A 144179-nucleotide genomic window follows, 5' to 3' on the forward strand; every position below is an offset into this window, starting at 1 on the left:
GGAGAAGCCATTAGGACATTTTCTCTGGGGCCCCATGATTGCTGTGTACTCCTCTGATTGGAGAGTGCTGAGGTCTCTAACAAGTATTTTACCTCATCGCAGAGCTTTATTCACATCCAGACAGCTCAGTACAACTGTATAATATCCGCCATGCTGAAGCTTCTCTCTGTGTGCTAACTAAGGAGTAAAGTACAGGACTCTCTCTGTGTGCTATGATGTGTATGGCAGAGATCACAGCAGCCAGTCTCCTCCTACCAGCTCAGAGTGGATTGCAAATTGAGAGCTACAGCCTGCAAAGCAAGGAGTTGGTGAAAATGCAGGATACAAGTCATATAATGGCCATATATTGTGTTATTCCTCAGGTTCATAGACAAGACAGCTAATTCTGAAAAGTTACTTTATAGTTACTCTTTAACTTTATTATATTACCTTGCCATTTGACAGGACATGATACTGGGGCTATCAATGCAGGTTAAGTCGTATCAATATGGAATGTCAGTAGTGTACTGTATAGGACTGTGCTGGAAGATCTGCACTGGATCAGGGGCTGATTAAGAGGTGAGTACTGTTTTACTTTACTGGTAGCATTTTGCAAAAACCCATATGCCCAAAAGCACAACCCTTATTATACAATAGGAATTTTGATAATTTAAAAAGTCTTCACATAAATATTTCTGTATTAGCAGGTAAAATATTACCATCTTTTCAGTTAGCCATTAAAAGGTATCAACCACTGAGGACTTCAGTTCTTTTAAACAATTTTTTATCTGTATTAGCAATAATGAACTAGAAAAATCTTAAACATCTTTGTTGCAATTGTGCCACCTTGTGGCCAGAATGTGGTAATACAAATGCAGGTGTTATTTCTATAGCATAAAATAAACATATTGTTTTGATTCCAAATTATAGGAAAATATTTCTCAAGCAGCAGAACTGAAATATATTAAAAGAAAAATATCAATTAAACTTTCCTTCAAAGAGTCTTCTACAGCATATAATAAAAGAAAAGAAGGAATCTCTGTCTTGCGTATGTATGGCTCTATTGCCAAGTTATCCTGCCGATGAGTTGTCAAGACAGCTGGGGGTCAGCTGATTATGGTGCTGATGCTGATGATGGTGCTGATGCTGATGATGGTGCTGATGCTGATAATGATGCTGATGATGGTGCTGATGCTGATGATGGTGCTGATGCTGATGATGATGCTGATGATGGTGCTGATGACCCCTGTGTCTGTCATGAAGAACTTACTTTGAACATCGGCTCTAAGCTGGCACTAAAAGGAGATCATAATTTCTGCTGTACTGAGCAGTGCTGATGCTGATGATGGTTCTGATGCTGATGATGGTGCTGATGATGGTGCTGATGATCTCTGTGTCTGTCATGATGAACTTACTTTAAATACCGGCTCTAAGCTGGCACTAATAGGAGATCATGATTTCTGCTGTACTGATCAGTGCTGATGCTGATGATGGTGCTGATGCTGATGCTGATGATGGTGCTGATGCTAATGCTGATGATGGTGCTGATGCTGATGATGGTGCTGATGACCCCTGTGTCTGTCATGAAGAACTTACTTTGAACACCGGCTGTGAGCTGGCACTAATAGGAGATCATGATTTCTGCTGTACTGAGCAGTGCTGATGCTGATGATGGTTCTGATGCTGATGATGGTGCTGATGCTGATGATGGTGCTGATGACCCCTGTGTCTGTCATGAAGAACTTACTTTGAACATCGGCTCTAAGCTGGCACTAATAGGAGATCATGATTTCTGCTGTACTGAGCAGTGCTGATGCTGATGATGGTTCTGATGCTGATGATGGTGCTGATGCTGATGATGGTGCTGATGACCCCTGTGTCTGTCATGAAGAACTTACTTTGAACATCGGCTCTAAGCTGGCACTAAAAGGAGATCATGATTTCTGCTGTACTGAGCAGTGCTGATGCTGATGATGGTTCTGATGCTGATGATGGTGCTGATGATGGTGCTGATGACCCCTGTGTCTGTCATGATGAACTTACTTTGAATACCGGCTCTAAGCTGGCACTAATAGGAGATCATGATTTCTGCTGTACTGATCAGTGCTGATGCTGATGATGGTGCTGATGCTGATGATGGTGCTGATGATGGTGCTGATGCTAATGCTGATGATGGTGCTGATGCTGATGATGGTGCTGATGCTGATGATGGTGCTGATGCTAATGCTGATGATGGTGCTGATGACCCCTGTGTCTATCATGAAGAACTTACTTTGAACACTGGCTGTGAGCTGGCACTAATAGGAGATCATGATTTCTGCTGTACCGATCAGTGCTGATGCTGATGATGGTGCTGATGCTGATGCTGATGATGGTGCTGATGCTAATGCTGATGATGTTGCTGATACTGATGATGGTGCTGATGACCCCTGTGTCTGTCATGAAGAACTTACTTTGAACACCGGCTGTGAGCTGGCACTAATAGGAGATCATGATTTCTGCTTTACTGAGCAGTGCTGATGCTGATGATGGTGCTGATGCTGATGATGGTGCTGATGCTGATGATGGTGCTGATGACCCCTGTGTTTGTCATGATGAACTTACTTTGAACACCAACTGTGAGCTGGCACTAATAAGAGATCATGATTTCTGCTGTACTGAGAAGTGCTTGTGATGATGCTGGTGCTGATGATCGTGCTAATGCTGATTATGGTGCTGTTGCTGATGCACAACCGATTGGACAGTGAAAGCTTCAAGTTCCCAAAAGGGACTAGTAAAAGTACTGTAGTAAAAAGTTTTTAAAAAGTTTATAAAAATATGTACAAAATGAACAACCCTCAAAAGTTCAAATCACCCAACTTTTGCCGCATTGAAAATAAAACAATTAAAACAAAATACACATATTTGGTATCACCGAGTACAGAAACATCTGACCTATCAAAATATAACATAAATTAATCCGTTTGATAAACAGAGTAGCAAAAAAGAATTAAAAACGTTAGAATTACTTTTGTTTTTGGCTCCTGGAACATTGCAATAAAAATACAATAATAGGCAATCAACACATCACACCTTCCCAATAATGGTATCAGTAAAAACGTCAGCTCGGGGAACAAAAAAATATACCCTTTCACAGCCCTAAAAATGAAAAAAATACCATAGTTTTTGGAAAATGGCATAAAAAGGAAAAACATTTTTGAACAAATTTCTGAATTTTTTTCACCACAAAATATATATACATGTTTGGTATCTGCGTACTTGTATTGACCTGATGAATCACACTGCCAGGTCAGTTTTACCATATAATGAACATGATAAATAAAAAACGTAAAAAGCAATTGTGGAATTACATTTTTTTCAATTTCACCACATTTGTAATTTTTTTCCCATCTTCAATTACACTACATGGTGTATTTTCAAAGTACAAGTCATCCTGCAAAAAACAAAGCCCTCATATACCTATGTTTGTGGAAAAATATAAAGGTTATGGCTGTTGGAAGAAGAGGAAGTAAAAATAAAAGTGAAAAAATGGATAATGGCCATAGCATGAAGGGGTTTTTCCCTTGGTTGTACCAGTGGTTGTTACACTATTATTTCTATTAGCGTACGCTCCTACTAGCATATAAGTAATCAGTACGATTTAAAGGGAATCTGTCAGTAGGATCAACTCTCTTAAGCCATCTACAGTTAGGTCCAGAAATATTTGGACAGTGACACAAGTTTTGTTATTTTAGCTGTTTACAAAAACATGTTCAGAAATACAATTATATATATATAATATGGGCTGAAAGTGCACACTCCCAGCTGCAATATGAGAGTTTTCACATCCAAATCGGAGAAAGGGTTTAGGAATCATAGCTCTGTAATGCATAGCCTCCTCTTTTTCAAGGGACAAAAAGTAATTGGACAAGGGACTCTAAGGGCTGCAATTAACTCTGAAGGCGTCTCCCTCGTTAACCTGTAATCAATGAAGTAGGTCTGGGGTTGATTACAGGTGTGTGGTTTTGCATTTGGAAGCTGTTGCTGTGACCAGACAACATGCGGTCTAAGGAACTCTCAATTGAGGTGAAGCAGAACATCCTGAGGCTGAAAAAAAAGAAAAAATCCATCAGAGAGATAGCAGACATGCTTGGAGTAGCAAAATCAACAGTTGGGTACATTCTGAGAAAAAAGGAATTGACTGGTGAGCTTGGGAACTCAAAAAGGCCTGGGCGTCCACGGATGACAACAGTGGTGGATGATCGCCGCATACTTTCTTTGGTGAAGAAGAACCCGTTCACAACATCAACTGAAGTCCAGAACACTCTCAGTGAAGTAGGTGTATCTGTCTCTAAGTCAACAGTAAAGAGAAGACTCCATGAAAGTAAATACAAAGGGTTCACATCTAGATGCAAACCATTCATCAATTCCAAAAATAGACAGGCCAGAGTTAAATTTGCTGAAAAACACCTCATGAAGCCAGCTCAGTTCTGGAAAAGTATTCTATGGACAGATGAGACAAAGATCAACCTGTACCAGAATGATGGGAAGAAAAAGTTTGGAGAAGAAAGGGAACGGCACATGATCCAAGGCACACCACATCCTCTGTAAAACATGGTGGAGGCAACGTGATGGCATGGGCATGCATGGCTTTCAATGGCACTGGGTCAATTGTGTTTATTGATGACATAACAGCAGACAAGAGTAGCCGGATGAATTCTGAAGTGTACCGGGATATACTTTCAGCGCAGATTCAGCCAAATGCCGCAAAGTTGATCGGACGGCGCTTCATAGTACAGATGGACAATGACCCCAAGCATACAGCCAAAGCTACCCAGGAGTTCATGAGTGCAAAAAAGTGGAACATTCTGCAATGGCCAAGTCAATCACCAGATCTTAACCCAATTGAGCATGCATTTCACTTGCTCAAATCCAGACTTAAGACAGACAGACCCACAAACAAGCAAGACCTGAAGGCTGCGGCTGTAAAGGCCTGGCAAAGCATTAAGAAGGAGGAAACCCAGCGTTTGGTGATGTCCATGGGTTCCAGACTTAAGGCAGTGATTGCCTCCAAAGGATTCGCAACAAAATATTGAAAATAAAAATATTTTTTTTTGGGTTTGGTTTATTTGTCCAATTACTTTTGACCTCCTAAAATGTGGAGTGTTTGTAAAGAAATGTGTACAATTCCTACAATTTCTATCAGATATTTTTGTTCAAACCTTCAAATTAAACGTTACAATCTGCACTTGAATTCTGTTGTAGAGGTTTAATTTCAAATCCAATGTGGTGGCATGCAGAGCCCAACTCGCGAAAATTGTGTCACTGTCCAAATATTTCTGGACCTAACTGTATATGGGCATGTAGGTCATAGGATTCTGAATAAAATCATACCGTGATATCTGTGATCTGATGTCTTAATCCAGGGATATCCACATTTTTCTTAATATGTAAATGAGCTGTTAAGATCTATGGGCCGGGCATAGATCTCCCTGAAAATATGCCAACTGCTCATGCATCTGGATAATATCCCTAGCTGAAATATACAAGGGTTATTGCCTGGTACATAACCGTCTCTGGAGCGCAGAGACCAAATCGTTTGCAAGCGGCCCCTAAATCAGATTTAGGATAGTGAGAGGACATCAGAGTTCACAGTGCTGCAATAGAGATAGGAAGAGAAAGACTTAAAACCCAGAGCTTATTGTAAATGAAAGAGGGCGTTACTAGTGTGAGACATGTAGGTCAGAAGAGCAGGCACCGCTCTGCCGACCTCCCTCAGCGCCGACATCTTCCTGCTTTTCCCCCTTGGTCTTTTTGCGGCACTCCTCTAGCCAGCCGGTAAGTTTCATTTTTCGACTTCCGTGTCTGCTTTACGGCCGTGTTCCCGGGAGGCGGGGTTTCAGTTTTCGCGCTCTTTTCACAGGGAAGAAGACTCTGGCGGGAATCTTCGCACCAAACAATGGCGGCAAGATGGCGGATTTTGAAATTTTTGCAACTGATCACCGCTGACTTCACTTCAAGACGCACTTCCACAAGGTAAGTGGATGGGTATCCTGTTTGTGACGCCAGAAATCGAGGTGTACCGCCCCATGCTCGGCAGCCGAGCCGCTTGGATCCGGACCTTCAGTGGGTGGCTCGAGGGTCTCCGGACCCGGGGGTCCTGCAGTCACATCGATCAAAAAGGGGTTGGTGGTTTGGGGATGTAGGTGTATGGCCGGAGCCGTGGTTAAGTTCGTGACGCCACCCACGGGATGTGGTAAAGGTGGACACCACCGCTGCAGTTACGGGGAACTAGGGGGAGATGTTGCGCAGCAAGTTGTTAACCCCTCTGTGGGCAGGGATGGTGGCCCCGGGACCCGTTGGGGGTTGTTTGGCGGTGCAGAGAGATGGGCGGCCGGAGGGCACTGATGTACTCACTATTAGTAAATACACGAGTCTCTGGTAAACCAAGGTGATGGTGGTCGGTGGTCTCCGTCTTTCTCCTCCACCTGTTTGTGATGGTGGACTACCTGCGCCTGCAATGTCAAGAGTACGCTCCCGGCTTGTGGTTGCTTGAGGAGCCCTTTTGCCCACAGATGCTGGCCCGTGGGATCTCTGAGCCGTGGCAGTGGTGTTCTATCCCCCTCGGTGAGCTGTTGTCTTCAGTCGGGACTTTGGGTGGGATAGGACCTCTAGTCCTGGCCGCAATCAGTGAATTAGCTAGACCCCAGTACCTTCTGGACCTAGCTTCAGGGTCTGAGTACCCCCCTTTGTGCTCGGGTTTCCGAGTCGGTTCCCCGGGTCAGTACCGACGGGCCACTACCCTGTCCCGGTCCACCACGGTTCCACAGAACCGTCTTCACGGCTCCTGCAGACGGGGACCGCCGTCTGTCTCCTAGTCAGCAGTATCAGGGCTCCTACCCTGGCACCGGTTCAGTTTTGGGGTCTCTCCTCTGCTGGAGCTGCACACAGCTCCAGCCCACACACCTCTCCACTTGACCTCCAGACTTGACTTTCTGAACTAGACTAAACTTTCCCGCCCCAGGCTGTCTGAGACTCCTCGGTGGGCGTCTTCCAACCGCCTGGTTCCACCCCCTGGTGTGTCTATCAAGCTCTGAGGGAGGTGACTAGGGTTTTATATGTTTGGCTGCTGTCACCTTGTTAGGGAACGGTGTAGTGTGGGGCCCTATCTGTGACTACCTGACTGGCCAGGGCATCACATGAGTCCTTTCTGGTCGCGGTCCTTCCAATCCCGGTGTATGTGGAATATGGAATGGGACGTGAGTGTTTCCTGTACTCACTGCAGACCCTGAAACCCCGTGTAGCTGTAGAGAACCCGGCTGAGCTGTATGCTCCAAGCCACGGGTCCTATGGCGCTTCCAGAAGTGTGAGGTAAAAGAAGATTGGACCGAACGTCCCAGCGCTGACATGTTCGTTTTTTCACCGGCAGCACGGGTGTCACACGGCCCGCACCCGTACCACACGGGTGTAGTGTGGATGCGGTCCCGTGTGACACGCGCCGGAGAAAACACACATGTCAGTGAAAAAAAAACAAAACATTAACTCACCTTCTCCAGCCCTCCTGTCTCTGCCGCTGCTGCCTCTTGCTGCCGACCGCCGCTCATTATTCTTATAGAATATTCACTTCACTGCCTGACAGCAGCAGCAGCGGGGAGACGGGAGGGCTGGAGCCCGAGGATCAGCACCACGGACAGCAGCGCGGACATCAGGAAGGACCAGGTGAGTATAATAATTACCGGTTCTACGTGTGCTATCGCGGATAGCACACGTAGAACACACGTGTCACGCACGTACCAGAGACACGTACTTACCTGCACGCAACACGCAGGGAAAATACGTGTCTCTCGGCACATGCGTGAATTTCACGTGAGTGTGGCAGAAGCCTTAAGGGAGATGCAATGCCCTGTGACAACTGAAGCCTCAGGTGCACCACACCTGAAAAACATCAGCCTGCACTAATGACATCTGAGTACAGTCCGATATACGCAGCGACCAGCAATGGAGAAGATGGAGAAATTAATCTCTTTTTTTTCTCTGCACCTGTGATGCTATTCTCCCATGCAAGAGACATAGATCACAGTGAATGACACTCAGTAGAGTTTTAGCTGAGTGTCATTAGCAGACAGGAGATGACCGATCACTGCCATCATCTGTACTCCAAATTAGTGCCTTCTTATATCAATGCAGCTAAAGGAAAACAAACAGTCTAGGGAAAAACTAAAGGGTGCTTTACACGTTGCGACATTGCTAGTGATTGCTAGCGATGTCGCTTGCGATAGCTCACGCCCCCGTCGGTGGCACGATATGTGGTGATCGCTGATGTAGCGAACATTATTGCTACGGCAGCGTCACATGCACATACCTGTGCAGCAACGTCGCTGTTATGGCCAAACAATCCCTCCCTCAAGGGGGAGGTGCGTTCGGCGTCACAGCAACGTCACCGCGACGTCACTAAGCGGCCGGCCAATATAGAAGCGGAGGGGCGGAGATGAGCGGGACGTAAAATCCCGCCCACCTACTTCCTTCCGTATTGCCCGTGGAGGCAGGTAAGGAGATGTTCGTTGTTCCTGCGGCGTCACACACAGCGATGTGTGCTGCCGCAGCAACGATATTAAGGAAATGAGCGACGTGTCAACGAGCAATGATTTTTCACGTTTTTGTGCTCGTTGATCGTCGCTCATTGGTGTTACACGCTGCGATGTCGGTAATGGTGCCGGATGTGCGTCACTACCGACGTGACCCCGACGATATATCGTTACCGATATCACAGTGTGTAAAGCACCCTTTAGAGTATGGGAGCCACTAAAATGTAATTTTTTAGAGGAATGTCAATATCTATTGCGGGTACAAAACAGCTTTATTTAAAGGATGACACACCAAACAGAGTAAAAAACGTGATAAAAATACAGCATCAAAAATGCACATAAAAACACAATGGAAAAAACACAAGTAAACTATGGTGCAAAAATCTGCAGCGTTAAAAACCCAACAGATACTGATCGTGGGAACGTAGCCTAAATCTGTTGTCTCAGTTTCCGTTTTTGTGACAATTATCTCTGTGGTGGTATATAGTATCACACTAGTCTAGCATAGCTGCCAAAAATTGCACAATGTACCTTCCAAAAATCCTGGGAACTGTCAATTTGCTTTTCTTGTGAAATCCCCGTCATAGCGCATTCCTTGCAATAGCTCCTCAAATATTGATTGCCAACAAATAATAACAGATTCAACAGAAGAACATAGTGTATACAGGAATGATGAGCATGAACAGAAGGAACGGAGGTCTCTCCTTATCTCTGACTCATTATTTGGATAGACCATCACAGTCACTGGATTTGTAAATTTCTCATTTTACTGATTTATTTCATTAGTAATTATATCCTTGTCAAGTTCAGTGAGAAAGGAGGTCTAAGAAAGTTGGAAGTCATTGATTGGTTTTTCATTAAGGCTATGGTATGATTACTCATTGTTAATAAATACCATATTTTTCATTTTATAAGACGCTCTGGATTATAAGATGCACCCCAAATTTAGAGGAAAAAAAAAAGGGGTCTGTCTTATAATCCGGTTGTTGTCTTCCTGGAGTGGGGCCGGCAGCAGTGGAGCGGGGTCACAGGAGGCAGGTGTGGTTCTGGAGTAGAGCAGTGCAGCGGGTGTCCCAGATGCTTGTTGCGGGCAATGTAAGGCATGAGGAACTTCCAGAAACTCTCGGCGGTGCAGGCTTCAAAGAAATGGCACCCATAGTTGGCGCGTGTGCAGATTGAGGTATCGGCTCAATGACAAGCCAAGATTTCATCTGCGCAAGCGCCACCTCCGGACACCATTTTCCTGCTGGGAAATCAGTGGGCCGAAGGCGGCGCATGCACAGATAAGATCTTGAGCCGATAGCCCCATCTGCGCATGCCCAGGCGCTATTATTTGAAGCCCATTCCGCCGACATTTCAAGATGGCGGCCCCTGCCTCACAGCCTGCAGCGTCACCCACAGCAAAGCCAGCAGCACTGCCTGCAGCACAGCGCACCGCTCACAGCACAGCGCACCGCTCACAGCACAGCGCACCACCAGTAGCATCGCCTCTGCCTCCTATGACCCCTCTCCAGCACCCCCCGGTAAGCTACATTCAACTTATAAGAAACACCCCTCATTTTGCACCCAAAGTTTTGGGAGGAATAGTGCGTTTTATAATCCGAAAAATACAGTATGTCATATTTGTTAGCAATCTTATGTTGCCGATACTCCACAATATGTTGCTGAATTTTTCTTCTGTAGATATGGGCGAGCACTAAAATGCTCGGGTGCTCGTCTTGAGTAAAAAGCATAATGGAAGTCAATGAGAAACTGTCAATGTGAGCATTTTTGCAGCAGACCCCATGGTGGGTCGGGGGTGTGGGGGGGCTGGAAATCCTGGAAATGAAGGCAAACACTGCTGAAATGCAATGGAAACAGCACAAGGAAGACGCCTGGACACATCTCTGCCTCCCAGGTCACTGCTGGGAGAAATATTGTCAGAGTATTACGCCACTTTTACGGACTGACAATAAAGCATACAAAACCAAAGATAACAAATATTTTGCAGGAAAAAAATGTTTGGAATTATTGTATCCTGTATAATGACTTGTATATAAGGCAACATTAAAAAGAGAAAGAAAAACCCGCCTCTTACACCCCTTAGGCTATGTTTATATGTATCATTTTTGCTGTGTTTCTTATTGTTTTCAATGGTGAAAAATGCTGCAAAATGCTGAAAGGATTGATTTCCTCCTTCTTTCAAAAAATGCAACATTTTTCCATTTCATTCAGGGGAAAAAAAAGGAATCGTGTGTTTGAGATTTCTCAATTTTTTTTTTATAATTTGTAAGTAGTGAGACCTCCTAGACAGTTGAAGCCTAAGCGGGTGTGCCGCCCCCGTGCCAGCAGCCGCCGCTGCTCGGATACGGACCTTCTGGGGGGTGGCTCGAGGGTCTGCAGACCCGGGGGTCTCGCGGACACGCCGAATAAAAGGGGGGCGTAGATGTACGGGCTAGGCCGTACTAAGTACGTGATGCCACCCACGGTGTGTGGTGAGGTGGGACACCACCGCTGCTGTTGTGGGGCACCTGGGGGAGATGTAGGGGCAGCTGGATGTTAACCCCTCCGTGGGTAGGGATGGTTGCTCCGGGACCCAGTGTCTTTGTGCAGGGTATAGCGATGGCAAGGGCCGGCGCGCCCGGACGTGAGGGGGAATGTCTGGCTACTCACAGTAAATGAATCACACGAGTCTTTTGGTAAACCAAGGTGCTGGTGGCCGGCCGCCACGGCCGGTTGCATTAAGGTCCCCCACGCAGGCTGGTGGTCACTGTCCTTTTCCTCTGCACTTGCTTTGTGTAAGGTGGACTGCCTGGTCTGGAACTCAGAAGTCCGCTCACGGCTGGATGTGGCCTAAGGAGCTGTGCCCGCAGACACTGACCCATGGGATCTATGGGCCCTGGCGGTGGCCTGCTATCCCTATCGGTGGGCTGTTGTCTTCTCTTAGGGACTTTGGGTGGGACAGGACCTATAATCCTGGCCTCAATCGGTTAATTAGCTAGGCTGCTGGTTTCGCTCCTGGCTTCAGGGTCCGAGTACCCTCTCTGTGCTATGGTTTCTGGGTCGGTTCCCCGTGTCGGTACTGGCGGGATACAACCCTGTCCCGGTCCACCTCGGTTCTGCCGAGCCGTCTTCTCGTCTCCTGCTGACGGAGACCACCATCTGCCACCTAGCCAAAGGCACCAGGGCTCCTACCCTGGCACCGTTTAATTTGAACTTTCTCTGCTGGAGCTACACCTAGCTCCAGCCCACAGTCCTCTCCACTTGAACTACAAACTGAACTGAACTCAACTACTGTTTTCCGGCCCCGGGCTGTCTAAACCCCTGGGTGGGCGTTTCCAACCGCCTGGTCCCGCTCACTGGTGTGTCTATCTTTCCCTAAGGGGGGGTGACTAGGGTTTCAGGTCAGCTGTGTGTTTCCTAAGTGAGGGAAGGGTGTTATGCGGGGTCCTATCTGTGACTACCAGGTTTTGCCAGGGCGTCACACATTAAGTGCAAGGTCTATCAAAAATAGAAAGGAGGGATTGCAGTACATCTTGGAATACACATAGAAGAGGGCGTCAGAAAACATGTTTTCCCCATTGTATTCACTATGTGCAAGGGATGCCAAAAACTATAAGGAGAAACTTCCATACACTGTGAAGCACACTGAGAGTAGGGCTTCATAAAACATATACATTTACAAGAAGTGGGTCTTCCATTACAAATTAAGGGCTTAACCCCTTATTACTATGATTGCTACCACAGCAGGGCAATCAGGAAGAGCGGGGTAACGTTCTGGGATTGTCGCATCCATTAGATGCAACAATACTAGGGGGCTAACAACCCAAATAATATGAATAAAATAGTCCAAAGACATCCTCTTAATGAATAAAAGTACAAAAATCTTTATTTAGAATTGATCACATAAATAATTACAAGAGGGAATATAAAAAAGCAGTAAAATTAGCAAGATAAACAACCAGGTGCAAAGTGAGAGCTCCAGGGAGCACCATAAGTCAGCGAATCAAGAAATGGGTGACTCAGTAAATCAAATCGTTCCCAGATATAAAACAGCAAAGCCCTTGTGTAAAGTTTTAAATCATTCCTAAAGTATGGAGGAATACAGCATAGAGCCAGCCCAGTGACAAAGCTCTATAGTGTCAAAGTGCCATAAACCCACTCAATAGCATTACAAAGGCTGCATACATTAAAGAGTTAACTGAGCTTATGACTCGCCCACCCCAGGGCCTTAGGTGACTCGGTGTCGGACCGGACTAGTCCGGGGTAGTCAGCGGTGGTGGGGCCCGATTCCGTGACCCTTGTGGGGTCAGTTAATGGGGCGGTATTGGGGGAGATGCTTATAATAAAGTTTATGAAAGATTTGTGACGCCACCTGTGGTAAATTGCAGCTCTTTAGGGCCGCAGCTGCTGGAAGGGACCTCCGGGGCTGATGTTATGGCAGCTAAGGTGTTTCTTGCTCTCCACAGGTAGAGCGGATACCCCGGGGCAACCTTTGGTGCTTGGTAAAGTGTATGGTGTTACAGATGCAGTGCAGGATAAAACAGACGACACAGGGCTTGCAGTTAAGGTCTTTACTCACTGTTAAGCCCGCTTTACACGCTGCAATGTATCTTACAATGGGTCGGCGGGGTCACGTCGTAAGTGACGCACATCCGGCATCGTAAATTACATTGCAGTGTGTGACAGGTACGTGCGATTGCGATTGAACGTTAAAACGTTCATCGCATACACATTGTACCTTTCTCTAGAATTGCACGTCAGATTGTTCATCGTACCCGGGGCAGCGCACATCGCAGTGTGTGACACACCGGGAACGATGAACAGATCTTACCTACGTCCTGCGGCTCCCGGCCCACAATGCGGAAGGAAGGAGGTGGGCGAGATGTTTACATCCCGCTCAGCTCTGCCCGTCCGCTTCTATTGGCCGGCTGCCGAGTGACGTCGATGTGACGCCGAACGTCCCTCCCACTCCAGGAAGAGGACGTTCGCCGTAAGGTAAGTACGTGTGACGGGGGTTAATCGTTTGTGCGGCACGTTCAACAAATTGGGGGCATTGCAAATCGCATACGATATCGTATACGAAATTGCAACGTGTAAAGCAGGCTTAAGTCTCAGTTCGGCAGCTGTCCGGTTGCCCACAGTATGCTGGGATCCACTGTTAGGTGCCTCCGCCGATCCAGGGTAGTTCAGAGGTCAATACCAGTGCACCCCTCCTGTGTCTCTTTCCTGACTGTCTTCCTAGCCCTGACCGTTGTAGCTGTGTTGGTCTTGGCCTTCACCACAGGGCCTGAACAAAGGGGTCTAACCGCAGTTGTATGTTACCCTCTTCACAGGGGGTTTGTGGCAGGTTGTGGCCCTGGGCGCTTGCAACCACCCCAGGCCTTCGGTGTTACTTTTGAGGAATTGTCTTTCTTCCCTCTGTCTGGGGACCGTCCCCGAATGCAGCTAGATCCCTCCACCCGATCTTCCAGTGGAACAGGCCACGAGCCAATATGCCCTTCCGTGGCCCTGGAATCCTTTCTTTCTTTAGGTGTCCCCTAGGCCTAACCAGACCCCAGGATCTCCACCAGGAACTTCCTTCTGTCAATTTCCTGAGGTAACTACCTCCCTCTTACACTCTCCTCAACTCCTCTGCTCCTTCTGACAGACTGACCTGAACTTCCTGGTTCCCTCATCTACTCACACTTTCTGACTCCTCCCACACACCCATTGACTAGGCCCCACCCACACTATTGGGACCAGAAATGGGACTTATGGCCCCATGAATACATCTATGGGGGTTGCTGCCACTATCCCTGACCCAGTGTATGCCTACCAATTGGTGTGTGCAAGTTTTAGTCTGTGCAGCTGTATATGACCTCATTCTTACCCAGGATGGGACATCACACCTCTGGCTGAGGTGCAATATCTCTGTGGCGATGGAAGCCTCAGGGGCGCCACACTCCCCCACAGCAAATCCCAGGACGTCCGCGGGCTGAAACAAAAATACAGTGGTATTAACTGCAAAAATATTTATATGCATTTTAACTGGTAAACAATAACTTTTCATCCCTTTATGGGAGGCAATTTCACTTGAACGTTGCAAAAACATAGAAAATAAAACTTTAGAGTTTTTGGTGCACTTTTACTGTCCAAATGCACAAGTGCTGCAAGATACTTTCCCACCATAATTCTGATAGGGGGCACAACGGGTGCAACTATATACATTACTAAAGTTCTGGCCACACATAGTCCAGAGGCCCAGTTGTCCATTAACCTACAATATACCAGCCACCTAACGTCCAGTGACCTGGTTACTTATCAACATATTATTTACATGCTACACACAATATTCATTTACATTTTGGCCACAAAAAGTCCAGTGGCCTGGTAACACATAAACAGTGGGGGAGTGTCGGTAGTGACATCTTAAAAAAGAAAGAATGCGGGGCAGGATGATTCAGGAAAGGAGTGGCATCTTCAAAAATAATAAGGGGAGGACGGTGCAGAGGGGACATCTTCGAAAAGCAAATGGGACAAACAGGGGCTATTTACAGTGCAAGAAGTTCTTCAGCTTACAGCTAGGGATGCTGCTCCGATTCTGCTCCTGGCAGCAGGTAGGCAGCAGTCAGCAGAGTCTGTGTTTGCTGGTCATGGGTGCCGACTGGAGTGGGGCTGCGGCAAGCTGGCTCCACTGGGGCTGCTTCCTCACGGAGTATATGTACGTCCAGGGCGTACCACCCTCGGTTTCCCATTAGCCGTGTGTACTCCACTAAGTCGCCGGGCTGGACATCACGCCCTGGGTGGCCTCTTTCTAGGTGTTCCTCTATGTCCCGGCGGGACACAAATATATCTTTTCCTAGGCCGGGTTCCCGAATGAAACCCCAGCCCCATTCTAGATCAAAGTCTAGCACTTGGTCCTCCTGACCGGGCCATGGCTCGCTTTGCTTGATCTCCTGATCCTCTTTTGAGGCCAGGTTTGCAGCCTCCTTGATCCTCCTTTTCTCCTCCTGGTGTTCTATCTCATAGCGGTACTGCTCGAGCTGCCGCTTGCATGCCATTCTTGTGGCGAGCGGGGTCGAAACAGGCAGTATAGGACTAACCAGTCCCCAATCGCGAACCGGTGCAGCGTCCCAATCTACTCCGGGCGAGGATGCACCAGGTACGCCGGTGGGAGGGCTGGGTAAGGGACCCACTAGGTGGTCGGGGTCCGCACAGTCAGGGGCACTATCTTCGCCACTGGAACTGGCGGTTGTGGGCCAAGCTTCAGCGGGGTCGGCAGTGTCATCATGCAGGCCTGCAGGTGAACTGGGCAGTGGCATTTCGCGGTGCCCTGGGCTCGGCCAGGTGGGGGTGACGTCTCCCTTACCCGGGTCGGTCGTGGCTGCCTGGTCCTGTCGGCTCTCCACTTCGGACGCCTCTTGGCTCTTGCTGTCGCGTCTCAAGTCCTCCTCGTCAGTCCGCCGCTCGATCTCTGGCTGGAGTTTGCTTAACTGCCGGGTTAGCAGCTCCACTTCTATCCGCATAATGTTCAGCTCCGGGTCAGCGCTCCTCTTTCCCGGGGTGCCTGGTCGCCAGTACTCCGCCATTCTTCCTTCCCGGTTTTCGCTGGCGTCCACTCCACTCGAGTACTCGACCACACTGCTCTGCTGCACCCTTCTCCAATCTGGAGGCGGGGCCGGGGGCTGTACCAGCGCTTGGCGCCAAGCTGGCACCCAGCCCACCATGGCCGGCATCCCTCCACCTACGATCCAGTACATTCTGGAAGTATTCTGGTCTGGCATCTAAGGTCACTTTGCCAGACTTTCAGTCTCTTTTTGCGCCATTTTTCAATCCTTCTCTGATCAGGGAGAGGGCGGGGCTTATCTTCGCGCTCTTTCTTCAGGCACGCCCCTCTTCTTCCCGCGCTTAGCAAGTTACAATGGCGGCGGCAGTTTTCACACAGTAAAACACAGTCTCTTAAGCACAGTTCTGTAAGGCACATGTCACCCATGTTAACGGGTCTTGTTCACATCCTGTTCATGACGCCAGAGATGACTCTGACACTATAGTGTCAAAGTGCTATAAACCCACTCAATAGCATTACACAGGCTGCATATATTAAAGAGTTAACTGAGCTTATGACTCGCCCACCCCAGGGCCTTAGGTGACTCTGTATCGGGCCGGACTTGTCCGGGGTAGTCAGCGGTGGCGGGGCGCGATTCTGTAACCCTGGTGGGGTCAGTTAATGTGGCGGTATTGGGGGAGATGCTTCTAATAAAGTTTATGAAAGATTTGTGACGCCACCTGTGGTAAATTGCAGCTCTTTAGGGCCGCAGCTGCTGGAAGGGACCTCCAGGGCTGATGTTATGGCAGCTAAGGTGTTTCTTGCTCTCCACAGGTAGAGCGGATACCCCGGGGCAATCTTTGGTGCTTGGTAAAGTCTATGGTTTAACAGATGCAGTGCAGGATAAAACAGACGACACAGGGCTTGCAGTTAAGGTCTTTACTCACTGTTAGGCCGGCTTTGCACATTACGACATTGCATGCCGATGCTGCGATGTTGAGTGCGATAGTCCCCGCCCCCGTCGTACGTGCGATATCTTGTGATAGCTGCCGTAGCGAACATTATCGCTCTTGCAGCTTCACATGCACTCACCTGTCCTGCGATGTCGCTCTGGCCGGCAAACTGCCTCCTTCCTAAGGGGGCGGGCCGTGCTTCGTCACAGCGACGTCACATGGCAGGCAGCCAATAGCAACGGAGGGGCGGAGATGAGCAGGATGTAAACATCCCGCCCACCTCCTTCCTTCTCATAGCAGCCGGGACGCAGGTAAGGTGATGTTCCTCGCTCCTGTGGCTTTACACACAGCGATGTGTGCTGCCGCAGGAACGAGGAGCAACATCGTACCTGTCGCTGCACCGGCATTATGGAAATCTCGGACCCTACACCGATGATACGATAACGACGCTTTTGCGCTCGTTCATCGTATCAAAAAGGTTTTACACACTACGACATCGCAAGTGACGCCGGATGTGCATCACTTTCGATTTGACCCCACCGACATCGCACCTGTAATGTCGTAGTGTGCAATGCCAGCCTTAGCCTCAGTTCGGCAGCTGCCCGGTTGCCCACAGTATGCTGGGATCCACTGTTAGGTGCCTCCGCTGATCTCGGGTAGTTCAGAGGTCAATACCGCTGCACCCCTCCTGTGTCTCTTTCCTGACTGTCTTCCTAGCCCTGACTGTTGTAGCTGTGCTGGTCTTGGCCTCCACCACAGGGCCTGAACAAAGGGGGCTAACCGCAGTTGTATCTTGCTCTCTTCACAGGGGGTTTGTGGCAGGTTGTGGCCCTGGGCGCTTGCAACCACCCCAGGCCTTCGGTGTTACTTTTGAGGAATTGTCTTTCTTCCCTCTGCTGGGGACCATCCCCAAATGCAGCCAGATCCCTCCACCCAGTGGATCTTCCAGTAGAACAGCCACGAGCCAATATGCCCTTCCGTGGCCCTGGAATCCTTTCTTTCTTTAGATATCCCCTGGGCCTAACCAGACCCCAGGATCTCCACCAGGAACTTCCTTCTATCACTTTCCTGAGGCAACTACCTCCCTCTCACACTCTCCACAACTCTGCTCCTTCTGACAGACTGACCTGAACTTCCTGGTTCCCTCATCTACTCACACTTTCTGACTCCTCCCACATACCCACTGACTAGGCCCCACCCACACTATTGGGACCAAAAATGGGACTTATGGCCCCATGAATACATCTATGGGGGTTGCTGCCACTATCCCTGACCCAGTGTATGCCTACCAATTGGTGTGTGCAAGTTTTAGTCTGTGCAGCTGTATATGACCTCATTCTTACCCAGGATGGGACATCACACCTCTGGCTGAGGTGCAATATCTCTGTGGCGACGGAAGCCTCAGGGGCGCCACACTTACCCATGTCCCAAAGATGCTGGCAGATGGACAGAAGCGCCCCAATGCGTTTCGTAACCTTCCTCGGTTTGCTTTGATTGATATATGTAATCTGTCCTTTATATGCTATTATCCAGGTAGTACTATATTCTTCTATATTTCAAGTTTAATGGATTATAGCCTCCAACACACCTATTGGATTCTCACGTGCGTTTATCTGGTGCCTCATGTGCGTTATGCCTGTAATTTGCATTTAACATTTAACAATTAACAATAGCACTTTGACACTATAGAGCTTTGTCACTGGGCTAGCTCTGTGCTGTATTCCTCCATACTTTAGGAATCATTTAAAACTTTACACAAGGGCTTTGCTGTTTTATATCTGGGAACGATTTGATTTACTGAGTCACTCATTTCTTGATTCGCTGACTTATGGTGCTCCCTGGAGCTCTCACTTTGCACCTTGTTGTTTATCTTGCTAATTTTACTGCTTTTTTATATTCCCTCTTGTAACCATTTATGTGATCAATTCTTAATAAAGATTTTTGTACTTTTTTTCATTAAGAGGATGTCTTTGGAATATTTTATTCATATTACTTGGGTTGTTAATCTCCTTTCTTCTCCTATTTTCACACTTTATGCTTTGGGAGTGACCCACATACATTGAAATAATTATGATGGTTAATATGTTTTCCTTATCCTGGTTCTTAATACTGGGGGGCTGCAGGCTGCTATTTTTAGACTGGGTGCTCAATAAGCATGGGCCTCCCCAGCCTGAGAATACTAGCTCCAAGCTGTTAGGCTCTATCTTGGCTGAGTATCCAAATTGGGGAGGACCATACACTGTTTATTTTTAAATTATTTATTTAAATCAAAAAATGCTGCATATGGTTCCTTTTATTTTGGTACACAGCCAAGATAGGCATACAGGTGGGGGCTGCAACCTGTAGCCATGAGCATTAGTTGTGCTGGTGTCAATATATAGGGGAACTGCATAACATTTTTAAAATTTATTTTACACTGGTAGAACACTGTCAGAGAGGGTGGGGGCGCGGTCTGACTACAGCCAATCAGAAACACCGGTGGGCGGGGCAAAGTAGTGACTATGTGTGAGGGATAATTATCGGCCCCGGAAATAGCGCTGCAGACACAGGGAGACTTGGTAAGTATAGTGGGGAAAAAAAGTATTTAGTCAGCCACCAATTGTGCAAGTTCTTCCACTTAAAAACATGAGAGAGGATTGTAATTGACACCATAGGTGACCACAACTATGAGAGACAAAATGAGGAAACAAATCCAGAAAATCACCGCGTCTGATTTGGCAAAAAAACATTTTTCAAATTATTGTGGAAAATAAGTATTTGGTCAATAACAAAAGTTCATCTCAATATTTTGTTATACATCCTATGTTGACAGAGGGCCAGCAGGTGGCCCTCACTTAATTTTTTGAGGGTCAGCAGCTGTCTTTCACTTATCATTTTTTGAGTATCAACAATTTTCCCTCTCTTAATTATTAAAGGGCCAACAGCCAGCTCTTCCTCCTAATTTTTAGAGGGCCAGCAGCCGGTGTTCACTGAATTTTGAGAGGGCCATGAGAGGCAGTGGGTTTGCCTGAGGGAGAAGGCAGGCAACTGTTTCCAAAAGCACCCACATGTTGCAAGTTTTGATGCCAAGGGTTAGGTGTTCCCCAGTTCTCCCCTTTTTTAAAGAAAGTGTGGCCGATAAAACAATGGCCATTTGCAACTTGTGCCATACCAAGATCAACAGGGGCCTGACCACTATTAGCGTGACCTCCACAAGCCTGCTCATGCACATGTTATCAAAGCAGCCTAGTAGGTGGTCTGATGCCTGGATACACAATCAATGTCTGAGGGTAACACCCCTGCCTCTTCCTCTGTGCTATGTGTGATGCCGTAGCCTATCAGGTCGTCACAGGGTATTATGCAATATGCCCTTCTGTGCAATATCTGCCTCCTCCTTGGTTACGGATCCCTAAACAATGGTGTTGCCAAAACCAGCTAATCAAAATCCTAGGAACACTCTGCACCACACCCACCAGACATACCAGTGAATGGCCTGAGTGGACTGGGTCAGGAGTGTCAGGAGGAGGCCAGTGTAGTGTTGGAAGGGAAGGAGAGAGGAGGTCAGGAGCTGCGCTCCTTGGAAGTTACTAGGTAGCAGACGGTGGTCTGGGCCTGGTGGGAGCTGGAATCCCGGTCGCAGGGGATCATGACAAGGGCCATGGTATTGTCGTGGAGGACTGCCGGCAGCCTTGTACCATCACCGGGCTGGGGCCAGACATGACGGAGCACGTGGACCCTAGGCCAGGGAGTAGCTTCAGGCAACCTGACAATTCACCAGACGAGAACGGAGCCTTCAAGATTCGCTTTCCACCCGCTCCAAAATCGGGGTACTAGCGTAAAGAGGGGGATAGGACTTTTCACAAATATGGTCCAGAAAATCCCAAGCGTGAACCCCGAGGGCAAGCTCCCTCAGTTAGCCACACTGGGGAGTGGGACCACTGAGATTATAGGGGGAGGGAAAGAGCCCTGATAAGCCCTGTTCTTTCCTTACCTTAAGGTGGTGTCACACACAGCAACAACGACAACGGCGTCGCTGCTACGTCACCATTTTCTGTGACGTTGCAGCGACGTCCCGTCGCTGTCGCTGTGTGTGACATCCAGCAACGAGCTGGCCCCTGCTGTGAGGTCGCCGCTCGTTGCTGAATGTCCAGCTTCATTTTTTGGTCGTCGCTCTCCCGCTGTGACGCACACATCGCTGTGTGTGACAGCGAGAGAGCGACGAAATGAAGCGAGCAGGGAGCAGGAGCCGGCATCTGGCAGCTGCGGTAAGCTGTAACCAAGGTAAACTTCAGGTAACCAAGGTGGTTACCCGATATTTACCTTCGTTACCAGCCTCCGCCGCTCTCACGCTGCCAGCGCCGGCTCCTGCTCTCTGCACATGTAGCTGCAGTACACATCGTGTAATTAACCCTATGTGTACTGTAGCTAGGAGAGCAAGGAGCCAGCGCTAAGCAGTGTGCGCGGCTCCCTGCTCTCTGCACTGTGACATGTAGCTGCAGTACACATCGGGTTAATTAACCCAATGTGTACTGTAGCTAGGAGAGCAAGGAGCCAGCGCTAAGCAGTGTGCGCGGCTTCCTGCTCTCTGCACATGTAGCTGCAGTACACATCGTGTAATTAACCCGATGTGTACTGTAGCTAGGAGAGCAAGGAGCCAGCGCTCAGTGTGCGCAGCTCCCTGCTCTCTGCACATGTTGCAGCACAGCGACGCGTGTCGTTATGATCGCTGCTTCGGCTGCTGTGTTTGACAGCTAAGCAGCGATCATAACAGCGACTTACAAGGTCGCTGCTACGTCACAGAAAATGGTGACGTAACAGCGACGTCGTTGTCGCTGTCGTTTAGTGTGACCCCAGCTTTACTGCGCAGAGATGTGAAAAGTCAATATGCCATGTGGATAAGATGGAGAAGAATTGAAAGAGAACTCAATCAGACAAGATGTCACTTGTAAGGTACCTGAATGTAAATGTTTATTTATGATATTGTCTATGTCTCATCATTGCTGTGATTCCTGCATGGTCTAATGGTCTACATTCTGATGGTTGGTAACAACTCCCAGTATCCCCTTACAATTGTTAAGGACATACTTGGTGTTGAAGGTTCAAATGATACAATTTTTTATGGGGCTCACTAGGCATTTAAATTGATCATTCTGCAATGCTTGGCGCTGTATTAATGTATTGATGATGGTTGTGATGCTCTATTTCTGTACTGTTGGTGATTCTGGTGATATATTCTTCTACTGATGATGATTGTGATGCAGTATTCATATGGTTATTCTCTTTATGTATTCATGCACTGTTGATGGGTGTAATGCTGTATTTCTGTACTGTTGGTGAATCTGGTGATGCATTACTGTACTGATGATGGTTATGGGGATGTATTCCTGTACTGATTGTGCTTCTGGGTACTAATTAATGTATTGGTGGTGGTTGTGATGCTGTACTTCTGTTCTGTTGGTGGTTCTGGTTATATAACTCCATTCTATTGCTGCTTTTGGCAATGTGTTCATGTATTGATTTTTATTCTAGTGATGTATTCCTGTACTAACTGTACTTATGGTGATGTATTCTTGAACTGAGAGTGGTTGTGAAGCTGAATTTCTGTACTACTGGTGGTTTTTGATTTTAGTCGTGTACTTTTGGTGGTTCTGGTGATCTATTTCTGTACTTACGGTGGTTCTGATACTGTATTTCTGTACTGATGGTTCTGGTGGTGTATTCATGTACTGTTATTGGTTTTGATCTTGTATACCTGTAACAATCCATAACTTCTTAGATAATGTGGTACATAACTTTGTTAATAAAGTGTCATCTGACAAGTTATGGATACTATATCTGTATTTATTTTAGGTGAATTAATTCTAAAATAATGCACTTTAGAATTCCAAAACCTAAAAGTGTGCAATATACTTACTATCAGGATTCCACTCTGCTTGCTGATTTCAGTGGTGATAATGTGAACACTCATATACAATTACCATACTTATGGTCAATTGAAATACTATGTCCCAAGAATGACAAAAGTATTCTTCAGGCAAATTACATTTGTAATTTGCCTGAAAAAGGAGCCTGTGTGCTCTGAAAGCTTGCTAATATGATTTTTCTGGTTAGCCTATAAAGGTATCACTCCTAAAATACTTTTGTCATTCTTAGGACATAGTATTTCAATTGATTTTTCTGGTTAACACGGTACCACAATATTACCCTGTATTGCACATACTTATGGTCATATGTCAACTTGCAATGAATTAGGGGTTCTATTTTTTTAGTGAACCATGAGAGAATTACGAAGAGCAGCTAATTGGCAGGTGACTGTAAGTATGAAAATCTGGTCACATGACAACTACTGAAGAGGCTACAAATTGAATTATTGAATTTTTGCCCTGGGTACTGGAAAAGCTAGATTAGTCTCTAGTTGCAGCAAGGTCTTACGTTTTTATATTGCAGTTTGGAAGAAAGAGTAACCATGTACTGTAGATTGGTAGTGGACCAAAGCTATGTTGGAAAAAGTGGCAGGAGATCACTAATGTGAATATAATTTTTTTTCCCTTACGTTTTTTAAAATTCCTTTAAAATCTGTCTGTCTGTCTGTCAATTCTTATACTAATTTGTACATTGCAGAGAAATCATACAGTTTTGCAAAATAAAATAATTTATCATTTCTAGGATAAATATTTATGGTAACTAAGTTAATTTCCGCAGTGTTTATTATCCAATAATCATTGACGTTTAGATGTTCTATCTGATTTATGAGCCAATCCTCTCTGGCTTTTGCTCTGAAATACAGATTGAACATTTTTCTAGCAATTCAAAGCCAAGGTCCCCCAAACCAGCTATTCTAATAGCAATGACTTTCTCCAGAGGTCTTGGCTCACTTATAATGAGATTGATCTTTGTTGACATTTTGTGTTTGTGAAGTAAAGGATGAAATGGCAATGCTTGTCAAATCTTTTACCTCTGTACGCCTGTGGAGAAAACTACAAGGTCATTGGTGTGAGCCTTGCTCATTTTTAATCTGAGTTTTCCTGCCGGGTTGTGCAACCTTTTACAAACAAGGGACCTGGAGGCAGCTATAAAATAAATGCAGAAAAACAACAACACCGGCCATTCAGAGGTAGCACATTTTTCTTGAATTTGGTTTTGTTAGGAGGATATCAAAGATTTGTGAGACAGCCTGACAAATATTTTTCCTGTTTACAATCTGAAGATCTAAGAGGTTATATCTCCTGCCAATATTTTCAATTTGCAGTGTGAGAGCCAACATCTGACATGATGATATGGTGCCAAGGCCCTTGTGCAATTCCTTAACTTAAACCATTCCAATGGAGCAGGGGCGGACAAATCATTGGTGCAACCTGTGCGGCCGCACAGGGGCCCAGGAGGTAAGGGGGCCCATTCTACATCCAAACAAGGCGCAATTTTGCATTTTTAGGAGTTCTTGGGCAGCTTCTTTCACAGGGACCCACCAGTGCAATGGAGGCTATGCAGAAGTGGCTTCAAGCAATACAGGCATGGCTTCAGGCGATGCAGGAGGGGCTTTAGGCAATGCAGGAGTGTCTTCATGGAATGTAGGCTTCAGGTGATGCAGGAGTGGCTTCATATGATACAGGAGTGGCTTTGTGGCGCCCTGGACTAGCCAAGTCGTCACAGGTACTACAACACACACCCCCACCCCGAGACAGGCACATCAGCCAGACACAAAATTCTTGTTGCCTCCCTCCAGGGGCTGATGTCCACACCAGGTGGGGTGGAGCCAGGCGGTTGGCCCCACCCACCAAGGAGTTCACAGTCCTGGAGGCGGGAGAAGGAAGTCAGTTGAGTGGAGAGTAGAGAACAGTTAGGAGAGTGTGAGGAGTGAAGTGAAAGTGGAGGAGCGAACTGACCGTGTCCGGGTGTGTGGCCCGGGCACTTAGAGCAAGGTTGGCAGACGGTGGTGGCCGTCTGCAGGAGAAGGAAGATTAAAGCGGAACCGTAGGACCGGGGACGGGGGGTGGCCCACCGGTACTGAACCGGGGAGCGAAGTGAAGCCAGCACACTCAGGCAGAGCCTGCGGACCCCGACCAGGCTTGGAGTCGCCATTAGAGGTCAAATCCGTCAGTGACCGGAACCCCAGGGGTTTCCTAACAGCCAAGACCCGATTGAAGGCAACCGTCCGATTAGCAAAAGGAAATGCAGCTACCGCCACAGCTAGAGTTCCAAGGGCCAGAGCCTGCGGGCAAAAGGACTCCTCCGGCACATATATACACTGGGGAGTGGGTTACCGGTGGGAATCCATCGGGACCGAACATACACAAAGGTGCAGGGAAAGGCAGCCATCATTAACCGTCCGGGAGAGACTACAGCAGCCGGCTGCGGGACCCGTCCATCCAGCCGTTTGGTTTACCAGACACTTTGCGTACCTTTGTGGCTCAGTGAGTACAACCGTGCCATCCGGCACCGCGCTGCGCAGTCCAGGCGACCCTGCACCCATCCAACCCTGCCTCCCCGTCATCTCACCGGGCCCTGGGACCACCAACCCCTACCCACGGAGGGGGAAAACAACATCTCAGCTGCTACCTGCCATCGCTCCCGGGATCCCCGTCACCAGCAGCGGTGGTGCCCAACCTCACCACAACCCGTGGGTGGCGTCACGGACCAAATCCCCAAACCAAACTACCGCCTTTCACTCACGGGCGAGGAGCGCTACTCGAGTCCCCTGATCCGGCCCACCACTTGAGCCACCGAGCCACCACCGCAGCAGCGCCGGACCCGAGCGTTAGTGAGCGCAGCGGCGTCCTTCCCCGCCCGCGACAGCTTCATGTGATGCAGGAGTGGCTTCATGTGATGCAGGAGTGGCTTCAAGTGATGCAGGAGGGGCTTCAGGCAATGCAGGAGGGGCTTCAGGCAATGCAGAAGTGGCTTGAGGCGATGCAGGAGTGGCTTCATGTGATGCAGGAGTGGCTTCAGGTGATGCAGGAGTGGCTTCAGGCGATGCAGGAGGGGCTTCAGGTAATGCAGGAGTGGCTTCAGGTGATGGAGGAGGGTCTTCAGGTGATGGAGGAGGGTCTTCAGGTGATGCAGGAGTGGCTTCAGGTGATGCAGGCGGGGCTTCAGGCGATGCAGGAGGGGCTTTAGGCAATGCAGGAGTTGCTTCAGGCAATACAGGCGAGGCTTCAGGTGATGCAAGAGTAGCTTCAGGCGCTGCAGGAGGGGCTTCAGGTGATGCAGGAGTGACTTCAGGCAATGCAGGAGTGGCTTCAGGTGATGCGGGAGTGGCTTCAGGTGATGCAGGAGGGGCTTCAGGTGATGCGGGAGTGGCTTCAGGTGATGCAGGAGTGGCTTCAGGTGATGCAGGAGGGGCTTCAGGTGATGCGGGAGTGGCTTCAGGTGATGCAGGAGTGGCTTCAGGTGATGCAGGAGTGGCTTCAAGCGTGGAACAGTTACAGTGACAGTTGGACCAACCCATCTGGTACGCCGTCTCCTATAATAATAATAATAATAATAATTTTATTCATTTATATAGCGCTATTAATTCCACAGCGCTTTACATACATTGGCAACACTGTCCCCATTGGGGCTCACAATCTAGAGTCCCTATCTGTATGTCTTTGGAGTGTGGGAGGAAACCGGAGTACCCGGAGGAAACCCACGCAAACACGGGGAGAACATACAAACTCTCCTACTGCTAATAGCACATTTCTTCTTAGGAGATGAATCGACCAAGTTATATTTTGTCTGATTTCCCCTTTTTCCTGGCAAGTTGGAGTGAAAATTGATATGACAAAAGCAAAAAAAAAAAGGTTTTCAATATTTGGATAATTATATACATTCACATAAGGTGGTTTTAGCCCTAGCGTCCCTGCACTTCTCTGCCTCCCCCCCAGCAGGGATACCGACTCACTCACCATCACAGCCAGTCTACTCCGCCCTGCCTTGTGTCTCTGTGGTCCTCCACGTGTGAGCCTCCTTCCTCCTCCCGGGACCTGTGCACGCCACACAGGTCTCCCAGGAATACGCCTGCCCTGCTCTTAAAGCGCCATTTCCCGGTGGTGCCTCTTAGGGTATCACTGAGAGGCAGTAGGTACTTAAGGCAACCTTCCACTAGGGAAGGTGCCTGAGAAACTTGGTCAGTTAGTTAGTGGTTGTCTTTCTAAATAACACATTTTCAGGTCCCTTTCTCCACTATCTATTACCTGTGCCAGTTGCCATCAACACGTATCTGCCTCAAGTGTTCCTACTGCACTTTCAGCACTAGAGACTCTGCCGGCCCATCTTGGCTGTACTGTCTGCCTCAACCATCCTGGCTGTACCTGTCAGCACTAGAGACTCTGCTTGTCCTTACCTGAGCCCGCTCATGTCCTGTGGATCAGCTTCCACAGTTCCGGTCATTATCCAGCGAGTGGTACATGGCGTTTGGTTCGGTAGGTGTTTAGTCAAGCCTCTCCCACTAAAAGGTAAGCTCAGGTCCCCCCTGTGGTTCAGTGGGACCACTCCTGTTCGGCGCCCCATCATCTCCGGTCGAGCATTACAGGGTTATATGCGGTGCTACATTCATTGTAAATTTACCAAGCCAATATTTTGGGTAACTATTCAAAATACTATTATGTAACATAGTGATACTTACAGTACAATAGTTCAATGTCCTAAATGGGGTTATTTAAGTCTCCAGAGCCACCCAGGTTATTCTCCAAAATGAACAGGAATGCCTACTTTTGAAATCGGGGCAGAGAGATCTCATTGAAATCTTAAGAATTACATGTGTGTTTGTGTGTGTGTGTTAAATGAATCCGCACCATCGCATTTACAATCACAACATTTTGCACAGTTGCCTCATTTGACTCAGGGAACATCATAAACTATGTTTTGAGGGGAAAATGTAACCGTGTGCTTGTAACGCCCTGGCCTATCAGGTCGTCCCAGGGTATTGCACAATTTTCCTTTCCGTGCAGTATCCATCTCTTCCTTGGCTCCAGGTGCCACCCAATGATGTTGCTAAGATCAGCATGCAAATCCCAGTCACACACACACACCAGTGGGTAGGTCCAGTGGAGAAAGGGCCGCCCACCTTAGAGTCAGGCAGACTGGGCAGTCGTCGGCAGGGGAGCAAGGAGAGTGGTGGCACTCAAGTAGCTCTCAGGGGGAGAGCAGGCTGGGGGAGTTGGAGCTCCTAGGACAGCGAGGCAGCAGCCCTCTGAGTGTGAGGGGCTGAGGGGTAGAAGCTCCTGGAAGGTCGGACTAGACTGGAACACACCAAGCAATACCATTGGAAACGGTTACCTGGACGGGCTTCCCTCCCAGTGGCAGTGGTACTGAAGGACTTTTGGTTTAATTACAGCCTGTGTGTTTACTGACCTTCCAAAGCAGCCTCATCTAGCACCACGACTACCAACTGTGAGTTCCCTGCTCCCTTCCTCCCAAACCTACATCCCACGGCTTCCCCTACCATCACCGAGTCCTGGGGCATTCCCCCTACCCGTGGAGGGGTTAAACACCTAGCTGCCTACTCCATCGCCACCGGGTACTCCCAGATGCAGCGGTGGTACTTCACCGTTACCACACACCACGGGTGGCATCACAAACTTTAACCAAACAGCCCCATGTAAATACTTCCCCTTTTATTTGAGTGGCTGCATGACCCCGACCCCCGGGTCCGGGGACCCCTCGAGCCACCGCGTATTTGGATCTGAGCAGCCCGGCTGCTGACGTGGGGGCGGCACACCTCAATTTCTGGCGTCATGAACAGGATCCGAGCAGGACCCACTTACCTGGGTGACGTGCGCCTTTGAACCAAAAACCGCGAGTCAAAATTCCTTTTCCCGCCAATTCCGCCATCTTCCGCTATCTTTTCGCGCAAAAACGCCATCTTCCCCATGGAAGTGCTCGAAGCAAAAGCCCCGCCCTTCGTCCTGAGTGTGAGGCCGGAACCGGATGTTCCCAGAGGGCCACAGCACGTGAAGGAGTGCTGAGTGAAAACCGAGGGAGTGTGCTGGAATGTAACCACAGTGGAAGAGAATCAGGGACGCCAGGACTCTGCCATAACGTTCCTGGACAACACAGAGGAAAGATGACGGAGCGGAACTGGTCACCGGAACGTGCTGTTCCCGGGACAGCGACCTGGATTTAGGAGGAGAAAGAGCAGCTGTGCAGGAGAATGCAGACGCAGTTCTTGTTTATCTTGAATCACTGGAGGGAAGAGATGAGGAGCCTGGCGATGGCGGTGCGAGCCCGTGAGATTGAGATCCCACGTGAAGAGAGAGTAAGTGGTTACCCAGTCCCTACTGATTGCCCAAATCTGGCCACAGCGGCTGAGGGATCCAGATCACCCCCGCTCGCGGTGAGCCTTCCACCGTCGCCTACCCCGTCCTCGGCAGACGCCGAGCTGCCCACATCAACCCCAGCAGCAGAACTTCTGGCGAATTTGAGGTCACGACAGCGGTCATCCGGACCCTAGCCATACCAGACCCGGCGACATCACCGGACCCGTCCTTAGAGGCAGAGCACCCGGACCCTGCAACCCCGGCTGCGGAGCAGTCGGTACATCTACCCGCAAGTTCATAAAAAGTTTTAAAAGTTTTATATGGACTGTCACCCTTGTTGAACCTTCCCGTGTTCCTTGGAGAAGACCATCTGGACCCCCAGGTGGGGGGTGGCAGGAAAATTCTGCTATAATTAGACTGCACCCTCCTTGTTGAACCTTTTTCCACTCGTTGTTACAGGAAAAAGACTGCCAGGGCCTTGGACGATGCAGTGCTGGTAGACGGCACCAGGAGGCCCCGGTGGGGGTCGGCGCAAGGGGCAACGGCTACCAGGTTGCTCAGGACTGTTACCAGAGTCGTCTGTTACAACACCCGGGATCTTAACCTGGTCACGAACCCACCATAGGTATGCAGAGGGTCAGGTTGTTTGGGTGGCGAGTTGATGGGATCCGGGATATTGGGAGTGTGGAATCACAGGTTATTGCACAATTTTCCTTTCCGTGCAGTATCCATCTCTTTCTTGGTTCCAGGTGCCACCCAATGATGTTGCTAAGACCAGCATACAAATCCCAGTCACACACACACACACCAGTGGGAAGGTCCAGTGGAGAAGGACCGCCCACCTTAGAGTCAGGCAGACTGGGGGGGAGGTGACTGCGCAGTCGTCGGCAGAGGGGAGCAAGGAGAGTGGTGTCTCTCAAGTAGCTCTTGGGGGGAGAGCAGGCTGGGGGAGTTGGAGCTCCCAGGACAGCGAGGCAGCAGCCCTCTGAGTGTGAGGGGCTGAGGGCTAGAAGCTCCCGGAAGGTCGGACTAGACTGGAACACACCAAGCAATACCATTGGGAATGGTTAACTGGACGGGCTTCCCTCCCAGTGGCAGCGGTACTGCAGGACTTTTGGTTTAATTACAGCCTGTGTGTTTACTGACCTTCCAAAGCAGCACAGCCTCATCCAGCATCACGACTGCCAACTGTGAGTTCCCTGCTCCCTGCCTCCCAAACCTAAATCCCACGGCTTCCCCTACCATCACCGAGTCCTGGGGCATTCCCCCTACCCGTGGAGGGGTTAAACACCTAGCTGACCACTCCATCGCCACTGGGTACTCCCAGCTGCAGCGGTGGTACTTCACCCTTACCACACACCACGGGTGGCATCATGAACTTTAACCAAACAGCCCCATGTAAATACTTCCCCTTTTATTTGAGTGGCCGCATGACCCCGACCCCCGGGTCCGGGGACCCCTCGAGCCACCGCGGATCCGGATCCGAGCAGCCCGGCTGCTGACGCGGGGGCGGCACATGCTTTGCAGTTATTCGCCAAAAAACCTGCTTACATTAAAGTCAATGGAGATGGGAGCAGCTGTGATTGGTTGCTATAGGCAATGTAGGACATTCTTAGCATAAGAAGCTTATATGTGAGGTAATATGATTTTGGTGGAGAAAGAGAGAGACAGAGACAGACAGAGATAGAGACACACAGACACACAGAGACATACAAAGACATACAGAGACACACAGAGACACACAGACAAACAGAAAGACAGACAGAGAAAATCAGAGACAGACAGAGTCAGACAGAAAGGCAGACAGAGACAGAGAGAAACAGACAGAGAGAGATATACAGAGAGACAGACAGATAGAGACAGACAGAGGGGCAAACAGAGAGAGAGACAAACAGAGAGCGACAGAGACAGAGAGCGACAGACAGACATACACAGAGAGTGAGATAGAGACTGAAAGAGACAAACAGACATACAGAGACAGAGAGCGATAGAGACATACAGAGACAGATAGAGAGACAGACAGAGAGAAAGACAGACAGGGAAAGAGACACAGACAGAGAGAGAGAAAGACAGAAAGAGACAGACACACAGAGAGAAAGACAGAGAAAGACAGACAGAGACAGAGACAGGGACAGATAGAGACAGACAGAGAGGCTGACAGACAGGGAGTTAGAGAGAGTGAGAGACTGGGAGACAGACAGACAGACAGTTACTATCCGGGCAATGCCGGGTACTACAGCTAGTATGAAATAAACAAGATAGTTATCAAGATCCTCTGTGTGCCAATGAATGATACCTTTGTGAGGCTCTGGATTATCTTCCCACTCCAATAACATGTTATGAAGCCAATTGCAGTAAAATGAAGGTCAAATCGAGTTTATAATGGACCCATAGAAAATTATCAGGACCTCTATAACCTGGACTGATGACACAGACGTTTGAGTAAGTGTTCAGAAATTAAACTTCCTGCACGTGACACTTTTTTCAGTTCTGCTTTTACTCAAAAAATGACAAAAAAACATGAATACACAAAAAAACGCAGTGTGACTTAAATGTATTTAATAAAAGTAGCAGTCATTACAAATAAATATTCTGTACACATTTGGCTAAACTCTATATTAAGACCACTTAGCTGCGGCCCATGAAAGCGGCTGTTCTTTCACACTGGCATGAAGCATTATTTACCGCCAGATGGAAATGGTTAATGAACAAACACACAATGGTGCACTTCTGTCTTGGTAGCGCAGGTCGTTGCAATATTTATAGCGACAGCTCCCATTCTTTGAAAGCATTTACAGTTCTTGGCAGGAGGAAATTTCAGATACGAGTCTCTTGGAGAAAAAAGTGTACTGTACCCAGGTCGGCTCTAAGGAACATTGAAAGAGATATTTTTAGAAAAATGAAGTCTGGAATCAATGTATTTCTTCTCCCGAGCTGACCCAATCATCCTACAGCTTTAAGGCCCCTCTTGGCACTGTCAAGTACATAACAGTCCGCAGGGTTAAATTAGCATCCTATAGCTTGCAGGCACCTTATGGATGCAGCTTTTCCTAATTAGAAGTGTATTTCTCTTTCTAGTGAAAAATAACCTGTGAGATACAATGTACGAGCTGATTGTAAATCCCACTACTTTCTGAAAATTTATTAAAGAGGAACTGACAGTTTTATTTGGATTAACTTGGTCAAATTTGTCAGCAATACATTATTTTTACTTATTCAGCTTTGAGGGTTCTAAGAAACGTTTCGCAACAACTATGCTTTTTCATAGAGAAAGACTTGATATATCTAGAATTTGGTCATATGCTTTCAAAAAGCTCCTGCTACAAGTACAGTGCCCAAAATTAATAGTAATCAAGGTTTATCTCAATATGAAAACTGTACAAATAAAGCAGGGTCCTAGCTCTGGACCCTTTCTGTGTGCCATGGGAAACCATCCTTTCAGACCCTGTGTTTGGTTGCATTACATCAGTGGTCTCCAACCTTTCTTACCTTGAAATCCATACTCAGCCCTGGTCATGAGCCACAATCCATACAGCACATATTGGGTAGCCAAAGACATCGAGTTGATGTCAGCTGTGTAATGTCAGCTGGCATCAAGCCCAGAGGTTAGTAATGGAGAGGCATCTCTCAGACACCCCCATTACTAATCCAATAATAAAAAAACAACACACAGGTAAAAATAGTATATTTGAGTAAAGACTCCCCTATACTATCCCTCGTTCAGCAATTTATTATCAAAAATGTTCCCACAAAGCTCTGTCATAATCCACAGTCCCCAAATACAGGTCCAGTGACTGTCAATAGCCGTCAAGTACAGCTATTCACAGGTGTCGGATAGTGACGACAATGCTCCTCAAAGCCGCAGGATCAATGCTGCGCTCATTAAACTCGGCGTTACTGATGAGAGTTGTTGGCAGTACCTGCCACCCATGAGTAGCTGTACTGTTGTGCTGTTCACAGTCGCCGGACATGAATTTGGGGTAGGTAGACTATGATATAGCTTAGTGGGAGCTTTTTTGATAATAACTTTGTGCACAGGCATAGAGTGGGGGGAGTCTTTATTCAAAAAAACTATTTTTTCCTGTGTGCATGTTTTTTGGGGGGAATAGCAGATGACTATTTGGGGTGTCTGATAGACACCTACCCATTACTCACTCTTGGGCTTGATACCAGCTGACATTACACAGCTGACATCAACCCCTAAAAATATTACCCCAATCGCTCCCGCACCAGGGAAATCGGGAAGAGCCGAGAAAAGTGCCAGAATTTGCACATCTAATGTGATGTGTCAATTCTGGGACGGTTGTGGGCTGATATTTTTAGGCTTGGAAAGGTAAAATAACCATTGACCTTCCCAGCCTAATAATACCAGCCCATAGCTATCTGTTTTACTTGCTATCAAATACAGGGGGGACCCCATACCCTTTTTAAAAATTATTTATTGGGTTAAAAAAAAGGCTAAAAACACTATTTAGTGCCACATGAAAGGCAATACAGGGTGTAAGTATACAATATACAATGTACTGCAATAGCAATAAACCCTGCCTATATGCCTGCTCTAATCTAAGCTCTCCTTCCTAGATCAACTCTCCCTGAACTGCCTTCACAGGACATCTCATATAAGACCCGATGATGCAATGTGGCAGGCCAATCACAGTAGTGCCAGTAGCCAACATGGCTACATCATTACCATGTAAGACAGGCAATACCTGTATGTGATTGGCACAGCTGTGAAACATGCTTGAGCACCCACAATACTCGGACGAGTAACAAGCATACCCGAGCACTTCAATGGTCAATTGAGTATCGAGCAGTGGCGAACACGCTCGCTCATCGCTAATCCAGAGGAATGTCCATCCTGGAACATAATTAGGTTTATTTTTATTATTTTTATGATTATTATCCTATTTTTTATTGATAATTGTGATTAATTTCTTATTATATGTGTAGAAATAAATACATGGGAAGACTTATGGGATGCCATAAAAAATAAGCACATTTTTCATGAAGCCCATCGTATATACTCTTTATGCGTACTGCAATTTTGTACTGTACTTATGTGACCTCACACTCCAGAATGATATCATGTCTAGAGATAGAGAAAATGTCCTACAGGAGTGAATACAAAGACAAACTGCTCTCTTAGGGACTTGTAGGTGTTTCTTTTTAGCAATGATTTCTCACGTTGACAAAGACGAGTTTGGCACTCCAGCATAGTGTTAGTCTTTATGAGTTATCAATAGAAAATGACAGATTATTTTTACAAGAACCTTTTTGGGGAATTTTGTCCAGGCTTTTTGTAGCAATTTTGCAACATTTTTTTATAGCAATTTGCATAATCCTTTAAAACTTTGCATGTTTGGCAAAATAAAAATCTCACCAAATACTCAACATGTGCACATGGCCTAAAAAGAAAAAGACAACGTAAAGCGCACCAATCACAAGGATTTTTGTATATAACCTAAAGCCAGTGCTATACTGCCGCTATCAGGCTGATTCTATACATACCCTTAGTAGTCAGCTAGGATGTAAAGGTTTTGAAACAAGAAAGTAAAGTTTGTAAAATCAGCAGCTTGTTGAGTGACAGCAGCTGAGGATCAGCTAATAGCTGGGGGGGTATTCATAGGAATCCCCTCCCCTTGTTACTTATGCTGATTATATTATAGAATCGATTTACTTTGTGACTAAAAGGACCTGTGCTGATGTCATACCTATGTGACTAGAAGGGGCGGGACCTCAACCAACAGAAAAATGTTGCTTCCTGGTATAAGCTATGTTGGATGAGGCCCTGTCCCTTCTGCTCACATGGGTATGTCATCAATGCTAAAAAATGGAATAAAAATTAGTTATTGTGCCCACTATGGCCAAAAAGGTCCCCTTTCTTGGAACAGGATGCACAGTATACATGTGCACCCGAATATTACAGAATGGCATTGGTTTACCTTCATAACATGGTGGTGGTGTGAGTACGCCATCGAAGCACTGGCCAGAGGCTATATAGCTGCAGGCTTGTGTTTTATTCTGGCAGAAAAACTCCACGTTCTCGGAGTGATGTACTAAACCTTCATCGATCTCTGTGACCCAGAGCTTCTGACCTTTGTAAATCACTTGGCTCCGCTGTACTGGGACTTTACATCTTGCTTTGTATGGAACAGAGATGGACACAATTAGATGATATATTTTTGTATACTCAACATTTTGTCTATGTTAACATTGAAAGCATGCTCAATTCTATTAAAAAAAAAAATCCTTAATTTACAGTCCTTACTTATTAGCTGTATCATGCATGAGAAATGGCCAGGCTAGTGTAGCAGTTGACGTCTCTCTGTCACACGGACATTTACACAAAACTCGCCGACTGTCATGGCGGCATTAGGCTTTGTTCACATTGCAGACTCTGACACTTTCTCTGGTGTGACAGACTCGGGCATCAACCAACTGTGTGCTCAGTCACAGTCAGGCTAGCAAGAGTTAACCTCTGCTAGCCTGCTTGTTAGGATTTTGGGATCACGTGTTGCAAGGAAGCCTATCACATCTGCTCCTCTCATACTTAGGTTTGGGGAGATCTTCTCTGACACCCTGGCGCCGCCAAGTGGTCACAGAAGAACACCACCCCACATAACACCTTTCCCACGCTAGGTAACATCAGCCACAAAATCCTAGCCACCCCACTCAGGGTAAGAAGGACACACCAGTGGGCAGGACCAGGCGGATTGGGAGTGCCCACCTAGGGGTCTTAAGGATCCGGGGCGGGAACCAGTTAGTCTAAGTTTGAGTTTTGAAGTGGAGAGTTGGAGTTGACAGCCGAGTGAAGTGTAGCCAGGGTAGTGGCCCTGGTCTACTGGCAAGGTGGCAAGCAGTGTACCGTATCCAAAGGCGACGGGAGTCCAGTCGCGGGAGATCCAGAGTGGACCGGGGCAGGGTTGGAGCCCGCCGGTACCGACCGCGTAGATCCGGTCCGAAAACCGTGCACAGGCGGGGTACCTGGACCCTAGTTAGAAGACAGTTGCAAGCCCCTTCTCTAATTCACCAGGCCGGGAGAAAGGTTGCAGGCCTTGCTCCCGAAGTGTTAGCCCAGATAGAGCGAAACGGCAGCCCAACACGGGGGATAGGGTATCCGCAAACGCCCACTGAAATCCTATGGGTCAGTTTTCGCTGACACGTCTCCCAACCAGAATATACCGGGAGTGGACTTCCCCGTCCATACAGAGTTGTCCAGAAGTGAAAAGAATTACAAAGTGCCAGAGGAAAGGATATCGGTGCACCAACTGGGTGTGGGACCCGAGTACACCCGAACGCGGCGGCCGGTCACTCACACCTTGGTTTACCAAAAGACTCGTGTGCAATTATTCAACATTGAGTACACCAACGTCACGAACAGGATTGTAACCCACCCACCTACCTGGTGGAAGTATGCCTCGACTTGGACTGTAGACGGTGATCCGTTTGACAATTTTTCGAAAGTCGCCATTTTGCCGCCATTTTTGGACGCAAAAAACAACAAGCCGGCATCTTCTTCCCCGAAAAGCATGCAAAGTTAAAGCCCCGCCCCCTGGGAGCGGGGCTGTGAACTCCCAAGACAGGAAGCACAAAGGACAGTGGGTCCCGTGAGACTGCTGTCGAAAAACCAAGGGGGAAGATGTCGGCGCCCGAGACTGATGGTGGAGCAGCGGCCCCCGCTGGAGCGGCGGCACCCGCAGCAGGGCTGGATGATGGAGGCAAGAGCGGTAGCTCCGACGGTCCCGGCAGTCACCCAAGTTATGCCGATGACCCTGCCTTATGTGCCTGGCGCTGCCTGGTTACCCCAGTATGATGGACAACCCGATGCCCTGCAGGTATTCAAAAAGAAAATATGCACTGTTCTTTATATGTATGCCATGACTGGCAAACAGCGCGTATCAGTAGTGTTGGGACAGTTGACTGGCGCCGCCAAGCAGGAGGTAGAAACCTGGACCGACGAAGACCGGACCTCGGTGGCCGCCATTTTCGACAAACTACAAGTCGCTTTTGAAACCCGCACGGAAGTGGAATTACGGATGCAGTTTTACAATTGCCGGCAGCGTCCCCAGGACAGCATCCGGGACTATGCCTTGCGGCTACAAACTGCCCTGCGCACCCTGAGGCAGATAGACTCCATCACTGAGCCGGAAAGCAATAAGATGTTGGTAGAGCAGTTCCTGCAGGGGCTGGGGTCAGCGGAAGACCGTAAACAGCCCCAGCTATGGGACTTAAGGGTACTTTACACGCTGGGATATCGGTACTGACATCGCTAGTGAGCGTACCCACACCCGTCGGTTGTGCGTCACGTGCAAATCGCTGCCCATGGCGCACAACATCGCTAACACCCATCACATGTACTTACCTGCCGTGCGACGTTGCTCTGGCCGGCGAACCGCCTCCTTTCTAAGGGGGCGGGTCGTGCGGCGTCACAGCGACGTCACACGGCAGCCGTCCAATAGCAGAGGAGGGGCGGAGATGAGCGGCCGGAACATGCCGCCCACCTCCTTCCTTTCTCATTGCCGGTGGATGGAGGCAAGGAGATGTTCGTCGCTTCTGCGGTGTCACACACAGCGATGTGTGATGCCGCAGGAACGAGGAACAACATCGCTATTTACCAGACAACGATTTTGTTATATGAACGACCTCTCATATACCAACAATTTTTGTCTCTTTTGCAATCATTTAAGGTCTGCCCTGCCTGTCACACGCTGCGATGTCGCTAACGACGCCGGATGTGCGTCACAAACACCGTGACCCCGACGATATATCATTAGCGATGTCGCAGCGTGTAAATGGGCCTTTAGAACATAAGAACTTGAACTTTGTGGTTCTCAAGGACCGGGCCATTAAAGCTTTCCAAACGTCAGAAGATAGCGACCATATACCATCACCCTGGCCGGCTGATACTTCTCATGTGTCTGTGACGCCTCCTTTGTTGGCCCTATCAGCCCCCGCAGTGCCTCCCGGAGCCCCTGATGACCTGTCGTCATAAGTTCAACGTCTGAGTAAGGACGTCGCTAGGATCCTCGTAACCCTACAGCTCCAGCCAAAGACCAAGCCTCCGGAAAAGATCCAGCTCGCCGACAGCCTGGAAGACGTCCTGTGGATGCAGAGGAGGAACAACAACCGGTATGGACAACCTGTTTGCTACAAATGTAATAAGACTAGCCACTACTCCCGCCGGTGTCCTTTAAACGAGCAACTCGTGAGGCCAAGAGCCAGTCCTCAGGAATAGACCCACAAGGCCCAGCTGATTGGCGTGAATGGTATGTCGGAGGGCGCCCCATCATCTCCTTCGCTGTCTACAGTATCCTGACGTTTACACTTCTAGACACTGGCTCGCAGCTAACAACCATACCCTATGCACTATATAAGCGTTACTGGTATGATGATGATCTCACCACACCAGACTCTGGCCTTACCATCATTGCGGCCAATGGACTCCCCATGACTCAAGTGGGGTTCAAAGAGGTGACTCTGAAGGTGGAGCGAGTGGAGCTAGAACATCAAGGTCTCATTGGGGTGCAGAATGACCCTAGCGACCGTAACCCAAAAATGGTCCTAGGGACTATTGTTATTGAGAACTGCATGTCAGAAGTATTGCATTTGTTACAATTGCTGTCTGCAACTGCAGGAGCGGGCCGGCAGAGGGCTCTGCAATGTGAAATCCGGGCCCTCCTGCAGCGGCAACAGGTGAACTTGTCTGGTGGAGAGATTGGTGGCGTACGAGTGATGGATGTAGCGTCTCTAGTGGTGCCTTCATGAAGTGAGATGATGATTTGGTGCAGGGAAACAGTAGGTACCTGTGGACAGGATTACCCGGCAGTAGTAGAGCCTCTGCCGTCAGGGCACTGGCCCACAGTAATGGCAGCCAGAGGAATAATTGATGTCCGGAAGGGGAGGGTGCCCGTGAGAGTGATGAATTGTGGAGAGGAAGAGGTTAAGCTACCTCGATATGCCACCATTGCTAAGTTGTTAACAGTAGATACCTATGCCATCCAGACAACAACATCCACTAACTCTGCATCCCAGTTGACCAGTGATAGTTCACCAGAGCAGCTAGAGGAGTGGTGTCGAGAGCTGTATGTAGGCACCGACTCCACACCTGCACACCATAAAGAAGGGGGTAACAGGGTAGTTCAGGAGTATGAGCAAGTCTTCAGTAAACACCCGTAAGACTTTGGGAGGATCAAGGGGGTCCAACACCACATTCTCACAGGTGCACATCCACCCATCAAAGAGAGATATAGGCCCATTCCACCTGCACATTACCAATGCGCCAAGGACATGCTGAGGAACATGAAGGAGGCAGGAGTCATCCGTGATAGCTGTAGCCCCTGGGCCACCCCATTGGTCCTAGTGAGAAAGAAGGACGGCACAATGAGGATGTGTGTGGGTTACCGGAACATTAACCAGATAACTCATAAAGATGCATACCCTCTTCCCCGTATTGAAGAATCACTGGCTGCATTGAGGACTGCAAATTACTTTTCTACTCTTGACCTTACTAGTGGTTGCTGGCAGTTGTCTGTGGCAGAGGAAGACTGGGAGAAGACCGCTTTCACTACACCGATGGGTCTCTGCGAATTCAACAGCATTCCCTTTGGGTTGTGTAACGCAACAGGAACCTTCCAGAGGCTGATGGAGTGCTGCTTGGAACATCGCAATTTCGAAACAGTCCTGCTATACCTGGACGACGTCATCGTCTACTCCAAGACGTATGAAGCGCACCTGGAACATCTTGCCGAAGTATTCGAGGCCCTCTCCAGGTATGGGATGAAACTGAAGCCATCCAAATGCCATCTGCTGAAGCTTAAAGTTCAATATCTCGGGCACGTGGTTAGTGCAGAAGGTGTAGCACCGGACCCAGAGAAGATCACCACCATCCAGAGCTTGCCAAGACCTACTACAATCAGAGAAGTGATTTGATGATTCTTTGCTGGTTTGTCCTGAAGAAGGGAGCTGTGTTCTCCTGAAACGCGTAGACTTGACCTGTGCATGAAATAAAGAAACATTAATCTGAGAAGAATCCAGTAGTCCTTTGGCGCGGCTGTGAAACCCGTCTCTATTACTCTCTGTTATCTGCCTCATGGGGACCGCTGCCGGGACTTGGTGTTACATGCTGCTATAGGTGTTGTGACTGTCACAACCCGAATTGGTGAGTAGTATTACTCTTTGCTTCACCCTATATATATTGGGGTAAGACCCTATTGCGCTTTCTTTTTCCACAGTTTTTCACTCAATCAGAGAAGTGAGGCAGTTCCTTGGCCTGATGGGCTATTACCGCCGCTTCATCAAGGGCTATACCAAGATGGCAGCTCCTATGCAAGATCTCCTGGTGGGGCAGCCCAAGAACGGCAAGGCTTCTGCTTCCCCATTTGCCTGGAATGAAGAACAGGAAGAATCCTTTCGACAGATGAAGTCGGCCTTGACCGGAGAACAGATCCTGGCCTACCCCGACTACGGTCTTCCATTCATCTTATACACTGATGCCAGCAATGTGGGCTTGGGTGCTGTCCTGTCCCAGATACAGAATGGCAAGGAGAAGGTAGTAGCCTATGCAAGCAGGAAGCTCCGTCCCACTGAAAGGAATCCTGAGAATTATAGTTCCTTTAAGCTGGAGTTCCTGTCCCTCGTCTGGGCAGTGACCAAGAGGTTCAAGCATCACCTCACTTTTGCAAAGTTCATCGCATACACAGAAAACAATCCTCTGACCTACCTTGATACGATGAAGGTCGGAGCAATGCTGGATAGCTTGGCTGGCGAATTTTGATTTCACCATCAAGTACAGAGCCGGACGAAAGAATACCAATGCAGACGCGTTATCCAGAATGACGCACTTGCCTGACGGCGGGGTGGATGAAGATGAGTTGGAAGAGATTGAATTGCCTGCGTTCCATCAACCTGACAGTTTGGAAGACACCAGACGATACAATGGTCAGCAGATGGCAGCCTTCAACCCATTGTCCCATCATGGGTGGCAAGAAGCTCAGGATAACAATCCGGCAGTCAGGCTGGTGAAGGAGATGGTTTTTCAAGCTGATGCCAGATTGGGGCCCACTGCCCCATCAGAAGCCCAGAGGCTTTAGAAGGAAAAGAGCCGGCTGTATTTGCAACAAGGCAAATTGTATAGAGGACTCATTAACCCCAAGATGCATGAGAGGATCTGCCAGATTGTGGTACCCCAGACACATGTACCCGTGGTCCTGGGGGCTTATCATGATGGAGCTGGACACTTTGGCTGGAAGAAGTTGGAACTGCTGCTGAGGGAGCGCTTTTACTGGGCTGGGATGAAAGAATCCATTGAAGCATAGTGTCGGGATTGTGGTCCCTGCGTGCTAAGAAGAAAGGATAGCACCAGCCAGAAGGCCTCGCTACAGCCAATTGTCACCCACCAGCTGCTGGAACTCGTTGCGCTGGATCATGTGAAGCTTACACCAAGCAGGAGCGGGTATACCTATGCTCTTACGATAGTGGACCACTACTCAAGGTTCATGTTGGTGGTGCCCGTCAAGGATCTGACAGCTCGCACGGCGGCAAGGGTCTTCCAGGCATATTTCTGCCGGCCACACGGCTACCCGGAGAAGGTGCTTACTGATCAAGGCCCTGCCTTTCAAGCCGAGATCTTTCAGGAGTTCTGCAGTTTGTATGGGTGCAAGAAGATCTGTACCACGCCATATCATGCCCAAACTAACGGGATGTGTGAGAAGATGAACCATTTGGTCCTCAATCTGCTCAAGACCTTGCCCTTAGAAGAGCGGAGCTTGTGGCCTGAAAGACTGCCCGATCTTGTGGACATGTATAACAACATCACTAGCAGTTCCTACAAGTGTACACCAGCGTACTGGATGAGGGCGAGGCCGGGATGGTTACCAGTGGATGTGGACATGGACATAGAGGTCCCTGAGACCATTTCCCCAACCACTGGCAGAACCAAGACTATGTAGAGAAGAATCTGTGCCAGAGCAGGGAAAGGCAAGAGCAGCGCTTTAATAAACAGGCACAAGCTGCCCCCTTCCGCCAGTGGACGTGGTACTGAAGAGAAAGAGAAGACTGCACAAGCTGGATGACCAGTGGGAAAGAACCTCCTATATCGTCCACCCACTGACTGGGAGAAACGGAAGACTTACCTTGTCAGCCGTGACCAGGGGAAGACCACGGCCACCTTCTCCAGGGACCACCTGAAGAGGTGTCCGGAACCTCTGAAGATAGTAGAGGAGGGTCCTATGCCCACTCCAGGCATGGAAAAGGAAAAAGAGGTGATCCACACCGTCATAGGAGACTTCCCGGCTGGTTGGCCTATGCAGAATGGAGCGGTGATTGTTCCCGTTATAATGTTCCCACAACCCGTGGAAGATATGGAGCCAGAGGGGTCTAGCAATACTGCACCAATACCTGCACCCAGGGAAGCATCAACACCTGCACCCAGGGAAGCACAAACACCTGCACCTAGGGAAGCACCAACACCTACACCACGCCCCCGTAGGTCCCTACCAGCTGTGCCTGACCTTAGGAGTGAGGGGCCCGTACACCTCCCTATCCTGCTGAGCCTAGGTGAACCCGTTGAGCTAAGAAGGTCCACATGCCCTAACTTAGGTCAGCCACCACTCCGGTATAGGGAAACCAGTGTTTAGTGAGTGGTGTCCGTATGATGTATACATAAGCAAATGCCAATCAACTGTGTATCTAACCTGATTCTGTTGCAGTTAACCCTGTTTTACCGTTATTTAATTATGGACCATGACCTCAGGACTGGTGAGGTCACCCCAAAAACTTTCTTTGGCCCTGTAAATACCCCCCACCTACCTTCTTGTTACTCTTCACCACCTACACTGCCTCTGGAGAGGTAGATTGGAGGAAGGGCCTGCGGCAGAGTAGGCCGAGGCCCAGCCACTACTGAAACCAGTGGCTAACCTCCAGGCCAGCGGTCCCCCGGACATGGGGTCCCTAAGATGGACTGCCGGGTAAAGAACTTTTTACCCGGCCCGTGTAGGCATTACCCGGAATACCTGTGGACTGGAAAAGGGGTGCCCACCATTCTTAGCGGTTGCACCAATGAACCAGGTTGTTTGGGTGGCGGGTGAGGAAAAACGGGAATGTACTGTTTATGTTATGCAACGTTTAAGAAAAGTGCCTCCCATAAAGGGAAGAAACGTTTTTACAATGTTTTACCATGTTTTACCTTTTCCCGTTTCCTTTAGAAAAAAAAATAAACGTCAGTGGTCGGACAACCCGTGGACTGGCTGTATTCAACCAAGGGTGAATGTGATGCCCTGGCGCCGCCAGATGGTCACAGAAGAACACCACCCCACATAACACCTTTCTCACACTAGATACCATCAGCCACAAAGTCTTAACCACCCCCCTCAGGGTAAGAAGGACACACCAGTGGGCAGGACCAGGCGGATTGGGAGCGCCCACCTAGGGTTCTTGAGGATCCGGGGCGGGAACCAGTTAGTCTAAGTTTGAGTTTTGAAGTGTAGAGTTTTAGTTGACAGCCGAGTGAAGTGTAGCCAGGGTAGTGGCCCTGGTCTACTGGCTAGGTGGCAAGAAGTGTACCGTGTCCAAAAGTGACGGGAGTCCGGTCACGGGAGATCCAGAGTGGATCGGGGCAGGGTTGGAGCCCGCAGGTACCGACCGCGGAGATCCGGTCCAAAAACCGTGCACAGGCGGGGTACCTAGACCCTAGTTAGAAGACGGTTGCAAGACCCTTCTCTAATTCACCAGGCTGGGAGCAAGGTTGTTAGCCCAGATAGAGCGAAACGGCAGCCCAACGCGGGGGATAGGGTATCCACAAACACCCACTGAAATCTCAAGGGTAAGTTTTCGCAGGCACGTCTCCCAACCAGAATATACCGGGAGCGGACTTCCCCGTTCCATATGGAGTTGTCCAGAAGTGAAAAGAATTACAAAGTGCCGGAGGAAGGGATATCGGTGCACCAACCGGGTGTGGGACCCGAGTACACACGAACAAGGCGGCCGGCCACCCACACCTTGGTTTACCAAGAGACTCGTGTATAATTATTCAACAGTGAGTACACCAACGTCCCCTGGTCCAGCCCAGCACACCACCTCCGGCCCACATCACTCCCCGTATCCTGGACACTGAGCCCCGGGGCATCTACCCCTACCCACGGAGGGCTTAACACCCAGCTGCCATTCCATCATCCCCGGGTGCTCCACAACAGCAGCGGTGGTACATCACATTACCACACACAGTGGGTGACGTCACGAAGTATTTACAACAATCCCAGTACAAATATGTCCTTTTTTATTTGAGTGACCGCGCGACCCCCGAGTCAGGAAATCCCTCGAGCCACTGCGGATCCGGAATCGAGCAGCACGGCTGCTGCTGATGTGTGTGTCCCAGATTTGATGGAGAAAGAGTTGCTTTGTGCTTAGTGTTATTGTGGAGTTAACCGTTGTCTCATTGTTTCCACCCTGCTCTTGTTTTCCTCCTAATTTCTTGTTGTCTTATACCTCTATGTGGGCACACTGTGTGACTAAGTTTTGGTTTCCTCTGTTTGTCTATTTCTGTGGGTTAAATCACACTTCTGTCCCAGGCCCCTCTGTGGGAGGGGAGGAGGTATAAGATCAGGGCTGGTTAGAAGCAGGGCCAGAAAGGAGACTTAGGGCGGCTTTGCACACTACGACATCACAAGTGCGCACATCCTGCGTCACTTGCGATGTCATAGTGTGGAAATCCTAGATGATACGATGAATGAGCGCAAAAGTGTCGTTATCGTATCATCGTTGCAGGCTCCGACATTTCCATAATGCCGGTGCCGCGACAGATACGATGTAGTTCCTCGCTCCTGCGGCAGCACACATCGCTGTGTGTAAAGCCGCAGGAGCGAGGAAAATCCCCTTACCTGCCGCCGGCGGCTATGGAAGGAAGGAGGTGGGCGGGATGTTTACATCCTGCTCATCTCCGCCCCTCCGCCGCTATTGGCCGCCTGCCGTGTGACGTCGCTATGACGCCGCACGACCCGCCCCCTTAGGAAGGAGGCGGGTCGCCGGCCAGAGCGACGGTCGCAGGGCAGGTGAGTGCATGTGAAGCTGGCGTAGCGATAATTTTTGCTACGCCAGCTATCACAAGATATCGTACCTGGGACGGGGACTGTCGTGTGCGACATCGCAGCATCGGCTTGCGATGTCGCAACGTGCAAAGCCCGCCTTAGGCATCCCTACCATTAGGTGTATCTCTGAGAATAGGCATAGCACAGGGCCTCCTAGTCTGAGGGTCAGGTTAGAGGCCCCAGTTTCCTGCTGTCCCCATAGTAATTTGTGACACTCTCAGAGTACAAATCTAATTGCAACACAAAAGTGTTGATGCAGTTCCTGGCAGTAATGTGGCGCCCTGGACAAGCCAGGGGCCACAGAGCACAACACCTACACACCCCACACTCCCAGCAGGCACACCGAAGTCAGACAAAAACCCTTGTTGCCTTCCTCCAGGGGCTGATGTTCACACCAGGGGGTGGGCCAGGCGGTTGGTCCCGCCCACCGAGGGGTTCACAGTCCTGGAGGCGGGAAAAACAGACAGATTAGTTTTGGAGGTGAAAGTGGAAGGAGGAAAGTGTAGTAAAGGAGCAACTAACTGACAGCGTCCGGGTGTGTGGCCCGGGCGGTACAGCCAGGTTGGCAGACGGTGGTGACCGTCTGCAGGAGTGGCCTATCAGAGTTACCGTAGGACCGTGGACGGGCGGCGGCCTGGCGGTACCGGACCGGTACACGAAGAGAAGTCAGCACCATCTGGCAGGAGCTTACGGACCCCGGCAAGGCTAGAAGTCGCCGTGAATTTACCGAATCCGTTAGTGAAGGGGACCTCCTGGGTTTCCAAACAGCCAAGTCCCGACAGAAGGCAACAGTCCAACCAAAAGAGGGTAACACCGCCACCGCCAAGGCAACCGTTTCTCAGGGCCAGAGCCTGCGGGCAAAAAGGGGCTCATCCAGCCCACATCCAAGCTGGGGAGTGGGTTACCGGTGGGAACCCATCGGAACCATCAACCGTACATAGGTGCAGGGAGAGGCAGTCACCATCAACCTGCCGGGAGAAACAACACCGCAGCCGTCTGTGGGACCCGTCCATCCAGCCGAGTGTTTTACCGAGAACTGTGTCTTCATCATTGGGCTGAGTGAGTACCACCGTGCCGTGCGGCACAGCGCTGCCCCTGCGACCCTGCACCTCACCAGGCCCCGTAACCCGCCTGCCATCCATTCCTACCCCATCACCGGGCCCCGGGACAACCAACCCCCTACCCACGGAGGGGAGAAATAACATCTAGGCTGCTCCCTGTCACCGCTCCCGGGATCCCCGTCCAGAGCAGAGGTGGTGTCACTATTATCACCACAACCGTGGGTGGCGTCACGGACAATAAATCCCCACAATCAATCCCCTTTTCACTCCCGGGCGAGGAGCGCCGCTCTAGTCCCCGGGATCCGGCCCACCGCTCGAGCCACCACCGAGCGGCTGCAGCCGCAGCAGCAGCAGCGGCCAGACCCGAGCAGTGGGAGAGCGCGGCGTCCCCTCCTCCGCCCGCGACAGTAACACATCAGTATTAAAGCTTAGAGCTTGGCGACAACATAAGAACAGTAAAATTCTCTTTACTTGGTGGTTACACTTCAGCTCTGTTGCATTGAGCTTGGTGGTTACACTGCTAAACAGTGGCACACAGCTTGGTGGTTATTGTACTTTACCAAAACTGTAATGGAAACAGGTATTTTGGGGCAGGCCACAGTTTTCCTCTGTCAGGCTACAGAAGCCCATGGTCAAGGTCAGAGTTAACTGTCTCAGGCTACAGCAGAGCTATTCTGGTCATGTGTCGTTCGCTTCAGTGGTCCAGTGACACACATGACGGCACAACGTTTACTGAGCTGCGTGGGCAACTTTTGTTTGTTATTTCGAAAAATCCATGTTCAGGAGTTTTTCTTTCAGCATTGGGTTATTTTGAGGGTTAATACCATCCAAAAATTAGATTATATAGACATACATCGGTATGTAATCACCCCTGATACCACTCTAAAAAATAAATGAATGTGAATTGAATGATCAGAAATAATATTAGGACATAATATGGCTAATAATCTGCTCAATATCAAATCTTATTTTAACCATGTGATACATTTCTGGAGGAATTTGTTCTAGTTTAGCTCAGAATAAGGTGACAAACCAGACTTCAGTACGTTCCCATATTTTACCTCTGCAGGCAGGACCCTCAGACCATTGCCCATCCGCCATACAGGTGACGCTATGTGATCCATCCATAAAGAAGTTTCTTTTGCACATATAGTAGATCACTTCAGAGACTTCATACTCTGATTTCTTCACTGCTACAAGGATGCCTTCTTTGATCTCAGGAGGTGGTGGACAATAGACTTCTGAAAGTGAAAATATGAACATTTATTCTCAATAGACAAGTTTAATTGGTCATTGAGTCAGGGAGGACGACCACCGTGCAGAAGGGAGGACCGATGGACCTAAGGTGAGCAATAATGGCATGTGACTGGTGGCACTTCTAAGGGAATATTGTGGCTCATAATGCCTCATTTATGACACTGATCTCCCCGTATTGGGGTAGAGGAAGGTTTTAGACCTTGTTAGGATCCTGGATTCTGGTATAGACATCTACACTACCTCTGCACTACATAAACTTACCGGTACATGCCTCTAAATAACTGATCAAGTGTGTATATGTATTCACCCCTAAACATTACTTTACTGAATCTTGTGTATACCAATGAATGGATATATAGAAATATAGATGTACTTAATACACTGTTGCAGAATAATAAAATGAGAATAATAGCTTACTTTTACATGTGGGGACGTTGTTGGACCAGGTCTTGTTCTCCAGGCACTTTGTGAATTCCGGACCTTCTAATGTGTAACTGGGGAGAAGAAAGGGCAATCATATATATCTACAGATAACAGACTACTGGGTAATACTGTACCTAAACCCAATCTGTATTAGGACGGGAATTAATATCTTGGGAAGAGGTCTGCATGTATCAAAGGGAGTTCAGCAGATGTAGCTGATGCTGGCTATATAAAATAGTCAGCATTTGTCTCTAATGCTGGCGTCACACAAGACGAGCTATCGTGCGATGCATCGTCGGGGTCACGGTTTTTGTGACGCACATCCGGCATCGTTTGCGACGTCGTTTTGTGTGACACCTCCGAGCGACGCTTAATGGGTCACAAATCATGAGTCATGTACACGTCGCTTATTTTAAAAAAAACGTTTATTTTTCATGGCGCCGGTTGTTCATCGTAACCGGGGCAGCACACATCGCTCCGTGTGACACCCTGGGAACGATGAACACAGCCTACCTGCATCGCGCGACACCCGCCGGCTATGTGGAAGGAAGGAGGTGAGCAGGATGTTTACATCCCGCTTATCTCCGCCCCTCTGCCTCTATTGGCCGGTGGCTGTGTGAAGTCGCTGTGACGCCGAACGTCCCTCCTCCTTCAGGAAGAGGATGTTTGCCGCCAAAAGCGAGGTCGCTCAGCAGGTAAGTACATGTGACGGTGGTTTAATGACTTTGTGCAACACGGGCAGCGATTTGCCCGTGACGCACAAACGACGGGGGCGGGTACGATCGATCGCACGATAGATTGTTCCGTGTGATGCCCGCATAACAGTAGCTGGGGCTAAGCTCAGGCAGCGGCTGTTAACCATTTTGATGCTGCTGTCAATCTCTGACAGCGGCATATATAAGTGAAATATCTGCTGTTACTCAAGCGCATTTGCTCTCATCACCCTCCGCGTGATGAAATTTTATGAGATTGATGGGTATACATGGCAGCCGGGGGCCTACGATCTTGTTACAGAGACCTTAAATTTAAGTATATACTGCAATGCTGTGGTCCATCGAGTCCAACCTATCACCTAACATGTTGATCCAGAGGAAGGCAAAAAACCCTATGGGGTAGACAGTAAACTTCATGTTAGGGAAAAAATTCCTCCCTGACTCCACATACGGCAATCAGACTAGTTCCCTAAATCAACGCCACATCACAGAATCTAGTGCACATAACCAGTAATATTATATATTTCAATAAAATCACCCAAGTCTTTCTTGAATTTTAGTAGTGAATTAACCATTACAAAATCGTGTGGCAGAGAGGTCCATAGTCTCAAAAGAACCTGCATTTGTGATTAGACGTCGTGAATGCCCCCTTGTCCCTATTGCAGGCCTAGGTGTAAAAAGATCATAGAAAGATCTCTACATTGCTCCCTTATATATTTGTATATTGTAATAACATCGCCTCTAAGCCCTAATAAGGGTGACTGACTTGACATTTCCACCAGTGAGGATCATCCTTCTATCAGTCTTTTACAGCAGCTTTAGATTGTAAATTATAGACTATGTGTTATATGACCATGACGTTCTATGCAATTGCAACCAACCAGAGATGCATCTTGCCACATGTCCACCAATGGGCACAATTAGACCAGCGAAGGTTTTTACAGATTATTCCACTTCTTTGCTTCCACTGTAGTGTTGCAAAGTTGCTACAGTAATGTTATTGTACTTGTAGAAAATCTTTTCAGAAGATGGAAAAAGATTTGAATGCAGATCATAAAATGCACAGAATCCAAAAATATGTATCAGAGATATTGTCTTTCTATAGTAACCTGGTAGGTCTATAGTACTGGTAGGTCAGCACATGGTGTGTTTATTATAATAATAATAATAATAATAATTAAAAAATCTTTATTTCTATAGCGCCAACATATTCAGAGGTTCATATACAAGCAAGTAACAGTTATAGAAGATACAATAACTATAGAAAAATAGACAACCCTGCTCATGAGAGCTTACATCTACAATGAGGTGGGGTGAGGACAAGGTACAACTGCTTATTTACAAAGATAATCTAGCCATCTCAAAGAAATGTGGGATAGCTTAAGGCTGCCTGAACAAGTCAGACAATCTTTGAGATGCTTTTGGGTGCTGTGGAGTTTGACATAGAATTATGTAGTGAGAAGTTGTGGAGGGACTATATAAATTTAATTTGGCTATGGAGTGTGTTAGGCCACCCTAAAGAGATGTGTTTTTAGGGAGCATCTGAATCTGAGTAAGTGGTGGTTCGTCCTAATTTCTTGGGGTAGAGGATTCCAGAGGATTGGTGCAGCTCGGGAGAAGTCTTGGTTCCGGGAGTGAGAGGTTCGGGTTAGTGTGGATGTTAGTCGAAAGTTGTTTGCGGAGTGTAGGGAACGGATAGGGTGATAGAAGAGAGGAGGATGAAGATGTAGGGGGGTGCCGCACTGTGGAGAGCTTTGTGGGTAAGAACAAGCAATTTGAATTGGATCCTGTGATATATGGGCAGTCAGTGCAATGACTGGCACAGAGACGAGGCATCCGAGTAAAGGTTATCCAGATAGGTGACCCTGGCTGCTGCATTAACCCCTTCAGCCCCGGGGCACTTTCCGTTTTTGCGTTTTTGTTTTTTGCTCCCCTTCTTCCGAGAGCCGTAACTTTTTTATTTTTCCGTCAATCTTGCCATATGAGGGCTTGTTTTTTGCGGGACAAGTTGTACTTTTAAATGAAACCATAAGTTTTACCATATGGTGTACTGGAAAGCAGCAAAAAAATTCCAAGTGTGGAAAAATTGCAAAAAAAGTGTGATGGCACAATAGTTTTTGGGATGTTTTATTCACGGTGTTCACTAAATGGTAAAACTGATGTGTGGGTATGATACCTGAGGTCGGTGCGAGTTTGTAGACACCAAACATGTATAGGTTTACTTGTATCTAAGGGGTTAAAAAAAATTCACAAGTTTGTCCAATAAAAGTGGCGCACGTTTTGCGCCATTTTCCAAAACACGTAGCGTTCTTATTTTTTGGGATCTATGGCTCAGTGACTGCTTATTTTTTGCGTCTCGAGCTGATGTTTCTAATGGTAGCATTTTTGCGCAGATGCTACGTTTTGATCGCCTGTTATTGCATTTTGCGTAAAACTTGCGGCGACCAAAAAACGTAATTTTGGCGTTTGGAATTTTTTTGCCACTACGCCGTTTACCAATCAGATTAATTGATTTTATATTTTGATAGATCGGGCATTTCTGAACGCGGCGATACCAAATATGTGTATATTTATTTATTTTTTAACCCTTTAATTTTCAATGGGGGGAAAGGGGGGTGATTTGAACTTTTAGGTTTTTTGTTTTTTTTTTAATTTTTTAAAACTTTTTTTTTACTTTTTTTATTTTATTTTACTAGTCCCCCTAGGGGGCTATAGCGATCAGCAATCCGATTGCTGATCGCTATCTGCTGATCACAGCTATACCGCTGTAATCAGCAGATTCAGTCACTTTCTTTCTTCCTCTGCTCCGTGCCGAGGAAGAATGAAAGTGAAACTTCTTAGCACCAGGCGTCATCACATGACCCTGTGCTACGATGGCAACCACCGAACGTCACGTGATCACTCACGTGACGTCCGGAGGGGGCGGCGGTAAGAAAAAAAGATGGCCGCGCGCATATAGATCTCGCTGCCAGACTTTGGCAGCGAGATCTAAGGGGTTAATGTTCCGGGTGGAATGCGATTCCACTCGGAACATGTAGGCACACATGTCAGCTGTTGAAAACAGCTGATATGTGTGCCGATCCACGCCGCCTGCCCGCGGCAGGGGGCGGGGATTACCGGGACACGATCCATGACGGAAAGATCCGTCCATGGTCGTGAAGGGGTTAAGGATGGACTATAGAGGAGAAAGTTTAGTTAGGGGGAGACCAATTTTAAAGAATTGCAGTAGTCAAGGTGGGAGTGGATCAGGGCCAAAATGAGGGTTTTTCTAGTTTTCATGGTGAGGAAGGGACGGATGTTCTTGAGGTCCAAGCAACAAGAGCGGGAGAGAGATTGTATATACTTGTAGGAGTTGAAGGAGAGATCGGTGTCAAGCATAACCCGCAGACAGCGAGCCTGCAGCCTAGGAATTATTATCGTGGTGCCGCACACAGAGAGGGACATGTCGGGTTTAGGGAGGTTAGTAGACAGAGAATAAAAGTAGTTCAGTTTTGGAAAGGTTAAGTTTCAGATAGAGAGCAGACATGATGTTGGAAACTGCAGACATGTAGTCACTGGTGTTCTCTAGTACAGCGGGGGTGAGGTCAGGGGTGAGGTGTATAGTTGGGTGTCATCAGCATAAAGATGGTACTGGAAGCCATATTTGATGATGGTATGTTGTGGTTTGGCAGTTTAGCGTTCTCAAATGTAGTAATAATTGTAAAAGAAGCCAATGTTGGTTTTAAACTTACCCTGCATTGCATCCATACTGGATTAGTGCTCCTTCTACAAACTGTCCGTTCTTTACAAAGTATCCATCCTCAATGCTTGGAGGATCCATACAAGTGGATTCAACTGAAGGTAAAGCACAGGAAGGTTACAAACCATGACTAAGGCTGCTTTTCACACATCTGGTTTTTGCTGAGCGGCACAATACGGCACTTTGCAGAAAAAACGCAACCGTTTTTTTTTGCCGCCGGTTGCGTTTTTTTCTGCATAGACTTGCATTAGCGCCGTATTGTGCTGCATGGCCTTGCGTTGCGTCCGGTTTTTGCCGGATGCGGCATATTTAGCCCATGCGGCGGCCAGATGGAACGTTGCCTGGCACGTTTTTTTGTGCGGCGAAAGATGTGATTTACAATGCAAGCCTATGGACGCCGGATGCGGCGTCCTGCGGCAAAAACCGCATCCGGCCCCTGGATGCGGTTTTTTGAACTGTGCATGCTCAGTATCAAGCCGCATCCGTCAAAAAACGGATGGGCCGCATGGAAAAACGTATGCAATGGATCCGTTTTTTTCGCCGCATCCGTTGCATAGGTTTTTGAGCCGCATTGAGCCGCTCTGCAAAAAATGAATGTGTGACAGCAGCCTAATATATATGGTCCCGACTTGGGACATCTGTCTTTTTACCCAGAGTAGAAAGCAATTGGATTTCATTGTTCCACTGCAGTAGCTGAAGATGTGGAAATGTACGGCCCGCTTGCTAATGAGAAGAGGCTTTAAAGAAACTGACATTTTTTACTTCAAGTGTGATGAAATCCACAATGAAGGTTCCAAAAGCTGATATGAACAGCTAGTGTAAATGTGGCATTAATGGAGGCATATTTAGGCTTTTTGCCTAGGGCAGAATAAGCTGTAAATACAGGCCCTCCTGGGGATGTCATTCCGGCAATTCCCTGGTCCCCTGCCGGTATCTACACTTGCTGCTGGGTCCAGCATTGGTCACCCATAGGGCTCGTGCAGACGACCGTATTTTTGGTTTGAGTGCGATCTGACAAAACATTGGATCGTACTGGGGCCAATGTTACTCAATGAGACAACTGCACATGTCTGAAAATCGCAGCATGCACAATTTGTCTCCTTAAATCCGATTGCAATTGGCCATTCAACTCTATGGGTCCGTGAAAAAAAACTGACTGAACTCAGAAGAGATCGGAGTGCAGTTCGGTTTTCATGGACTGACTTAAACAGGGATGCTGAAAATAAGGTTGTGTGACCCTAGCCATACAGTCAGTGATTGGCAGCAGTGGTCATAATTCTGCTCGGACTAGGCAAGAAATACAAAAAAGAGACAATTGCACTCTGAAATGGTAAAAGCATGAAAACCATGGATGTAAGAATATAGATATGCATTATTGCTAAAGGAAATCTAAAAAAAGAGATATTTAGCATATCAAAATATCCATTTTTATATCTGCCCAGTTGCCACGTCACGGCATATCTCGTAACTTTAAACCTACACTGAACTTAAGCCTCTCTCTGGATTTAAAAAATGTGTCATGTTTAGTTATGCACCTGTTCACATTGCAAGCTTGGGAGTGCCGTCAGTCTTTTTGTCTAGATTATTGGGGGTCATGCCTTCTGATCGTGCACCCCTCCCCCACTAGTCACAGGTGATTTTATTCTCTATAGCAGGATTCTACTTGCCCATACACAGGAGGTTTTTTAACACTAGAAGTCCCAGAGAGGGGTCATTTAACATTTCTACCTTTGTAACCCAGACACGGGTCGAATGACCTGAAGGATTTTAGCTAACATCCTACAATCACCATCTTTTGTTCTGTAATTAAGACCATTACTGTCGCACCACAGGAGGTTGTTGTTTTCCATTGAGTTTAGCCATTTAGTTTCTAGTTAGTTCTATTCAGTTTATTGTATTTGTCATTTGACCCTCTTTCAGAACTTCAGGGGGGAGCTCGAAATTTATTGGACTTCTAGTGTTAAACCCAGAGAAAGGTTTCAATATAGAGTAGGTACCCAGTTACTAGCAATGCTGTGACGTGGCGATGGGGCAGATATAGAAATGGCCATTTTTAGATGCTAAATATCTACTTTTTTCTTAGATTTCCTTTAGCAGTAATGCATATTTATATTCTTACATTCATGGTTTTCATTCTTTAGCATTTCAAAGTGCAACTGTCACTTTTTTTGTAATTTTGTCATGTTCAGTTATGCACCTGTTCACATTACAGTTTTCGGAGTGTTGTCAGTCTTTTTGTCTAGATAGGCAAGACATACAAAGACCGACGGGGCACCTTGGAAGCATCAGAATGCACGCAGTCTGAGATCAGTAAGGTGAGTGTCCACAGAGGGTTTTTATATACACATGTGGTCAAAATTGTTGGTACTCCTTGTTTAATGAAAGAAAAACCCACAATGGTCACAGAAGTAACTAGAGTCTGACAAAAGTAATAATAAATAAAAAAATCTATGAAAATGATGAAATGAAAGTCAGACATTGCTGCTTTTCAACTATGCTTCTACAGAAATTTTTAAAAAATAAAACCCATGAAACAGGCCTGGACAGAAATGATGGTACCCCTGAAAATAGTGTGACAAAAGGAACATGTTAAATCAAGGTGTGTCCACTAATTAGCATCACAGGTGTCTACAATCTTGTAATCGGTCAGTGGGCCTGTATTTAGGGCTACAGCTACTCACTATGCTGTTTGGTGACATGATGTGTACCACACTCAACATGGACCAGAGGAAGTGAAGGAAAGAGTTGTCTCAGGAGATTAGAAAGAAAATTATAGACAAGCATGGTAAAGGTTATAAGACCATTTCCAAGCAGCTTGATGTACCTGTGACTACAGTTGCACATATTATTCAGAAATTTAAGATCCATGGAACTGTAGCCAAACTCTCTGGATGTGGCCGAAGGAGGAAAATTGATGACAAATCAAAGAGATGGATAATACGAATGGCAACAAAAGAGCCTAGAAATTTCTTCTAAAGAGATTAAAGGTGAACTTCAAGCTCAAGTAACATCAGAGTCAGATCAGACCACCCATCATTGCTTGAGCCAAAGTGGACTTCATGGGAGACAACCAAGGAGGACACTATTTTTGAAAAAAAAAATCATAAAAAGCCAGACTGGAATTTGCCAAACTACATGTTGACAAACCACAAAGCTTCTGGGAGAATGTCCTATGGACAGATGAGGCAAAAATTGAACTTTTTGGCAAGGCAGATCAGCTCTATGTTCACAAATGGAAAAATGAAGCATATCAAGAAAAGAACACTGTCCCTACTGTGAAACATGGAGGAGACTCTCTTATGATCTGGGGCTGTTTTGCTGTATCTGGCACAGGGTGTCTTGAATCTGTGTAATGTACAATGAAATCTCAAGACTATCAAGGCAGACAGACAGACTAGACAGAAATGTGCTGCCCGGTGTCAGAAAGCTTGGTCTCAGTTGCAGGTCATGGGTCTTGCAACAGGATAATGACCCAAAATACACAGCTAAAAATACCCCAAAATGGCCAAGAGGAACAAATTGGACTATTCTGAAGTGGCCATCTACGAGCCCTGACCTAAATCCTATTGCGCATCTTTGGAAACAGCTAAAACATGCCGTCTGGAAAAAGCAACCTTCAAACATGAGACAACTGGAGCAGTTGGCTCTTGAGGAGTGGCCAAAATGCCTGTAGAGGGGTGCAGAAGTCTTATTGACAGTTACAGGAATCGTTTGATTGCAGTGATTGCCTCAAAAGGTTGTGCAACAAAATATCAAGTTAAGGGAACCATCATTTCTGTCCAGGCCTATTTCATGAGTTTTATTTTTTTTTTTAAATTCTGTGGAAGCAGAAAAGCAGCAATGTCTGACTGTCATTTGTTCATTTTCATAGTTTTTTTTTTATTTATTATTACTTTTGTCAGATTCAAGTTATTTCTGTGACCATTGTGAGTTTTTCTTTTATTAAACGAGGGGTACCAACAATTTTGATCACTTGCGTACATTGTAAGAGGCCGAACAACACCAGACATAAAATCAGCCCTCAGCCTTTAGCTAGTTAGGCATGGCTGTGGGCCTTCTGCATGCTCCTTTCTTATTTGGCATCTGTGTATTTGCTCTGCTTTGAAGCCTGTTTTACATTAGTATTGGACGAGCTTTTTCTGTATTTATGAAGGCGTCTATAGGAACATCTTAAGTAGTAGTGATTTACAGTGTGCTTGGGAATACATGAGCTCTCTTCCTGGCAGACTCCGGATAACAGCTGCACCCAGGTCCATCTTCTGCCGTTCCCACCGGTGAAGTGTTTAAAAATGTAAAGGGAAGGATTGCGGAGACTCGACATGTGAGCCGCATTCTCATGAATTACAGTGCTGAAATAAAAATGAATCCTGTCACTTTGCTATTACCGTCGCAGGCTGCTGTCACACTCCACTTCTTGTCTCCTTGACAACGGCTTTGTGCCATCTCCTGTCCATTGGCCATCTTGAATCCCGGATGGCAGTGCACTAACATCTGATCTCCAAAGTTCCATGTTTCCTGCTTCAGAGATACGTTCGCTGTCTCAAGGATTACAGGCCACGGGCAGCTGCTGCGGGCTTCAGAGAAAAACCACCATCAAAATGTGTCAAATACCATACAGTTACAGATCTACTAAATGTGGGAACCGATATAACTCCAGCTATGGCAGCAGCAGGGATGGTGTGATCATTAATCATTTATACAACTTCCTCATATCATTATTTCCTTAAGAAAAATATCACTTGTATTCACCATCAAAGCCAATAAACTGGTCAATGTCTCATCTTTAACTGATCTGAGAAATGAATACCATTTTTTTCCAGGAGAGGAGTTCACATTTTTACATCAGGCACCTACTCTATCCCGAATAGCGAAACCAACCAACTCCCAATTCAGGCTAGCGCCTGCAATATAAATTTGTCTATTGTGAAACTGTGGCTCATAGTTTGACTTTAAAGGGGTTGTCTATTACTCGGACAACCCTTTCTCAATTACTACTATATATTCCCCCATTTAAAATAAACAGCTTATAATGATGGGTCTCCTGGGGCTTGTGGGACGTTATTATGTCAAGTGATCCCTGCAGTCAATCAGCACCCACTCTCACTTCCTTGAGTCAAATAGACATAAAAAAGGGAGGCTTCTGCTTATCGAAATGAAGTTAGTGTCAAGCGGCTGCTAGTTGGCTGCAGGACTCAGGTGGCATAACAACGTCACACGAGCTCCGGGAGACCCAGCACCAATGTCACTGAAATAATGCCAGCATCAGAAGTGAGTACAGACTCATCTATACCGATTAAGAAGGAGCTGTACAATTAGTTGCAGCCTCTTTAAGAATGCATAATATGAAAATGAGGATCTCACTCATAATGCCACATTCTTGAGGAAGCCACCTCCTGTGATACTACACATAGGGTCCTCATGTCCACAAGATTCTTTTGCTATGTATTATATAAAAATATATATAAAATATATATATATATATATATATATATATATATCTTTTATATTATATTAGATATCTTTTGATACTACATTTATTTATGTATTATTATCTGTACACATATATTGCACACCTCTCCATTATTGAATACTATCTGGCATATTTTTAGGGGTAATGTCTATAACTATTTCAGATATCCTTTATATCACATGGCTTTATTGGTTATGTTTGTCTTATGGGTTATATCCCAGTTACCGTTTTTGGCCTAGAAAACAGATTCTGGCGCAATGTGAGCCCTTTTAAATATTTTTGTCTTGTCTAAGTTTTTGCATTTGCTACATGATAAAGATTTACATTGTTAAAATTTAGGACTTGCAACCAATCTTTTGAGTGTTTCTTTCCTCTTTTTTGAATTACAGAGTTGTATATATGTTATACTATGATTAAGGATCACCTTCGATCCGAAACGCGTCTCGGTGTCTTCATCTGATTGTACGATAATATTGGGATATTTCATTAATACCAAGCAAAGTGTTGTATCGGATCGTTGGTGCTTGATCATTTCTGGGCTTGGGAATGATTTGGACTTTTTGTGCTTTTTACTATAAACACGAAAATCCCTGAAATAAATAATTCTGTACATAGTGCCCGCCTGGTGCAATATACTGTTCCTCTCTAAACATGAAATAAATAATCTATACAGATTACAAACAACAAACATTTTTTCATGTATTGTGCTTTTTTGGATCGTGGTGTTTTTTTATGCACTTTTGAATTGATTTTGCTACAGGAATACAAACACATGAGAAAAGTAAATATAAAGGACATAAAAATGGTTGAAAAAAAAGACAGATGTATAGTGGTCATAAGTCAAAAAGATCTGCAAATAAACTCAAGAAAGCCTCAAGCATTGAAAGATTTGCAAGGCAACACTGGAGAATTTTCTGCAGCCACATCCGTAGTATCGTAGCCCAACAGTATATCATAGTATAAAATTTAATGAGGCATAAGAGCAGGTTCATCAAAAGTGACTCTTCACTTATAATAATTCAGTAAATGCAATAAAAATGTAATGGAGTATTCTTACAATACTAAGAAAGAAAATGAAACCATCACAAAAATTGTTTTCCTTGTTGTCTGCAGGCTAGGAGGTCTGCCGAAAACCTCAGTGCATTGCAAATTCATGTCTCTCATTGGGGTTCGCTTCCATTTCACAGTATTATAGCATTCTATGTGTGTGAGCAAAATCATTTTTTTAACAGCTTGCACCTTAAATAAGTCATATGTGTACGATGATATTAAAGGAAACAGCACCATCTGGTCACCTTCCCTTTGGTGATAAAAGTCATTTAACAGGCAGAGCATCTGGGTTTCCGCAATGCCCTCCTCTGCAACATGTGTGCCAGGGAGTCAGGCCGATGTTTCCCTGTGATAAGCGTTTTACGAGGCTTTAATTTTACAGTGTGGCTCCCCTGGCACAAAAATGTCCCTTCTTTTGATATTTTATTCATACTCTTAGTCATATTTCACAGTGTCGCTGTATTACTGCATTTGTAATGCAGGCACTTACATTGCAGAAGTGACAGACTTGGTCATGGCCTGGTGCGTGTATCACTATGAATAACTATAAAGGAGAGTATTACGTGTTGTTCAGCAAAAATATATATTTTTAGAATATTAATGCTTTATCCTAATTTTCAGACATGTAGGGTAAGTTAAAGGAGTTATCTAGCAATATACTAAGCAGTAAAGTGGCCCTGTTCCAATGGGGCTGAACCAGGAGAAACATCTGAATGGGGTTTATGTTCTCCATGTAAGGCCATGTTCACACATTCAGTTATTAGTCAGTATTTTACATCGGTATTTGTAAGTAGAGATGAGAGAACTCGAGGCTCGGTGTTCACTTTTCGGCAGAACACCGACTTTTTTTTAAAAAAAAAAACAACAAAGTTCGTGTTTGGAGTTCGGGTGCTTTATGTATGAACTTCACTTGCGCGAGCATCACTGTGCTTCGGGTACATTCGGTCCTCAGTGTTTGAACGACTCACATTGGGGGTAACAACAGCTTTATCAGATGTAGTGTGCAATCCCCCCAAAAATGGAAAAACTCCTCCCACCTGCCCCCGGAAGTGATCTGATTATGGCTGGCTGCATGTGGGCGGAGACCCGATCTGCCCAATCAGTGACTTCCATTGTGGCTCTTGCCAAGTCCAAACCCATGCTGAACCGAACTTCCATGGGTTTGATTATCTCTATTTGTAAGTCAAAATCAGGGGTGCATATCCCCATTCACACCACTGATTGGCAGCTTTCTGTGTACACTGTGCATAGGCAGAAAGCTACCAATCAATGGGGTTATACAGAACACGTGAATATGGATGACTACATTGGAGCAATTTTATTAGTCCTCTAGTGATAATCTCCTGCTGATAAAGCAAGAATTTTAAAAAATTACAGCAAGCAGCCCAATAAGTCATACATCTATCAGTGAAATTAGGGTCTCTGTCTCTACATTATACTGTTCTCAGATGAGCTGACAAAAACCTTATGACTAGAGATGAGTGAAGTTCAGTTTGGCAGGCTCAGCTGGACTTTTGATAAAGTTTGGGACCCGGACTTGATATGAACTTCATTTGAAGTCACTGATTGGCAGTTTGAGTCTCTGTCCATATGCAGCCAGCCATAAACTGTTCACGTCCAGGGTCAGGTGAGCGGGGTTTTTCCATTTTTTTTGTTTGGTGCACCCTACATCTGATCACTCTGTTGTTACTCTAGTGTGCGCCATTCAAACACTGCAAGTGGCTCGCACTAGGCTGAGCACGGAGCATACCCGAGCACAGCGATGCTCGCTCGAGTTGTTAGTATTAGAGATGAGTGGACCCGATGAAGTTCGGTTTGGCAGGTTCAGCTGGACTTTAGATAAAGTTGGTTTTGGGACCTGGAATTGACCTGAATCCTGATGGAAGTTACTAATTGGGCCATTTGGGACTCCGCGTACCCGAGCACAGCAATGCTAGCTCGAGTGGTTAGTATTAGAGATGAGCGGACCTGATGAAGTTCAGTTCGACAGGTTCAGCCGGACTTTAGATAAAGTTGGGTTTGGGACCCGGAATTAACCTGAATCCCAATGGAAGTTAATAACTGGGCAGTTTTAGTCTCCGCGTACCCGAGCACAGCGATGCTCACTCGAGTGGTTAGTATTAGAAACAAGTGGACCCAATGAAGTTTGGTTCGACAGGTTCAGCCGGATTTTAGATAAAGTTCGGTTCGGGACCAGGAATTGACCTGAACACCCAATGGAAGTTACTAATTGGCCAGTTTGGGTCTCCACGTACCCGAGCACAGCGATGCTCACTCGAGTGATTAGTATTAGAAACAAGTGGACCCGGTGTAGTTCGGTTCAACAGGTTCAGCCGGACTTTAGATAAAGTTGGGTTTGGGACCAGGAATTGATCTGAACACCCAATGGAAGTTACTAATTGGGCAGTTTGGGATTCCACGTACCCGAGCACAGCGATGCTCACATGATTGGTTTGAATGCGTAAAGCACCCAATCTCCCAACACAAACTCTGTTTTTTTTGGAAAAGTCTGTGTTCGTTATGGACTCCAAACACCGAACCTCGGGTTTACTCATCTCTACTGGTGACAGATTCCCTTTAAGCTGTCCAATACTGGACAATGCCTATTTGTATACCCAATTGAGGACATGGATATAAATGATGACAACTTCTAATCAATGCTCTTGTTGTCATATATAATGGATCTTCAAGTTTACAAATACAGTTATTTTTTGGCTTTATAAAAAAAATTGAATTCCCAAATTCTGATTTTTCGGGATTTGCACTGCAGTTGTAAACTTATTAACCGGAAACTTTGGATATGTCCATAAAGATCTTTGATGTAAACCACATAAGTGGCTCAATAATACTTTGCTATAGCTATGGCCCCTGAGATCAGTGCTCGGAAAAGTGTTCATAATGGATACTATATTAGGAAATTAGGGCACGTCTTCTGCTCTGCTAATTGAGTTCTAATTATACACTCCTGGAGATCCACAGCGGCCGTCCTGTTACACTTTAAAAATGTGATAAAGTAACAGGAACATTTATAAAGCCATCACTAGACTAATGATGTGAACTGTAGACATACGTGTAACGCAGCTCATCCCGCATTCTCCATCGCAGAGACATTTCAATCTCTTTTTTGGACAGTCTTGGTCTTTAGTACAAGCCTTTTGACAAGTTTGACCAATTGGAGTTGTATTTCTTGTAGCGCAAAGAGATGTAATATCTAAAAAAAAGAAAAAGAACAACTTGTCACTTTGAAGAATGAGGCTGAGGTCTCATGATTGTGAATATTGGTCACTCTTTGCAGTATGATCTCAACAATGTGGATATCAAAGGATACAGCAGATGGACAATCACAATAATTTACTGTGTTAAATATATAGAGCAGAGTTGGGCAAAGCTTAAAAGCCACCAGCAGGTTGTGGTTCCATTCCTGCAGCTCCTGACTCTTGTCTGCAAGCATGTTACAAAACTTATTAAACTCTATCGAGAAGGGATTGCAGGTAGAATTGGGTAACAGCTCAGTGAGAGACATGCAGATTGTGCTGCCTGTTCTAGTAAATTTGTTTCACCCTGGAGCTGGATTCACAGCTACACAGATTAGTACAGCTGTACTGTATAAGATCTCCCATGGTACTCATGTTTCTGTCATGATGACAGGATAACGGGCCCCAGATCTTAAGTTGTCCCTCAAGCTAGGGGGCCCTTTGCTTTCCCTAATCTATGGGATATTCCTGATGTTGGAGATGCCTGAGTCTCCTTCCTGGCCCTGCTCCTGACCAGTCTTGATCTGATTCCCCCTCCCCTTTCCCCTAGGGACGGATGGGACACACATGAGTGTGATAAAACTCACAGATAAAGACAGATGAGGAAAAAACAAAACTCTGTCACACTGCACACACACACACACACACACACAGGTTAAGACAATAAGAGATTTAGTAGGAAAAACAAAAGCAGGAAATAAGATACAAAACAACAGATGTAATCTACATGACAGCACTAAGCAATAAGCACAACTTTCACCAGTAAGTCTGTGGCACGACTCCTCACAGACCAACATAGAATAAACTATAGCTGGCATGGGTGGAAGGATTCAACCAGCATAAATAGGAGGGGAGCAGATGTGATAGGCCTCCCCACAACATGTGATCAAAGGAGCAAGCAGACCAGCAGAGATTAACTCTTGCTAGCCTGCCTATAAATCAGCATACAGCATTTGATGACGGAGTCTGTTGGTGTTGATCTCAGACACCAGAGAAATAATTGTAAGAATCTGCATTTAGAATAAAGCCTGACACTGCCATGACAGTTGGCAAAGTTAGTGCAAAACTCTGTGTGACAGTTTCTATCTGTGTGCTAATGAAATGTTTTTATGTTTAGCAGTTGTAAAATTATCAAATTCAGTAAGACCTTGACATACAAAAATTGTATTTCCAGCCCTCATGATTGTGTTACTAGAAATGATCAATTTGATGTGAATCACATTTAAGTTCAATTTTATGGTGTTCGTGGTTCTCAGCAAATTCAAATTATTTGTTATTCAACTTGCACAGATCATCAAAAAACTTCCACCAGCTTTTTACACATTCCTGAAGATTGCATCAGTTACAAAGGGCTCTCATGACCTCAGATGTGAACACGCAGGCCTCACCATAATACCAGTTAACTATCTTGTCACTTGGTATAGCACAGCCTATCAGTAGGGACTATCATACCTGTATAAAAGCTGAGGCAGAGGATGCAGCAGCCATTTCAGGTTGATTTTAAGATAGTGAGAGGCTGTCAGAGCTCACAGCTCAGCAGTAGAGATAGAAAGCATGTTATGTAAAGTTCAGCTCTGCACACACCTGCTGGCACAGTGGCATCAGACTCTGCGCACACTGCAGAGTCTGACAAGCAATCTGAGGCTTCTGGATTGTTCAGCCAAGAGCAGGGCATCGGTTGGTTCAGGTTTACTGGTCTTCAACTCTGCAGGAGTTAATTCCTGCAGACTGCTAAGTAGGACCTACAAGGGCATCTCAAAGAATTAGAGTATCATCAAAAAGTTAATTTATTTCAGTAATTCAATACAAAAAGGAAATGCATGTACTATATAGAGTCATTATCTCAGAAAATTAGAATAATTACCACAAAACATCTGCAAAGGCTTTCTAAACGTTTAAAATGGTCCCCTAGTCTGGTTCAGTGGGCTACGCAATCAGACTGCTGACTTGACAGATGTCTAGAATGCAGTCATTGACACACTCCACGAGGAGGGTAAACCACAAAAGCTCATTGCTAAAGAAGCTGGCTGTTTACAGATTGCTTGTATCGAAGCATATTAATGGATAGTTGAGTGGAATGAAAAAGTGTGGTAGAAAAAGGTGCAGAAATAACTGGGATAAATGCAGCCTTGAGAGGTTTGTTAAGAAAAGGTCATTCAAAAATTTGGGGGAGATTCACAAGGAGTGGACTGCTGCTGGAGTCAGTGCTTCAAGAGCCACCTCACAGAGATGTATCCAAGACACTAAGTAACCAGGAACACACACAGCTAGAGGGGACCCCTGGGTGGACCCAGGGAGGGGGCAGAGCCTTCGCATCTCAGCTAGTGGTGGGTGTGGGACTGGAGACAGGGAGTGTGCAGTGGCAGCCAAAGGAGAAGGAGTGAGGAGCCGTGTCTGAAAGGTAGAGCGGAGGAGCAGGACCCGGCGCAGTTATCGGAGGCGATGCCTGCAGCAGTGCCCGCTGAAGTCCATGCTGCGATGCCTGCTATGATTCCCGCTGCGACCCATGCTGCAACACCACGCCCGGCTAGACCAGACCCAGCCACAGCCACGCCATGTCCGGCCAGCCCAGACCAGACCGCAGCAGCGCCCCGCCCGGCCAGAACAGACCAGGCCGCAGCAGTATCCTGTCCGGCTAGACCAGAGCCAGCCGCAGCCACGCCAAATCCGGCAAGACCAGACCAGGCCGCAACGCCGTCTACCCCAGCCTGCACAGCAGAGGCAGCCACCGCGCCCCAGCCACCGACCAAAGAACCAGGTCCTGCGTCCCCGCCGGGAGAAAACCCAGTGTTCCTGAGGCTCAAAGAGGAGCTGAGTGCCCGCTACCCCAAAGACCTGGTGGACCGGTACATAGTCCCCAGGTGGTCACCCAGACCCGGAGCGGTCCCAGCAACTGCCGTGGCTAGGAAGAGCCCACCACCCTGGCCTGCTGAAGAACGCCTGTCCCCAGCGCTGCTGCCGGAGTCACCGGAGGAGTGCTCAAGAGCACTAAGGGGGAGGAGGAGAGGCCTCCCCCTCCTATCCCAGAACAGCCAGAGGAGGACGCAGCACCCTTTAAAATTGAAGGAGGCCCGGAGGCTCGAGATGTGGCCCTACTCCCGCTGGGAAGAGGTTCCAACACCCCCTGCTGAGGAAGAACTATACATCCTGATGCCCAGCATGTATGTGACTTGGGAGCCCACAGACAGCAAGGTGCCAGTAGCACGGAGTCCAGCCAATAAAGTGCGGCGCTGTACAAGAGCGAGACCACCCTCTGTGCAGCATTCTCCAGACAAACAGAAGGAAGAAGTGACAGCCCGAGATCTGGAGGACAAACAGTCGCTCAGAAAAGCCCGGCACCAGGTTAGAGGTCCTCTCTACTGTGGAGTAGTGGAGGAGTTCAGCCTGAAGACTGGTTACGGCTTTATAGTGGCGCCCGGCATAAAGGAGGGCATTTTCGTAAGCAGAAGAGATGTCCGCTGCCATTTGCCCAGAGGACACCCTGGTCGTGATCTACACATGGGAGACCTCGTAGAGTTTACCAGACACCAAGGTGAAAGAGGCTGGTATGCGCTGGATGTAGTGCTATGCCCAAGAAGCTCCAGTTACAGCCCAGCAGTTTCCATCAAAGAACAAGACAAAGACACAGATAAAGACAAAGAGAAAGAACAAGAACTAGACACAGTTAAAGACAAAGCTACAGATGGAGATACAGCTACAGATCCAGATGAAGCATCAGATGACAGCGCAAGAGCAGTGTCAAGCGCCAGTGAGAGGAGAAAGTCGGAATAAAGAAAAGTAAGAAAGTTACAGTTGACCAGTTTGCAACGTTAAAGTTCAAGAGAATGTGCCCACATGAACTGATGTGAGAACTCGTTTACAAAATCTTTGCACCTGGTTTGTGCAGTTTTCTACTACGGACCATAAGGCTATGAACTGGCTATAGCCACAAACTCTCGCAGTGTATGAAAGTATACCTTTTTGGTACCAACCAGAGCACGCCTGTTTATGGGGCCTGGCTCTGCAACACCAGGAAGCACGCCTGTGATGGCGCTTGTGTGGCGCCCCAGGACCTGGTTGCCACAACAGCATTGCCCCTCCAAAGGGTTGATGCTGAGCCTGGAGGTAATTGGGAGGTCTATTGGCCAGTAAGTTTAACATCCAAGCAGTTCTCCCTCAGACCAGCAGGCGGAGCTCTGAACCTGGGGTTCCAGGGAGCATTCCTTAAGTCTGGCCTGAGGGAGGAGTTAGGGTTCAGTCTGTAGAGAGAAGTGATAGGAAGCAGACGCAGAGTGTGCTGTCCTGTGGAACTGGGGCCTAGAGCTGGAGCAGCTTGGCCCAGTGAAACAGGAGGAGCAGAGAGGCACAGAAGAGACTCGGACATCGGAGTCTGTGGCCACCAGGGCCTAAAATACTCCCTGGTAGCCGAATCCGAAGGGCAGGAGAGCTGCAAGCACCTGGCCCATAAACAGCCCGAAGGTACAGCTGCATCATCAGGGCCCAGTGTGGACTCCAGCAGAGAAGCACCAGAGAGGGTCTGTGCAGCCTACCACAGAGGGAAAGGGACGTACCACCGGTCCCAGCAGCAAGAGGGCCATTGCTAAATCCAGAGAGCAGGGTCCTAGCACAGTAAAGAAAAGAACAGGAGTAGGCCTCATACTCAGCTGGCCAAAACGACATCTCCGTTACTTCCAGGCCGGCCGGAGCCCTCTACCACCTGTAACGGTCTCCCAGGACTAACCGTTTGTGAAGTAAAAGAGGAGAAGGTAAAGAGACTGTTGTTTGTGCCTGTTTCTTTCATTGCCTGTCGGCCCTGCACCGTGTTATCCACACAATACCATAGACTCTCACGAGCACCAACAGTGTCCCCGGGGCACCGCTCCACCTGTGGGGAGCAGTACCACCATTGCTGCCATATCATCACCCCGGAGGCCTTACACAGCAGCGGCGGCTTAATAGCCGCATACCACAGGTGGCGTCACGAACACAAACTTTAATCACCCCCAAGTTATCAGCCATATTTAACTGACACCCACCAGGGCCACGGAGGCGGGCCCCGCCACCACTGACTACCCTCGGACTAGTCCGGCCCGGCACCGGGTGTCCCATAGCCCTGGGGTGGGCGAGTCAACTTTTGCGTCACGAACAGGATTTCGTGCCCGGTCCCACCGGGTACTGTGCGCCTGCAGAAACTGTGCCTAAAAGACTGTGTTGCTGTTTGAAAACTGCCGCCGCCATTAGCCTCGCTGAGCGCAGGAAGAAGGGGGGCGTGTCCAGGAGCTGACCAACACTGTAGCTGCCCTTGCCAAGACCGTGCAGTCTCTACAAGTGACCCCATCGCCTGCAAGAATCGAGTTGGCCTCCAAAGATGACGTCCCATGGATGCGACAGAGGAGGATTCCGCCGACCCGAGGAAAAGATACAGACCGGTATGATTCAACGGGACAACCGATCTGCCGCCGCTGCAGTCAGGCGGGCCATATTGCAAGACACTGTCCTTTACATGGGCCGAGCCTGGGGCCAGGAGCCAACCCCCAGGTGTAAGGAAGCCCGGCTCAACCCCCATCTGCAGCAAGTATGTGGCAGGACGACCGGTCCTTCCTATTGTGCTGGATGGGATCACGTTGAATGCCCTCCTGGATACGGGGTCCCAGGTAACAACCATCCCTTATAAACTGTACAAAAGATATTGGGCTGACTCAGACATTGACCATGGCCCAGATGATGATTTAACAATTGTGGCCAGTAATGGTCAGCCCTTGCCTCAAATTGGGTATAAGGAAGTAACCATTAAAGTGGGGCGGGTAGAATTGCCATGTCAGGGGATGATAATTGTGGATATTGATCGTAAAGAATCTAACCCACTACTAACCATTGGTACAAATGTGATGGAAAATTGTCTTGCCGAAGTGATAGTTTTGTTGCAGCAGGCGTCTGAAGGTGCCAGCTCCGGGCAGCAGCGTGCCCTACAGAGGGAGATCAGAGCCCTGATGAGGAGGCAGCAGGTAGAGCTGACCGGAGGAGAAATTGGCAGTGTAAGGGTAAGTGACCCTCTCCCCATTGCAATTCCCCCCAAAAGTGAAATGTTGATATGGTGTCGGGCAGCAATAGGCCTCAAGGGTCAGGATTACCAGGCCTTGGTAGAACCGGTGTATTCAGACAGCAGGCCTGGAGTCCTGATAGCCAGAGGGGTAGCAGACGTCCGCAAGGGAAGAGTGCCCGTCCGTGTCCTGAATTGTGGGGAGGAGGAAGCCAAATTGCCCCGGTACGCCACTGTAGCAAAACTGTACACTGTCAGTAACAATACCATCAAAGCAGTGGAACCCTTGATCCCGTCCGACCAGACAGAAGACAATGGCTCCAAGGGACAGCTGGAAGACTGGTGCCAAAAATTACATGTGGGCACCGACTCCACCCCCTCACACCAAAAGCATGGGGTTTACCGGGGGGTACAGGAGTACGAGCGGGTCTTCAGCAAACACCCCCTAGATTTTGGGCAGGTAAAAGGGGTTAAACATCAAATCCCCATGGGTGATCATCATCCCATTAAAGAGAGATACCGCCCTGTACCCCCAGCGCAGTATCAGCGTGCCAAAGAAATGTTACGGGAGATGAAGGAGGCTGGGGTTATCAGAGATAGTTGTAGCCCCTGGGCAGCTCCACTAGTGCTCGTAAAGAAAAAAGATGGTACAATGAGAATGTGCGTAGATTACAGACAAATTAACCGCATTACACATAAAGATGCTTATCCACTACCCAGAATAGAAGAGTCACTAACAGCCTTAAAATCAGCTAATTATTTCTCCACCCTGGATCTCACCAGTGGGTATTGGCAGGTTCCTGTGGCAGAGGCGGACAAGGAGAAGACTGCATTCAAGACACCAATGGGTCTCTGCGAGTTCAATTGTATGCCGTTCAGGCTCTGCAATGCCCCAGGGACATTTCAGAGATTGATGGAGTGCTGCTTGGGCCATCACAACTTTGAAACCGTGCTATTGTACCTGGATGACGTCATAGTCTACTCCAAGACCTACGAAGACCACCTGAGGCACTTAGCAGAAGTGTTTGAGTCCTTGTCGGAGTATGGCCTGAAGATAAAGCCGTCCAAATGTCACCTCTTGAAGCCAAAGGTACAGTACCTGGGTCATGTGGTCAGCGCAGAAGGTGTGGCACCTGATCCAGAGAAAGTCACCGTAATCAAGGACTGGCCAAGACCCACCACAGTAAAGGAGGTGCGGCAGTTCCTTGGGCTGGTGGGCTACTACCGAAGGTTCATTGATGGTTTCACCAAGATAGCAGCGCCTCTTCAAGATCTCCTGGTGGGCCAGCCAAAGCAGGCTAAGAAGCAAAGACCTCCATTTGAATGGAACAGTCAAATAGAAACATCTTTTGTCCGGCTGAAAGGGGCTTTCACGGGAGAAGAAATTCTGGCCTACCCTGACTACAGCCAGCCGTTTGTACTGGTACACAGACGCCAGCAACGTGGGACTGGGAGCAGTTCTGTCCCAGGTGCAGGGAGGCCGGGAGAAGGTGATAGCTTACGCCAGTAGGAAGCTTTGTCCCACAGAAAGGAATCCAGAAAACTACAGTTCCTTCAAGCTGGAGTTCCTCGCTATTGTTTAGGCAGTGACTGAACGCTTCAAGCACTATCTGGCATCGGCCAAGTTCACCATCGTCACGGACAACAACCCGTTGACACATCTGGCAACAGCCAAGTTAGGTGCGTTGGAGCAGCGATGGATGGCCCGGCTGTCTAACTTTGACTTTACCATCAAGTACCGGGCTGGCAAGAAGAATAACAATGCTGATGCGCTGTCCAGAATGCCTCACTTAACCGAGTCTGGAGAAGACCTGGATGAACTCGAAGAGATAGAGTTACCGGCTTTCCATCACCAAGGTGTTTCCCAGTGTGAGCATGCTGTAGGAGTGAAGCGCTCGAGCCAGCACGAGGTCTCGGTCAACCCATTACTCCACCATAATTGGGAAGAGACACAGAACGGTGACCCGGCCGTGTGATTGGTCAAAGAAAAGCTAGCACAAGTTGAGACCCATCTCGGTCCAGACGCTCCACAAGAAGCCCAGCAGCTGTGGAAGGAGAGGGGACGACTGTTCACCTACCAAGGCAAGCTCTGCAAGAGATATGTCAACTGGCGAACGAATGAACTTGTCTGGCAGATAGTGGTCCCACAGAGGGATGCTCCAATGGTCCTAGCAGCTTACCATGATAACGCAGGACACTTCGAGTGGAAGAAGTTGGAGACCCTACTCCGCGATCAGTTCTACTGGGTGCACATGAGAAAGACAGTCGAGAAGTGGTGCCGAGACTGTGGTCCGTATAAAGATGATGCCAGCCAGAGGTCTCCCCAACAGCCAATTGTCACGAAGCAGCCCCTGGAGTTGGTGGCCCTGGACCACGTGAAGTTAACACCAAGCCGGTCAGGCTATGTGTACGCTCTCACCATTGTGGACCATTACTCTCGTTTCCTGGTAGTAGTGCCTGTGAAGGACCAGACAGCCAGAACAGCAGCTAGAGCATTTCAGGCATACTTTTGTCGACCTCACGGTTATCCGGAAAGGGTACTGACTGATCAAGGTCCTGCATTCGAGGCAGAAGTGTTCCAAGAGTTCTGTAACATGTACGGCTGTAAGAAAATCAGAACAACACCGTACCACCCCCAAACCAATGGATTGTACGAGAAGATGAACCATGTGGTTATTGATATGCTCAAGACTCTACCTCTGGAAGAAAGAAACCAATGGCCAGAGAAGTTACCAGATCTGGTAGACCTGTATAACCATATCCCAGTAAACTCGACCAACTGCAGCCCTGCTCACTTCATGCGAGCAAGACCTGGCAAGTTACCTGTAGACTTTGAGATGGGAACTGTGTCACCTTAAGCGGTTCAAGAGATAGAAGATTGCGGTACTGCTGTTGGCGCTCTGTATCCCAAAGTCCAGGAATGCGTAGAAAAGAGCCTGTCCCAAGCAAGAACGAGACAAGAGCAGAACTACAATCAAACAGCCCCAGCAACTCCCTTAGCACCTGGAGAACAGGTCCTCAAGAAAAAGCGGAGGGCGCATAAATTAGATGATCAGTGGGAGAATGAACCCTACACCATTATTCCCTCCAACTTTGACAATAGTAAGGTATGCCACATAAGCAAAGATGAAGGCAAGACTTATCAAACAGTGTCCAGAGACCGCCTGAAAGCGTGCCCTGAGCGGTGTAAAATCCAAAAAGAAGTGGAAGAAATTAAAGAAAAAGAGGAAGAGATGATACAAACAATCCTTGGCAAATTCCCCAAAACTTGGACCCGAATAAATAATGCCATAGTGGTACCAGTCTTGACGTTCCCGCAGTTGGTCGAGCCAGAGACAGAAGAGGTTCCAGATCCATCTAAGGAACTGTCCGACCCAACACAAGATGACACGCCAGCAGTAGAACAGGAGAATCAACCCCCTGCCAGTGGTGAACCTGCCGTACCCTTGGCGAATTTGAGACCCCGTAGGCAACCAACACGCATACCTGTCAGGGTTAGGCCTACCAGTAACACGGAGGGGGCAGACACTCCAAGTAGTCAGGGACAAACCCCAGAGCTACGCCGGTCCCAGCGTAGCACTCGGGGACAGCCCCCTCCAAGGTATAGAACATAGAAAGTAAAATACCTAACAGAGTGTAAATAGTTATGTGAAAATGTCTTGTATGTAATGTTTTGTTTTAGGTGATTAAGTAAATGGACAATTGGGTCACTGGACTATGAGTGGCCAACACTTTAATTGTTCATAGTTAGCACCAGTGTGCTCAACACCCCTGAAGAAAAACCCGTCCGGCATGCATAGAGTGGGGTCAGCAATGCTCTGACGCACGCCCAGAGCCTACGTTGGGGGTTTTATCGCGGCGGGTCCCCATGGAGCAGTGTAATGGACACCCGGCAGGGAGCCACACTGGACTCTTATAGTTGTTTAAGGTTGTAACATGTTATGTCTTGTTTTGTTTTCTTCAGTCCGGGAGTACTGAGTTTAACTAAGGGGGAGTGTGGCGCCCCAGGACCTGGTCGCCACAACAGCATTGCCCCTCCAAAGGGTTGATGCTGAGCCTGGAGGTAATTGGGAGGTCTATTGGCCAGTAAGTTTAACATCCAACGCAGTTCTCCCTCAGACCAGTAGGGGGAGCTCTGAACCTGGAGTTCCAGGGAGCATTCCTTAAGTCTGGCCTGAGGGAGGAGTTAGGGTTCAGTCTGTAGAGAGAAGTGATAGGAAGCAGACGCAGAGTGTGCTGTCCTGTGGAACTGGGGCCTAGAGCTGGAGCAGCTTGGCCCAGTGAAACAGGAGGAGCAGAGAGGCACAGAAGAGACTCGGACATCGGAGTCTGTGGCCACCAGGGCCTAAAATACTCCCTGGTAGCCGAATCCGAAGGGCAGGAGAGCTGCAAGCACCTGGCCCATATACATCCCGAACACACAGCTGTAGCATCAGGGCCCGGTGTGGACTCCAGCAGAGAAGCACCAGAGAGGGCCTGCGCAGCCTGCTACAAAGGGAAAGGGACATACCACCGGTCCCAGCAGCAAGAGGGCCATTGCTAAATCCAGAGAGCAGGGTCCTAGCACAGTAAAGAAAAGAACAGGCGTAGGGCTCATACTCAGCTGGCCAAAACGACATCTCCGTTACTTCCAGGCCGGCCGGAGCCCTCTACCACCTGTAACGGTCTCCCAGGACTAACCGTTTGTGAAGTAAAAGAGGAGAAGGTAAAGAGACTGTTGTTTGTGCCTGTTTCTTTCATTGCCTGTCGGCCCTGCACCGTGTTATCCACACAACACCATAGACTCTCACGAGCACCAACAGTGTCCCCGGGGCACCGCTCCACCTGTGGGGAGCAGTACCACCATTGCTGCCATATCATCACCCTGGAGGCCTTACACAGCAGCGGCGGCTTAATAGCCGCATACCACAGGTGGCGTCATGAACACAAACTTTAATCACCCCCAAGTTATCAGCCATATTTAACTGACACCCACCAGGGCCACGGAGTTGGGCCCCACCATCACTGACTACCCTCGGACTAGTCCGGCCCGGCACCGGGTGTCCCATAGCCCTGGGGTGGGCGAGTCACTTGCTGTCCTAAAGCCAAGAGCATGCCTGTTTATGGGGCCTGGCTTGCCTACGACAAGGGAGCATGCCTGTTTATGGGGCCTGGCTCTCCACCACAAAGAAGCGGTTACGTCTGTTTGCTTGAAACAACCTGACTAAGAAAGCCGCCTCTACATTCCTGCCAGAAGTGGCCGAAGACGCGGCTCGATAGGAGAGGGGCTTGCCTTCAACCACCAGCCCCAGGAGAGGAAGATTGGAGGAAAGGTCTGGGGAAACAGATGGCCCAGACCTGGTTGCTAAAAGGACCGGTGACCTGCCTCCTGAGAGGGTTTTGGGTGGGTAACGGACTTGTGGGTGGAGGGTGGTGAAAAGTGGTACCTGGTATGTTTTATGATGCTTTTATGACGTTTTACTGTTTTAATGTTTTAAGTGTTTTGCACTTTAAATGTTTTGTCTCTACAGCCCGAGGACATGTTGTTGGTAACTAAGGGGGAAGGTCAGGCACCACTGAGTACTGCAACCATGCTGGGGCAGTACAAAACAGGTAATCCCAGAGGCTGACTAGGGTGTGGATACACAGACACTAAGCAACCAGGAACACACACACAGCTAGAGGGGACCCCTGGGCGGAGCCAGGGAAGGGGCAGAGCCCTCGCATCTCAGCTAGTGGTGGGTGTGGGACTGGAGACAGGGAGTGTGCAGTGGCAGCCAAAGGAGAAGGAGTGAGGAGCCGTGTCTGAAGGGTAGAGCGGAGGAGCAGGACCCTGTCAGACCCTGCACCAGCCAGTGGCTGCTGGCGGGGGAGAAAAGCTACTCAGCAGTGCCGCCTGAAAACCACCTAGGGCAGTAGCAAGAGGTGGCTGAATAAGGGGACTGCCAGTAGAGCCAGCTCGCATGGAGAAACAGGTCCCCAGAGCAGGAACCCATTTACTTGGCCTGCTAAACCTGCTGGTGTGGGTACTGTATGTGCCTCATCAACCTACACAGAGTGCGCAGCTACAGCAGCAACGAGGGGGGCCCATAAGTGACAGAAGGCAAGAAGCCAGAATTACTTGGTCCACGCTGCCCGCAAACGGGCCAGAAAGGGGAGAATGGCAGTTGCGACTTCCCTGGGTGATCCCCGCAAGACTCCAAGTCGGGGTCACCTCAAAACAAGAAGGGCTAGGAAGGCGAGTCAGCAGTCACCCCTACATCAGCCGAAGGGATACTTGGTTCCTCCTGGTTCATCATAGCATCGCCCGGGTTGACTCACAGCTACCATCTGAAAGTGAGTAAAAACCCTGAAAAGACATTGCTGCTTGTGTGTGAGTTCTTCTGCTACCTGTGGTACTACACACTTACACTGAGCCCTGGGTCCAGTCTCACTCTCGGGAGGCCACAACATCAGACTGCATTTACCATCAGCCCCAGGCACTCCCTAAACTGCAGTGGCGGTCACCCCTGACCGCAAATACCGAGAGTGGCGTCACCATCCCCATTGAAGTTAATCTGACCTACCCGTGGCCAGAAGATTCCCTGCATTGTGGCATCCCCGAACAGGATCAGTACTCCTGGGGCGGCACAGCTTCCACAGTGTGATTGATGTAGCTGGCATATGACCTGCTGCGTATGAATTTCAATTACCCATTGTTTTAATAATTATTAATTCACTAGAAAGCAAAAGCAGGACAGCGCAATGGTTTTTACATAAAAAGAATTCTGAAATCAGTATCAGAGTGTGCACTTGCTTGTCACAAGTGACTGTATTGAGTTTTTGCATTTCTTGTGCAATCGTTTTTAAAAAGGATCATTATATATATTTTTTTTAAATACAGGAAAAAAGACTCCAGAAATTTAATTGTGATTGTCTACCTCACAAAGTATGCATGTCTCAAACGATTTTTATTTTGCATATCTGTTTTATCAGTCTAAATTTACATCCTACATGTCACACCAATACAGTTCCCTGTTACAGGTGCTGGTTTTTTGGATGTGTAATTACGTATACTTAGCAGTATGTAATATATGGTACATCACTTGGTCAGTCATAGCAGGAGGCACTCCTGGAAGAAGCATCGCTAATGCGAAACGTGCGTTGGGTGTGTGGAACGCCATTACCGTTTTTCTGCTGACTCCCTTATAGGTATACTGCGGGTTACCATAGGACCTTTTTTGTAAAGCCATATGTTTATAATGTGACTTCTATTTGATATCTCTTAAACACACTTGTGTTTTTACTTTGTCATTTTGCTTAATACTTGCATCACTTGTATATATGACCATACAGTTATTATTGACTGATTGTAGTCACTATTTACACTATACGGGGAGTTGTCTGGTTAGGTGTTCCCAATATAATATCTACCCTTTGAGGGGATCTGTTTTTGGAGACTTTTTTTGTATGTTTGGTATTTTAACATTTTTATCTATCTATCTATCTATTATCTATTATCTATCCATCCATCCATCCATCTATCTATCTATCAAAGATTTAATTGTTATATGTGATTGCATATATTGTTAGTGTCTTATAGAAGGAGGATGTTAACTCTGAAAGTGAAACTATTAGTTTTAGTCATTATTCTGCCTGATTACAAATGACCAAAAGGGATCATTTTTCTACCATATTATTTATTAAAAAAAACAAAACTAAGAAAAACCTTTCTTTGCACTGTGTTATTAAATAAGCTCTTGGTTACTACCGGTTTACTATCCATTTCTCTGGTGAGGTCACTTTGACATTACTAAATCTATGTTTGTTTAATAAGATTGAAAAAGTCTGGATAAAATGGTATCAGACCTTGGAGTGTTATAAACATTTATTCAAGTCAATTGAAGTACCTGCGAATAGAATTCTTTGAAGAATTCAACAAATCAGGAAATTCGAATTTCAAAAGATTTGGTCCTCTCTACTTGTTACCTCCTTGTTACTGCAGATGTGAATTCAGTTTTGGTTACCCGTGAAGTGCTATTGTTTCCTCCCCTGAACCACTCAAGGCACTACTAGGAACTGCATCCTCCCCAGGATGCAGGGCCTACCCCCTGGGACCTAGAACACCAGTGCCAGTAACACCTGTACACACCAAAATCCCAGTTTCCACCCACACCAGGGGTAATTGGCTAGTCGGACTCTATGGGATGGCCACCTAGAGGGGGGAGCCAGACCAGAGGTACTAGACAGCCTGGTGGGAGAGGACAGCAGTCAGTTTGAGTAGGAAGTGAAAGTGGAAAGAGGTGCCTGAGAGCTGGTTCGTGTAATGGTGACCCAGGGGCACAGGAGAGTGGTCGCCAGGGCAGGTACAGCCGAGTACCGCTGGGACCAAAGCACCGACGGGGCACAGGGCCCTAGGTCAGATGTCAGTTTCATACAATCTGGCAAATACCTGCACAGTGATTGGACCTTTACTGACCTCACTGACCCACAGATCCGGGGGCACCAGTAGTAAAGCAAGGATCAGGGTTCAGGACACAGACCAGCCCTACAGGGTCCACACTGCCCACTGTACAGACGAGGAGACTGCCACAAAAAGGGACAGTCAGGCCCCAAACTGATTCATGCTACGGGGACCCAACCACACTGAGGGTGCCAAGGACAGAGCAACCGAGTCATCAACTGGCACTGGAACAACAGGGACCTGAACCAGCCGTCCAAGGGTCAAGAGTAAGTAGAGACTGTTAATTACAACCCACGGTGTAGCCTCCCTTATTACTCAATCATACATCTCCTGGGCTCAGCCCTAACTGCGGAGGGCCTACCACCACAGCTGCCATTACCAGCAGCCCTAGAGATAATCAACTCAGCAGGCGGCGGTTTCACCATCTTAACCGCAACCTGCAGGTGGCGTCACACAAATGACTTTAATCTCCCCTGTAAATACCCCCCATTAAAAAGCACCCAGGGCATGGGACCGGGCAACAGCCACCAAAGTGACATTCCCAAGTAGTAAACCTCACGGGACAGAGTACCCCATTCCCTGGGCAACACACTATTATTGTGACAGGGAAAGATAACGTCTGGGTATCTTTTATGAAATTTGTGTAATACTATTATTTCTCACTAGATGTCAATGGAATCTTTAAACAAATCTCAATTTACCATTCTAAGCATTGTGCAAGATGAGGATTACATTGCTATATAATTCTCGACTGCAAGAACATGTGACTGCTGAATGTATTAGTAACCAGAGATACCAACAGTGGGCTGCAAAACTGTTACTGCTCATCAGCACAGCTGGCAGCACCTTACAACATTAGAATACTCCTTATTCACCTAGCAACAGAAAGGAGAAAGTTGCATTAATGAACTCAGGCTTACATCCCCAACACTGCATAACGATTAGATTGTGAGTATCTACCATAGTTATTGCAATGGGTAGTTTAAAGCTGGTGTAGGCATCTCGTGGTAAGTCCTAACGTCACAATCCCTGGTTATGTGGCCATACCATTGACAATACCAGCAGATGGGTCCTCTAGGGCTCAGAACATCAGACGTGCCTCATTTAGATGACCCTCGCACTTGAGTTGTGACAGATGAAGGAGCCCAGGGAGAGGGGCAGTCTCCAAAGGCCGAGCCAGTTTTGTTAACAGCTGGGACACTCCTAGCCAAAGGTCTTTTAAGGCCCCTTTACACACTGCAACATCGCAAACGACATCGCTGTAACGTCACCGGTTTTGTGACGTAATAGCGGCCTCCCCAGTGACATTGCAGTGTGTGAAACACATCAGCGACCTGGCCACTGCTGTGAGGTTGCTGATCACTACACATCTCTCAGGACCATTCTTTGGTCCTTTGCTTCCCGCTGTGCAGTATGATGGCTAGGAAGTCTCAGTGTGTAAAGGGGCCTTTACAGCGACTTTGTTAGCGACTTCCCTTTCAAAAAGCTGCTTTACAACATCCCCAATGACTAGCTAGGTCGTTCTGCAGGTCCGTATCGCTGTTGCGTCGTTTTCCAGGTTTCCCTGTTTGACAGCTCACCAGCGACTCACCAGAGACTTTATAGCGATCCCGGCCAGGTTGGGATCGCTGGTGGGATCACTAGAAAGTCTCAGTGTGTAAAAGGGCCTTTAGATCTGCTTGCAGATCGTGAACCCCTTACTTCAAAGACTCCAAATCTTCTGATCAAGGCTGACTTCCTGTCACCTGGGTGCTACCCACTGCTTTCTTAGCCATAGCCATGGACTCCTCTTCCCGGTCTCTTGTGACAAGGTTGACACTGTAAAATGTCAGGTTGTCTGTTGGTTGAGTAATTTCTTGCAACTTGTTCTGTAGGAACTTCTTCCAAAGTCTCCATGGTCTCTGGATCTTGCCATTGTACTTCATTCAATGTCTAATGCAATGCATTGGAGTATTGCATTACGATCGTGCCTTCTCGCTGTGGCCGGTTGAAGAAGAGGCTTCCCAGTTGTGTCCCTTTGGCATGGCCGACATGGACTCCTTCCAACAGGGCACATTTTTCTAGGGTGTTCCTTTCTGACTTAGGTTGTACCATTACTGTCCATCTAGCATTGCCCTCCAGAGCATTCAACTAAACATAATTCTAGAATCAAGCTGGACATATTAACAGCACTTTGCACCCTTTCTGTCCAGTTCTGCAACATCATGTTTTTATAATCGTATTTTGGCAAATGATGAAACAGCGCTCCTGAAGGAAGGTACCTTGCCTGTTTAGGGGCTGGGGCCAACAGATTCAGTACCTGGACTGAGGCCACTGAAATTAGAGGATTGCTTCCCTCCACAATCCCATACATGGTTTATACTAAACCGCTTACCAGGGTGGGCTCCCCAGGATACAGTGAAGCCATGAACAAGGAAAAAGGCCAAACACCAAGCTTTCCAAGGGAACTCTTTACTAGAGATGAGCGAACCGGTCCCGGTTCGGCTCGAGGTCGGTTCGCCGAACGGAACTCCCGTTCGAGTTCGGCTCGTCGAACGTTCGACGAACCGAACTCGAGCCAATAGGAAACAATGGCAGGCAATCACAAACACAGAAAAACACCTAGAAAACACCCTCAAAGGTGTCCAAAAGGTCACAAACAACTCACAACACATGGGAAAGTGACAAGGACATATACTCATGTGAAAACAAAAGAGCTGGACAAGGAAAAAGAGGAGGACACACAGATATATGAGTATATGCAAGGAAACATTGATTCCATTATTGTGCAACTTGAGCCCTGCTCATTTTAGGCTTCCAATCTGGATAAATTGCCTGAGCTCGCCATGTACGCCTTGGGGATCTTGTCATGTCCTGCAGCCAGCGTTCTCTCGGAACCTGTCTTCAGTGCTGCTGGGGGTCTGCTGGCAGATAAGCACACGCGTCTGTCCACTGACAATGTGGACATGGCTCTCAGAGGACTTTTCTTCCCCTGGGTCAGCCAGGGGACGGGAAAGGCACGCGTATTTTTGAGAGTGCTTCATGCAAAGCATCTTTTTCTTTTTCAAAAGGGGGCTCAACCCATGCCAGTCAAGTGGGGTGTGTGTGGCCCAGTTAGTGGAAACGAGGGAGACTGTGGTTGGAGTCCCCTCGCTGTGTCTCTAAAAGAACCAAGATGAACAAGTCATGGCTCTCAGAGGACTTTTCTTCCCCTGGGTCAGCCAGGGGACGGGAAAGGCACGCGTATTTTTGAGAGTGCTTCATGCAAAGCATCTTTTTCATTTTGAAAAGGGGCATCAACTGATGTCATTCAAGAGGGGTGTGTGTGGCCCATTTAGTGGAAACGAGGGAGACTGTGGTTGGAGTCCCCTCGCTGTGTCTCTAAAAGAACCAAGATGAACAAGTCATGGCTCTCAGAGGACTTTTCTTCCCCTGGGTCAGCCAGGGGACAGGAAAGGCACGCGTATTTTTGAGAGTGCTTCATGCAAAGCATCTTTTTCTTTTTCAAAAGGGGGCTCAACCCATGCCAGTCAAGTGGGGTGTGTGTGGCCCAGTTAGTGGAAACGAGGGAGACTGTGGTTGGAGTCCCCTCGCTGTGTCTCTAAAAGAACCAAGATGAACAAGTCATGGCTCTCAGAGGACTTTTCTTCCCCTGGGTCAGCCAGGGGACGGGAAAGCCACGCGTATTTTTGAGAGTGCTTCATGCAAAGCATCTTTTTCTTTTTCAAAAGGGGGCTCAACCCATGCCAGTCAAGTGGGGTGTGTGTGGCCCAGTTAGTGGAAACGAGGGAGACTGTGGTTGGAGTCCCCTCGCTGTGTCTCTAAAAGAACCAAGATGAACAAGTCATGGCTCTCAGAGGACTTTTCTTCCCCTGGGTCAGCCAGGGGACGGGAAAGCCACGCGTATTTTTGAGAGTGCTTCATGCAAAGCATCTTTTTCTTTTTCAAAAGGGGGCTCAACCCATGCCAGTCAAGTGGGGTGTGTGTGGCCCAGTTAGTGGAAACGAGGGAGACTGTGGTTGGAGTCCCCTCGCTGTGTCTCTAAAAGAACCAAGATGAACAAGTCATGGCTCTCAGAGGACTTTTCTTCCCCTGGGTCAGCCAGGGGACGGGAAAGGCACGCGTATTTTTGAGAGTGCTTCATGCAAAGCATCTTTTTCTTTTTCAAAAGGGGGCTCAACCCATGCCAGTCAAGTGGGGTGTGTGTGGCCCAGTTAGTGGAAACGAGGGAGACTGTGGTTGGAGTCCCCTCGCTGTGTCTCTAAAAGAACCAAGATGAACAAGTCATGGCTCTCAGAGGACTTTTCTTCCCCTGGGTCAGCCAGGGGACGGGAAAGGCACGCGTATTTTTGAGAGTGCTTCATGCAAAGCATCTTTTTCTTTTTCAAAAGGGGGCTCAACCCATGCCAGTCAAGTGGGGTGTGTGTGGCCCAGTTAGTGGAAACGAGGGAGACTGTGGTTGGAGTCCCCTCGCTGTGTCTCTAAAAGAACCAAGATGAACAAGTCATGGCTCTCAGAGGACTTTTCTTCCCCTGGGTCAGCCAGGGGACAGGAAAGGCACGCGTATTTTTGAGAGTGCTTCATGCAAAGCATCTTTTTCTTTTTCAAAAGGGGGCTCAACCCATGCCAGTCAAGTGGGGTGTGTGTGGTCCAGTTAGTGGAAACGAGGGAGACTGTGGTTGGAGTCCCCTCGCTGTGTCTCTAAAAGAACCAAGATGAACAAGTCATGGCTCTCAGAGGACTTTTCTTCCCCTGGGTCAGCCAGGGGACGGGAAAGGCACGCGTATTTTTGAGAGTGCTTCATGCAAAGCATCTTTTTCTTTTTCAAAAGGGGGCTCAACCCATGCCAGTCAAGTGGGGTGTGTGTGGCCCAGTTAGTGGAAACGAGGGAGACTGTGGTTGGAGTCCCCTCGCTGTGTCTCTAAAAGAACCAAGATGAACAAGTCATGGCTCTCAGAGGACTTTTCTTCCCCTGGGTCAGCCAGGGGACGGGAAAGGCACGCGTATTTTTGAGAGTGCTTCATGCAAAGCATCTTTTTCTTTTTCAAAAGGGGGTTCAACCCATGCCAGTCAAGTGGGGTGTGTGTGGCCCAGTTAGTGGAAACGAGGGAGACTGTGGTTGGAGTCCCCTCGCTGTGTCTCTAAAAGAACCAAGATGAACAAGTCATGGCTCTCAGAGGACTTTTCTTCCCCTGGGTCAGCCAGGGGACGGGAAAGGCACGCATATTTTTGAGAGTGCTTCATGCAAAGCATCTTTTTCTTTTTCAAAAGGGGGCTCAACCCATGCCAGTCAAGTGGGGTGTGTGTGGCCCAGTTAGTGGAAACGAGGGAGACTGTGGTTGGAGTCCCCTCGCTGTGTCTCTAAAAGAACCAAGATGAACAAGTCATGGCTCTCAGAGGACTTTTCTTCCCCTGGGTCAGCCAGGGGACGGGAAAGGCACGCGTATTTTTGAGAGTGCTTCATGCAAAGCATCTTTTTCTTTTTCAAAAGGGGGCTCAACCCATGCCAGTCAAGTGGGGTGTGTGTGGCCCAGTTAGTGGAAATGAGGGAGACTGTGGTTGGAGTCCCCTCGCTGTGTCTCTAAAAGAACCAAGATGAACAAGTCATGGCTCTCAGAGGACTTTTCTTCCCCTGGGTCAGCCAGGGGACGGGAAAGGCACGCGTATTTTTGAGAGTGCTTCATGCAAAGCATCTTTTTCATTTTGAAAAGGGGCATCAACTGATGTCATTCAAGAGGGGTGTGTGTGGCCCATTTAGTGGAAACGAGGGAGACTGTGGTTGGAGTCCCCTCGCTGTGTCTCTAAAAGAACCAAGATGAACAAGTCATGGCTCTCAGAGGACTTTTCTTCCCCTGGGTCAGCCAGGGGACGGGAAAGGCACGTGTATTTTTGAGAATGCTTCATGCAAAGCATCTTTTTCTTTTTCAAAAGGGGGCTCAACCCATGCCAGTCAAGTGGGGTGTGTGTGGCCCAGTTAGTGGAAACGAGGGAGACTGTGGTTGGAGTCCCCTCGCTGTGTCTCTAAAAGAACCAAGATGAACAAGTCATGGCTCTCAGAGGACTTTTCTTCCCCTGGGTCAGCCAGGGGACGGGAAAGGCACGCGTATTTTTGAGAGTGCTTCATGCAAAGCATCTTTTTCTTTTTCAAAAGGGGGCTCAACCCATGCCAGTCAAGTGGGGTGTGTGTGGCCCAGTTAGTGGAAACGAGGGAGACTGTGGTTGGAGTCCCCTCGCTGTGTTTTACATGCTTTTAGAAGGGCATGACATGGCTTGGAGGTTGACTTTCATCATCTGCAAACTGTTGGCTACCAAAATGCTGCCTTTCCAACAACTGTGGTTATAGACAATGAGGAACATACTGATGAAGATGAGACGCAGATACCCGATTGGGATGACAACTTAAATATTCGGTCAGGGCAAGAAGAGGCTCGGTCTGAGGGGGAGGGGAGTGCAAACACAACAATTGATGATATAGTCCTAGATCACACCTACTGTCAACCCACAGTCAGACACTCGAGGAGGTCAACAGAGGCGGTGGAGGAGGATGCAACCGACGTCGAAGTAACCTTGCGCCTTCCTGGACACAGTCGGAGCACTGGTAGCACGTCTACAACTGCATCCTCAGCCACCACTCTGCCTCTGAGCATTATTCGGGGTGGATCAACAGGTCGCATGGCCTCTAAGCCTTGCCTAGCCTGGTCCTTTTTTGACATAAAAAAAGATCGCCCTAATTATGTGATCTGTAACATTTGGCATGGTTATCTTAGTAGAGGTCAAAACCTCAGCAGTTTGACAACTTCTTCCATGAATCGTCACATGAATAAATATCATATGGCCTGGTGGGAAGCTCACCGTGCTGCAATGCGGCCTAGCGGAGCCAACCATCCACTGCCTGCCCCTTCCAGTGCATCCGCGCGCTCGTCATCTTCTAGGACTGTGGGGACAGCTGTCACACCTGTTTTTCCACCCACAACTTCCACCACTGTAACCGCAACAGGCAGTTTGCTTGTTAGGTCGTCAGTTGGTTTGGAAGGGGAAACAAGTGATTGTGTACAGCTCTCTCAAACATCGATAGCACCAACGTTGGATGAAGGCAACATCATGTCTCCGCCTGCACTTTCCTCACAAACCTGCATTTTTCCAGGGACACCCTACTGAACACACTACACACAGCAGCCAGATCTCTGTCCCTCAGATGTGGTCAAATAAAAGGCCACTTACTGCGACCCATGACAAAGCTAAGAGGTTGACTCTATCCCTCTGTAAGCTGTTGGCTACCGAAATGCTGCCTTTCCGCCTAGTGGACACACAGGATTTTAGAGACCTTATGTCTGTCGCTGTGCCCCAGTACCAGATGCCTAGTCGCCACTACTTCTCTAAGAAAGGTGTGCCCGCGCTACACCAGCATGTCACACACAACATCACCGCTTCCTTGAGAAACTCTGTGTGTGAACGGGTGCATTTCACCACCGATACTTTGACCAGTAAGCATGGACAGGGACGTTACATGTCGCTGACTGGCCACTGGGTAACTATGGTGATAGATGGTGAAGGGTCTGCTGCACAAGCTTGCCGTCCCCACGACTTGTGTGTCAATCCTCTGTCTGTCCAAGTTCCGCCACTGCTTCTGCATCCTCCACCTCATCTGGCTCCTCCACCTCCGCCCCAAGCCTGCCTGGTCAGGCCACCAGCGTTCTCACTGCACAGAAGGAATCACGCAACCCTCATTACTATGCTGGCAGCAGAGCGCAACGGCATCAGGCGGTCTTTAGCTTGACATGTCTTGGGAATAAGAGTCACACAGCTGAGGAGTTGTGGTCAGCTCTGCGGTCCGAGTTTAATAAATGGTTGTCTCCACACAACCTGCAGCCTGGTAAGGCCGTGTGCGACAATGCTGCAAACCTGGGTGCGGCCCTTCGCCTGGGCAAGGTGACACACGTACCTTGTATGGCTCACGTGTTGAACCTTGTCGTCCAGCAATTTTTAACACACTATCCCGGCCTAGATGGCCTTCTGAACAGGGCACGAAAACTGTCTGCTCACTTCCGCCGTTCAAGCGCCGCAGCTGAGGGACTTGCATCGCTCCAGAAGTCTTTCGGCCTGCCGGTTCATCGCCTGAAATGCGATGTGGCGACACGCTGGAATTCAACTCTCCACATGTTACAGCGACTGTGGCAGCACCGCAGAGCCATGGTGCAATACGTCATGACGTATAGCCTGGGCCAACGAGATGCAGAGGTGGGGCAGATCACCCTGATGGAGTGATCTCAGATCAAGGACCTATGCACCCTTCTGCACAGTTTCGACATGGCGACGAATATGTTTAGCGCTGACAATGCCATTATCATCATGACGATTCCAGTCATTTACATGCTGGAGCACACGCTAAACACTATTCGGAGTCAGGGGGTGGGACAACAGGAAGGGGAGGAACTACAGGAGGATTCATATGCGCAAGACACAACAACATCACCAAGGTCCAGACGTTCATCATCACCAACGCGGCAGGCATGGGACCATGGGGGACAGGGATCAACAAGGGCGCATGGTAGCAGGCGAGATGTTGAGGAAGGTGCAGGAGGACATGAAGATATGGAGGACGAACTGTCCATGGACATGGAAGACTCAGCAGATGAGGGGGAGCTTGGTCAACTTTCAGTTGAAAGAGGTTGGGGGGAGATGTCAGAGGAAGAAAGAACGGTTAGCACCTCTATGCCACAAACACAGCGTGGACTTGGTCCGCATGGCTGCGCAAGACACATGAGTGCCTTCTTGTTGCACTACCTCCAACATGACCCTCGTATTGTCAAAATTAGAAGTGATGATGACTACTAGCTTGCCACACTATTAGATCCCCGGTACAAGTCCAAATTTTGTGACATAATTCCACCCATAGAAAGGGACGCACGTATGCAGGAGTATCAGCAGAAGCTGTTACTCGATCTTAGCTCGGCTTTTCCACCAAACAACCGTGCAGGTGAAGGGAGTGATTCTTCCAGTTGTAACTTGACAAACATGGGACGGCCTCGTCATCTTCAACAGTCTACCCGTACCAGTAGGACCGGATCTGGTGCTGGTAACAGCAATTTTATGGAATCTTTTAATAATTTTTTTAGACCCTCCTTTGCAAGGCCACCAGAGACAACAAGTCTGACACATAGTCAACGGCTGGAGAGGATGATACAGGAGTATCTCCAAATGAACATCGATGCAATGACTTTTCAAATGGAGCCTTGCTCCTTTTGGGCTTCAAATCTAGAAAAATGTCCAGAGCTCTCCAGTTACGCCTTGAAGATTTTGTCGTGTCCAGCTGCCAGCGTTGTCTCTGAACGTGTCTTCAGTGCTGCTGGGTGTGTGCTGACAGATAAGCGCACGCGTCTGTCCAGTGACAATGTGGACAGACTGACGTTCATCAAAATGAACAAGTCATGGATCCACAAGGAATTTACTACCCCTGTGTCATCCTGGGAGAGTAAATGCTTGTGGATTTGGAATGTGCTTGATGCAAATCAAAACATCCTGTTTGCAACTAGGTCACAAGTGCTGCCACTGAATGGGTGGGTGTGTGTGGGGCACAATTTTTGGAAAAAAGGGAGGCTCCGCTTGGAGTAACCCTTGCTTGCTGTGTTTTTTAAAAATGATACAAGATGAACAGATCTGAAGGCAAGATGAAGGCAACATCATGTCTCCGCCTGCACTTTCCTCACAAACCTGCATTTTTCCAGGGACACCCTACTCAACACCGTCTACAGACAGCAGCCAGATCTCTGTCCCTCAGATGTGGACAAATAAAAGGCCATTTCCTGCGACCCATGACAAAGCTAAGAGGTTGACTTTATCCCTCTGTAAGCTCTTGGCTACGGAAATGCTGCCTTTCCGCATGGTGGACACACAGGATTTTAGAGACCTTATGTCTGTCACTGTGCCCCAGTACCAGATGCCCAGTCGCCACTACTTCTCTAAGAAAGGTGTGCCTGTGCTACACCAGCATGTCGCACACAACATCACCGCTTCCTTGAGAAACTCTGTGTGTGAACAGGTGCATTTCACCACCGATACTTGGACCAGTAAGCATGGATAGGGACGTTACATGTCGCTGACTGGGCACTGGCAAACTATGGTGAGAGATGGAGAAGGGTCTGCTGTACAAGTCTTGCCGTCCCCACGAGTTGTTTCAATCCTTCTTCTGTATGTAGAAGTTAATACACTGCTTCTGCCTCTTCAACCTCGTGTGGGTCCTCCACCTTGGCGCAAACCCTGTGTGGTCAGGCCACCCTTCCAAGCAACTGCGCACAAGGACTACCACACACCTCCTTACTATGCTGGCAGCAGAGCTCAATGCCATCAGGCGGTCAAAGTTTTACTTTGAAATGTATGGGAAATGTGAGTCACACCGCTATTCCAGAGAATAGTAGTCAGGCAGGGTCAAAACATTAATTGAGAAACAGGAACAGAATGGGACGGCCAGGACTTAATCAGAAAACAAGCAGAGGTGAAATGCGGATCGGCCAACAAGGTACATAAACAGCAAGCAGGAAAAGTAGTCAGGTAACAAGCACACAAAATCATAAAACTGAACTGGGGGTAAAATTAACCAGAGGTTCATAGCTATGTCTGGCAGTGGTCTGCAGACAGGATGGGCATAAAAAAGGGTGTGGTGTCTTCCCATTGGTTGTAGCTGAATGATGGTATTTCATCTGTGAGATACCCACCAGCTACATTCAGCCAGAGATTCTGCATCTGTCAAGGTAATGCAGCCCAGTGGGTGAGCATAACCTGCGTCCACCTGCGCCGCTGGCATGGACTCCTCTCCCATCATCAGCACTATTCATGAAAGGAACACGTTGTAACCTGGCGACCGTAGTACAAATTGACGGAGCGGACTCCGTTGGTGACTTAACAGCCGTGTGCGGCAATGATGCAAACCTGGCTGCGGGCCATCGTCAGGGCAATGTGACACACGTGCCTTGTATGGCTCACGTGTTGAACCTCATTCTCCAGCAATTTTTAAAACACCATCACGGCCTACATGGCCTTGTGCAGCGTGCACGCTCGCTATGTGCTCACTTCCATCGTTCGCACACAGCAGCTCAACAACTTTCGTCGCTACAGAAGTCTTTAGGTCTGGTGGTTAAACGCCTGAAATGCGATGTGCCCACACGCAGGAATTTGAATCTGCACATGTTGCAGCGTTTGTGGCAGCACCGCCGAACCCTGCTGCAATACGTTATGACATATAGCCTGGGATAACTTGATCCAGAGGTGGTGCAGATCACGCTGCTGGAGTGGTGTCAGATCAAGGACCTATGCACCCTGCTACACAGTTTACAAATGTCGACGAAGATGTTTAGCACTGGCAATGTCATTCTCAGCGTGACAATTCTGGTCATCTACATGATGGAGCACACTGTAATTATTATTCGAAGTCAGGTGTTGGGACAAGAGGAAGGGGAGGAAGTACAGGAGGAGTCATATGCGTAAGGGATAACAAGATCTACGAGGTCCAGATGGTCAGCGGCACCTAGGCGGCAGTCATGGTGAGGGAGAGGGATTAACAAGGGCGCATAGTATCAGCAAAAAGTGTTGAGGAAGGTGTAGGAGCCCATGAAGAAATGGAGGACGAACTGGCGATGGGCATGGAAGACTCAGCAGATGAGTGAGAGCTTGCTCACATTTCGGTTGTGCGAGGTTGTGGGGAGAGGGCAGAGGAAGGAGGCACGATTCTCACCTCTCTGCCACCAACACACCAAGGACTTGGTCCTCCTGGATGCACAAGACACATGAGCGCCTTCTTGCTGCACTACCTACAACATGACCCTCGGATTGTACGAATTCAAAGTAATCCTGAATACTGGGTTGCCACACTGTTAGATCCCCGGTACAAGACAAAATTTGGCGAAATAATTCCTGCCATAGAAATGGACGCACGTATACAGGAGTATCTGCAGAATGTGGTACGCAATCTTAGATCTGCTTTTCCACTAAACACCAGTGCTGCACAGAGTGAATCTCAACGCTTTGTCATGGATAGGAGGAAATGGTCTTTTACTTGTCCACATCGGAGGGACCGAGGGATGGCTGCTGTGCTGAGATGGCGTTGAGTACGGTGTCCCTGCAGAGTTGCACTTTTGGTCATATACCAAAATGAGTTGAAAAAGGACAGATGCTGGTGGAAAGGGGAACAGGTGTGTTGGAAAGGGGAAAAAAGTTTTGGTCCGTGGATTTGGTGGTTAAGCAACAGTAACATTTGCTGAAGAAACACCATCTGTTACAGTGGGACTGGCAGATTTGGATAAGGTGGTATATACTATGTTACCGCTATATAACGAAAATTAATAAGAAAAGAAAGAGAAAGGTATATATCCCCATCAGCAGTCAGTGTCCACCGTGCTCCCAGTTGGAAAAGGAGAGGTTGGCAACTGGAAGGTTTGGTGGAGGATACAGAGCTGTGTGGCTATGAAACTAATAGTAGCCTGAACCGAGTTAGACGCCATTCGGATCTGGAGACTGGGAGCCCTGTTAGCGTCACAGGGTCCACATGCCCACCCAGCCCAGGAACTCCCTGTTAACAACACAGGGGCCATTGAGTACGCTGACCGTGTGCGTAGGGGCCACACCTGTGGACAGCAGGCGCATCAGCAGCAGCAGGCCTGTTAATGCCACTGGGCTGCACAAGCAGGACTGGTAGGACAGGAGCTGGTCTTAACCGTTCTGCGTTACCAACTGTGGTGGTGGCCTGCATCGACACCCTATCCCTGCCTACCTCTGGCCTAAAGCCGCAATGGGTTCAACACATGGAGGTGTGCTCTTTCGGAGCATAATAGAAGACTGCGCACCTCCTTGTTGGCTCCAGCCCCTTTTATAACCTGGGTCCGCCCCAAACCAGGGTGAACCACAATGCACCTCCTGGAGACAAAAGTAGAGTGACACGTCATGAGTGGCATAACTAGCGTCCTATTTGGAACCGCAACTTCAATGATGACCTCATGGCTGCCATGACCCAAACACCTCACCAGTCATCGTCTGACCATCAATAATGCGGTGACAAGTCATAGGGGCGGGCCTCTGCAAGCCATTTGGGAGTGGCCTGGCCACATCGTCAGGACACCTGATGCCCTGTGGTCTATATGGGACCCCCACATCAGGGGCAGGGCCAAAGAGTTCATTACCGGACATAGTCTCTGATGCAGTAAGTGCCTGAGCATGCTCAGTAGCATGAAATACAGTGTCTGAAAAAAGACTATCAGCTTTATGGTGTCTAGGCACAACACAGGACCTAGACCCGGCACGGAGTGCAAGTACCTGTGGAAAGAGGCTTTTCCCACTAAGTGTGGGAGCATGCGCTGTATCCCGAAATGAAGACTTAGCCTCAGCAATGGCACATTCAGGCTGAGCATACTCACTAGGCGAAACACTGTAGTTAGGCTGCAGCTGGGGTAAATCGGCACACGCATGCGCACTAGCTGCCTCTCCACACTTAGAAAGCCATGGACCCCATAGGGGGGAGGGGCGACATGACCAGAGGGAAGGGAGGGAGTGAGGGGTTAATAAAGTGAATTAAAGGGCATTATGGGCCCTTATAGGGGATTGGTGGAATAGGGTCACTGTAGGGTGGGGAGGGGGCTAGTATATAAACTATAGGGGAGGGGTCTTACCTTCCTTGTGACTCCGGACAGTAAAGGATTCCGACCTGTCCAACGGCATGGCGGACCTCCAGGAACGGGACAGGACGATCCGATCAGCGATGGCGGTGCACGGGGCCCAGGCAGTGCAGTCCCACTTCAGGGCTGCCTGGGTTTCCCCGTCGGCACCTGCCCCTTGTCTCCCCCTCGGCCGCGGGCGGCGTTCCAGGCCCCCCCCCATCATCAGGTATTCTCCGGCCGCAGGGGGGGCAAGGAGGCCCAGTGAGAGCCCCCCTCGGGACCCTCCGCGGCGGGGCGGGCAGCGGCTGCTTCCAGCGTCTGCCCCGGCCGCAGGGAGGAATCTCCGGCGAGGCCGCGGCGGCCGCAAAGGGGGCGTGGCCAGCCCGGGGCCTTCTCCTGATGTCGGGCCTCGGGCTGGAGTGAGGAGCCCAGCGGCGTCTCCCGGCCGGGAGCGAGCCCGGCGACGATCTGAGGCCAGCGGCGGCCTGGACGGAGGCGGGCCCGGCCTGGGGCCTACTTCCGGTCCCAGGCCTCGGGCTCAATTACCAGGCCAGCGGCAGCCCGGGACCGGGGGGCGTGCCCAGCGGTGATCGGAGGTTTGAGAGGGGGCGTGCCCAGCCTGGGGGGCCTGCTCCTGGTGACGGGCACCCTGCGGAGTGACACGGCCCTGCGGCAGCTTCCAAATGGGAGCGGGCCCTGCAATTGAATGAGGCCAGCAGTACCCCCCGTGGGTGGCGGGGGGGGCTGGGCGCAGGCAGCCAGCGGGGGGACCGGTGTGTGCAGGCGGCACCCGGATACCCGTGAGGCTGCGGGCAGCAGGGGGGACGGCAGGAGCCCTGCGGTTCCCGCCAGGTCCCTCAGGTCATCAGTACTGCGCCCGGCAGCAGCGGTCTCCCCCTCCCGGGGAGGACCCGGCGGGATGCCACGGTTGGGGCCCCTGGAGGGCTGGAGGCGACGGTGGGGAGTCCCCTGAGCTCAGGGAGAGGCTCCTCCAAGAAGAGGATTCGGTCAGCGGCGGCCCGGGGGACAGGACGGTCTCGCGGGCTGTCGCCGCACAGGAAGAGACGGATGCCCACCGCCAGTGCCCACGCGGCGGCCCAGGAGGGCGGCCGTGGTGGAGGGGAGGCATCGGCTGCGTCCCCTGGAGCTGGAATGGTGGAGGACGACTACAGCGAGGAAGAAGAGGGAGCCCTCAGGTCGGGGGGACGAATCGGACGAGCAGATGGCGGAGGACGTCGCGGTTCCAATTTCCATTTCTGCGCCACGGTCGGGTGAGCTAGCCGTGGATTCGGCATTGCTTGCGGCGCGGGGTGCTAGTTTTGGGGAGGTGGCTGCGGGCACGGCAGCGCCAAGGGGGGTCAGCATTGCTTAGTCAGTTGCTGGGCTTGTTGCAGGGTTTAACGCGCGCGCCGGCGGCAGCAGCGGCCTGGACGGGTCGACGGTGGAGGGCGCAGCGTCGGTCAGCAGCGAGGCGGCGCCGGTAGGGACGGGTGCGGTTGGTGGAGTAGTGGAGCCCGCGGGTTAAACAGCGGTAGAACAGGAAAATGGGGATGAGGTGGTGCGTTTGGCGGATAGGGCTAAGTTTACGTGTGCTTTGAGGGACCGTTAAGGGCTCACCTCCAGAGGGAGGTGAGGGACAAGCTTGGGAAGGGGGAGTATGTGAAGATATTTTCCCTGCTACCCCTGTTAAAAAAAAAAAAAAAAAAATTTAATCTGGACAAGGTGAAGCCGAACGACTCCCAAGAAGGAAGGGGAAGAGGAAGAAAAACGCCGTTATATGCTCATTCCTCGCCCCCCTTTTTTCCAATTGGCTGCAGGCGTTTGCAATTTGGCAAGTGTCATAGGGGAAAAGGAGCCGGAGCACTGCTCGGCTCTGTTTGACTATCGGGATGCAATGGGGGAGGCGTATCGCACGGACAGGGGCTTGCCATGGCTGCGGTATGATGTGCAGTTTAGGCGGCGGAAGGCGTTGCGGCCCGGCATGCGGTGGGACCGTGAGGACATTTCCTTAGGGATGCGTTGAATGGCGGCCCCGAGCATACCCCTCCCCCCCCCCCCTTTCATGGTGGCGCCGGGGGGAACGGGAGCCAGGCCCTCGGGTACCCAGAAAAAGGGATTGTGCTGGCAAGTTGGCGACGGCCAGTGCAAATTTGGGGCAGCATGCAGGTTCGAGCATGAGTGCTCCGGCTGAGGGGGGACGGGTTTTGGTAAAAGGGAGGACGTCAGTGAAAATAGGGGCAATGGCGCCATCTTTTAAATAGGTATCCGGGCGGGGCAGCGGCGTCAATTTTGCGGTTTGGTTTTTTATACGGTTTTCAGATTTCGTCGGCGGTCGAGGCATGGCCTCCGGTTTGTCGTACTTTACGGTCGGCAAGGGACCACCCTATGGTTGTGGGTGGGAAGTTGGGGACAGAGGTTGAGTTGGGCAGGATGGGGGGGTCCATTTGAGAGCCCGCCGTGCAGTAATCTGGTGGTGTCCCGGTTGGGGGTGGTGCCAAAGAAGGAGCCGGATAAATTTCGGCTCATCCAGCATCTTTCATTTCCGGGGGTGTCGTCAGTGAATGATGGCATCGCGGTAGAATTGTCGGCAGTGTACTACGTCTCGTTTGACAAAGCGCTGGACTTGGTGCGGGCGGCGGGATGCGGTGCATTGATGGCAAAGGTGGATGTAGAATCGGCGTTTCGTTTGCTGCCGGTGCATCCGGAGAGCCAGCACCTTCTGGGTTGCTGGTGGGGTGATGAGTTTATGTTGATCATTGTTTGCCTATGGGCTGTTTCAATTTCTGGTTTGTATTTTGAGGCGTTTAGTTCCTTTGCTGAGTGGGTGGTGCGGGACGTGTCTGGGTGTCCTCCATTATCCTCTATCTAGATGATTTTCTTGGTGTCGGTCCGGCGGGATCCATGGTTTGCGCTGGCTCGTTGTTCGCCTTACAGAGAGTGGCGGATAGCTTTGGGTTCCCTTTAGCACAGGATAAGTCGGAGGGGCCGGCGACGGTTATGCGGTAATTTTTTGTTTTCTTTGGGGACTGAGATTGACTCTTTGGCTAGGGAATGCAGGCTGCCGGAGGGGAAGATGGTGGCCTTGTGGTGAGTGGTAGCAGCAATGCTGGCAGCACGGAAAGGGCGGCTGAAGGTGGTGCAGTCTTTGCTCGGGAAGTTTGAACTTTGCGTGCAGGATTATGCCAATGGGGCGGGTGTTCGCCAAGATTTTGGCGGCAGATAGGGTAGGCGTACGGTCCCCGGCGCATTTTGTGCGGGTCACGCGGGAGATCACGGAGGATTTTCTGGTTTGGGATGTTTTTCTTGCAATGTTTTAACGGCCGAGCCTTGTGGTTGAAGAAGGTGGTGCCCAATGGTGTGCTAGAACTGTACAGGGACGCGGCCGGGTCGGCAGGTTTCGTCACCACTTTTTCAGGGACATTGGTACGTTGGGAGGTGGCCTGAGGCATGGCGGCAGGTTGGTCTGGTTAGGAATCTGGCCTTGCTGTGGTTATTTTCGATCGTGGTGACGGTGGAATTGTGGGGGGGTCGCAATTTTCGGGATGTAAGTGTGCGATCACTGCGATAATCAGGCGGTGGTGCATGCGATAAACAGCTTGTCAGCAGAGTCCGGACCGGTAGTGGCTTATCTGCGGCATTTGGTGCTCAAGTGTTTACTGTGGAACGTTCATGTGGTTGCGAAACACGTGGTGGGGGTTGATAACGGGGTGGCGGACGCTTTATCTCATTTTCAGTCCACAGGTTGTGGGAGTTCATGCCGGGGGGCAGACGAGATCGGAGCAGTGTCCAGAGGACTTGTGGAGCCTGGTGAGGCATTGATTGCGGGTTTCATTAGGAATTCGGTGAGTGGCAGGAGATGCTGGGAGTTATGTTTGGTGACGGGCGAGCAAATTACTTGTTGGCGCTACTGGCACTAGTGAGCGAGGATTTCAGGGCTGGGAAGTCAGCATCAGCAGTGATACTTAGGGTGGCGGCTGTGGCCTTTTTTGGTTGAAGGTCAGGGGTGAGTGGGGCGTGTCGCGGAATTTTGGGGCGGCCGGCCTTGAAGGGTTTTTTCGAAAAAAGGGCGAAGGAGCGGGACACTAGGTGGCCCATTTCTTTGGTTTTGTTATGGCAATTGGTGGACGGTTTGCGGGAAATTTGTGTCTCAGTTTATGAGAGGGTGCTTTTGAAACGGCTTTTGTGTTAGCCTTTTTGGGGCGTTGGTGAGCCCTTCCAGGTTCAGGGGGGGTGGTCTGATGTCCGAGGTTGTGGCATTGGTGGGACGGAGAGTAGAGTGTCAGCTTAGGCGGTCCAAAAACAGACCTGATGGGTCGAGGCAGGTTGGTTGTGATGGATGCGTTGTGCCCGGGGCAGTTGGTGAGGAAGTTTTGCAGCTTGGGGGCGGTCCTCCGGGCCTGCTGTTATGGCACGTGGATGGGTCTTGGTTTGTCTCGTTACCAGTTTGTGGCCGTACTGAGGAGTTGTTGCGCTGTGCGGGGGAATGCTCGGGAGATTATGGGCCTCATTCCTTCAGGATCGGGGCGGCTGCGGAGGCTTCGCGTTGTGGCCTGGGTGATGACATGGTGGGACGAATCGGTTGGTGGGAGTCTTATCGTTTTTTGGGGTTATGTGCGCCCACAGTTGTTGTCCCAGTGAGGGCTTTATGGAGTAGTTGGTTGTGACTTTGTCGGGGTTTCATGCTAAAAAATTGGTGTTGGTGGGGTTTGTTTTGGTAAAGTTTTTGTGGTTGTAGGAATCTGCCTGATATGGATTCTGGGGCTCTCCTTCGTGTTCTGGGGGGCCCGTCGGGCCGATGCTCGCCTGAATGGTCGGCAGTTGGGTGGACAGATCGCTTGCGTTGGTCAAGTGGTTCGGTGTGCGGGGCATGGAATGGAGCGGGGTCGTGACGGAGTTTGAATACTATTGCAGGGTGGATAGACCTCCGAACGTGTTGGTTTTTGCACGTGGGGGGGGAAGTGACTTGGGAGTGCGGGCATCACGTGATTTGATCTGGGACATCAAGATGGATCTATTGCGTTTATGGACCAGGTATCCGGGTTTGATAGTGGTATGGTCGGATTGTGGCCACATTGGTGTGGAGGGGGGCACGGTCAGTTGAGAAGCTGAATCGCGCCCGGGATCATGTGAACAGGGTGGTTGCGCGTTTCGTGCGGAGAAACGGCGGTAGTGTAGTGTGATGTGCGGATATGGAGTCGCCAAAGTGGCAGTTTCGAAGGGGTGATGGGGTTCACCTTACTGAGATTGGTTCTGATCTCTGGGCCTTGGGTTTGCGTGATGGTGGAGCAAGCCTTGGGTGTGTGGCGGGTCCAGGCCACGTAAGGTGTCACGTGTCCTGTCCTGTGGCGGGGGTAGGTCTGGTCCAGAGGCGGTTGTAAGGGATTGGTGGCTGGACTGAGAGGCACTGTCTTGGTATGGTGTCTCCGGGTTCCGGTAAATTGCAGGCACGGGGTTCTGCAAGGTTTGGGGGGTATTAATCCACGGGGTGATTAATACCTCATCTCTGGGTCGGAGTGTTGCGGCCAGGGATATTGGTGGAGAAAGTGGTTTCTGGACCGGGCCTACATGGGGTTACATGTACAGTTATTATTTATGTGTTACCTATTATTTGTTTGGGGTCGCCCGTTGGACGGCGCCCCCTTGTGTTAGTATGTTAATAATAGGTAATAAAGGCTGCTGTGGCCAATTTGTTTAACCAAGTCACATGCAGTCGGTGTGTTATTTATTAGGTTAAGTGGGTATACTAACCATCACGACCGGAGAATCCTTCCTCAGTGGTCAAGACGTGGAGGAGAAATTGCTCTTCGGGTGTGAACTTGGAGATGCTGTCTATGAACAGAAGGAAAAGCTAAAGGAAGCCTCACTTTCTATCCCTCCGAATTATCAAATGCAGCAATGAATTCCATGAGTTTGTTATAACATTAGCGTAGCAAAATGTGCATGAGGGTGTGATGTAGAGGTGCTAGAAATAGCTTGGCACCAGTGGGGCACTAATGGAATACAACAGCCAGTTCTATGATGCCACAAAATGGCAGTATTTTGTGCTATCATTATAGCTTATTAAAAACAGAGCAGGAGGGTGTCATGCAGAGGTGCTGCACATAGATTTGCAGTAGTGTGAATAGACAAAAGTACAATAGCCACGTTTAGGATACAACTAGGTACAGTGAGTGTTTGCTAGTATAATGGCTGAGTTTAAAAAAGTTAGAGTGTGCAATGCAGGCAGACGTGCTGCAAATATCGTTCCAATACTGTGAATAGACAAAAGTACAATAGCCACGTTTAGGATACAACTAGGTACACTGAGTGTTTGCTAGTATAATGGCTGAGTATAAAAAAGTTAGAGTGTGCAATGCAGGCAGACGTGCTGCAAATAACGTTCCAATACTGTGAATAGACAAAAGTACAATAGCCACGTTTAGGATACAACTAGGTACACTGAGTGTTTGCTAGTATAATGGCTGAGTTTAAAAAAGTTAGAGTGTGCAATGCAGGCAGACGTGCTGCAAATAACGTTCCAATACTGTGAATTGACAAAAGTACAATAGCCACGTTTAGGATGCCACTAGGTACAGTGAGTGTTTGCTAGTATAATGGCTGAGTTTAAAAAAGTTTGAGTGTGCAATGCAGGCAGACGTGCTCTGCAAATGTCTTTGCACTAGTGGGACTATAGCAAAGTCCAATAGCCACGTTTAGGATGCCACTAGGTACACTGAGTGTTTGCTAGTAAAATTGCTTAGTTATAATGAGTTGGAGTGTGCAGAGGACAAGAGGGTACAGTGGCAGGATTGTGGTGCTCTGGGTAGAGGAATGGAAGCCTGCCTTTCTATTCCCTCCTAATGGTGAAATGCAGGGAGGAAATCCCTGACCTTGGCTACACAGACGCTGTCGCTGTTTGCAGGACCTGTCACCTATGGCTCTGACCCTGCCGGTTTGAGCCCTTAAAAGGACTGCTATAAAGTGCTCTCCCTATGCTGTCTAACGCTGTGTATGCAGCGCATACAGCTGTATCAGCGATAGGACTCAAGACGGAGCTGCGACACTGATGTCTGACACCAAAGACGCAGAAGAGATAATGGCGTCCTGGAAGAAAATGTCCGGTTTTATAATGCAGGGACATGTGACATGGACATCCTATCACACATGCCGTTGCTTCTCTGGCTCAAAGTCCACTTAGCTGTGTGTGTGTCTGGGATTGGCTGACATGCTGGCCCGCCCCACAAGACGCGCGCGCTTAGGGAAGGAAGACAAGAAAAAAAAAAAAAAAATGGCGATCGCCATTATACAAACAGCAGTGATCTGAAGGCGCTGTTCACGCACACTATACACTGAAATGTGATAATAGTTTGATTCACAGAGTGACTTACACTATTACAGCAGAAACCAAGCTAGGATTTTGCTGTTTTTTAGCTGCTAGAACCGTTCTCGAACGTTTCTAGAACTATCGAGCTTTTGCAAAAAGCTCGAGTTCTAGTTCGATCTAGAACAGGCCCCAAAATCACTCGAGCCTAGAACTGGAGAACCACGAACCACGAACCGCGCTCAACTCTACTCTTTACTAAAGAACTTGGATATAACAATTTTTCAATAACAAAAGAAATAACCAACTCAGATTCACATATATCCAGTCAATGCTGACCAGTACCACTGTGCTGCACAACTCAGTAGGCCCATATGAAAACATGATGTTACTATAATTTGCCTAATAATACACCTGCTTAGTGAAGTAGCCGAGACTTTTTTCTAGTGCAAAGCAGTAATCAAATGTGTCACATCGTCAGCGCTCTCAGCCCAGGAGCGCAAACATTTTTCCTGGCTCACCTTTCTTGTTCCTGCAGTCTTTGCCAGGCACCCCGGTCCTTGGATTTCCTCTGTTCCCCTGTCAGCGCCCCCTGTATTTCAGGGGCACCAACATTACTCTGCTGCTTTCTCCTTCTCCATGCTGCCTGTTTTGTACTCTGGCTCCTGAGGCGCACACATACGCAGCAGGGCTTTTGGGAGCGTGCTTAGAATGCGGCTATGCAGCTCTCCCTTTTTTTAATGGGCCAGTGTCACCTAACCCGGAAGTGCCTCTTGGTCCCCTCCATTAGGCACAGTGTATTTAAGGCATCCTCCTTCACTGGGAGGTGTCTGTTCAACGTGTTCCCATAGCTTATCTGTCAATGCTAGTTGTCAGGTCCGCGTGCTCTTACCTGCATTCTGCACTGTTTTGTAATTCTATCTCTGTTCTTCCTTGTACCCATAGAGATTTGATGTTCTCTTGCCAATGTCCTGATGAAGGGAGCTGTGTCTCCAGAAACGCGTAGACTTGTGCATGTTATTAAAGAAGCATTAATCTCTTCCTGGATCCATTGAGTCCTTGGCGCGGAATTAAGACCCTTCTTCTATCACTCTCTGTTATCAGCCAACTTTGGGACTGCTGCCTGGACCTGGATCTTATATATGCCTGTATAGTGGTTGTGACTGGCACAACCATTATAGGTGAGTGTGTTTTTATTACATATCTTCCTCCCTTTTTGGGGTAAGACCCTATTGCGCTTTTCTTTCCACAGTTTCTCATCTACTTCCTAGTACCCATGACACCACAGGTGTCCATCCTGTGTCCTCTAGATCTGCAAGCACCATCCACCTGCCTGTAACCACCGGTACCAATCTGTTCCAGCCCATACCAGCTTCTGCCTGATCTGCTCTGGTTCCTGAACATTGTCTTATAGCGCCAGCTGGCAACGTACAAGGATCCCCCAGGTCTGTCTCCTTGCAGTTACCTATCAGCAATCTGTATGCTTCCACCTCCTCTGGTTATGGTGAAGTCTCGGTAGCTGCTTGGGTTTGCTCCCCTGGGTCAGTGAAAGGACCCACTTTCCTCTTGACTGGCAGTTAACAAACTTAACAAAAACTCTAAATCTCCCTTTCATCCAACCTCATAGTTAATTCACCTAAGAAATGTTTGATATGGTGTTGTGTACATGTGACGCCCTGGACTAGTCAGGTCGTCCCAGGTAGTCGCACACAACACCACACGCCCCTCGCGATTAGGTGACATTAGTCAAACTAAAGAAGCCTTGTCACCACCCTCCAGGTTTGATGTCCACACTAGGGGGGCGGAGCCAGGTGGTGGGCTCCGCCCACCAAGGAGTTCACAGGCCTGGAGGCGGGAAAACACAGAGAGTAGTTCAAGTTCTAGAGGAGAGTAGTCTGGAGGAGGTAGAGAGCAGTCAAGTTCACGGGCAGTCCTGTGTCCAGGCCTGCCAAGAGACTACCGGGTGGCTGGGTCGGAGCCCACTCACCATTGGCAAGGAGGCAGATGGTGGTGGCCACCTGCAGGAGCTGGGATTACAGCCGGTGGAACCGTAGGGACCGGGGTCGAGCGGTGGCCCGTCGGTACCGAACCGGGAAACCGTTTGGAAACCGGAGCACCAGGAGGGGTACTCAGACCCAGTACAAAGCCCTGAACCGACAGGGCCGAGTCAAATCAACTGATTGCAGACTGGACTTTAGGACCTATCCCACACAAGTCCCGTTAGAAGACAACAGCTCAACCATACAGGGTAAAGCCACCGCCAAGGCATAGAGACCCAAAGGGCCTGCGTCTGCGGGCAAACGAGCTCCAACGGCATATACAAGTCGAGGAGCGGACTACCGGTGTCTAGGCATAGGAGTCAAACATTTACACACAGAGGTGCAGGAGAAAGGCGGAAACCACCAACCTACTCTGGGAGAAGCTGCAGCCGGCTGCAGGCCCCGTTCATCACTCCGTTTGGTTTACCAGAGACTCCGGTGTCTTGTGTCATAGTGAGTACACCAGTGCCTTCGGGCCGCGCATCGCGCCGCACCACAGCACTTCACCCTGCACCCGGGCCCCGGAACCAACACCCCCTACCCACGGAGGGGTCAACACCAAGCTGTGCCATTACACCGCTCTCGGGAGCCCCCATATCTTCACCGCAGCGGTGGTGTCTACAATCACCACAACCCATGGGTGGCATCACGAACTTACATCAAAAATCAAACCACCGTGGCCCCAGCTGTGGAACTCCCCACCCAAGTCCTCGCATGTAGCGCCAACTCCCTTGCAGAGCGACGTGACCCCCGGGTCCGTGAGAGGCTCGAGCCACCACCCGCAGTACGAGCACAGATCCGAGCGGCTCGGCGGTCGCAGCCGAGCCCGCGGGGTGGTACATATACTTTTCTACAGCTGTAGTCCCTTTCAGATACTGTTACTAACAGAACCTGGTGAATAAATTTCCTTGAATAAGTTTCTTGCCAAACCAACTACATTTGCGTGTACACACCCACCATGATCACAGTGGAGGGACCTGAACTCAGGACTTACCGACCTGGGACTGATTGCTGTAATGATATGAAATTATGTCCATTTGGCTAAATGTTGCTTGTTTGAGAGGAAAGTAGGGAATCACAAACCAACGCGTGATTCCACTGCTGAATTGGAGTTCCCTCCTGATGCGTCACCCCTGTTAGGTTGTGTGCCTCATGCCAGACCTTTCCCTAGTGCACGCCATGACAAAATAACTCACTGCAAGATATGGGTGGACTCATTTGTACATAGGAGTGATACTGACTTCCTTTCTCCTGTATAAAACTATATTCCATTTTGACTCTTTTCTTGTTTCTGAATACAATGCAACTAGACAGAAAATGCATGTGTTTTTAGCGAAAGCTGCAAGATTTTGGATAGCAGAAACAGAATTCTCAACATAGGAACCAAAAAGGGTTTGCCAAGAAGTGGCCACGGTGGGCCAACACCTCTGGCAGCACTACTCATATAAACATTAGACAAAAGGGGAGGACAAAGAGTATATGTGCAAACATAGAAATTTATTTATTGAAAAAACACAATAGAGGACAATATTAAAAACAGATAAAACACCACCAAAATTAATCATCTGGGGGGTACAAAATTACATACTAGTGGCACAACAGATTCTCAGAAAAGATCATATAATACAAAATACCCCAAAAAAGCAAAAAATCAATACAGGAAAATGGATATTGTAAGGGTATCAGGATAAATAGTTATGCCTCTCCATCTTGAAAAAGCAGCCTCACCGTGTGAAACGCGCGTCGATGAAGTCCAGGTTCCTCTCTGAGGGGTCTTCAGACTGAAGGTTTGACACCTTTTTGCTTTCTGCACTCCTCCTCTCAAGGTAATAAATTGTCATTTGACTAGGAGTTCCCCAGTTTACCTATTATCGTGAGATCTATCTATTTTTGCCATTGTGATAGATTCCTTGGTCTATCACTGGCATTTATGATTAAATCTCAACCTTATTTGAGAGATGGTATGTGCTGATTGTGAACTCTATCCCTCTTCTGGAACTATTGTTCAGATTGATGGTCACAATATTTGGATTTATTTATAACTATTTATCCTGATACCCTTACAATATCCATTTTTCAGGATTGATTTTTTGTTTTTTTGGGGGGTATTTTGTATTATATGATCCTTTCTGAGAATTTGTTGTGCCACTATTATGTAATTTTGTACCCCACAGATGATTCATTTTGGTGATGTTTTATCTGTTTTTAATATTGTCCTATATTGTGGTTTTTCAATAAATAAATGTCTATGTTTGCACATATGCTCTTTGTCCTCCCCTTTTGTCTAAGATTTTGGATAGATAACATTTTTTTTAAAATTAAAATAGGTGCCTAAAATAAAAATATTTCAGCTGGTCATAAAATGGGTAGCCACTACTTATTTATTGATGGCCTATCCTTTGGTTAGCCATCAGTATCTGATCAGTAGGAGTGCGGCACCTGGTACTCCACCGATCAGCTGTTACCAGCACTGGCAGCAGCTGGAAGTTCTGGGAACACAGCAGCTCCATAAACTATAGTGGCTGCGGTCAGGTACTGCAGATCCATCCCCTTATTCAGATGAATAGAAGGTAGATCTGCAGTATCCAGCTTTGACCACTATAGAAATGGTGGAGTTTTGGCTACCTCTGGTAACAGCTGATCGGTTGGGTTGATGGGTTTTGCACCCCCACCAATTAGATATTGATGGTGCCACGATGTGACTGTTGAATAATGAAGGCTAGGGGCTCCTAGGCTGTTCCTCATGCTAGAGTGCCTTATGCTATCCCTAACCTCAGGTATACTCCTAATGGTGGAGACACCTGAGTCCTGTTCCTAGCACTGCTCCTGACAACACCCAATCTGATACCCCCCTCCCACCACGGAAGGATGGGGCAGGAGTGTGATGGAAAACAGATGAAGACAAACAAGGGAAACCAAAACTCTGCAACACTGCACAAACACACACACACACACACACACACATACACAAACACACACGCACATAATTAGATATTAAAAGATTCAGGAGGAAAGCAAGACCAGGAAGGTAGCTACTACAAAAGACAATAGGGGTAAACTCCACAACTGCACAAAGCAATAAGCACTACTGCCACCAGATAGTCGGAAATACCACACCTCACCAGACCAACTAAGATACACTATATCTGGCATAGATGGAGGGATACATCCAGCATAAATAGAAGGGGAGCAGAGGTGGTTAGCTTCCCCACAACATGTGCTCAAAGGAGACTAACAAGCAGACTAGCAGAGATTAACTCTTGCTAGCCTGCCTATGAATCATCATGCAGCAGGTCGACGCCTGAGTCTGCCTACATAATTCCCAAAGACAAAAGAGTTTCTCAGGTGGAGTGTTAGAATCTGTACTTTGAACAGAACCTGATGCTACAATGACAGTTGGCGAAGTTTGTGAAAATCTCAGTGTGACAGATGTTTTATCTTCAGGAAGGGCCATCAATAAAAATAGGGGCAAATACATTTAGTTGTAGCAGATTGTGATCCTGATAATGACTGACTAGATTTGTGAATTCTATTGCACAGTTTAAAAGTGGACCATTTCTGAATAAGAAAGTAAGTGCTCTTTCAGATTTATATGCAATTCCGACCAATATTTGTCACGGACGTCTCTCTGTTACTAGAAACTTGTGACATGATCTGGGCCAGAGTCTCCCTTTGCCATCGGAGACTCCTCACATTAAACGTATTCCTTTTCTTTTGATGTTGAAAGGATTAATATCAGTTTTTCTTTCCAGTAGCTTCTGACTTCCGCTTTCAGTGCGTCCAGTTTGTGACCACTCCTTTCCCTATATATGTTCACATCTCCAAGTAGAGGGCACCGGTTATTCTAATTCACTCTGAAGCTTGGTCTCAAGGTGTAAGGAGCTGCTGGGGCACTTGTTGCTGTGAAGCCGTGTAGGCTGCAATCCTGGTGTCTGACTGCAGCTGTGAAGCTGGGCTTTATCCTTTGTTGTTTCCCCTGCCTGTTGTACCTTCCCTTCATGTTGTATTAGTGCAGAGGTGGGACTAGTAATCCCTACCTACCAGTTCATTAGCCACGGCTACTAGAGGATCTCTCAGGGCTTCAGGTATCAGGTGCGGAACCTGTATAGGGACTGGGTAAGAGTGCAAGGTGAAGCTACAGGTGAGTGCAGGAGCTGTCCCATCTTCCCCCTCACTTGCACCAGGGTCCACGATTGTTAAAGTGTCTCCTGGTGTACATCTTGTTTGTTGTGGTGGAACCCCTGTTTGCTGTGTGTCTTGCTCCACAACGGACCTTCTCCAAGTACGTTGGCCAACAATATTGGATTGCGATGCAAAGACTGGCTGTGGGTCTCCCAAACTAACCGTGACAATTTCATATATTTCTATCAGGCTGTCACACTCGGGTCAGGAGACCCACTGCCATTGTGATCCGATATCAAAACGATTTGCATGGACGTCTGAATAAGTCCTTAAAGTGAAAATATGTGTGGACATGGTAGACGGAGTTGGATTATAAATCTTAACGACATGTCCAATCTGTTTGTAGATTTCAGAATTAATACAGATTATCACATCATTATCTTCTGCAACATAAGTATGAAGCAAAATGTAAATCCTACCATGACCAAGTATGAAAAGAATCCACTTTTGTACATTTCCATATGTAATTAGGTCAGCTATATTGGTCTTACCTACAATAATTAAGTTAATATTATTCCAGTATCATGAAATAATGCTCGAAGAGTTAACACTGAAATTATGGGGTCATAAATGGCAGCTTTGACTACAAAGTGCCCTACAGAGATTTGCCTGGATATTGGCTGTAATTGGAATGTTCGGGAGCTGTTACCAGCAGAATCCAATATTCTTGCTAGTGTTTAGTATAATTAGTTTGCTCATATTGCTGAGGAAGCCTCCAGTGGTTAATTTTGTACACAGATTATCATATAATGTTCGGGATCCTTGAAATAGGTCACTTGAAAAAAAACGAAGGAAGGAATCTAGTTGGAGCTAGAACTATTTAATTCCATAAAACAAAAAAATAATGCACACTCTAATTATAAAAAACTAAATGAAAAAGTCTAGTAACAAAAACAAAACACAGGCTAAATGACCTGATGGCAGCTAATGACCATGATGCAGAACATGGAAACTGAACAATAATATAAACACCATACTTTTGTTTTTGCTCCTATTTTACATGAGTTAAACTCTAAAAGCCGCGTAACACGCAACGACATCGCTAACGAGATGTCATTGGGGTCACGGAATTAGTGACGCACATCCGGCCTCGTTAGCGATGTCCTTGCGTGTGATACGTACGAGCGACCGCTACCGATGAAAAATACTCACCAAATCGTTGAATGTTGACACGTCGTCCATTTCCCAAATATCGTTGCTGATTTAAAACGCAGGTTGTTCGTCGTTCCTGGAGTGTCACACGTAGCGATGTGTGCTGCCTCAGGAATGACGAACAACCTTTCCCAAATGTTGTTGATCTCCTGGGACACAGGTTGTTCGTCGTTCCTGAGGCAGGACACATCGCTAGGTGTGACACCCCGGGAACGACGAACAACAGCGTACATGCATCCTCCGGCAACGAGGTGGGCGTGACTATCATGCGGCTGCTCTCCGCCCCTCCGCTTCTATTGGACGCCTGCCGTGTGACGCTGCATAAACCGCCCCCTTAAAAAAGAGGTTGTTCACCGGCTACAGCGACGTCGTTAGGAAAGTATGTGTGACGGGTATAGCGATCTTGTTCTCCACGGGCAGCAATTTGCCCGTGATGCACAAACGACGGCGGCGGGTGTGAACGCTAGCGATGTCGCAGCGTGTAAAGCTTCCTTAAGATCTAAGACTTTTTTTATGTAAATGAAAGGCCCTTTTCTCTCAATTATGTCTTAAAAAATCTGTCTAAGGCCTGCGACACACATCCGTGCCGCCGGCACGTGTTTGTCATTTTTTGCACGTACCGGCGGCACGGAGACACGTTAAGCAATGCTACCCTATTGTAGCAGGCACACACATGTAAAACCACACGGAACGTGTGTCTGTGTGCGTTTGTACGTGTGTGCGTTTTTCTAAACGCTGACATGTCAGTGTTTTCTCCGGCAGCACAGGTGTCACACGGCCCGCACCCGTACCACATGGGTGTAGTGTGGATGTGGTCCCATGTGACACGCACCGGAGAAAATACACGTGTCAGTTGAAAAAACCCAAAACATTTACTCACCTTCTCCAGCCCTCCTGTCTCTGCCGCTGCTTCCTCTTGCTGCCGACCGCCGCTCATTATTCTCATTTAATTTTCACTTCACTGCCAGGCAGCAGCAGCAGCGGGGAGACGGGAGGGCTGGAGACCGAGGATCAGCACCACGGACAGCACCACAGACAGCAGGAAGGACCACGTGAGTATGTAAATTACCGGTTCTACGTGTGCTATCGCGGATAGCACACGTAGAACACACGTGGCCCGCACGTACCAGAGACACGTACTTACCTGCACGCAACACGCAGGGGAAATACGTGTCTCTCGGCACGTGCGTGATTTTTACGTGAGTGTGGCAGAGGCCTAAGGCTGTGTGCGCACGTGTGCTTTTGTCATGCTTTTACGCTGCGTTCTGCACCGTAGATTAAATAAAATAAATAATAAACCAGCATAATGAGAAAAAAATCAAAATGTCAGAATTGCAGTTTTATGCAGAAAAAAAAAAATAATAGGCGATCAAAACATGCTATATACCCCAAAATAATATCAATAGAAACATCAGCTAGGGGCACAAAAACAAGCCGTCATACAGCCCTATATGCCAAAAATTAAAAACTTAAAAACATTACGTCTCTCGTAAAGTTATAACACAAGCAAGATGTAAAAAAAAGAAGTCTGAATTATTTTCCCCCAAAAACACTATACACATTGGGTATCTATGTAATCGCACTGACCTGAAGAATCATATTGTAAGGTCAGCTTTATGGTAAAATGAACGCTATAAATAAAATACCCAAAAAACTATTGCAGAATTCTTTTACTATTTCAACACACTTGATTTTTTTTTCTCGCTTACCATTACATCATATGATAAAATGAACGATGTTATTCAAAATTACAACTCATCCTGCAAAAAGCAGGGCCTCACACTGGCTATATTGCCAGAAAAATAAAAAAGTTATGACTCTCCCTGCAGAGCTCCACAAACAGGAGCGATGCTGGGCTGTGTTGAGCGGTGAAATGCCGACCACAGCCTAGTCACTCAAGAAGACTGGGGACGGCTGCGGTGATGCCAGGTCAATAGAAAGTTGATGTAACATCACCAGACTTCAGAGGTCACGGAGCCTGGGGGTCATTAGAGGAAGATATGGCAACACAAGATATTTGCGAGACACCTTGTTTGTCAACATAATATCGATGTGCCTTGGAAAAATAACTAGTGAACCACCTCTTTAAGGAAATTAGTACCATGTGCCAGATTAATGCGGGCTTTACACAAGACGATATATTGTGCGATATGTCGTCATGGTCACGGTTTTTGTGACGCACATCCGGCATAGCGCACGACGTCGTCTCGTGTGATACTTCCAAGTGACGCAGTATCGCTCACAAATCGTGAGTCATGTACTTGTTGTTAACTTTCATAGTATCGTTTATTTTCATGGGTGCAGGTTGTTCATCGTTTCCGTGGCATCACACGTTGCTCTGTGTGACACCACGGGAACGATGAACACAGCGTACCTGCGTCCCACGGCACCCGCCGGCTTAATGGAAGGAAGGAGGTGGGCGGGATGTTTACATCCCGCTCATCTCCGCCCCTCCGCTTCTATTGGCCGGCTGCCATGTGACGTCGCTGTGACGCCGAACGTCCCTCCCACTTCAGGAAGTGGACGTTCGTCGCCCACAGCAAGGTCGTCCGGAAGGTAAGTACATGTGACGGGGGTTAAACGAGTTTGTGCGCCACGGGCAGCGATTTGCCCATGATGCAAAAACGACGGGGGCGGGTACGATCGCTCGTGCTATCGCACGATAGATCGACTCGTGTAAAGCAGGCTTTACACCAATAACTTGCAGGTATCTGAAAGTGTTCTCTAACTTTGATCAGTGTTCTTTTACATTTATCTCATTTACATTTTATTATGGGCTTTTGAAAAAAATCAATTTATGAAATAAGGTTAAAATACTTCGAGTTTACTCATGTTTGGATATAATCACATAGGATGACATAATGACCTTAACATTTAGGAAATTGTGTGTTGTTCTCTAATTTTGATCTCAAGTGTATACACAAAATCACATATATTCACATATATTTATTTACACAGATATACACACATAATATATGAAAATATGCAGAAACATACTATATGCTTTATATTTAAACACACAGTTGAAACCAGATGTTTCCATACACCATCTAAAGAGACACATCTGGATTTTTTTGCTCAATATCTGAGATGAAATCAGAATAAACCTTTCCTGTTTTAGGTGAATTAGGAACCAAAATTATTTATGTTTCTCAAATGCCAGAATAATGAGATAGAAAGGATGTTTTAAAGCATTTTTATTACTTTCTGCAAAGTCAAAAGTTTACATACATTTCATTAGTATTTGGTACCATTACCTTTAAACTGTATGACTTGGGTCAAACATTTTGGATCTCCTTCCACAAGCTTCTCACAATAGTTGATAGGAATTTCGGCCAATTCCTCCTGACAGAACTGATGGAACTGAGCCATGTTTGTAAGTCTCCTTGCTTCGCACCGGCCTTTTCAGCTTTGCCCATAAATTTTCAACAGGATTAAGATCAGGGCTTTGTGATGGGCACTCCAAAACATTGATTTTGTTAGCCACTTTATAACCAGTTTGGTAGCATGCTTCGGGTCATTGTCCATATCGAAGACGCATTTTCGCCCAAGCTTTAAGTTCCTGGCTGATGTCTTGAGCTGTTGCTTCAGTATTGCCACATAATCTTCTTTCCTCATGATGCCATCTATTTTGTGAGGTGCACCAGTCCATCCTGCAGCAAAACAACCTCAAAACATGATGCTGCCGCCCCCGTGTTTGACAGTTGGGATGGTGTTCTTAGGCTTCAAAGCTTCTCCCTTTTTCCTTCAAACGTAACAATGGTCATAATGGCCAAACAGTTCAATTTTAGTTTAGTCAGACCACAGTACATGTCTCCAAAAATTACTGTCTTTGTTCCTGTGTGCATTTGCAAACATTAATCTGTTTTTTATGTTTCTTTTGGAGTAATGGCTTCCTCAGGGCAGAGTGGATTTTCAGCCCATGTTGATACAGTACTTGTTTCACTGTAGATAATGACACAATCTTACCAGCTTCCACTAGCATCTTCACAAGGTCTTTTGCTTTTGTTCTTGGGTTGATATGCACATGTCTGACCAAAGCATGTTCATCTCTGGTACACAGAACCAGTCTCCTTCCTGAGCGGTATCATGGCTGGACATTCCCATCTTGTTTGTACTGGCATATAATTGTTTGTGCAGATGCACGAGGCACCTTCAGGTATCTGGAAATTGCACCCAAAGATGAACCAGACTTGTGCAAGTCCATAATTCTCTTCCTGAGATCTTGGCTGATTTCATTTGACTTTCCTATGATGCTATGCAACGAAGCAGTGTGTTACAGGTGTGCATTAAAATACATCCACAGGTGTGTCTCTAATTAACTCAGATGTTGCTAATAAACCAGTCAGAAGCTTCCAAAGACATGACATCATCATATGGGCTGTCCCATATTGTTTAAAGGCATAGTACTCTTAATGTATATAAACTTTTGACTTTACAGAAAGTAATAAAAATGCCTTAAAACTTTCTTTCTCTCTCATTATTCTGGCATTTGGCAAATAAAGATATTTTTGGTTCATAATTGACCTGAAATGGAAAAGGTTTATTCTGATTTCATGTCAGATAGTGAGAAAAACATGCAGATGTGTCTTTTTAGATAATGTATATAAACGTCTAGTTTCAACTGTATAAATGTACATTTGCAGCATATAGTGTACCCTACACACACACACACATACTAAAATGACCCTACTGTACCCCTCTCAACTGCCCCAGCAAAGTATGGTAACCCCAACACAGTAGGATCCCCCAACTGCACGCAACCCGCCATTCAGTATAATGGGATTATATACAGTATAACTTCTTTACAATGTATAATGGCCCCACTAGCCCTTCAAACAGCATAATGGCTATACCACAGCCATCTGTGCAGTATGATGGACCCAACACAAACCTTCACACTGTATAATTTTTTATGTACGGGATAATGGCCCTTAAACAGCCTACCATAATGTGTAAAAGCTCCCTCATAGCCCTCCAAATAGTATAATGATATTGATATAGCCTTCCATGTAGTATAATGGTCTCCCCCATAACCCTTTCTATAGAATAATGCATACCCTATAGTTCTCTATATAATATAATGCGCTCACCATAGTCATCCATATACTGTAGTATAATGTACTTCCCTTAGTCCTCCATATTATACAGGGCAATATAAAAAATAATGCATACTCCATTGACCACCATACAGAATAGTGTACTTCATAGTCCTCCATATAGTATAATGCACACCTCATAGTCCTCCATATAAAATAATGCACCCCCATAGTCCTCCACATAGTATAACACACATCCCATAGTTCTCTATATAAAATAATGCACACCTCCTAGTCCTCCATATAGAATAATGCACCCCTCATAGTATTCCATATAGTCCCATAGTCCTCCATATAGAATAATACACCCCAATAGTCCTCTATAGAAAATAATACACCTCATAGTCCTCCATATAGAATAATGTACCCCTCATAGTTCTCCATATAGTATAATGCACCCATAATCCTCCATATAAAATAATGCATTCCATAGTCCCCCATATATTTGAATGTATACCCCATAGTCCTCCATATAATATAATGCACACCTCATAGTCCTCTATATAGAATAATGCACCCCATAAGCCTCCAAATAGTATAATGCACACCTTATAGTCCTCCATATAGAATAGTGCACCCCATAGTCTTTCATATAGTAAAATGGGCACCCCATTGTCCTCCACATAAAATAATGCACACCTCATAGTCCTCCATAAAAATCAATGCACTCCCTATAATCCTCCATATAATATATTGCACCACCATAGTCCTCCATATAATATAATGCACCCCCATAGTCTTCCATATAGTATAATGCACCACCATAGCCCTCCATATAATATAATGCACCCCTATAGTCCTCCATATTATATAATGCACACCCTGATAATACTACATATAGAATAATGACCACTCCATAGTCCTCCATATGACATAATGCACACTCCATAGTCATCCATATAGCATTATGGTCACCAGCGTACTCATTGATTTAAATAAATAATTGAATGCTCATCTCCCATCTGCTCATCACCAGTACCTTCCTTCTGGATTCTCTGCTAATAGTGGTGGCTTTTTAATAAAGGCTCAGTGTTGGCCAGAGTATTTGTCCTCTTTCCAATACCCCATCACCATAGCCTTTTTAATAACCCAGTGCTGGGTAATAAGGTTCTTTTGGTGTCTATACTGTGCAAAAGTGTTTACTCCTTGTATCATTTGGCTTTACATTAACTTGTTACTGGCCACATCATATTGTCTGGTGCCGTTCCTGACCTCTGCCTGTCCTCCCCTGCGACAGTCTGCTTACAATGTCTGTTTGCCCTACTCTTTGCTAACAGATGTCACTCTGAGCGAAGCAGCCTGGGGATACTTTGCAGCAAGGGGGGACTCACAATCTCTTAAAGGGATTTTCCAGATATATTAGGATAGGTCAATATTATCAGATTGGTGGGGGCTGACACCCAGCACACCCACAGGTCAGGTATAACTAGCTTCAGTAAGCAATTGAATGTACTGTCCAGTACAGCTCTGTCTTCTCTGCAATAGACCTTGACGTATCTATAAGGGATAAGCAGGTTACCATGCTAAACACCCCCATACCAATCTACCTAAATAAAGACGAGAACCACGACTTTATTGCAGGAATGGCCACAGTTTTATTTAACCGTATATATGTATACCAAAAACTCGTGGCCCAACATGCCACTCAATTGTTAAACTTAACCTTATACATATATACCCGTATAACCAGAAACACCAATAGATCCGTCCGAGAGGCCAACCATCATTCCTAACCCCCCGGCCGGCCCAGAGGACCACCTCGGCCGTGACCACCCGGCCCAAGGTGAGGGGTAACAACGTTCCATCGTTGATTACCCCTACCCAGAACCTGCGGGACCTCCGCCCACAAGTTCCCATCCAGTCCGAAGCCACTCCCCTTGAGCGACTTCGTACCAACAAACCGACTGTCGGTACTCCCAACCTCTCAGACGGACCTATCACCCCGCTGTGACAACAACAAAATTGGCAAATCAACCTTGCATTCTCCTTTTTCCCTCTTTTCTTTGTTTTTTTTTTTTTTTATAAACATATACATATACATATATCAGGGCGGGCGGGTGGGACACAACTTTCCGGCGACAAAAGGGGAGGTAATCAGTACACCCCCTCTCTTATACCTCCCACAAACTCCCCACCCCTTCCTTGCTCCCCTCCCAATCCCCTTACAGCTCCCTTCTACCAATCCTATAGCCCCATATATCCCCTATCCATGTAATCCAATTAACCCCTTCCTAACCTGGCACCCTCCCGATCGTCATGGGGTCCATTCACCCCTATGGGGCTCACTGCCCTTCTTTTCATACAGACCAAAGGGAGGTTTTGGACCCATTAGGCTCCAGGGCCCTGGTGCGATTTCAACCCCTGCACCTATTGTAGTTACACCAGTAAAAGAAGATTTAAAGGTTTTTTTTCCAATCCCCAAGATCCTATCCCAATATGTAGTATACAGAATAAATTTAATATTAGCAATTACAGTACCTCCAATTAGAAATGTAATATAGTTCTCCTGATATAGCCATGTCTCTTACCTCATGTGCAGGGCAATACAGCTTAGGTATCCATGGTTACGTTCACTTATATAGTGACAGTTAGTTTCTCTTGGTCATAACCATAGATATCTAAGCTGCAATACCCTGCGCATAAGGTAAGAGAAATAGGTAATCAGGAGAACTATACTATATTTGTAATTGGAGGTATTTGCTAATATTATTACCCCCACTACACAGATCCATATCCCAAAAAATGAGAATGCTACAGGTCTCGGAAAATGGTGCTAAAAGAGCAATTTTTTTTTTCAACAAATTTCAATATTTTTTTCCATTGCTTAAATAGAATAAAATCTACACTTTTGGTATCTAGAAACTTGTATCAACCTGGGGAATCATACGGCCACGTCAGTTTTATCACATAGTGAACATTGTAGAAAAACAAAAACAATAGTGCAATTGCACTTTTTTTACAATTTCATTGCACTGGGAATTTTTTTTACCCATTTCCCAGTACAATATGTGGCAAAATGAATGGTGTCATTGAAAAGTACAACTCGTCCTGCAAAAAATAAAACTTTTATATGGCATTGTTTTGGAAACATAAATAAGTTATGGGCGGCTCTTGGGAGAATAGGAGGAAAAAGGAAACTGGAAAACAAAAAATCATTGAGTGGTAAACTCAAATGAACCGAATGTTGCAAAAGTATTCGTCCCCCTTGAATTTTTCAATCTTTTCACACATTTCAGGCTTCAAACATAAAGATAAAAAATTGAATGTTATGATGAAGAATCAACAAGTGGGACACAATTGTGAAGTTGAACGAAATTTATTGCTTGTTTTAAATTTTTGTAAAAAAAATCCCAAAAAACTGAAAATTGGGGCATGAAATATTATTCAGCCCTTTTACTTTCAATGCAGCAAACTCACTCCAGAAGTTCATTGAGGATCCCTGAATGATTCAATGTTGTCCTAAATGACTGTTGATGATACATATAAGCCAGCTGTGTGTAATCAAGTCTCCGTATAAATGCACCTGCTCTGTGATAGTCTCAGTGTTCTGTTTAAAGTGCAGAAAGCATCATAAAGATCAAGGAACACAACAGGCAGGTCCGTGATACTGTTGTGGAGAACTTTAAAGCCGTATTTGGTTGCAAAAACATTTCCAAAACTTCAAACATCCCAAGAAACACTGTGGAAGCGATCATATTGAAATGGAAGGAGTATCATACCACTGCAAATCTACCAAGACAAAGACTCAAACAAGGAGAAGACTGATCAGAGATGCAGCCAAGAGGCCCATGATCACTCTGGATGAACTGCAGAGATCTACAGCTGAGGTGGGAGAGTCTGTCCATAGGACAACAATCAGTCGAACGCTGCACAAATCTGGCCATTATGGAAGAGTGGCAAGGAGAAAGCCATTTCTCAAAGATATCCATAAAAAGTGTAATTTAAAGTTTGCCACAAGCCACCTGGGAGACACCAAACACGTGGAAGAAGATGCTCTGGTCAGATGAAACCAAAATTGAACTTTTTGGGCACAATGCTAAACGATATGTTTGGCGTAAAAGCAACACCGCTCATCACCCTGAACACACCATCCCCACTGTAAAACATGGTGGTGGCAGCATCATGGTTTGGGCCTGCTTTGCTTCAGCAGAGACAGGGAAGATGGCTAACATTGATGGAAAGATGGATGGAGACAAATACAGGACCATTCTTGAAGAAAACCTGTTGGAGTCTGCAAAAGACCTGAGACTGGGATGGAGATTTGTCTTTCAACAAACAATGATCCCAAACATAAAGCAAAATCTACAATGGAATGGTTCACAAATAAACGTATCCAGGTGTTAGAATGGCCAAGTCACATGACCAAGTCACAGTCCAGACCTGAATCCAATCGAGAATCTGTGGAAAGAGCTGAAAACTGCTGCTCTCCATCCAACCTCACTCAGCTCCAGCTGTTTGCAAAGGAAGAATGGGCAAGAATTTCAGTCTCTCGATGTGCAAAACTGATAGACACATACCCCAAGTGACTGCAGCTGTAATCGCAGTAAAAGGTGGCGCTACAAAGTATTGACTTAAAGGGGACGAATAATATTGCACGCCACAATTTTCAGTTTATTATTTTTTATAAAATTTTAAAATAAGCAATAAATTTCGTTCAACGTCACAATTGTGTCCCACTTCTTGTTGATTCTTCACCATAACATTAAAATTTTTTATCTTTATGTTTGAAGCCTGAAATGTGGGAAAATGTGGAAAAATTCAAAGGGGCCGAATACTTTCGCAAGGCACTGTACCTCCATCCATCCTCCCTGGTCATTAATATAATATTTTAAAAAAAATAAGGTCCTATAAATCTAGACAATTTAATGACATATATTTAGAAAAGTCCATAAATTAGGAATGGAATAACTTTGATCTATGGAATAACAATGTTTACAAAATACTAAAAACAAATGACACATCTACTATAGAAGATTAAATAAGGAACCATACGGATAAATCAGCCAATACTAGAATTAATGACTATACCTTGATCTCCAAAGACACAATGGATTGTGGCCGGTATGAAAACAATTATGAAATATATTTTCCAAGCCATTGTTAAAATTGTCAATATCCAATTGTTGTCACTCTTCACTGGTTCATATTTTGCAAGTCTGCACCTTCTTTATAAATTAGAAACGTTACTGATTAACCAGTTACTAGTATGAAAAAGAACAAAATCTATGTTAAAGGCCATGTTGACTGTGGTCTCATCCTTCCGTTTTGATCTTTTGACCTCTCCCACGCTGTTAGTTTAAGAACAATAAAAAAAAAAATCTCATGCCCTCTGAAAAAACAGTAACTAATTAAATATAAACTGTATCTATCAATGCCAGTAATGCATGAGTGTGTGGGATTGTATACCACACTATTTCCGAATAAAGAAAAATATATACAAAAATGCTACAAACAGTATAGTATACAGTAATTCAAGGTACATGTTAAAGTATTGGTATATAATCAGAAAATGCCTTTTCCATTCAAGGAAATCTTTCACCAGGTTTTTGCAACCTAATCTCAGTGCAGCATAATGTAGCACAGAGACCCTGATTCCAGCGTTGTGTCACTTATTGGGCTGCTTGCTGTTGTTTTGATAAAATCACAGTTTTATCAGCAAGAGATTATCACTAGAAGATTAGGAAACCTGTTGCCAGGTAGACCTCCATATTCATGGGCTTATTATAACACTGCCTTCACCAATGATTGCTATTTTTCTGCCTATTCACAGTGTACACAGAAAGCTAACAATCAGTGGTGGGGTGGGGTTATACGGAGCTCAGCAGTCAAAGAGCTGGTAGATTGCAACAGAAATAAAACAAGTATTTTGTAAAAACTACAGCAAGCAGCCCAGTAAGTGAAACACCGCTGGAATCAGGGTCTTTGCCCCTACATCATGCTACTCTCAGATGGGGCAGCAAACACGTGTTGACACTCAGGGCACTACAGGGAACTGCATCCTCTTAGGGATTCAGGACCTACCCACTGGGACTTGGAGTACCAGTGCCGATACCACCAAACCACAACCAAAATCCTAGCTCTCCACTCCACACCGGGCATAGAGGGTTAACCATGTAAGGGGATGGTCGCCATGGAAAGGAACAAGTCCCTGGGATTAGCCAGCCTGGTGAGAGGGGTCAGTCAGGAGAGAGTCTAGTGAGTGCAGAACACAGGAGAGGTGTGCAGATGTGCCTCAGCTGGGTCCGTGCAGCAGTGACCCAGGGGCACAGGAGAGAGGTCGCCAGGTCGGGTACCGGAGATACCGCTAGGACCAGAGCACGCACGGGGTACAGGGACCTAGATCAGGTGCCAGTTCTACACGGCTTGATAAATACCTGCCCAGTGAGGACACCTTCATGGACTTTACCGAACCAAATAATCCGGGGGCATCAGCAGTAAACTAGGATCGGGGTTCGGACACTTACCTCTCCACAGGGTCCGCACTATCCGCCATACAGAGAAGGAAACTGTAATCCAAAAAAGGGACAGTCAGGCCCCAAACACTCCATGCTACGGGAACCCAACCAACAGAGGGTGCCGGGGACAGAGCAACCTGGGTCACTACATTGGCACTGATACTCCAAGGGACCTGAACCAGTAATCCAAGGGCCTGAGTGAGTAGAGACTGTTAAAGACAACTTGGTGTGGTCTCCGTTATTGCCCCTTATAATATCCCAAACACGGCCCTACCTGCAGAGGGCCTAACACCATTGCTGCAATCACCACCAGCTCTGGGAGTACCCACATTTAGCAGCGGTGGTTCTTCATCCTTAACCGCAACCCGCAGGTGGCATCACATGACATTAGCTCTATTCACCCCTTGTAAATATACCCCCCTTAAAAAAAGGGGCTCAGGGCACGGAACCGGGCAACGGCCACCAAAGTGACATCCCTAACGGTATATTCTGCCAGGGACTGAGTACCCCATTCCCTGGGCGCTACATTGACATATTGCCTTCAAAAAGGTTGTCTCTTCACCAAAAAACGTTTTCAACCCAAGTCATCAGACACTCATCAAAAAACTGAGTTTGCCTACCAAATTTGCAGTCAGCTGCCCATCTCCTCTACATTGGCTGCAACTTCAGAAATGTAGCTTTATATCTATGGTAAGAAGATTTATCCTTCCATTCCATTCCTTTTGGCTTGACATATTCTATGTTGTGAGCCACAAGGTGACAAAACAAGACATTTTTTACTGCTACATGTTTATGCTATGTAGCCATGCGGTAGTTGTGTACTTGCAACCTGCAAAGAGTTTTGCTAGTGTAAGGGGGTGGTGAACAGAAGGACAAGCAGCCAGCACCTCACCGTATTCAAAAGTAAACATCTGCTGGACGAATAGAGCAGGTGGGAACTGAAGAATGGAGAGTGCGTTTCTTCGAGGGAAGAGTTTGAAGGGGACTATGGGTCAGGGGAACACTGTGACACAGTTATATCATTTAAAAGGCCAGGGCGATAAAGGAAGGGAGGAGTTGGCTCCAAAACTTGAAGGGGAACAGACATGTGCACAGTGGAGAAGGCTTGTGGCCACCACCACAATAGAAGTCTATTGCTGAGCCAGCTTAGGCCCGAAAATTTGCAAGAAATCAGAAGGGAATAACAGTATTAAAAGAGCCCCAGCAAATGCCGCCGAGCTACATGGCGCACCCCAGTATCGAGAGAGATTAGAATGAGGGTATTTCACACCTAGAGGCCAGCAGTACCTGCCACACTACACACCCGAAGAGCAGAAAATCAAATTTTAGGCCTGTGGAGGCGAGGGTTACATATCCAGAAATTGCCCAACCCAGGGAAACCAACAGCAAAGGCAGCCGTTAAACTAACGCACCCCTTTGTTGAGAAGCACACTGTGGGGCTTAGTACTCATGGAGAAGGGGACGAAGATTCCAAAGACATAGTTTCTGAGATAACCACGAGGTAAGCTGAATTTAATGGCTGAAGAATTTGTTGTTTAATGGACAGGAGCGTAGGTGACAACCTGACTGAAAAGTATTTCCAACCACATTTCCCAGACGTTGCTCACTCCATGAAGGTACCGTCCTTATGGCTGATGGTATGCCAACCGATTGCCTTTTCCTCTAGAGGAAGTGGTATGGATGAAAATATGAATTTGTGGAAAGAATGTTGGAAGGAAGGGAATTGTGCTAGGGAAAGGCTACAACAGAGGTGGACCCATCGTGACTCTGGGGATGAACATTCTGAGGTAAATGGGACAGTTTCTGGCAGATTTTCAACGAGGGAGTGACTGGCGATTTGAAATCAGCTGAGTAAAAAAATATTCCAACAGCTAATCATTTTTATTCAGATCCAGTAGCTGACAGCTGCTTCCTAACCTCTAGGAAAAGTAGTGGTGCCCCACAACACACCACCTTTACTCTGCTACGGTACTAGAAAAGATGATGCTCATGATGCTGGTCAGGGCCTGGGTGTAATTGGAAGGACATGAGGTGCAGGTTGAACCCCCAGAAGAAGGAGAAGTGATACTAGGACTATTGTTTGCCCACTCCCTGACGATCATGCATTAGAGATGTGTTCTGGTGAGGTACCTTAACCTGAGTGAGATGAGGCTACAGCTGATTCCCAAAAAAGAGTGACCCGAGTTTACGTAATGCTGGTAGACCTCACCCGGTCCGAAAGTATACAACTGACTAAAAGGGCACAACTGGACATTGTCGATGTCTCTGAATCAAAAGAAGAGAAGGGCCAAAGCAAGAGACAGCCATGAAATCCTGGAACAAATGGAAGCAAATTTGACAGCGTTCTTCTCCAGACAAGGTGGAAGAGCTGTTTAGACAATATCAGCAAGTGTTTTCTCAACACAATGACGACTTTGGGTCTACTATGGCCATTCAACATGAGATCCCTACAGGAATTATGGTTCCCATCCAGGAAAGATACGACCAGAAGAACCCCTACAACTAGAGCTCTTTCAAATCGGAGTTGCTAGCCCTGGTGTGGGCCATGTCTGAGAGGTTTCAGAATACCTATCGAGATTGGAAGTTCATGTGTGGACTTATAGCAATCCACTTGTGCACCTGGAAAATGCAAAGCTGGGAGCACTAGGACAACAATGGTTTACCAGGATGTCTAAGTATCGATATAAGATATCCTACAGATCGAAGGCCGAAAACACACATACAGATGCGCTGTACAGTGTGACCAAGGAGCGACCAACTTGTGATGTGGATGAAGAGTTGGAAGGACAAGACACCCCAGGCTTCAGACCAGAGGTGTAGCTAGTGGTTGAGCTTAGGAGAGGGGGTGGGTGGGGTGAAACATCTGAATGGGCCCCTAACCATGTAACAACTATGGTAGTGTTCCGCCCCCATGCCAGCAGCCAGTGCTGCTCAAATCCGGATCTACGGTACGGCTCGAGGGGTTCTCCGGACCCGGGGGTTGCGCAGACACTCCGAATGAAAGGGGGACGTATTTATACGGGATTGGTTGTAGAATGTCTGTGACGCCACCCACGGTGTGTGGTGAGATGTAGCACCACCGCTGCCGTTGCGGGGTACCCTGGGGGGCGATGGGATGGCAGCTGGATGTTAACCCCTCTGTAGGTAGGGATGGATGGTGGCCCCGGGGCCCAGTGTCTCTGTGCTGAGGATGGTGATTGCAGGGGCCGGCACACCCGGCCAGGCCGGGGATGTTACTCACGATCGATTAAACACACAAGTCCTGTGGTAAACCAAGGTGATGGTGGCCGGCTGCCACAGACGGGTGTATCTGATCCCACACCCGGGCTGGTAGTCAAAGTCTCTCTCCTCTGCACTCGGTGTGTTGTAGGTAGGACGTCCCGGTTTGAAACACGGTAGTCTGCTCCCGGTCCTTTGGTTGGGAGCTGTGCCCGTCTGACGCTGACCCTTGGGATTTACGGGCCCTGGCGGTAGCCCTATCCCTCTCGGTGAGTGGTTGTCTACTTTTCGGGACTTAGGTTGGGACAGGACCTAAAATCCTGACCTCAATTGGTTAATTAGCTAGGCCGTCTGTGCCGGTCCTAGCTTCAGGGTCCAAGTACCCCCTTTGTGCACACGGTTTCCGGGTCTGTTCTCCGGTGTCGGTACCGGCAGGCTACAACCCTGCCCAGGTCCACCTCGGATCTCCGGCAGCCGTCTTCCCGTCTCCTGCAGACTTTGGCTACCGTCTGCCACCTAGCCGGTACGTCAGGGCCCCAACCCTGACGCCTGTCAGTTTAGCTTCACCACTCAAATTTGAACTCCAACTTAAGCCTGCTTTACACATTACGATTAAGCATACGATATCGTATGCGATCGTAACCGCCCCCATTGTATGTGCAGCACGTTCAATTTGTTGAACGAGTTGCACAAACGATTATTTGCTGTCACACGTACTTACCCTTCCATACGACCTCGATGTGGGCAGCGAACGTCCACTTCTTGGAGTGGGAGGGACGTTTGGCGTCACATCGACGTCACGCGGCAGCCGGCCAATAGAAGCGGAGGGGCGGAGATGAGCGGGACGTAAATATCCCGCCCACCTCCTTTCTTTCGCATTGCCGGCGGGAGCTGCGGGACGCAGGTAAGATCTGTTCATCGTTCCCGGGGTGTCACACACTACGATGTGTGGTACCTCGGGAACATTGAACAACCTCACGTTCAATTTTTAGCAATTGAACGCCGTTTTAACGTTCAATCGCAATCGCATGTAGCTGTCACACGCTACAATATAACTTACGATGCCGGATGTGCGTCACTTACGACGTGACCCCGCCGACACATCGTAAGATATATTGTAGCGTGTAAAGCCCGCTTTAGACTCAACCAGAACTGACTGTTTTCCCGCCCCGGGTTCTCTAGACCCCTAGGTGGGCGTTTCCCAACCACCTGGTCCCGCCCACTGGTGTGTCTGTCCTACCCTAAGGGGGGGTGACTAGGGTTTCAGCTCGGCTGCTTTAACCCTGTGTGGGAAGTGTGTAGTGTGGGGGCCTAGTCTGTGTGACACCTGGTTTTCCAGGGCGTTACAGTAGCACGCCTTAAAAGTGGGTATACAGGAACCTCAGCACATGACTGTGCTATTACTGAAAATATACCTACACAAAGACCAACACCAATATTACCACCATGGGGTGATCATATAGTGAATGATAGATACCTGTCTGCAGTACATGTAAGAGATAACAGTACAATTACAGATAGTGCCTTACAGCTAATGTTTTTCTGATGGACCCTTTAATTTTTTCTTGCCTTTTCCATCTTGCACAGATCGACATGACTTCTCCAGCTAGGGCTTGTCTGCAGAAATTACAACAAAGACACATCTAACTTCACTCATCTCCAGCACCGTCCTTGTCTAATCCCGAGCTGCACAAACTCCTCATCCTGCTGATACCCCAATACTGAGCCACTGCTGCCTAATGTGCCCCTATTGCTGCACCTGCAATGTCTCCTGAATTCCAAGTACAGCTCCCCTACACGCCGCATGATGGGCCCATAGCTCCCATACACGCTGCATGATGGGCCCACGGCTCCCCTACACGCCGCATGATGGGCCCACAGCTCCCCTACACGCCGCATGATGAGCCCACGGCTCCCCTACACGCCGCATGATGGGCCCACGGCTCCTCCATGCGCCACATGATGGGCCCACGGCTCCCCTACGTGCCGCATGATGGGCCCATGGCTCCCCTACACGCCACACGATGGGCCCATGCCTCCCATACACGCCGCATGATGGGCCCACGGCTCCCCTACGTGCTGAATGATGGGCCCACGGCTCCTCTACATGCCGCATGATGGGCCCACGGCTTCCTACATGCCGCATAATGGAACCACGGCTCCCCTACACGCCGCATGATGTGCCCATGGCTCCCTACACACTGCATAATGGGCCCACGGCTCCCCTACATGCCGCATGATGGGCCCACGGCTCCTCTACATGCTGCATAATGGGCCCACGGCTCCCCTACACGCCGCATGATGGGCCCACGGCTCCTTCATGCGCCACATGATGGGCCCACGGCTCCCCTACACGCCGCATAATGGGCCCACGGCTCCCTACACGCCGCATAATGGGCCCACGGCTCCCCTACACGCCGCATTATGGGCCCATGCCTCACATACACGCCACATGATGGGCCCACGGCTCGCCTATGCGCTGCATGATAGGTCCACAGCTCCCCTACACCCAGTATGATGGGCCCACAGCTCCCCTATACACAGTATGATGGGACCATAGCTCTGGTATACACAGTATGATAGGCCCATAACTCCCCTACATACAGAGTATGACAGTGTGATGGGCGCACAGGAGACTGATGCTGGACTTCTCAGATTACAGGGGTGGTCCATAACCAAATTTGTCTTTCATATTTAATGTATATCTCTTTAATTCATTTAATATTTCAATTAAACTTTTCTAAATGTACTTTAATTCAAAATTCCCTCCCTGACAGTATAGCCCGCTTTACACGCTACAATATATCTTACAATGTGTCGGCGGGGTCACGTCGTAAGTGACGCACATCCGGCATCGTAAGTTACATTGTAGCGTGTAACAGCTACGTGCGATTGCGATTGAACATTAAAACGTTCATCGCATGCACGTCGTTCAATTCCTAAAAATTGAACGTCAGATTGTTCATCGTACCCTGGGTAGCACACATCGCAGTGTGTGACACCCCCGGAACGATGAACAGATCTTACCTGTGTCCTGCGGCTCCCGGCCAGCAATGTGGAAGGAAGGAGGTGGGCGGGATGTTTACGTCCCGCTCATCTCCGCCCCTCCGCTTCTATTGGCCGGCTGCCGCGTGACGTCGATGTGACGCCGAACGTCCCTCCCACTCCAGGAAGTGGATGTTCGCCGCCCACATCGAGGTTGTATGGAAGGGTAAGCACGTGTGACGGGAAATAATTGTTTGTGCGACACGGTCAACAAATTGAACATGCCACACATACGATGGGGGCGGTTACGATCGCATACGATATCGTATGCGAAATCGTAACATACAACCTACAAAGAACTACAAAGTCTTATGTACAAAATATCTTTTTTGAAGAATTAATAAAACAAGATAAAAAATGTGCACAGCGAGGGTGTTCTGTGGTAAAATGCAGCATGTGATTACTTTAGATGTTCTGTACACTTGCATGTGATTTTGTATTTTGACGTGGTGCGGTGTGTCAGGACTCTCATTCATAACTGTACCTTCTCCATATTCCACTTTGTTGGACATGGCATTACCTACCTATAGATGGTTTTGATTCCTGACACCCCCATCACATCTCTGAGTGCTCATGCATTTTTACAGTCAGTGCAGTGTTACATCTGTTACCCTTATTATAGACATGCTGTCCTGTTTCTTCTTGCCGTCCATCTGCTTTTGCAGAGTGTTCAGACTTTAGGATTACCTTCAGTAATACTTTATAAATTTATATGTGGCTTATACATTTTTCTATATTCTTATCTCATCAAATGAATTTTTGAGTGTAATTGGAAAGTCAATATTTGACAGACAATAGGTATTTTGCTCGCATTTCATCACATTGGGCTATTTATTTATTATTGCTGGCCACTGAGAGACTGTAATCAAAGGGAAGATTTCCTCTTTATGTCATAGTATTGCTGTGCACATTTTTTTTTATCTTGTTTTATTAATTCTTCAATAAAGATATTTTGTACATAAGACTTTGTAGTTCTTTGTAGGTTGTATGGTTCACTGTGAACTACGGTACATAAGGTCTGGTGATCACACTGGCTCTTTTTGAGTAGTGATCAAATTCTTCGGTTTGTCAAAATCGTAACATGTAAAGCAGGCTTATGAGACCCACCAGCAGCACAGTGTATGTATACAGTGCAAGACACAGTACAGATCATAACACTGTACAGTGTAATAGCCCACCCCCCCACACATCACCTCATTACATACATGTTATCAGGCCCTACCACTGCATAGTGTAATAGCCCCCCTCCCCCACACACATCACCTCATTACATACATGTTATCAGGCCTCCACACTGCACAGTGTAACAGCCCCCTCCCCCACACACATCACATCATTACATACATGTTATCAGGCCCCCACACTGCACAGTGTAATAGCCCCCTCCCACACACACATCACATCATTACATACATGTTATCAGGCCCCCACACTGCACAGTGTAATAGCCCCCCTCCCACACACATCACCTCATTACATACAGGTTATCAGTCCCCCACACTGCACAGTGTAATAGCCCCCCTCCCACACACATCACCTCATTACATACAGGTTATCAGTCCCCCACACTGCACAGTGTAATAGCCCCCCTCCCACACACATCACCTCATTACATACAGGTTATCAGTCCCCCACACTGCACAGTGTAATAGCCCCCCTCCCCCACACACATTACCTCATTCCATACATGTTAGCAGGCCCCCAAATTGCACAGTGTAATAGCCCCCCTCCCCCACACACATCACCTCATTACATACCTGTTATCAGGCCCCCACACTGCAGTGTAATAACCCCCTCCCCCACACATCACCTCATTACATATGTGTTATCAGGCCCTTATACTATATAGCCCCCCACTACACAGTAATGAACACTCTGCCACCTGCCTACACAGTAAATCTCTTCCCTCCCCCACTTTACACAAACTTAGATGCTGGTTGCATCTTACCACCAGCCCAGAGCTCCCTGTGCAGCAGGAGGGAATCAGTGAGACGGGAGAGAGAGGTGGAGCCGGCACTGAGCACTACAGGTCCTAGATGAACAGCCAGGAATCCTTTGAAGACAGGTGCATGGTGTGACAGGACCTGGCGATGCACACTGTGCTGCTCGGGCGCGTCCTGTGCATCGTGATGCGATCAAGCTGCTATATTTAAAGGTGCAGTGTCACTTATATATAATTAACAGCATTGTAGCTATGGGTGGGCCCCCTCTAAACACGGGGGCCTGGGGCGACCGCACCCTCTGACCCCCCGCTAGCTATTCTACTGCTTCAGACGCTTTGCGATGGCCCTGTTAAACACTGAAGAGTTGGGAGAAGAGTCCCAATTAACCCAAGTACTGGGACACCCAAGAGATGAATGGGTACAGTTACAACAGCCTGATCCTAAAGTGACAGAGCTACGAAAATGGGTGACCATAGGCTAAAGGACCAGCAAAGAAAAGAGAGCAACCTTATCGATCAGTGCCTTGTAGATAGTAGGACAGTGGGAGCAGCTTTGTACGAATGTTGGCCTACTAGATAGGTGGTTACAGTTGCACAGAGAATTTGAGACCAACTTGGCAGGTGGTGATACCGGAAAGGATTTTGTCGAGCTTGGCAAAAGAGGCTCATAAAAGGGGCGTGCACTTTGGGGCAGAAAGAACGTTTCAGTGGTTGCAGTATCTCGTGAATTGGCCCCATCAATGTCAGGTGGTAGAAGTCGCCGAAAGTACTGACAATGTGAGCTAACTAAGCCTCTAGAACAGAGGTCCCCCACCCAAGTGTTTAGGTCGTCTGAGCCACTGGAAACTCTATCGATCAACTACCTCATGACTGGTTTGTCCCATAATGGTTCTGAGTACTATTTTGTGATGACGAACCACTTCATTAAATTCGCCTTTAAAACACCGATCAGGGACCAGATGGCTGAATCAGCAGCTAGGACTATCTGCTGAGACTTTATCCAAGTGTATGAGTGCCCAAAGAGGATCCACTCTAAACAGGGAGCCTACTTTTAAGGAAACATCGTGGAGGAATTATATCAATGTCACGGGCAGGGGACAGCTCACAACCGGTGGGCCGCTTAAAAGCACTCGGATTCGGGCGGTGGCTGTGGCTCAAGTGGCAGCCGGATCCGGAGCTCGCACAGCCGTCCGTCGCCCACGATTGAAAAGGGGATATTTACAGGGGAGTTGTCTGTGACGCCACCCGCGGTTGCGGTGAGGGATGATGGTGGCACCGCCGCTGCCTGGTGATGGGGCGCCCGGGGCTGATGGAGCGGGGCAGCAAGATGGGATCCCCTCCACGGGTAGGGGAGGTGTAGTCCCGGGGCTCAGTTGGATGGTGAGGGATTGCAGGGAGCAGGAAACTCACAGTTCAGTTGTCGTGGTGCTGGATAAGCTGCTGATGATTTGGACAGTCAGTAACCACACACAAATAGAGAACCCCGGCACACAGTATGGAAGGAGGATAACAGTCAATGGTTTTTGTTGTATGCTCTAGTTTTATTCAAAAAAATGTTTTCACAACAAAAGGAAGTTGCAATACAGTCCTTTCATGACAACAAGGAGTTGCATTAAAGTCCGACGTTTCGGCTCTTAATCGAGCCTTCACCAGGGACATAAAGGTACTAAATTTAAACAGACACGATCACAGAAAACATAATTACAGTAACATCATGTTCAAAGTGAGAACATAACAACAAAGTTTCTCCAAGTGGTGTGGTTTTAGGACGTGAAATAATATGTGCACGTGTGAAAGTGTTACCTAGATGTACATCCGATAGGGGGGAAGGGGGGGGGGAGGGGAAATTTGAGGGTTAAGAATAAGAGTAAGAGGGGGAACTGAGGAAAGGATGGAGTATAAGGAGGAGGAAAGAACGAGAGGTAGCAACGAGAGAAGAAAAAGAGGGGAAAGAAAGAAGAAAAGAGACATACCCGTACTGATGTTGTACAGAATTGGTCCTATGCACAACACTAGGAGATGAGAAACTGAAGACTGGAAAGGAAAAGGGAATTATGATCACCATTGTATCATAGTCTATGTAAATGTATGATTAGGAAGAATATAGCTTACATTCAAGAGATCAAGGGTCTTCGTGGCTCCAAGTAAAGGGATTATAGTAGCTGCATGTAGGTAAGTACTAAAAGAAGCTAATAGAGAAAAAAGAGATGTTGGAAAGGCTATGGAAGTGTTAAGAAGGCGCAATGCGCATGCGCCCACACGTCATCACCTCCCAGCATTCCCAGACCCGGATATGACATCAGACGCCATTCAATACACTGCCCATATATACCGGTCATTAACCGTTTCACTGCCATTGTAGGTATGTGACCATATGTTTCTATACTTTATTTCATTTGTCTTATATTTACAACGCTATAATACTGACATGTTATATTGCAGCCCCTTCTTTCCTATAATCTATTGGGCAGTCATCTCACTGCCTGGTCATGGAATTCAGACCCATGCTTTACCCCTGAAGCAACCTCTTTTCATAGAGCGGTATGTTTTATTTATTCCCCTTTGTCCATAATTGTTCACTATTGATCATTCTACCACTAATTCTATTTCATGTCTATTTCCTTCATAGCGGTATCACATAAGTGCCCCAAGCACACTTTATACCTCCATCATATATGAGCCACTGCCTACTCATATAATACGTTGAGTTTCACTGGTATGTGACCAACACTTCATATTCCCTAACTTATATTTTCTCACATATAATGCCTTCTTAACACTTCCATAGCCTTAGGAAGGATGTACATCTAGGTAACACTTTCACACGTGCACATATTATTTCACGTCCTAAAACCACACCACTTGGAGAAACTTTGTTGTTATGTTTTCACTTTGAACATGATGTTACTGTAATTATGTTTTCTGTGATCTTGTCTGTTTAAATTTAGTACCTTTATGTCCCTGGTGAAGGCTCGATTAAGAGCCGAAACGTCGGACTTTAATGCAACTCCTTGTTGTCATGAAAGGACTGTATTGCAACTTCCTTTTGTTGTGAAAACATTTTTTTGAATAAAACTAGAGCATACAACATAAACCATTGACTGTTATCCTCCTTCCATACTGTGTGCCGGGGTTCTCTATTTGTATATGGACTATTTTTTCTCCCGAGCACCAGGTCCGAAGTAGTTGAGCCCAGCTTATCCTTTACTAGTAACCACACACAGTCTGTATTGTAAACTAAATTGCCAATGGCCGGTCACCTTTGGCGGGTGTCTTCGGGTCCCAAACCCAGATATACAGCCACTCTCTGTCTGTCTCTTCCTTGTCTGGACTAGTCCGCTTGAACGGCTTCCGGACCGGATCCCGTCTCTTGGCACCGGCGGGCTACAACCCTGCCTCGGTCGCCTCAGGTTCCCCGCGACCGGATCTCTGTGCATGTGGCCCTCCCTGCCACCTAGTCCGGTAGTCCAGGTCTCCAACCCCGACTATCACCTTCTCCAGGGAGCTCCAACTCCCTCCTGTCCGCTCTCCACTGACTACAGCTCAAACTGAAACTTAACTCCTCTCTGCACTTCCTAAACTCCTCTCGCTCCCTCCCATTTCCCATTTGGCTGGTGTATATCTGTGTGGGGACTGTGTTGGTGCCAGGGAGGATTAACTCTTTTGTGACTACCTGGTTTTGCCAGGACATCACATCAACGCTATAGTATTAATAAGTCTCAAACAACGCCTTACCTTCCTCAAGGGAATGGATTCTGTCAGTAATTTAATAGGATATTGTTGCTAAAGCTAAGGACACTGGAGCAAGACTGGAAGATGAGATGGCCTGAAATGATCTCAGGACTAGTGATGGTGTACAACAACTGAGTCCAGAAGAGGAGTTGACGCTAAGATTTGAAGTGGAGCAGACCTGTGCACAGCGGAGCAGGCTCGTGGCCATCACCACAGTAGAACCTGGAAGTAATCTGATCCTAAGAAACCCTAAGGGGTACTTTGCACGCTGCGACATCGCAAGCCGATGCTGCGATGCCGAGCGCGATAGTCCCCGCCCCCGTCACAGCTGCGATATCCTTGTGATAGCTGCCGTAGCAAACATTATCGGTACGGCAGCTTCAAATGGAGTCACCTGTCCTGGGACGTCGCTCTGGCCGGCGACCCGCCTCCTTATTAAGGGGGCGGGTCATATGGCGTCACTGCGACGTCACACGGCAGGCGGCCAATAGGAGCGGAGGGGCGGAGATGAGCGGGATGTAAACATCCCGCCCACCTTCTCCCTTGCACATATCCTACGGAAGCCGTGGTGACGCCGGTAGGAGATGTTCCTCGCTCCTGCGGCTTCACACACAGCGATGTGTGCTGCTGCTGGAGCGAGGAACAACATCGGACCATCGTGTCAGCATAATTATGGATTACGCCGACGCTACACCGATGATACGATTACGAGCTTTTGCGCTCGTTAATCGTATCATCTAGGCTTTACACACTATGTCGCCTGCGATGCCGGATGTGTGTCACTTTCAATTTGACCCCACCGACATCGTACCTGCAATGTCGTAGTGTGCAAAGTACCCCTAAGACCCGGATGCCAAATACCGACTTCAGGAGAAACACAAATACCGAACAACGAATACCGACATCAGGAAGAACCTAAAGACTGAACACAAAATACCAACTTCAGGAGGAATCCGAAGACCGACTTCAGTAAAAATCCGAAGACCATAAACCGATCATCGACTCCAGGACAATATCTCAGTGGGCTGGGCCATTGCTTCCTGTCACATAATTGCTTTGTACATTATTGATTGTGTTTGATTTTTTTTTCCTAATAATTACCTGTACTGTCCCTTGCTTATATTTTCTGTTGCAAACTCCTTGTTACCCTAAAATAAACACCCACTGTTAAACTGGGTTGCCTTCACTGAATCGTTGCATCCTTGCAACCTGTTCACACTAGCATATCACCATATTGTATTGAATTTAAATACTGAGAAATTGTAGGGCAGAAAACAGATCTGTCACTACAACTAACATACACTATTAAAATGATCTGATGAGGCTGATGTACTTACTTTGCAAATGCATGTAAGCTTTTTTGAGCCCATCTAAAGAATTAGAAAGCTCATCTTTTTATTTGGAGTCAATGTTCACATACTCAACACAGCTGACAACTGCAGCTTGTACTGGCCATTGTGAGATCTTAGCAGGGAGGAGTAGATATCAATGAGGATCAGTGGTTGGAGATTGATTTTATAGTCTTAAAAAAATTGCACCATTATTAATTTAATTGCTGCAGAAACTAGAATTTAATCAAATATGCAAATTAATGTCCTTGTTGCACTCTTTGTTTAGTCAAGAGGCTTAGTGCAGTGTTCTGCTCAATGTTTTTGCATATTTCTGCCTCTTTCAATGTTGCCAGAGATAGAGGTGGGGTATGAAAAACCAATGGAAGGAACAGTGCAAGGAACCTCTTGGCCACCCTAATTATCATATATGATTTAATTTTAGTTCCTGCAGAATGTGAGCAGAAATTTGAAAAATTAAGGTGTATTTTTCATAGGAGCCATATCCCCTACAGGTTGTGGGCTTATTTTATACTTTTAGTTTGAACTCATAGATTCCCTTTAACACCCCTCCATGTAAGTTTACATCATGAGGTGAAAGGGGTTCCCTCAAAACTACGTAAACTTATATCATGTTGATCCTACGGGCACAAGTGCCGTGCCTGAAAAATTGCTGCTGGGACCTTGGAATAAGTGATAGCCAATCTCCGACTGTCACAGCCAGGGCCAGTACCCGCACCATCCATAGCCTTTTAACCTGCTAAATGCCATGATCAATAGTGGTCGCAGCATTTAGGAGGCTGGGAAAGTGTCTTCCCTCTCCCACCCGATTGGCACTCTCATGATGTGATCGCGGGCTGCCAATTGTTGTCATTGCAACCTGAAGTCAAATGACTACCTCCGCATCTTAAGGCCGCTTTACACACTGCAATATCGGTACCGATATCGCCATCGTGCGTACCCGCCCCCATCGGTTGTGCGGCACGGGCAAATCTTTGCCCGTGTTGCACAACATCGCCCGGACCCGTCACACTACTTACCTTCCCTGCGACGTCGCTGTGACCGGCAAACCACCTCCTTTCTAAGGGGGCGGTTCGTTCAGCGTCACAGCAACGTCACAGCAGCGTCACTGAACTGCCGCCCAATAGAAGCGGAGGGGCGGAGATGAGCGGGACAAACATCCCGCCCACCTCCTTCCTTCCGCATTGTGGCCAGGAGGCAGGTAAGGAGAGGTTCCTCATTCCTCCGGTGTCACATGGAGTGATGTGTGCTGCCGCAGGAACGAGGAACAACTTCGTTACTGCTGCAGTAACGATATTTGAGAATGGACCCCATGTCGCCAATGAGCGATTTTGCAAGTTTTTGCGACGATGCAAAAACGCTCATAGGTGTCACACGCAACGGCATCGCTACAGCGGCCGGATGTGCGTCACAAAATCCGTGACCCCAACGAGATCACTGTAGCGATCTTGTAGCGTGTAAAGCCCGCTTTACAGCTATGGTGGCCTGTTTGACCATGCCAGGAGAATGATCTAAAAGGCTTCTGTTAGTTTAACACTGACTGGTGTAATGCATTCCCATGCTTGTGCATTAAGTAAAAAAGTGAAACAAATTAAAAAGATTTAAAATAAATATTTTTTACCAATAAATATACATACTTATGTAAAAACAAAAATACATATAAAAAGTACACATTTGGTATTGTTGTGTCCGAAACAACTCTACCTATAGAACTATCTCACTTGTTAACTCCTTCAGTAAACACTAAAAAAAAAACCTGTAAAAATGTATGTCTTTTCATCATAGCCGACAAATCACAATCAAAAAGCCATATGGAAATAGAAATGGTATACCTGAAAACATCATCTTGTCCAGCAAAAAACAAACCCCTTTAGCTCTATCAGCAAAAAAATAGAAAAGCAACAACTGTCAGAACACAGCAATCCAAAAACATTTTTTTTTTCTATCCAATAGGATCAAGGGCAAGCTGACTGGCTGTCATGTGCCTTCTTTGCTGGATGACCAGGTATCTCTAGCTATCCGCATCAACCTTAGGTTCCAAGAACGATCCAGAGTGGCGAACCGAGAGAGGAGGTTGTTGCGCCTGGTTCCTCCATTCAAGAAACCCTTCATGCCGCTACTTGCGGTCTTCCAGACTTTTCCTGAGCCCATGGAGGTCGATCTGGTGCATCCTGAAAGTTCCGCCGAGAGATCCACCTTCCCAGACAGGGGTGCTTCTTCTGAAGACATCCTATTTGGCTGATCTATTTCTGTCCTAGAAAGCTGGGAGACTTTCAAGAATAGGGTCTGTAGGAGAGGTACCTTGAGTGAGAGTCCTATTCACCCTTATTCTTATCTGTGTCCAAATCATGTTGCAACACTTGGATCACTGAGTTAGTCTTTCTAAACTCTGGTTCTTTCGGGACCTTCATACAGCAGGCTGTTGTGGATTGGTACCGGATTCCTATCCTTTGACTTCAAGTTCCCATAGAGGTGTTGACTGTGGATGATTAGCAATTGGCCGAGGCTATCCAGTTCATCACCAAGCAAGTTAGGAAGGAATGAAAAATCCCTTAGCGTATAGCGGGGGATTGACATGATTACACAGGCCCTCTATCTGTGATGTTATGTGGTAAGGCTTGTAATCTGCCTAGTAACGCGGGAGAGTGGTTGGTAACCTATCAGCTCTCTGCGCGCCTATTTATGAAATGGTTATTGGTGTGGAGGTCAGCTGTGTGGCTATAAAAGGTCAGTTTGTCAGCTGTGTGGTCAGTCACAGCTGAAGAACAGAGAAGATTTGTCATGGACAGCCTTCTGCAGCAGTTGATCCAGCGGGCCGGCGAAGAGGACGGGATCCAATGGATGAGATCTTGCCTGGGCGGCAGGGTCTCTGAAGAATCAGGCAGCGGCGAGCTAGGCGACATCGCGGCAACTTCTATCCGGGCTCCGGTCGGCGCGGTGGAGGAAGATTCGGTGGCGGTTCGGAGGACAAGGAAGAGGAAGGAAGCATACTCACCGCCGGCGGAAAGAAGATCTGGGCGAGTGGAAGCTGGAGCAAGAAGTTCAGGCAGCCGGAGGAAGAGTTCCGCGCCAGCGCAGAGACAAGCTGGGAGTGAGCGGAGAAGCGGCCGAGAAAGAACATCGCGGGCGGCGCCGACATCGCGAGATCTCGCGACGTCAGAGCGGGAGTTCCAGAGGTCGCGTCACCAGGATGCGCCTGCCTTCCCGGATGTCGGGCGCCCGGCTTCCGTTCTCCTGGAGGGTGCGAGGACCGTCGGGATGTTGTCAAGCGAGGACTTCCCCACAGGCAGTAGCATGCCTCCGCTGCTGCAAAAGAGCTCCGATGCAGCGGTGGCGCTACAAGCCTGGTCCTCTGAAGAATCCGGGAGCCAGAGCGGTGAGGCTGGCCGGCTTCCAGAGCCTGCCGCCACAGACGGCGCGATCAACAATCAGCTTCCAGCGAAAAGGAACAGCAGGAGAGTTGATCCCCGCATCGGGTCTGGTGAGGACATTTATCCCCCTTTGCCTAATTTAATGGTAGATAACAGGGATAGTGTGAGGGATTTAATTTATAATGTATGTGCAGAGTTTATGCAGTCAGGTGCCAGGGTAGCTGCCCCTCAGCTATTGGAATTAGGTGACAATAGCTTAAAAGGTATCCCTCAATCCTGTTTTAAAGAGGCTTTGACTTGTCAGGCTTCTCCTTTGGGGTTCCATTTAAGTGGAGCTGTAAAGGAGAAGATTTGGAGAAGGGATTATGTGGATGTTTTTTCCTTGCTCCCTTCTGGTAGGGATTCCCAGCGGGTTGCAGGGCCTGAAGCTAAAGGTGATGTTGATGGTGATAGGAGAAGGATTTTCAAATCCTTTCACAATTGGCTTAAGGCCTTTGCAATCTATGCTGCGGTTTTAGGCGAGAAATTCCCGGTGATTGCAGTGGGCTATTCCAGCACATCGATTCGATTCTGGAGGCCTATCGCAATTTCGGTGGGGTGGCTTGGCTCTCATATGATGAGTCCTTTCGCCAAAAGATGGCGGTACACCAGAGGATGAAATGGGGTGAAAAGGACGTAGGGTTGTGGTTGAACTTGATGTTACCACAGAGGAATTATGTAGCAAAACAGGCGCCTAACCAGCAGCTGAAAAAAGGAGTCTGTTTTGCGTATAACGAATCTGAATGTAAGTGGATGCAGAATTGTAGGTTCAGGCACGAGTGCTAGTCCTGTGGTGGTTTGCATCCGCTTGTAAATGCTTTAAACGAAAAGTGGTGACTGGGCAACAGCCTAATGTTCATCGGGAGCTTTTTCTTAAAGGCACGGACGCCAGTGAGTTTGGCAAAAATGCTCCCATGGCTAAGGCAATACCCAGACAGGGTGAGAGCCAACATATTAATTAATGGTTTTGATCAGGGGTTTTTTGTTCCACGGTTCAAGGGTCAGGGGTGTATTTTAGTTACAAATTTACGCTCAGTTAGGTTACAAGGTTATTTTGTTTCTAAACATATTGAAAAAGAATTGGGGTTAGGGAGGCTAGCGGGTCCTTTTTTGTCTCCGCCTTTTGAAAATTTTCGGGTGTCTCTGTGTCGCCCTGGGCAAGCCAGGGGACACAGGTCACACACCACCACACCCCACATCCCAGGTAGGCACACCTAAGCTGAACCAAAAATCCTTGTTGCCTTCCTCCAGGAGTCTGATGATGCACACCAGGGGGTGGGCCAGGCGGTTGGCTCCGCCCACCAAGGAGCTCACAGCTCTGGAGGCAGGACGTGTCAGGCAGATTAGCCCAGCGAGGGCAAGAGTGAAGTCTAGCTGAGGGCTAGAGTAAACAACTAAGTGAAAGTGAGGAGAGAAAGAGAAGTGGTAAAGGAGGAAAGCAAGTGAGGTGACAAGAAGGAAGGAAAGCCTGAGAGCCCAGCTTTGTGTAGGGCCAGTACAGCAAGGTCAGCGACGGCGGTGACTGTCCAGAGGGGGACCGTTCGGAAGTTCCTGGAAGGACCCCGTTGGCTGTGTGCCCGGTGGTCTGGAGCAGTGTTCCGAAGGACAGTCAGCACCAGGGCAGGGGCCTCTCAGACCCCGGCAAGGCTAGGAGTCGCCAAATTTGCCGAATCCGTCAGTGAAGGGGACGTAGATTCCCCCAACAACCAAGTCCCGATTGAAGGCAACAGTCCAACCTGTACAACAGAGGCACCGCCACCGCCAGGGCACCAGTCTCTGAGGGCCAGCGCCTGCGGGCAAAGTGTAGTGCTCCTCCGGCCCAGCTTGAAGCCGGGGAGCGGGTTACCGGTGGGGACCCATCGCAACCATCCATACATACAGGTGCAAGGAAGAGGGACATCACCGTCACCTCCCGGGGAAGCAAAGCAGCCGTCTGTGGGACCGTCCTACCAGCCGTTGGTTTACCGTACAAACTGTGTCACGTCTCAGGCTGAGTGAGTACCACAGTGCCGCAAGGCACAGCGCTGCCCCCGCGTCCCTGCGCCCACCAGGCCCTGCACCTCACAAGCCATCACCGGGCCCCGGGATCACCAACCCCTACCCACGGAGGAGCAACACAACACCTGGCTGCTCCCCATCACCATCCCCGGGATCCCCGCATTGAGCAGCGGTGGTGCTACACATCACCACAACCGTGGGTGGCGTCACGGACATTATCCCAACACCCCAAACAACCCCCCTTTCACTCACGGGCGAGGAGTGCCGCTCGAGGAAGCCCCCGGGATCCGGCCTACGGCTCGAGCCACCACTGAGCAGCCGGACCCGAGCAGAAGGGGTGAGCGCGGTGTGCTGACACCCTCCTCCCCGCCCGCGACAACTTGGCGTCACGAACAGGATCTTACCGCTCTGCCGTCTGGTAGAGGTGCGCCTTGTTACCGCCGGAGGTATCCGGCAGAAAAATTGCAGAAGCCGCCATCTTTGGCGCGAAAAGTTCCCGCTCGAGCGTCTTCTCGAGCAGTAGAGGCGCGAAGGCCAGAACCCCGCCCCGAGAGAGGAGGGGCCGGAAAGAGCTAAGGGGGACGCGATGGTGGCTGGCCGCATGTGAGCGCGGCTGTGGAAGCAGGGACGCCAGGACCCTGCGGCCATTTATTGGTTCCTGGAAGAGGCCGCTGCTAAAGATGCTGAGTCCGACCAACAACACCGTGGTCCCCGCGCCCGGCATGGCGGCGTGGGTGGAAGTCCGGACCGCCCAGCTAAGCAGCCGTCTGCAGGTCCGCATGCAGCTCCTCCTGGAGGAGTGGGAGGCCGACATGGTGGAAGTGGTGGCTGCTATGTGGAGATGCGAGGTGGAGGAAGATTTGGAGGAACGGGTAAGAGACCCACGTCCCTGTATTCCCGAGGGATCAGCCGCTGCGGCTGAGGGGCCCGGCCTACACCCGTTCACCCTGCTGCCTCTCCCGCTACCCGCGTTAGCTGCTGCTGCCCCACCACTAGGCCCGCTACCACCACCACCGGTAGCGGTACCCTGCCAATCCGCCCCGGTGGACCGACCTGCAGCAGAAGCTCATGACCACCCTGAACCGCTTCTATGGAAGAAGCCAAAGGCTGAGCCCGTCAGCAAAGATGCACCGGAGGCACGGCGGGGATGCAGTTGCCAGGAGGCAGAGGAGGCCATGTCACAGCGGGGTCCCTCATTACTGAAGGTGCCGGTCGTAGCCGACACGGAGGGACTCTGGCTGGGTCCGTCCCCCGCACACGCTGAACCGGAGCAAACAGAAAGTACTCCCGGCTGGGAGCGGCGGCAACAGCAGCTGCGCAGGGAGATCGATGCCCGAGAGGGGTGTAGAGCGGATGTGCATGCCCGCATGTATATGGAAGAAGATCGCCTGCAGCGAGCTACCATTGGGGTCCAGAGCGGTGCACCATGTGAAGGTGGCACTAGAGCCCCACGAGTAAGAATGGACTGCTGAGCCGCAAAAGGGCAGCGGAGCACCGTTGTCCAGTCCCCGTTGGGACCACCTGTTTGTTTGCAAAGTTTTGAAAGTTATACTGAAAATGAAAATGATAAGTGAAAATGATTACCGAAAAGTTACCTGATTTGCTTGTGTGATTTGCAACCGGCTGGAGCCGGCACCGTTGTCCCCGTGGGGACCGTTTAAAAATGCATGGGAACTATCCATGGACAAGCCCGTGAACTTGCAGGGCAACCACAAACGTTAGTGGCTTGTAAATATGTTGGTTACCGTTACCGTTTTCCGCAGGCCGCCTCCGGAGAGGCAGGTTGGAGGGAGGGCCCTGAGCAGAGCAGGCTAGGGCCCAGCCACCAAAGGAACCGGTGGCTACCCTCTGGAGGGAAGGACAGATCCCGCTCGGGTACCGTGTGCTGGACTGTGGGTCAAGGGGTGCTGCCTGGGTTTTAGGGGCAGCATCAGGGCCGTTACTTGGGTGGGAGAGAGCGGAAACCGTGACCGTACACCGTTGAAACGTTAAAAGTAAATGTGCCTCCCGTCTTGGGAAGAGTTATTAAAAATGCTTATGTTTGTTTAACCCTGTTATCCCTTTTACAGAAAAATAAAACCGGTGTAGGACGGCAGCCCGCGGACGGTCTGCGTTTTGCTAAGGGGGAATGTGTCGCCCTGGGCAAGCCAGGGGACACAGGTCACACACCACCACACCCCACATCCCAGGTAGGCACACCTAAGCTGAACCAAAAATCCTTGTTGCCTTCCTCCAGGAGTCTGATGATGCACACCAGGGGGTGGGCCAGGCGGTTGGCTCCGCCCACCAAGGAGCTCACAGCTCTGGAGGCAGGAAGTGTCAGGCAGATTAGCCCAGGGAGGGCAAGAGTGAAGTCTAGCTGAGGGCTAGAGTAAACAACTAAGTGAAAGTGAGGAGAGAAAGAGAAGTGGTAAAGGAGGAAAGCAAGTGAGGTGACAAGAAGGAAGGAAAGCCTGAGAGCCCAGCTTTGTGTAGGGCCAGTACAGCAAGGTCAGCGACGGCGGTGACTGTCCGGAGGGGGACCGTTTGGAAGTTCCTGGAAGGACCCCGTTGGCTGTGTGCCCGGTGGTCTGGAGCAGTGTTCCGAAGGACAGTCAGCACCAGGGCAGGGGCCTCTCAGACCCCGGCAAGGCTAGGAGTCGCCAAATTTGCCGAATCCGTCAGTGAAGGGGACGTAGATTCCCCCAACAACCAAGTCCCGATTGAAGGCAACAGTCCAACCTGTACAACAGAGGCACCGCCACCGCCAGGGCACCAGTCTCTGAGGGCCAGCGCCTGCGGGCAAAGTGTAGTGCTCCTACGGCCCAGCTTGAAGCCGGGGAGCGGGTTACCGGTGGGGACCCATCGCAACCATCCGTACATACAGGTGCAAGGAAGAGGGACATCACCGTCACCTCCCGGGGAAGCAAAGCAGCCGTCTGTGGGACCGTCCTACCAGCCGTTGGTTTACCGTACAAACTGTGTCACGTCTCAGGCTGAGTGAGTACCACAGTGCCGCAAGGCACAGCGCTGCCCCCGCGTCCCTGCGCCCACCAGGCCCTGCACCTCACAAGCCATCACCGGGCCCCGGGATCACCAACCCCTACCCACGGAGGGGCAACACAACACCTGGCTGCTCCCCATCACCATCCCCGGGATCCCCGCATTGAGCAGCGGTGGTGCTACACATCACCACAACCGTGGGTGGCGTCACGGACATTATCCCAACACCCCAAACAACCCCCCTTTCACTCACGGGCGAGGAGTGCCGCTCGAGGAAGCCCCCGGGATCCGGCCTACGGCTCGAGCCACCACTGAGCAGCCGGACCCGAGCAGAAGGGGTGAGCGCGGTGTGCTGACACCCTCCTCCCCGCCCGCGACATCTCCATTGGGGATCGTCCCGAAAAAAGAGGCCGGTACCTTTAGGGTTATTCACCACCTGTCATACCCTAAGGGTGGGTCTCTTAATGACGAAGTGAATACCAGTATGGCATCAGTGAACTATGCATCGTTTGACATGGCAGTTGAGCTGCTTAGGCGATTTGGCCGGGGCGCTCTTCTGTCAAAATCAGACATTAAATCGGCTTTTAGACTGTTGCCGGTTCACCCTTCGGGTTTTAGTTCATTAGGTTTTTATTTTAATGGGGAATTTTATTTTGATAGATGTTTGCCGATGGGGTTTTCGTTGTCATGTTTTTATTTTGAATGCTTTTCCTCTTTCTTACACTGGGTAGTGCAGGACTCTGTGCCGACTGGCGGGGTCCTGCACTATCTTGATGACTTTTTGTTCGTCGGCCACGGGGATTCTAATTTGTGTATGGAATTATTGCAGAATTTTTTAGAGTTTATGGGCCATTTTGGAGTTCCCGTGGCTGCCGAAAAAACTGTTCTTCCTTGTAAAAAGCTGGAATTTTTAGGGATCACACTAGATTCGGCAGCGATGGAATGTAGCCTGCCAAAGGAGAAGTTGCTACATTTACAGGAACTGATTGAGAGTGTAGCAGGAAGAAAGAAGGTGACCATTCGAGAGTTACAAGCTCTGTTGGGATCTTTAAATTTTGCCTTGAGAATAATTCCCATGGGGAGGGTCTTTTGTCGTAGGTTATATGACAGTACAAAAGGGTTGAATTCACCGGGTGCGCACATCCGGGTGTCGTTGGAAATGAAGGAGGATTTATTAGTGTGGCGAAGGTTTTTGCAGGAGTATAATGGAATCAGTTGTTTGCAGGATCAGTTTTGCTCGTCGGTGGACTTAGGATTTGGCGTAGTTGTAGACGAGCAGGGTTTTTTAGCTTCGCTGGGAAGTTCATGGTCAGCGGAAGCATGGCCGGATAGGTGGTCTGCGGTGGGTCTGACTACTAAGAGAGTGGTCTTGGAGCTGTTTGCAATTTTTGTGGCTATCTGTATTTGGGGTAAGGTGTTAGCAAACAGAAGGATTTGTTTTCGTTCCGGGAATAAGGGAGTTGTTTTCGGGATTAACGCGCTTTCTTCCAAATGTTTTTGGTCAGCAAAAGTTTTAAGGCAGCTGGTTTTGCAATGCTTGAACTTTAACATTTGGTTGAAGGCGGTGTTGGTTCAAGAAATGGAAGAATTTTCATCTTTGTCTTTTTTGCAGCAGCGGTCCGCCTGGAAGGAAGGAGCGCAGAGGGGGCAAGTGGAAGTGGCTTGCCCGGAGCACTGTTGGGGGATTTTGGGGATTTAATTCCTTTTTATATTAAGAATTCTTTAGCCTCGAATACATGGGCAGCGTATGCTGCTGCATGGGATAGGTGGAAGCAATTCTGTGTCGCTAGGGGATTTGATTGTTATGTTTGAAAGTTATCAGTTGTCTGGGAGTATATTCAGTTTGAGTTATTGCAAGGGATTAGTCATTCGGCGTTGCACAAAGCCTTATCTGGCGTTTCGTTTTTTCTGAAGTTACGGGGTTTCGATTCTTTGTTTTCAATTTTTCCTATTAGGCAGATGCTGAAAGGGGTGAGAAGAAGGTCTATTCGGGCTGACGTTAGACGCCCGATCTCGGTTGAGTTATTGGTTGAATTATGGTCGGCTCTGGGTTCAGTTTGTATAGATGAGTTTGAGGCGTGTTTGTTTAGAGCGGCGTTTGTGCTTGCATTTTTTGCTGCTCTCCGTATTTCTGAGCTGGTGTCTCCTAATAAAAAGATGGCTGGGGGTTTTTAGAGTCGAGGATGTGAAGGTTGGTGAGTCACAGTGTTTTCTTTCCATTACTAGCTCAAAAACAGATCAGTTAGGTAAAGGGCAGTTGGTGAAATTGTCTGCTGTTAAGGGTTCTCAGATATGTCCAGTTGTTAATCTTCGGAGGTGGCTGTTAGTTTGCCCGCCGGTTCTAGGCCCGTTGTTTGTACATGTTTCTGGTGTACCGGCGACAAAATTTCAATTTAATGCAATGTTAAGGCGTTGTCTGACTAGTTTGGGAAGACTGATTTAAAAATTTCCTCGCATTCGTTTAGAATAGGGGCTGCTACTGTGGCTGCTAATCTGGATGTGAGTAAGTCAAAAATCATGAGGCTGGGAAGATGGTCGTCAGGTAGGTATAAATTGTATGTTAGGCCTAATCTGTTACCTAACTAAGTATTTTTAATTTTCAGAGCCTTACATCGTGTGGATTGTCGGACACTCATTTATTTATTGGGCCCAGAAGCGCGCAGCAGTGCGTAGGTATTCTGAGAACCTGTCTTTTTCACTCGATAAGGTTATTATTTTCTGGGTTAGTTGCAGAGGAATGAAATGGGAGCATCTTTTGGCGGAGCTGAAGAGGAGAGCTAAGGTCCACCCGGTTCCTGATTTATTAATAGTTCATTTGGGTGGAAATGACTTGGGCAAGGTTAAGACTCTTGATTTTCTTTTTCAGGTGAAACGGGACATTATTTTTATTAAAAATCTTTTTCCTTCAGTGTCGGTGGTTTTTTCAGAAATCATCCTGAGGTTGGAGTGGAAGGCTGTTAATGTTTGTTTTATGGAGAGAATTAGAAAAAGGGTTAATAGGTTGTTGGCTAAAATTTTTTCTTCGTTAGGGGATTTTTCCTTTCGGCATGTGGATTTGGAAGGTTTTGAGGTTGGGCTGTACAGGACAGATGGTGTACACTTGTCCGATATAGGAGTTGATATTTTTAATTTAGGGCTTCAGAGTGTGGTGGAAAAATGGCTGGATTGTGTTGTGGGGGGTCACTAATGTTCCATTAGTGTCCTTGTGGGTAAAAATCGCTCAGAAAGGTTCTGGGTGGATTTTGGTATTATTTATGGTGGAGTTTTGGTGTTAATTTATTGAAGGTATTTGTAATGTTTTTATTCTATTTATTACAGTAACCCTTAATAAAAACAATACGGCCAGTTTTTTCCAACACATTCCTTGTTGTCCGTGTCAGTTTTATTTTATGGTGAGTGAATGTGTCTTGTGTGATCATGAAAAATCCCTTAGCGTATAGCGGGGGATTGACATGATTACACAGGCCCTCTATCTGTGATGTTATGTGGTAAGGCTTGTAATCTGCCTAGTAACGCGGGAGAGTGGTTGGTAACCTATCAGCTCTCTGCGCGCCTATTTATGAAATGGTTATTGGTGTGGAGGTCAGCTGTGTGGCTATAAAAGGTCAGTTTGTCAGCTGTGTGGTCAGTCACAGCTGAAGAACAGAGAAGATTTGTCCCACCCTCCCTCCCTTTATGTTTTGAATTTATGCTGTATTTTTCTTGTTTTTGTCGTTTTTATTAGAGGGTAAAAATCGCCCAGAAAGGTTCTGGGTGGATTTTGGTATTATTTATGGTGGAGTTTTGGTGTTAATTTATTGAAGGTATTTGTAATGTTTTTATTCTATTTATTACGGTAACCCTTAATAAAAACAATACGGCCAGTTTTTTCCAACACACTCCTTGTTGTCCGTGTCAGTTTTATTTTATGGTGAGTGAATGGGTCTTGTGTGATCATGCTGCACATGGAGAAAATCGCTTTCTATGTGCTACCAGGTATATCGCACCCTTTGCTATTGGGTCTGCGGTGGCTTCAGAGACTTGTCCCTGTCTTGGATTGGAGATTCGGAGATGTGCTCAGATGGGGTCAGTCCTGTCAAGAAAAATGTCTTGTTCCAGTTCAACCTGCACAGCCATCTGTGATGCCATCAAATCTGCCAGGGTTGCTGTCTGTCTACTGGGTGTACGCGCATGTCTTCAACAGGAAGGAGGCTGAGACACTGCCACCACATAGGCCGTACAATTGCCCAATTGACCTTCTTCCTGGTTCCTCACCTCACCGCGGTCAAATTTACCCTCAGTCACAGGCAGAGACCTTCGCCATGTCTGAATACATCAAGAAGAACCAGGTAAGAGGAGTCATCCAGAAGTCCTCACCAGCTGGAGCCGGGTTCTTATTTGAAAAGAAAAAGGCTGGGTCCCTGGATTAATTATAGCGGACTTAACCAAATCGCAGTCAAGAATAATTATAAAGAACAGCTTTTAGAATGCACAGCCAGAAGGTTCAAATAATGACTATAAGATGGGGGTGCACACGTCAAGCAATACACGTTTTAGAAAAGGAGGAACAAGAAGCTTGACCATAAAAGGCACTCACTCCAGAGGTATATGAAAAGTTAAAAACAGTTTTATTTGTGTACAAAATGTTAAAAACAACAATAGCAAATCATGATAAAGTGCACAAAAATGTGATACGACACCAAGGACAACAAAACAATACCCAGTTAGTCTTCCTATAAGAATATATATAATGAGTTTACCATAAAGTATATAGGGATTGGGTCTATATAGTATATAAATATCAAGCAATTCAATTCATGTCAAATAAACACTGGAGATTAAACAGTACGGTACAGGTTAAATGGCCAAATGATCAAGAGATGTTTCAATACACCAATACCAATACCCATAAGTCCATAACTGAGTTCCAGTTCAAAACAGCAAGAGAACCTGACTCAGTGGTCAAAGATTCAGAACCACTGACCTAAATAAACATGATCCCTGTTGTGGTAGATACTAAAGGTCCAGTCACACTAAGCAACTTACCAGCGATCCCAACAACGATAGGGATCGCTGGTAAGTTGCTAGGAGGTTGCTGGTGAGCTGTCACACTGCGATGCTCCAGCGATCCCACCAGCAACCTGACCTGGCAGGGATCGCTGGAGCGTGGCTACACGAGTTGCTGGTGAGCTCACCAGCAACCAGTGACCAGCCCCCAGCGCCGCGTGGAAGATGCTGCGCTTGGTAACTAAGGTAAATATCGGTAACCAACCCGATATTTACCTTGGTTACCACCGCACGGAGCTACACGTGCAGAGAGCAGGGAGCAGCGCACACTGAGCGCTGGCTCCCTGCTCTCCTACTTACAGCACACATGGGGTTAATTACCTGATGTGTGCTGCAGCTACATGTGCACAGAGCAGGGAGCAGTGCACAATGCTTAGCGCTGGCTCCTTGCTCTCCTACTTACAGCACACATCAGGTTAATTAACCCGATGTGTCCTGCAGCTAGCTACATGTGCACAGAGCAGGAGCCGGCAGCACAGGCAGTGAGAGCGGCGGAGGCTGGTATCGAAGGTAAATATCGGGTAACCAAGGACAGGGCTTCTTGGTTACCCGATGTTTACATTGGTTACCAGCCTCTGCAGAAGCCGGCTCCTGCTGCCTGCACATTTAGTTGTTGCTGTCTCGCTGTCACACACAGCGATCTGTGCTTCACAGCGGGACAGCAACAACTAAAAAATGGCCCAGGACATTCAGCAACAACCAACGACCTCACAGCAGGGGCCAGGTTGTTGCTGGATGTCACACACAGCAACATCGCTAGCAACGTCACAAAAGTTGTTCGTTAGCAGCGATGTTGCTAGCGATGTTGCTTAGTGTGACGGGGCCTTTAGCTTATAATAAGGAAGACCTGGCCTGACGCGTGTCGCTAGAACAGCTTCATCAGGGGCATGGAGTGTCATGAA

At 48.0% G+C, this 144179-nt stretch overlaps 1 protein-coding gene across 2 annotated transcripts; it reads right to left on the reverse strand.

Annotated features, from left to right (window-relative positions):
- Nucleotides 1–31793: 31793 nt before the first annotated feature.
- On the reverse strand, nt 31794–115216 carry LOC142256017 (beta-2-glycoprotein 1-like). Of its 2 annotated transcripts, XR_012727471.1 has the most exons (9): nt 115128–115216; nt 62081–62221; nt 56876–57064; nt 52483–52585; nt 48033–48109; nt 47420–47599; nt 39656–40210; nt 39491–39574; nt 35280–35358 (listed from the first exon to the last, which is right to left on the reverse strand). XR_012727471.1 is itself a non-coding variant. In XM_075327505.1 (8 exons), exons 1-8 carry the CDS (start codon nt 115195–115197, stop codon nt 32011–32013), a joined length of 1032 nt encoding a protein of 343 aa, XP_075183620.1. In that variant the 5' UTR covers nt 115198–115216; the 3' UTR covers nt 31794–32010. The 2 variants fall into 2 exon arrangements, 1 of the variants encoding a protein (XP_075183620.1); XM_075327505.1 differs by lacking the exons at nt 39491–39574; nt 39656–40210 and adding an exon at nt 31794–32084 and having other exon boundaries at nt 35161–35358.
- Between the last annotated feature and the right edge of the window lie 28963 nt (nt 115217–144179).

Source organism: Anomaloglossus baeobatrachus, chromosome 11 (assembly GCF_048569485.1).
Source record: "Anomaloglossus baeobatrachus isolate aAnoBae1 chromosome 11, aAnoBae1.hap1, whole genome shotgun sequence".
In the NCBI taxonomy this organism is placed as follows: Eukaryota; Metazoa; Chordata; class Amphibia; order Anura; family Aromobatidae; genus Anomaloglossus; species Anomaloglossus baeobatrachus.

Excerpts from the sequence above, each read along its gene's own strand:
- LOC142256017 (XM_075327505.1), bottom strand. The coding sequence starts at position 115,197 with ATGGCTTGGAAAATATATTTCATAATTGTTTTCATACCGGCCACAATC. Across the intron at positions 57,065-62,080 it reads CGGGATGAGCTGCGTTACAC|CCCGCAGCAGCTGCCCGTGG; the intron begins GTATGTCTACAG and ends TTTTCTCTGAAG. Across the intron at positions 35,359-47,419 it reads TGAGGGTCCTGCCTGCAGAG|CAAGATGTAAAGTCCCAGTA; the intron begins GTAAAATATGGG and ends TTCCATACAAAG.